The following is a 134658-nucleotide window of genomic DNA, read 5'->3' on the forward strand; positions in this document are numbered from 1 at the left end:
TTTATTACTTTCTATGTGTAGAAAAGCACTATGCTTGTTTGACTGTCCCTCTGCTGATCTTATCTTGTTTTTGTGAAAGACAGAGTTCAGGGATTGGCTGACTTTCAAAGGTGAAAGTGGGTTGACATCTGCTGTGGAAGCATGATTACTCTGCTGGAGAGACTGTTGACAATTGGCTGAATTTCAGAGATGTGCTCACTAGAGTAAAGCTGTTGCTGTTTTGGCTAACTTTAAAAAGTGGGAGGCTGTCCCTGACTGGCTCGTTTTTCAGAAGATTGTTCATAGGGTTGAACAGCCATTTATCTATTAATTGAGTTTAGAATGACTTCTGCTCATTAGTTGTTACTGCGGCTACATAATAGGCTTTTCCTAAGAATATAGGACTTTCAATATTTCTTAAAGAAATATTTATTGATTGATTAATTTTTCAGATGTAAAAGAAGAGATTGAATGGTGGTTTACCTCCACTCTAATGTTTGACCATTCAGAGGGGAGTCATGTCATTCTTTTTCTACTCCCCAAGGTATTTGCTGTTTTCATTCTAACTAAGCAGGGATGATAGTGTTGAGTAGTCATATGTAGATTTGATACGAAGTGTCCTTTTTGGGCAACCAAATGATATTGATAGGGATAGGTTAGAAGTTTCTTTCAGCTTCACAACTCATGACTGATAATGTCACGTAAAGTTTTAGGATTGTTGTCACATTTCGGAAAATTTCAAATAATTTTATTTGTATGACTTAATAGAGTTCAGGGCACATCAGTTTTCTTTAAACTGATGACATTCTAATCAGCTTGTTGTGGATAGCCTCATTAAATTCTCACAAAAAAGACTTACTTTTATTGGCTAAGCATTGATAAGCACTAAATCTTTAATTTTAAAATGTATACATCCAATAATTTGGAAGAATTTCTCACAGATTAGCTTTAGGCTCCCAAAGTTTCAACTTAGCTTCTCCACCACTATCCATATTTTTTTTGTTGTTTTTGTGGTACGTGGGCCTCTCACTGTTGTGGCCTCTCCCGTTGCGGAGCACAGGCTCCGGACGCGCAGGCTCAGCGGCCGTGGCTCATGGGCCCAGCTGCTCCGCGGCATGTGGGATCTTCCTGGACCGTGGCATGAACCCGTGTCCCTTGCATCCGCAGGCGGACTCTCAACCACTGCGCCACCAGGGAAGCCCTCTCCATATATTTTTGATGCTAGAACACAGGACACATTCAAATAGCTATATGGTGTCTGGCCCTGTACCTTTGTTTTACAGTGCTGGGTGGGTCAGTACAATGGGTGGTAGTACATTCTTGGATGCCACTCCTACACTGGGACAGCTGAAAATATCTTAACTATACCTAGGAATGACTGTGAATTACAAAAATATATCCCACTAAACTCAAGCCAAATGTATTCTAACTCAAGTTCCCTACAGTTAAATTATAAAAATGCCATCTAGCCACTCCAACACCACTAGACGAGGGGAAGTGTGATGTAGGGAAAATCAGTGAGGAAAGAATTAGAAGTCTAAAGATTGCCATTAAAATTTTTACTTTCACAAATTTTACAAAAGCATATGAACGTGTGAGCGTATTGTTAGGGCCCCTTCCAGGGTCTTGGAAAGGGCTAGTGCAAATGAAGGCCCCTGAAAATGAAGCTTTCTTAGCTTCACAGTAAATCTGCCTCAAGGTCTGGAGCCATTTTATTTACAGGGTAAAATGCAATTTTCAGAGTCTGCTCTATATAGGGCCAATGGATACGTTGATTATAGCTCCACTTGAGACCAAGATTTAAAGAAGAGATCTTTGCCTCGTTTGTGTCAAGGGCTCCCTGCTATTTGTTTAGACTAGTGGTTCTCAAACCCTTTGGTCTCATAACCATTTCACACTCCTAAAAAGCATTGAGGACTCCAAAAAGCTTTTACGTGGATAATACCTAGCAAAATTTACTGTATTAGGAGTTAAAACAAACATGTAAAATATTTATTTATTCATTTAAAAACAATAATAAATCTGTTACATGTTAAATAACATAGTTTTTAATGAAAAATAACTATTTTCCAGAGCAAAAATAATTTAGTGAGAAGAGTGGCATTATTTTACATTTCTGCAAATCTCTTTAATATCTGGCCTAATAGAAGATTCTCATTCTTATGCATGCAATATCTTTAGAGTGAAAAAGGCAAATAAATTTTTAGTATGAAATAATTTTGCCCTGTGAACCCCCTGACCACACTCTGAGAACTGCTGATTAGCGGTTCACTATATTTATCACTGTATTTAATTTCTGGTTGCCTACTCTTCCGCAAGTACCCTCTCTATGACTATTTCCGTATCTGTATAATCAACTCCACCTCCTAGATAAGAGTTAAATTTTAATTATTGCTGTGCTTTTTAGCATTCATGGAAAACTTTAGAAACAATTTTTTTTCACACACACACACTGTATTTTATTTTTACAAGAGATAAATAAACTGACACCAAGCATTGTAAATGGATGACAACAACAAAAGCAACAATGACTGCAATTACCAAACACGAAAGACACTCACACTATGTCATAATATTGACATTCAGTCCAGTAATCCTCCACTGTAACAGCTCCTTTACTTTGCAGTGAAAATTGATTTGTATATTTTTTGCCTCTGAGTCCTTGTGGGATTTTTTTTTTTTTATTATTCAAACAGAAAGTCACAAAAATTATAATCATCCTCATCAGTTCACTCAGTCCCATGTAATTAATTTTTTTATATTGATCTTTTGTTAGCACTTTTATGAATGCATCAGTTTTCCATTAGAGTTCTGAAAATGCTTATTCATTCAGTTCAGCAGGATAGTCAGTTACCAGAAACCTGTGCTTGTCAGAGTCTTTTCCATGAATTCCTTGAAGATGAAACGCTTTTATAGGAACATTTTTGCAAAAGCATCAGAGTACACCCAGAACTGTCTGTAAATGACAAAAGACTTAAAAATGACCACGGTTAAAGATTCGATGAAAGTTCATAATAATGCAATTGACAAGGAAATTTAGTTACTTCTGAGATATACATTTTAAAGTAATAACTAGAATTATGACTTATAACATTTTAATGACTGACAAGTCTTAGAGAAGTCTTTCTTCCCCTTCACTGACAAGGGAAAAAATATCTCCTACATTGTCTGCTCCCTGATAGTAAGGTTTTCTTCTTTCAGGATTATAATGACTAAGGCAAATATTAGACTAAACACAACACTGGGTTCCTTATATGCTACAACACCATCTAATGCTTACCAAGCCCTTTCTGTGTGCTAGGCATGGGCTAAGCGCTTTACATACATTATCTCATTTAATTCTCACAACAATGAGGTAGGTACTGTGAGGCACCTACCGTCATTTTCATTTTGCAGATGAGGAAACTGACATACGGAGAGGTTAATGCCCAAAGTTTTACGGGACTGAGCCGTAAATTGAACCCAGAAAATCTCTGGAGTGCGCAGTCTATTATCTACTGTTAAAATATAAAAATGGGCGATAGAGCAAGATTCACATAAAAAGAGTGTAGGTGAGAGAGGGAGGTTAGTAAAGCAAAAAGCCTCAGGGCCAAGACAGCTGAGATATCAATACAGGATGTAGTGTTATTTTCCACCCGATCCTTCTTTTCTGCTTTATTTCCTACGCTTCCATGTTCCTCTTCTCAAATTTAAGCTATTTCCTTGCTGGTGGTTTCGTCGTTCAGGCCTGACTGGGGCTGATCCCGAAATTCAGGCGCTAAACAACCTGTTGAAAGAAGCGGGGCAAATCCGAGGTAACCACGGTGACGGCGGCTTGGCGAGAACCCCGCGCAGGCGCGTTACATCCCAGGCGCGACCGCCGGCCCCTCCTCTGGGCCTCAGACTCCACCAGCTGCTGGGGAGTCCTGGGCGTGGGGCGTGGGCCGCGGGTAGGGGCGGAGAGGGCCCGGGCTGGGCGCCTGCGCAGACGCCGGGACGCTGGTGTGATCGAGCTCACGTAGCGAGGGTTGCAGACGCCTCCTCCTCAGCGCAGCCGTCGCAGCCTGGAGGTTATAAAAGGGCTAACTGGCTCCCTCTGCTGCCCAGTCGCGCCGCCAGCGGGCTGAGGGAAAGGATTAGGTAGCCGGCCGAGCGCAGGCGACCGGGGACTGAAGAACGCGCAGCCCTCCCGTGCCACTTCCCAGGTGAGACGCTCCTCCGACCTTGGGGACTGAGGCTTAAATCCTTGGGCAGCCGTGGTCCTTCTCGGGTGGCTCTGGTGGTCTGGTCCCTGCCCCCTCTCGTGGTATGGCTCGGGGGCAGGGGGAGGCTCCCCCAGTTTACTACTACTGGCTCAGTACCGTCTCCCCTGGAGACTCGGCCCCTCGCCCTGCGCCCCGCGTCTCCTGGGTGCCCCAGAGGCCCTTCTGCCCTCCTCCGTGCTCCTCTTCCCACCGCCTCCCAGGTTGGCGCCCCCGACTGTTGGGGCTGCGGCAGCATCAGTCTCCGCCCCGGGGACCAGCACTTTCTTGAATATTCCTTCCTGAGGAGGAATCACCCTGTTGAGTTTTCCGAGCTCCTCTCCTACCTGGTCCTGCCTAAAAAGCTAAGGAGTACGCGAGGGTTTTCGGCCTCCACAGCAGCAGATGGTTAGCGTGTGGCAATGGAGAGCGGTTTTTAAAGCTTATAGCTGACGGGGAAGCGTTCGGGCATTTTTATCCTGCCGAAGAGTCGTGGGGTCTGGGAAGAGGACCTACCCGCGGAAGTTCAGGCTTTACTCATCTGTTGCGCGCAGCGGTGCTGCCGGAGCAGCTGGAGGTAGCCCCGGGCGGCGAGTTTCGGGCGGCTGGGTTGAGGAAGTCGGCTGTCAGATCCTCCAGTCAACTGGGAAGCTAGTCTTCTTCCTTCCTTCTTCTGCCACATAAATTTTTTAAAGGCACATGAGCTTCTCCCCTCCCCCTCTCTTTCTCTCCGCCAAGTTTGCTGCTTTTAAAAGTCCACATCAGTAAATGGAATTCTTTGGCTGTGTGAGAACTTTGAATTACGTGGATGGACCCCAGCTGTATGTTTTAAGGGGGAGGAAGAATGGTTCCATAAGTATGGGACCATTTCTCCTAAATAATCGATTGTATTAAATACAGTCAGTTTTTAGACACTAACAATTTAGGCGTTCTGGGTAGAGTGGTGAAGACTTGGAATTTTGCACTGTTTGCTTTAAGAAAGGGATGAAGAAGAAACTAGATCTCCTTTTAGGAATTGATCGAAAAGGCCAAAGCGGTTTGCCAATTTCGACTTAACTGTTTCTGGTTTCTCTGAGAGCTATGGACTTTCCCTTGGAATGCACTCTGAAGGGATGAAATAGCCACTACTGAGTGGGGGAAGGGAAAAGACGTGGCAGCAGTGTTCTTTCATCAACTTTTGCCTTTTTTTTTTTTATAGGTTCGGGGAAGAAACGTATTTCCCTTTTTAGATTTAGATGTAGCTTATGAATGAGGCTAGTCTTTTCCTAATCTGATGAAATATTCAGTCCTCATAGCAGGAACACTGGAATTTAATTTATAAAACATTTAGAAGGGATTTTTCTGATCAAGTGTCTATGGAAAAAATGGATACGTTAAGGAGGAAATATTTAAGAAGCTGAAAGTGAACAACCGTGAATAAGGTTTTTTGCCTTGATTTAAAATTTAGACATTCAGCGATTTTTCTTTAACTTTGACTTTTAGCCTGTGAATATGATTTCTAAATCTTAACGATGAACTTCAAATTTTACCTTTTCTTTCTGTGGGAAGCATAGGTTTCATCATTTACCTTTGAAAGTCATGTCAGTTTTGGTTTTGGTACATTATGCTTTAAGTCCTGCCAATATTTTAGATGGCCGATGGCAAATGACTCTTTTATTTTTTAATCTATTTTATTTTATTTATTTTTGGCTGCCTTGGGTCTTCGTTGCTGTGCGCGGGCTTTTCTCTAGTTGCGGCGAGCGGGGGCTGCTCTTCGTTGCGGTGCGTGGGCTTCTCATTGCGGTGGCTTCACTTGCTGTGGAGCACGGGCTCTAGGCGCGCGGGTTTCATTAGTTGTGGCTCACGGGCTTTGTTGCTCCGCGGCATGTGGGATCTTTCCAGACCAGGGCTCAAACCCGTTTCTTCTGCAGTGGCAGGCAGATTCTTAACCACTGCGCCACCAGGGAAGCCCACAAATGATTCTTATAGATTTAACATAGTTACTAGGAAAAGTTACTAGGAAAAGGACTACTCTGTGTCTTTAGGTGAATAATGCTTTGATATCTTAAAATGAGTTTTATTTTGAAGTACTGAAAATCAAGGATTTTGGTAAACGGATAATTTTATTGGCCATTTTGTATTTTGGTAACTAAAGTAGTAACAAAAGAAGATGAAAAAATGTGTACAACTTTAATTTATTGCAGAAAAATTTAGACAGTGTAAAAGACTATTGAAAAAAGAAAGCTTTGTATTACCAGGGTAGTCCAGGTTGTTGCAGGGGAATCTTGGCTTTTTGGTAAGGAGATGTTAACCTTTTCTAATAGTGCTGAGTGGGTTGTATACTGACAAGCAGTATCTTTCATAGGGCAAATATGTTCAAGCTCCTGCTTTTATTCCAGGGATGCAGCCATAAAGCTTGTGAGCCTTCACTTCTGTGGAAGGAATGCCTTATTTTACTTAGCAGTTATTAACTGGGAGGGATGTAATTACATCTCTTAGATTTGAAAAGTGTCCCTATGAGATACATAGTAGTAGTTCTCAACCTATTTTGAGGACATGAAATCCATTGAGAATCTGATAGAAGGTGTGGACCCTGGGTCTGAAAATACAAGTATACACATCTGTGTGGAATTTTAATTACCATTTTTCAGATACTCTCTCCCTCCACAAGTGCATCTATAAACTGCAAAACCCTAACCCTACAAGAACCAAAAAGTAAAAGGTGTGGAGTAAGGACATCTAGGTATCTTGAGGCAGGGTTTCTTGAATATTTTTGAAAATTGAGCTGGGCTTGTAAGTCTGACTGGACTTGACTATATAGATGACCTTAATAAACTTGCTAAAAGGGTTTTAACAAAAGTAAGTTGGTTGGAGAATTGTTGAATTGCTAAATTGCCTAGGCAATGGTACATCATACTGGCCTCACCCCAACCCCTTATATGTTGTAACATACCTTTGGCTGTACTCTGAAAGTGGAAAATACTTTAAGGTAAAGAAAAAGTAAATTGAACAGGCCCTTGGCATTACACTTTATTGCTCTTCTGACAGTGAGATCTTGAATCTTATAATTACATAATGGGTGTGTGTGTGTGTGTGTATAAAATGAATGTGTAAGAGACAAGCCAAATAAAGTGTGTATGTGTATTTGTGAAAGCTTCATTAGTTAAAGTTTCATTTGTGTTTCTACTCAGTGAAATTTATTTGTATAAATTAAAGGTATCCTCTCATTAATTTTCTTCTAGCCAAATATTGTGCCTCAATAAAAACTAATGACGCTCAAAGGACTTCATTAAGGTTACTCCAGCAGTTTTGAACTTGATATAATGAAAAACATTCCTTTTCCTGATGTTGCTTTGGATGGTCAGTATGACTATTAGTATATTTGGTTGTGTATTGGCAAAAAATACAGTATAGAGATTCATGCTTCTTACATAGTTGTCATCAGTGAATGAGCACTATCTTGGACTTCTTCCACTTCCTGCTTAGTGTTTTATATAAATATGTCCATGTTTTGGTTTACATATTTTTCACTTAAATAGTGATATTATAATATATCAAAGTAATATACTCAGCCTTTCTTGTTGGGCATTTGAGCTATTTCTTCATTATAAGTAGTGTGAAGAAAAGGCTGTAATTTAGTGCTTTATTTTATCTACCTGTTTAGCTACAGTAAACTTTGGGATTGGGCTCTGAGAAGGTTTTTTAATCAACCTGATAAAAACTAAAGCACTTTACAATTTATAAAATGTTGTTTCATAATATTATATAATTTAATCTTTAAAATAATTCTGTGAGGTGATTTTATATCATCCCCATTTTACAAATAAAGAAACGGAGATTCCAAGTCAAGTAATTTGCCCAAGAATTAGTAGTCAAAATTAGTAGTCAACAGTGAACATTGAGATGAAGCATCAAATGGAAGAATCTTCTGTTATGTCTATAGCAGTGAAGAAATGGATTCTATAAGTGTGTTGTAAAAATTTTGGGAGAAGATGCTTTTGTAAAGTTTCTGGGGAGTAAGTAATAGAAATGGAAACTTGTGAAGTATTAATCACTAATTTTCAGATGTCTATTTTAAGCTATTTTCTGTTTTTCTGAGTCTATATTTTTTAAGGTTTTTCACCTCAGTACCTCTCACTGTTGCCCTTATAATTTCTCAAGCTTTTCAACCATGAACTGTTTTCTGAAAAATTTTAAGAATTTGTGTTACAAAGGGAAATTTGTGTACAAAGTATGTTTAGTTTTAGAGAATGAGAGAAAAAGGTGTTTTCCTTGATTCAATGTGGTGATCATTAAGTATTAGCATCTGTTACTATGTTCTGAACATTGCGCTGGAAGAATCATGATAACATGTTTGAATTAACATACAGAATAGAGGACAGCTACATAGATTTATATGCTTAATTGTTTTATTTGAGAGTGTTTAGTAAATATTGATTAACTGGTTTTATGTAGGCTCAAGACTTCTCTTACACTCTAATCTTATATTAACTGGATTTTCAGGTCTGATTCTTTCAAACAATGATCAATAAATAATTATTTTAGTGCTTCTTAAACCTAGTTGTTGAATTTAGGTCCTCAAAGCATTACTTGCTGTATACATATGGCCTTTGTTCTTGCCCTCTTGTTCCAACAACCTCCCCCCTTTTTTTAAACACAGACAAGATTTTATTCATATTCAAAAGTTGCTTGAAGACGTTCTCAAATTTGCATACTCTCAAATTTACCAGTCTTTAAACCTCAAAGGTATTTTGAGAATAGATCTCAATTTACTGTTTGAATAAAAACATCTTAAATAATTTGTGAACAGTATATTTGTGAACAGTATCATAGCTACCAAGTGATAATGTTTTATAGGTAAATAAAGACACTAACATATGACATAATAAGGGTGATTACTAATAAAGTAATTGGTATACTGTAACAACTTTATCGAGGTATAATTGATATACAGTAAACTGCACACATTTACAGTGTGCACTTGGTAAGTTTTGACAAAAGTATATACCCATGAGATTGTCAACACTGTCAAGATAAGGAACATTTTCAACACCTTCAAGAGTTTCCTCATGACTCTTTGTAATCCCTCCCTCCTGCTCCTTCCTGCCCTTTCCTCATCCCCAGGTAACCATTGATCTTTTTATGACACTTAAGATTTGTTTGTATTTTTGAGAGTTTTCTGTAAGTGGACTCATATAGTATGTACTTTTTGCAGGGGGGAGGAGGGTGTCCGGCTTCTTAAACTCAGCATAATTATTTTGGAATTCATCCACGTTGTTATGTGTTTGTTCCTTTTTATTGTTGAGTAGTAGTATATTGTATGGATATACCACAAAACTTTTTTTTTTCCCATGTACTAATTGATGGACATTTGGGTTGTTTCCAGCTTTTAATTATCATAAACAAAGTTGTGATGAGCATTCGCAATTCACATACAAGTCTTCGGAGGAATATATACTTTCTTTTCTCTTGCATAAATATCTAGTAATGGAATAGTAACATATGTTATAGGGAAATATTTCTTCCCAGATTGTGGCTTGTCTTCATTGTTTTAACAGTGTGTTTCAAAGAGCACGAACTGTCTCTAATCATGGACAGAATGTCTATGCAGAAAATCGGAAAGATTGTTCAGAAAGCTCCAGCCCTAATAAGTGAATTCTGCAAGGTGGAAGGACAGAAGGTCAATATATAACAATCAGTTGTATTTCTCTATAGTAACAATGAACAATTAGAAATTAAAATTTAAAAGTACTATCTCAATAGCACCAAAACCTATGAAATATTTAGTATTAGCTTTACAAGACATGTGCAAGATTTGTATAATGAAAATTATAAGACACTGGTGGAAGAAACCAAAGAAGACCTAAATAACTGGAGAGATATTCCATATTCATGGATTGGAATACAATATTGTTAAGACAACCATTCGTCCAAGCTGGTCTATAGATTCAATGCAATTCCAGTCCAAATCCCAGCAGGGTTTATTACAGAAAGTAACAAGCTGATTCTAAAATTGATATGGAAAAACAAAGGAACTAGAAAAAGGTAAAATAATGTTGAAAAAGAACAAAAAAGTTGGGAAACTCCTGATTTCAACTTAATTACTGCAGTACTCAAGGGTAAAGATAGAGAAAAGATAGATCAATGGAACAAAACAGAGAATTCAGAGACACAAAATGGTCAGTTCGTTTTTGACAAGGGTATTAAAGCAATTCAATAGAGAAAGGATAATCTGGAATAGTTAGACGTTCATATGCAAAAACTGTCTTGCCCAGAAATTTATATAAATCTTGGGACAGATGACACAAAGGCACCAGTGGATATGAAATATGAAATAAAGTTTACTCACACAGTCAACTGAAAAAGGATTCCTCACAGAGAGGTCTTAGGTTTAGTCCAGAATGAAGCAAAAGTGAAGAAGGGCGGTTGGGTTTAATTTTTATTGTGGCCAGAAGGAGTGTGATAGTTCCCATGTGTGGGATTTACATGGTTTTAGCTTCCCACTGACGCCCAAGGAGGCAATGGCTGGGCTTTCTTACTGACTTATCCAGATGTGGGGCAAAAGGGAGAGGGAAGTGTGGGGCTTTAAGGCAATGAGCACTCAAATGTCAAAATAGAATATTTTTCTTTATTATAGCCTCAGTGCAAAAATTCCTCACCATCTGTGCAAAAACTAGTTCAAAGTCGTTCGTAGACCTCGAGATCTGACCTAAAGCTAGAAAATAACTTGAAGAAAATATAAGACAAAATCTTTTTGACCTTGGATCAGGCAAAGATTTTTTTTTTAATCACCAAAAAATTAGATACCAAAAGCATGATCCATAAATGAATAAATTGATAAATTCAACTTCATCAAAATTAAGAACTCCTGCTGTTTGAAACCGTGTTATGAGAGTAAAAAGACAAGTCACAGACTGGGAGTTAATATTCCCCTATCACATATCTGACAAAAGACTTGTATCCAGAATATATAAAGAACTCACAAAATTCAGTAGTAAGTGAACAACCTAATAAAAATTTGACAGAAGATTTAAGTAGAAACTTTACCAAAAAGACCTATGGACAGCAAATAAATATACCAAAAGATATTAAACATCATTAGTAATTGCAGAATTGCAAATTAAAACCACACTGAGATACCAGTATACACTTAAGTGAGAAAATTAATTAAGACATTAAGAAGAATGAAGGAAAAAAGGAAAAATAACAACAATACCAAATGCTGATAAGAATGTGGAGCAGTTGGAGCTTTCATCCATTGCTGATGGCAGTGCAAATGGTATAGTGACTTTAACATTTGGCAGTTCTTTATAAAGGTAAACATATGCTTACCATACAACCCAGCATCCCTACTCCTGGATTTACCTAGTGAAATGAGAATTTGTTGATTTCTTTTTTTAAAACAGCTTTATTGAGGTACAATTCACATACCACACAATTTACCTCTTAAAGTGCTTTTAATACATGCACAGAGTTGGTGTAAACATCATAACAATCAATTTTAGTACTTTTTTTTTTTATCACTCCAAAAAGAAACGTCAGAACCATTAGCAATCACTCTCCTCCCCCTCCCCCAGCCCTAGGCAACCACTAATGTACTTTTTATGTCTGTAGATTTTTTCACTTAATGTAATGTTTTCTAGGTTCATTTGCGTTATAGCATGTATCAGTACTTCATTTCTTTTTATGACCAAATAACATTCCATTGTATGAATATATCATATTTTATTCATCATTTGATGCACATTTGGGTTGCTTCCACCTTTTTGGCTATTATTAATGCTGCTGCTATGAACATTCATATACAAATATTTCTGTGGATATGTGCTTTCATTTGTTTTGGGTATAGACTTAGGAGTGGAATTGTTGGGTCATATGGTAACTCTATATTTTCAGGAACTGAAAAGCTGTTTTCCGAAGTAGGTACACCATTTTACATTCCCATCAGCAGTGTATGAGTGTTCCAGTTCCTTCACATCCTTGTCAACACTTATTTTCTTTTTTACTATACCTATACTAGGGGCTGTGAAGTGATATCTCATTGTGATATTTAATTTGCATTTCCATAATGACTAATGATGTTGAGTGTTTTTTCATGTATTTATTGGCCATTTGTATCTTCTTTGGAGAAATGTCTCTTCAAATCCTTTTCCCATTTAAAAAATGGAGTATTTTAAATTATTTTTACTGTTGGGTTCTAAGAGTTCTGTATATATTCTGGGTATTAAACTTTTGTTAGAGATATGATTTATAATTTTTTTCCCATTCTGTGGCTTGTATTTTCACTTTCCTGAAGAACAAAAGTTTTAAATTTTGATGAAGTCCAATTTAATTTTTTCCTTGGCTTCTTGTGCTTTAGGTGTTATATCTAAGAAATTGTTGTCTAGGTGTTATGTCTAATTGCCTAATCAGGGTTATGAAGATTTACACCTCTTTTTTTCCTAAGAGGTTTATAGTTTTAAATTTCAAAATAATCTTTGCTATATTTTGAGTTAATTTTAGGGTCAATTTAAAGTTTTCTTAAGTTTATTCCCAGGTAATTAACATATTTGTTGCTGTTGCAAATGAGATAATTTTTCTGTTGCTTCCTGTGATTGGTTCTTGTTTGTATGAGCAGGTCCTTTTCTAAAGGGAATGCTCTTTCTTTCTAAATGATAATTTTTCAAGTAGTATAGCTTGCTTTAAAAATTCAGTCTTTAATGAAGTTTCATTGAAAGCTATGCTTTTGGAATAGTTTGCTTCACCACATATTCCTTACTTAAGCTTAAAAAATCTAAAATGTATATTGTACAAGATTTTATTTTCCACTTGTATCCTAAGGGTGGTGAAGACACTACAGTTGCCTTTTCAGGACTTCCTCTGAAAATCAAAAATAGATGCAATTTGTTTTGGAGCAAAAGGGATTGATGGTGGTATTATGCCAACTAGTAGAGGTGTGGTTGATCGTTTGGATTTTGCTATCTCTGTCTATGATTTGAATTTGTCTCTTCACTTCACTGCTACTTTGACTTCGTTTTTTAGCTCACTTATTTATTTGTAGAAATACAAATTTTCTATTAAAAATGTTTATTAAAATGCAGAAGTTCAGCGAAGAGAATTGACTGTGATCCCAACTCTCAGATAGTTGTTAACATTTTTTGAGTTCTTTTAATTGCTATATAAAGTTTTAAACTTTTTACATATATATCCAAGTATATTCTTTAAACTTAGAAATTAGGCTTTAAACTTTCCCATATTTATGTTTAGCACTCTCCAAATTAGAAAACAAACCTAGTTTTAAGAGTTTAAGTCTCTATCCGTGGTGGCACAGTGGTTAAGAATCCGCCTGCCAATGTAGGGGACACGGGTTCGAGCCCTGGTCTGGGAAGATCCCACATGCTGTGGAGCAGCTAAGCCCATGTGCCATAACTACTGAGCCTGCACTCTAGAGCCTGCAAGCCACAACTACTGAGCCCACGTGCCACAACTACAGAAGCCCGTGCACCTAGAGCACGTGCTCTGCAACAAGAGAAGCCACCGCAATGAGAAGCCCACGCACTGCAACGAAGAGTAGCCCCCGTGTGCGGTGACTAGAGAAAGCCCGCGCGCAGCGACGAAGACCCAGTGCAGCCAAAAATAATAAATACATTGGAAAAAAAAAAAACAGTTTAAGTCTCTAAAGAATAGCTGCTTTTTATATTACTGCTGTTTTTTAATATTCTAACCAATATTTATTGATATCCATGTTATGAAATACATAGTTTCATTAATATAACCAGTTTATACAACCAAGAGAAAATACTGTAGATTATTCAAATGAGAAATGTATAGACTATGTTAATATTTGGAAATACCAGCATTTATAAGTAACAAGGAAAACATGTATAATTTAATGTTTACTTCTTTTCCTTCTTCCCTTCCACTGCCTCTGTCCACTTTCTTCTCCCACTCAAATTCCTAAATTATAAAGACTGTGCATTTGTTTGCTAGTAGATTGGGCTGCTTGGTCCTTCTCACTGCCTTAGCCCAGGGTTGAGGTTGCCTGGGCTTCCCACAACTCTCCAAGTCTTTTCTTTTTCCACGTCCCTTGAGACACCCTTGGCAACATATCCAGCTATTCTTGAGCTCTTGCCCCACATTCAAAAGTAACATGTCTTAAGTGTCTTCGATGTGTCAGGCATCATCCAAGGTACTTTCATCTGAAGTACTGCTTTTTTTTTTTTGGCCACGCTGCGCAGCATGCGGGATCTTAGTTCCCTGACCAGGGATCAAACCTGTGCCCCCTGCAGTGGAAGCACAGAGTCTTAACCACTGGATCACCAGGAAGTCCCTGCTGATTTTGTATTACTGGCTGGTGGTCAAGTTTGGCCTCATATTTGATACCTTACCTTTTTGCTTATTCTGCTTCCAGTTAAAGGGGCCACAAATAAAAGTGGACATTATTGATGAATTTTACTAAATTGCGGGACTCTTAGTATCACTTATGGTAAATTTTTTTTCTACCCTGGGAACAAGAATCCTGAACTTTTATCCTGTATTGGGAAATGTATGCATTACTAACTAAAGTGTTTGGAATAGTTGAGAGGTATACTATACAGTTTAAAATACACAGTTTAAAAGTCAGTGAAGAAGGGCACCATTTTAATTATAAATAAGATTCATTTCTTTCTCAAATCTTCCCCTCAGCCTACATTTATTTTTAAAATGTTTCTCGTTTAGGGAAACTTGACTTTCCTAGTTGAAACAGAAACTTTAAACATTGAGTTTAACTTCAATTGTGAATCCAACTTAAATCTTTTTTTTAAAATTGATTAAAATCATATTTATTCTTAAACTTTGTATCTCAGATATAGAAGTAGCATGTATTGGACCTCCAAAGTTAAGAAAAACATTTAAAAGATAATTGAAAAATATCACTTTCTGGTGCTAGGGAATAGAGAGGGGTAAATATATGAGAATTATTTACCTTGTTATTTAGTTTGCCTCTAAAAATATTAACAACAGGGTTTATGAGAGAAACTATATTAATTAGGACTCTGGCTTAAACAGAAATCCAACTCATATTAGCCCATAATGGAATATATTTAAGTATTGTGGGGATAGGGAGTTGTCTTAACAACAGAGGTCAGGAGTGTGATTAAACTTCAAGAATAACTGGAGAATGTTTTTTTCTGTCTCTTGTCTGTCTTCTCTGCGTTATTTGCTTCATTTTAAAACCTTTCCAGATAAGCTTCATTCATTGGTCCCTAACTTCTCCTGAGCTTTATTTATAAAATAGTTGAGGCATTCAAAGAGTGCCTGCCACTTCTTTCTCAGTTTCATTTTTAAATTTTCCAGCAAAGAACTTTGAATGGCTACTCAGTCAGGGAGAAGTATCATGCTATATAACATGACTGGTAAAACTATGGGGATGAATTAAAGATAGACTGGGGGAGTAAAAAAAGGTAGAAGGGGGCAGTTTCCAGAAGAAAGAGTAGGGGTGGTTGAAGTGCCATATAGGGAAAAACGGGTATGTGTTTTTGAATACATCTTATCTTCAGATTACTTCTGACAGGGAAGACTTTGAGCTTTGGAAGAATCTCCAAAAGAAAACCTGTGTAGCACTTTCTGTTAAGGGCAATATCTTGATTTAGAGGTTCTTTTCAACTAAATCCTGAACTGTTTTTCCATTGGAATGATGCCAAAGACTGGGTTCACTGCTCAGTTACAGAAAGTTGTGGCAAAGAGGCTAGTATGATTTCTGAGGTATTTTTTGTTGTTGTTTTTAATAACAACTCTTTTTTTAAAAATTTATTTATTTTTCGCTGTGTTGGGTCTTCATTGCTGCACACTGGCTTTCTCTAGTTGTGGCGAGCGGGGGCTACTCTTCATTGCAATGCACAGCTTCTTACTGTGGTGGCTTCTCTTTTTGTGGAGCATGGGCTCTAGGCACACGGGCTTCAGTAGTTGCAGCACACAGGCTCAGTAGTTGTGGCTCGCGGGCTCTAGAGCACAGGGTCAGTAGTTGTGGTGCACGGGCTTAGTAGCTCCGTGACATGTAGGATCTTCCTGGACCAGGGATCGAACCCGTGTCCCCTGCATTGGCAGGCGGATTCCCAACCACTGCGCCACCAGGGAAGCCCTGATTTCTGAGTTTTTGATCAAAAGGTTGCTCATACCATTAAAGCACTCGTCCATCGTATTTTAAGTGTGTACTAGAGATGCATCTCACTCTCTTTGGGAGCAGAAGTATGACTAGAATTCATAGAGTTAAAACAAATGGCAATTTACAGAGGGATAATAGGGAAGAACAGAAACATAACTAGTTCTATTAGTAATCACTCTTAGTTGTCTTGGAAAATCCATCCTGCTTATATGGTAGAGACATGCTGTCTTAATGTATATACTACATTGCAGTGGCCTGAATTAGAAGCCTGAATGTGTGTTGGTCTTTTGTGTTGACCAAAAACTGTCAGAAAGATTAGAGTCTAACACAGACGTCAGGAAAACCAACAGTTGAATATGGAATTTGTATGAGGAAAAATAAACTTAAAGCTGGAGCCCTCTAAAAGAAAGTTTGGAACAGTTGTGGAAGGTGTGGAAAGACTGACTGTTAGAAGGAGCCCTGTGGAAAATTTTTTGTGTCAGAGAAAGTTTAGATTAGAATAACAAGCATTTTTTAGTCCACCTTATTAATTTTTGAGTGATTTGTCTGGGAAAGACAAACTTTTTTTTTGCGATATGCGGGCCTCTCACTGTTGTGGCCTCTCCTGTTGCGGAGCACAGGCTCTGGACGCGCAGGCTCACTGGCCATGGCTCACGGGCCTAGCCGCTCTGCTGCATGTAGGGTCTTCCCGGACTGGGGCATGAACCCGTGTCCCCTGCATTGGCAGGTGGACTCTCAACTACTGCGCCACCAGGGAAGCCCAAGACAAACTTTTAAATGTTGCAACTTTTTTCTTGGAAGGAAAATGTTAGACCAAAATTTGGCTAATAGAATTATTTGCCAGATGCCCTGTTCTAGTAATCCACTGAATAACTTGAACATACAATTCAGTGAATCCTGATAACTCGAAGTCGTAAACATTTAGAATGTAGCAGAACTGTTTTAAAATCTGTTCCCAGGTTTGATTGATCTGTGAGTATGTGGGACTGGACTTTCCTGGAAGAGAAGGACTGTAGGAAAGTTTTAGATAAATAGTACACTTTGCAATTTATTTTTGTCCAGGTCTACCTGAGAATATGTTTCCCAGGTTGTTGTTGTTGTTTCCTTACAGTTTTAAAAATATTACATTCATGTATATCAAACATTACATGTAATATACATGCGTTATAAAAATTAGATAAAAAACACTCATGAACCTACCATCTAACCAAGAACCAAAATATTATCAGTAATTTATCCATACTGTTTTAGCACTAAATTTTTTATCAGTATAAATTTGTCTTTGTATCTTTGACTCTTCTTTGGCTTTGTTTTCTTTCCCCTTTCCTCCCCTCCCTCCCTTCCTTTCATCAGGTCCTCTCAGGGATCTGAGATTTACCTTTCTTTTAAAGGAGATTGCATCCTCTTTAACCCATTTAAATTCTATTTCAAGCTTGTTTGAGGGTTTAGAAAGAAAGTATCTTACTTTTTTTTAAATTAATTTTTATTGGAATATAGTTGCTTTACAGTGTTGTGTTAGCTTCTACTGCACAGTATATCTCACTATTTTTAATAAAACCCTAATGTCTTTTGGGATGCTTTACTCTTAGTTGCATATAATGATTTGCTTTGCAAGCTGGTAACTGAATGAAGGTGGTAATAAATGGAAGTGAGACATCATAAGTAGAGAAACCATTATGTTTTAAAAACCTGTGATTGATAAAGATATGCTTGCCTATTAACATGTCACTTAAGGTTTCTGAAAAGAATGTGGATTAGACATAGTATTAAAACAGATCAGGGCTTCCCTGGTGGCGCAGTGGTTGAGAGTCCGCCTGCCGATGCAGGGGACATGGGTTCGTGCCCTGGTCCGGGAAGATCCCACATGCCGCGAAGCGGCTGCGCCCGTGAGCCATGGCCACTGGGCCTGTGCGTCCAGAGCCTGTGCTCCGCAACGGGAGAGGCCACAACAGTGAGAGGCCCGCGAACTGCAAAAAAAAAAGCAGATTAGAGGAAGCTTTCCCTAGATTAATTAGAAACTCAATGACATGTTCCAAAAAATAATTTGAAGTAAAATATATTTTAAAGGCAGAGAGCGCCTTTTGTGTGGTTTCAAGGGATGGTTGTATCCTGTGGTTCTCAAAGTGTGGTTCCCAGAGCAGTAGCAGCAGCAGCGTCACCTGAGAACTTGCATAAATGATCTAGGTACCTCAACCTTTAGGTGATCTGATACAGCTAAAGTTTAGAACCACTGCTATGTAGGCTACGTTCATTTTTATTAACCAGCTTACGTTGCCATGGTAATTTGGAGTAATGCTGTGAGGGTCTGAACTTTCTATTGTAAGTGACAGAAATCCAACATGAACTAGTTTCAGAAAAAGGGAATTTACAGGCTCCCTTAGCTGAGTTGGAGGATTATTGGGATAGCTCACAGATTCAAAGCAGTAATTGTAAGAATCAGGACTGTGGAGCTTGTAAAGCTGTTTGTCTCTGTATAACTTTGTCCTGTTTATAGATTAGGTTACTATCTATCCTTGTCAAGTGGGAAAGATGGTCACAGGCAGTTCCAGATTCACATCCTCTGAACTTAGCAATTCAGAAAGAGCTGCTTTTTACCATTTCACAAGCCCACTCCTCAACAGTTATGTTGGTGGGAATGAGAGTCAATGACTGCCTTAGCCTGGGTCATATGTCTATTTCTGGGAGGAAGGAGAATAGAAAAGTATGCTACTCTGACAATGTACAGTAGCTCACTACTTGATATCTGGGTTGCTTTCAAATAAGCTTAACAATCTTTGAAGCAGAGAAATCTAGAGGTTTATAGAGTTAGAAAATGGGACATGCTCAAACGTGTTAGCCACTTTATTGTGTTAGAGTGTAGTTAAGCACTTCATTAAAGGCTTATAGTGCCATAATATGGAAGTTGATGTTTTAGGTTTATTATTTTGTATAGAGTTAATTTTTGTCATTATAAAAGTAAATATAATTAGAGAAATGCAAATCCAAACTACAGTGAGGTACCACCTCACACCGGTCAGAATGGCCATCATTAAAATGTCTACAGGGCTTCCCTGGTGGTGCAGTGGTTAAGAATCCGCCTGCTAATGCAGGGGACATGGGTTCGAGCCCTGATCTGGGAAGATCCCACATGTTGCGGAGCAACTAAGCCCATGCGCCACAACTACTGAGCCTGCACTCTAAAGCCTGTGAGCCACAACTACTGAGCCCACGTGCCACAACTAGTGAAGCCCACGTACCTAGAGCCTGTGCTCTGCAACAAGAGAAGCCACCGCGTTGAGAAGCCTGTGCACCGCAACAAAGAGTAGCCCCCACTTGCCACAACTAGAAAAAGCCTGCATGCAGCAACAAAGACCCAACACAGCGAAAAATAAATAAAAAACAAATACATTTTTTTAAAAAAAGGTCTACAAATAACAGATGCTGGAGAGGGTGTGGAGAAAAGGGAACCCTCCTACACTGTTGGTGGGAATGTAAGTTGGTGCAGCCACTATGGAGAACAGTGTGGAGGTTCCTCAGAAAACTAAAAATATTGTAGAATTACCATATGATCCAGCAGTCCCACTCCTGGGCATATACCTGGACAAAACTATAATTAAAAAAGATACATGCACCCCTGTGTTCATAGCAGCACTGTTCACAATAGCTAAGACATGGAAACAACCTAAATGTCCATTAACAGATGAATGGATAAAGAAGATTGGTACATATATACAATGGAATACTACTCAGCCATAAAAAAGAAAGAAATAGGATTTCCCTGGTGGCTCAGTGGTTAACAATCTGCCTGCCAATTCAGGGGATGTGGGTTAGAGCCCTGGTCCGGGAAGATCCCACATGCCATGGAGCAACTAAGCCCGTGCGCCACAACTACTGAGCCTGCGCTTTAGAGCCCATGAGCCACAACTACTGAGCCCACATGCCTAGAGCCCATGCTCTGCAACAAGAGAAGCCACCGCAATGAGAAGCCCATGCACTGTGACAAAGAATAGCCCCCACTCGCCGCAACTAGAGAAAGCCCGCACACAGCAACAGAGACCCAGTGCAGCCAAAAAGAAAGGAAGGAAGGGAGGGAGGAAGGAAGGAATTTCTGCTTAAAGAAAAAAAACAACGAAATAATGCCATTGCAGCAACATGGATGCAACTAGGGATTATCATACTAAGTGATGTGAAGTCAAAAAGAGAAAGACAAATACCATATGATGTCACTCATATGTGGAATCTATAATATGACACAAATGAGCCTATCTACAAAACAGAACACAGACATAGAGAGCAGACTTGTGGTTGCCAAGGGGTAGGGGGCTGGGGGAGGGAAGGACTGGGAGTTTGGGATTAGCAGATGTAAACTATTATATATAGGATGGATAAACAACAAAGTCCCACTGTATAGCATAGGGAACTATATTCAATATTCTGTAATATACCATAATGGAAAAGAATATTAAAAAAAGAGAGTCTACATACAAGTGAGTCACTTTGCTGTACAGAAGAGATTGGCACAACATTGTAAACCAACTATATTTCAATAAAAAAAAATAACCTATTACATGATGAGAAAAAAAAACATTGAGTATAAAAGTAAATATACCCTATGACATCTGGAAAATGCAGAGAAATAGGAAAAAATCACCTAATGTTCTGCTCTCCAGAGACAACTACATTTTGGTGAATTTCCTCTGCATGTTTTCTTGCATAGTTATGATCACATTATAATGTTAATTTTTTTTGAATTTTATTTATTTTTTTATACATCAGGTTCTTATTAGTCATCCATTTTATACACATCAGTATATACATGTCAATCCCAGTCTCCCAATTTATCACACCACCACCACCACCCCTACCACTTTCCCCCCTTGGTGTCCATACGTTTGTTCTCTACATCTGTGTCTCAGTTTCTGCCCTGCAAACCGGTTCATCTGTACCATTTTTCTAGGTTCCACATATATGCGTTAATATGCGATATTTGTTTTTCTCTGTCTGACTCACTTCAGTCTGTATCTAGATGCATCCACGTCTCTACAAATGACCCAATTTCGTTCCTTTTTATGGCTGAGTAATATTCCATTGTATATATGTACCACATCTTCTTTATCAATTCGTCTGTCTGTGGGCATTTAGGTTGCTTCCATGACCTGGCTATTGTAAATAGTGCTACAGTGAACATTGAGGTGCATGTGTCTTTTTGAATTATGGTTTTCTCTGGGTATATGCCCAGTAGTGGGATTGCTGGGTCATATGGTAATTCTATTTTTAGTTTTTTAAGAACCTCCATACTGTTCTCCATAGTGGCTGTATCAATTTATATTCCCACCAACAGTGCAAGAGGGTTCCCTTTTCTCCACACCCTCTCCAGCATTTGTTGTTTGTAGATTTTCTGATGATGCCCATTCTAACTGGTGTGAGGTGATACCTCATTGTAGTTTTGATTTGCATTTCTCTAATAATTAGTGATGTTGAGCAGCTTTTCACGTGCTTCTCGGCCATCTGTATGTCCTCTTTGGAGAAATGTCTATTTAGGTCTTCTGCCCATTTTTTGATTGGGTTGTTTGTTTTTTTAATATTGAGCTGCATGAGCTGTTTATATATTTTGGAGATTAATCCTTTGTCCGTTGATTCGTTTGCAAATATTTTTTCCCATTCTGAGGGTCATCTTTTCGTCTTGTTTGTAGTTTCCTTTGCTTTGCAAAGGCTTTTAAGTTTCATTAGGTCCCATTTGTTTATTTTTGTTTTTATTTCCATTACTCTAGGAGGTGGATCAGAAAAGATCTTGCTGTCGTTGATGTCAAAGAGTGTTCTTCCTACATTTTCCTCTAAGAGTTTTATGGTGTCCAGTCTTACATTTAGGTCTCTAATCCATTTTGAGTTTATTATTGTGTATGGTGTTCGGGAGTGTTCTAATTTCATTCTTTTACATGTAGCTGTCCAGTTTTCCCAGCACCACTTATTGAAGAGACTGTCTTTTCTCCATTGTATATCCTTGCCTCCTTTGTCATAGATTAGTTGACCATAGGTGCATGGGTTTATCTCTGGGCTTTCTATCCTGTTCCATTGATCTATGTTTCTGTTTTTGTGCCAGTACCATATTGTCTTGATTACTGTAGCTTTGTAATATAGTTTAAAGTCAGGGAGTCTGATTCCTCCAGCTCTGTTTTTTTCCCTCAAGACTGCTTTGGCTATTCAGGGTCTTTTGTGTTTCCATACAAATTTTAGGATTTTTTGTTCTAGTTCTGTAAAAAAAATGCCATTGGTAATTTGATAGGGATTGCATTGAATCTGTAGATTGTTTTGGGTAGTATAGTTATTTTCACAATATTGATTCTTCCAATCCAAGAACATGGTATGTCTCTCCATATGTTGGTATAATCTTTAATTTCTTTCATCAGTGTCTTATAGTTTTCTGCATACAGGTCTTTTGTCCCCCTAGGTAGGTTTATTCCTAGGTATTTTATTCTTTTTGTTGCAGTGGTAAATGGGAGTGTTTCCTTAATTTCTCTTTCAGATTTTTCATCATTTATGTATAGTAATGCAAGAGATTTCTGTGCATTAATTTTGTATCCTGCAACTTTACCAAATTCATTGATTAGCTCTAGTTTTCTGGAGGCATCTTTAGGATTCTCTATGTATAGTATCATGTCATCTGCAAACAGTGACAGTTTTACTTCTTCTTTTCCAATTTGTATTCCTTTTATTTCTTTTTCTTCTCTGATTGTTGTGGCTAGGACTTCCAAAACTATGTTGAATAATAGTGGCAAGAGTGGACATCCCTGTCTTGTTCCTGATCTTAGAGGAAATGCTTTCAGTTTTTCACCATTGAGAATGATGTTTGCTGTGGGTTTGTCGTATATGGCCATTATTATGTTGAGGTAGGTTCCCTCTATGCCCACTTTCTGGAGAGTTCCTATCATATATTGTTGAATTTTGTCAAAAGCTTTTTCTGCATCTATTGAGATGATCATATGGTTTTTCTTCTTCAATTTAATATGGTGTATTGCATTGATTGATTTGCGTATATTGAAGAATCCTTGCATCACTGGGATAAATCCCACTTGATCATGGTGTAGGATCCTTTTAATGTGTTGTTGGATTCCGTTTGCTAGTATTTTGTTGAGGATTTTTGTATCTATATTCATCAGTGATATTGGTCTATAATTTTCTTTTTTTTTTAGTATCTTTGTCTGGTTTTGGTGTCAGGGTGATGGTGGCCTCATAGAATGAGTTTGGGAGTGTTCCTCCCTCTGCAATTTCTTGGAAGAGTTTAAGAACGATGGGTGTTAGCTCTTCTCTAAATGTGTGATAGCATTCACCTGTGAAGCCATCTGTTCCTGGACTTTAGTTTGTTGGAAGATTTTTAATCACAGTTTCAATTTCATTCCTTGTGATTGGTCTGTTCATATTTTCTATTTCTTCCTGGTTCAGTCTTGGAAGGTTATACCTTTCTAAGAATTTGTCCATTTCTTCCAGGTTGTCCATATTATTGGCATAGAGTTGCTTGTAGTAGTCTCTTAGGATGCTTTGTATTTGTGCGGTGTCCATTGTAACTTCTTTTTCATTTCTAATTTTATTGATTTGAGTCCTCTCCCTCTTTTTCTTGATGAGTGTGGCTAATGGTTTATCAGTTTTGTTTATCTTCTCAAAGAACCAGCTTTTAGTTTTATTGATCTGTGCTATTGTTTTCTTTGTTTCTATTTCGTTTATTTCTGCTCTGATCTTTATGATTTCTTTCCTTCTGCTAAGTTTGGGTTTTGTACGTTCTTCTTTCTCTAGTTTCTTTAGGTGGACGATTAGATTGTTTATATGAGATTATTTTCTTGTTTCTTGAGGTAGGCTTGTATAGCTATAAACTACCCTCTTAGAACTGCTTTTGCTGCATCCCATAGGTTTTGGATCGTCGTGTTTCCATTATCATTTGTCTCTGGGTATTTTTTGATTTCCTCTTTGATTTCTTCAGTGATCTCTTGGTTATTTAGTAATGTATTGTTTAGCCTCCATGTGTTAGTGTTTTTTACGTTTTTTTCCCGTAATTGATTTCTAATCTCATAGTGTTGTGGTCAGAAAAGATGCTTGATATGATTTCAGTTTTCTTAAATTTACTGAGGCTTGATTTGTGACTCAAGATGTGATCTATTCTGGAAAATGTTCCGTGCACACTTGAGAAGAAAGTGTAATCTGCTGTTTTTGTATGGAATGTCCTATAAATATCAGTTAAATCTATCTGGTCTGTTGTGTCGTTTAAAGCTTCTGTTTCCTTATTTATTTTCTGCTTGGATGATCTGTCCATTGGTGTAAGTGACGTGTTAAAGTCCCCCACTGTTATTGTGTTACTGTCGATATCCTCTTTTATAGCTGTTAGCAGTTGCCTTATGTATTGAGGTGCTCCTATGTTGGGTGCATATATATTTATAATTGTTATATCTTTTTCTTGGATTGATCCCTTGATCATTATGTAGTGTCCTTCTTTGTCTCTTGTAACATTCTTTATTTTAAGGAATGGAATATCTTTTTCCATCCCCTCAGTTTCAGACTGAATGTGTCCCTAGGTCTGAAGTGGGTCTCTTGTAGACTGCAGATATATGGGTCTTGTTTTTGTATCTATTCAGCAAGCCTGTGTCTTTTATATGGAGCATTTAATCCATTCATGTTTAAGATAATTATCGATATGTATGTTCCTATTACCATTTTCCTAATTGCTTTGGGTTTATTTTTGTAGGTCCTTTTCTTCTCTTGTGATTCCCATTTAGAGAAGTTCCTTTAGCATTTGTTGGAGAGCTGCTTTGATGGTGCTGAATTTTCTTAGCTTTGCTTGTCTGTAAAGCTTTTGATTTCTCCATCGAATCTGAATGAGATCCTTGCCATGTAGAGTAATCTTGGTTGTAGGTTCTTCCCTTTCAGCACTTTAAGTATATCATGCCACTGCCTTCTGGCTTGTAGAGTTTCTGCTGAGAAATCAGCTTTTAACCTTATGGGAGTTCCCTTGTATGTTATTTGTCATTTTTCCCTTGCTGCTTTTAGTAATATTCCTTCGTCTTTAATTTTTGCCAGTTTGATTACTGTGTGTCTCAGCGTGTTTCTTCTTGGGTTTATCCTATATGGGACTCTCTGGACTTCCTGGACTTGGTTGGCTACATCCTTTCCCATGTTAGGGAAGTTTTTGACTCTAATCTCTTCAAATATTTTCTCGGGTCCTTTCTCTCTCTCCTCCTTCTGGGACGCCTGTAATGCAAATGTTGTTGCATTTAATGTTGTCCCAGAGGTCTCTTAGGCTGTGTTTATTTCTTTTCATTCTTTTTTCTTTATTCTGTTCCATGGCAGTGAATTCCACCATGCTGTCTTCCAGGTCACTTATCCGTTCTTCTGCCTCAGTTATTCTGCTATTGATTCCTTCTAGTGTAGTTTTCATTTCAGTTATTGTATTGTTCATTTCTGTTTGTTTGTTCTTTAATTCTTCTAGGTCTTTGTTAAACATTTCTTGCATCTTCTCAATCTTTGCCTCCATTCTTTTTCCGAGGTCCTGGATCATCTTCAGTATGATTATTCTTTTTCTGGAAGGTTGCCTATCTCCACTTCATTTAGTTGTTTTTCTGGGGTGTTATCTTGTTTCTTCATCTGGTACATAGCCCTCTGCCTTTTCATCTTGTCTATCTTTCTGTGAATGTGGTTTTTGTTCCACAGGCTGCAGGATTGTAGTTCTTCTTGCTTCTGCTGTCTGCCCTCTAATGTTAATTTTTTTCTTTTTCTTCCTTTTTTTTTTTTGGCTGCGTTGGGTCTTCATCGCTGTGTGCGGGCTTTCTCTAGTTGTGGCAAGTGGGGCCTGCTCTTCGTTGTGGTGTGTGAGCTTCTCATTGCGGTGGCTTCTCTTGTTGCTGAGCATGGACTCTGGGCGCGGGCTTCAGTAGTTGCAACAAGTGGGCCCTAGAGTGTGCGGGCTTCAGTAGTTGTGGCTTGCAGGTTCTAGAGCGCAGGCTCAGTAGTTGTGGCGCATGGGCTTAGTTGTTCTGCGGCATGTGGGATATTCCCAGCCCAGAGATTGAACCCCGTGTCCCCTGTATTGGCAGGTGGATTCTCAACCAGTGAATCACCAGGGAAGTCCCTCTTTGTTTTTGTTTTTTTTTTTGCGGTACGCGGGCCTGTCACTGTTGTGGCCTCTCTCGCTGCGGAGCACAGGCCCGGACGCGCAGGCTCAGCGGCCGTGGCTCACGGGCCTAGCTGTTCTGCAGCACGTGGGATCTTCCTGGACTGGGGCACAAACCCGTGTCCCCTGCATCGGCAGGCGGACTCTCAACCACTGCGCCACCAAGGAAGCCCTCCTCTTTGTTTTGATTAGTATTTATTTATAACTTTCTGTCAGAATGTAGTAGAAACAATCTCATTCAATACAGATTCCAGCAGGGTTGTATGATGTTTATTTTTTTTCAGGAGTTCTTTTTTTTTACAGCAAAATTGTGAGGATCGTACAGAGATGTCCCATGTACTCCCTGCCCCCACACATGCATAGTCCCTCACCAGAATGGCATATTTGTTAAAATTGATGAATCTACATTGACACATTGTAATTGCCCAAAGTCCATAGTTTAACATTACCCCTTTACTCTTGGTGTTGTAAGTTCTATGAATTTGAACTAATGTATAATGACACGTATTCATCGTTATGATATTGTAGAATATTTTCACTGCCCTAAAATTCCTCTATGCTTCATCTGTTCATCCGCCCTCCTTCCATTAACCACTGATCTTTTTACTCTCTTCATAGTTTTATTTCTTCCAGAGTGTCATATAGTTGGAGTCATGCAGTATATAGTAGCCTTTTCAGATTGACTTCTTTCACTTAGTAATACACATTTCTTTCCTCCATGTTTATTTTTCTAATGGCTTGATAGCTCATTTCTTTTTAGCATTGAATTTTCTGTTGTCTAGATGTATCACAGTGTATCTATTCACCTACTAAAGGAAATCTTGGTTGCTTCCAAGTTTTGGCTATTATAAAATAAGCTGCTATAAATATACATGTGCAGGTTTTTGTGGGGACATAAATATTCAACTCCATTGGGTAAATACTAAGGAGCATGATTGCTGGATCATATCATAAGAGTATTTTTAATTTTTTAAGAAACTGCCAAACTGTCTTCCAAAGTGGCTGTACCATTTTGCAATCCCACCAGCAATGATTGAGAGTTGATGTTAATTTTTAAATCTTGTTTTTCATTTATTTATTTTTATTTATTTTTTTACATCTTTATTGGAGTATAATTGCTTTACAATGGTGTGTTAGTTTCTGCTTTATAACAAAGTGAATCAGTTATACATATACATATGTTCCCATATCTCTTCCCTCTTGCGACTCCCTCCCTCCCACCCTCCCTATCCCACCCCTCCAGGCGGTCACAAAGCACCGAGCTGATCTCCCTGTGCTATGCAGCTGCTTCCCACTAGCTATCTACCTTACGTTTGGTAGTGTATACATGTCCATGCCTCTTTCTCGCTTTGTCATAGCTTACCCTTCCCCCTGCCCATATCCTCAAGTCCATTCTCTAGTAGGTCTGTGTCTTAATTCCTGTCTTACCCCTAGGTTCTTCATGACATTTTTTTTTCTTAAATTCCATATATGTGTGTTAGCATACGGTATTTGTCTTTCTCTTTCTGACTTACTTCACTCTGTATGACAGACTCTAGGTCTATCCACCTCATTACAAATAGCTCAATTTCGTTTCTTTTTATGGCTGAGTAATATTCCATTGTATATATGTGCCACATCTTCTTTATCCATTCATCCGATGATGGATGCTTAGGTTGTTTCCATCTCCGGGCTATTGTAAATAGAGCTGCAATGAACATTTTGGTACATGACTCTTTTTGAATTATGGTTATCTCAGGGTATATTCTGGCCTTACATTTAGGTCTTTAATCCATTTTGAGCTTACTTTTGTGTATGGTGTTAGGGAGTGATCTAATCTCATACTTTTACATATACCTTTCCAGTTTTCCCAGCACCACTTATTGAAGAGGCTGTCCTTTCTACACTGTACATTCCTGCCTCCTTTATCAAAGATAAGTTGACCATAGGTGCGTGGGTTTATCTCTGGGCTTTCTATCCTGTTCCATTGATCTGTATTTCTGTTTTTTGTGCCAGTACCATACTGTCTTGATTACTGTAGCTTTGTAGTATAGTCTGAAGTCAGGGAGCCTGATTCCTCCAGCTCCGTTTTTCATTCTCAAGATTGCTTTCGCTATTCAGGGTCTTTTGTGTTTCCATACAAATTGTGAAATCTTTTGTTCTAGTTCTGTGAAAAATGCCAGTGGTATTTTGATAGGGATTGCATTGAATCTGTAGACTGCTTTGGGTAGTAGAGGCATTTTCACAATGTTGATTCTTCCAATCCACGAACATGGTATATCTCTCCATCTACTTGTATCATCTTTAATTTCTTTCATCAGTGTCTTATAATTTTCTGCATGCAGGTCTTTTGTCTCCTTAGGTAGGTTTATTCCTAGATATTTTATTCTTTTTCTTGCAATGGTAAATGGAGTGTTTTCTTGATTTCACTTTCAGACTTTTTGTCATTAGTGTATAGGAATGCAAGAGATTTCTGTGCATTAATTTTGTATCCTGCTACTTTACCAAATTCATTGATTAGCTCTAGTAGTTTTCTGGTAGCATCTTTAGGATTCTCTATGTATAATATCATGTCATCTGCAAACAGTGACAGCTTTACTTCTTCTTTTCCGATTTGGATTCCTTTTATTTCCTTTTCTTCTCTGATTGCTGTGGCTAAAGCTTCCAAAACTATGTTGAATAAGAGTGGTGAGAGTGGGCAACCTTGTCTTGTTCCTGATCTTAGTGAAAATGCTTTCAGTTTTTCACCATTGAGGACGATGTTGGCTGTGGGTTTGTCATATATGGCCTTTATTATGTTGAGGAAAGTGCCCTTTGTGCCTACTTTGTGCAGGGTTTTTATCACAAATGGGTGTTTAATTTTGTTGAAAGCATTCTCTGCATCTACTGAGATGATCATATGGTTTTTCTCCTTCAATTTGTTAATATGGTTTATCACATTGATTGATTTGCATATATTGAAGAATCTTAGCATTCCTGGAATAAACCCCACTTGATCATGGTGTATGATCCTTTTAATGTGCTGTTGAATTCTGTTTGCTAGTATTTTGTTGAGGATTTTTGCATCTATGTTCATCAGTGATATTGGCCTGTAGTTTTCTTTCTTTGTGACATCCTTGTCTGGTTTTGGTATCACTGTGATGGTGGCCTTGTAGAATGAGTTTGGGAGTGTTCCTCCCTCTGCTATATTTTGGAAGAGTTTGAGAAGGATAGGTGTTAGCTCTTCTCTAAATGTTTGATAGCATTCGCCTGTGAAGCCATCTGGTCCTGGGCTTTTGTTTGTTAGAAGATTTTTAATCACAGTTTCAATTTCATTGCTTGTGATTGGTCTGTTCATATTTTCTATTTCTTCCTGATTCAGTCTTGGCACGTTGTGCATTTCTAAGAATTTGTCCATTTCTTCCAGGTTGTCCATTTTATTGGCATAGAGTTGCTTGTAGTAATCTCTCATGATCTTTTGTATTTCTGCAGTGTAGTTGTTACTTCTCCTTTTTCATTTCTAATTCTATTGATTTGAGTCTTCTCCCTTTTTTTCTTAATGAGTCTGGCTTAATGGGTTATCAATTTTGTTTATCTTCTCAAAGAATGAGCTTTTACTTTTATTGATCTTTGCTCTCATTTCCTTCATTTCTTTTTCATTTATTTCTGATCTGATTTTTATGATTTCTTTCCTTCTGCTAACTTTGGGGTTTTTTTGTTCTTCTTTCTCTAATTTCTTTAGGTGCAAGTTTAGGTTGTTTATTCTAGATGTTTCCTGTTTCTTAAGGTAGGATTGTATTGCTATAAAATTCCCTCTTAGAACTGCTTTTGCTGCATCCCATAGGTTTTGGGTCGTCGTGTCTGCATTGTCATTTGTTTCTAGGTATTTTTTGATTTCCTCTTTGATTTCTTCAGTGATCACTTCGTTATTAAGTAGTATATTGTTTAGCCTCCATGTGTTTGCATTTTTTACATATCTTTTCCCGTAATTGATATCTAGTCTCATAGCATTGTGGTCAGAAAAGATACTTGATACAATTTCGATTTTCTTAAAATTACCAAGGCTTGATTTGTGACCCAAGATATGATCTATCCTGGAGAATGTTCCATGAGCAGTTGAGAAAAATGTGTATTCTGTTGTTTTTGGATGGAATGTCCTATAAATATCAATTAAGTCCATCTTGTGTAATGTATCATTTAAAGCTTGTGTTTCCTTATTTATTTTCATTTTGGATGATCTGTCCATTGGTGAAAGTGGGGTGTTAAAGTCCCCTACTCTGAATGTGTTACTGTCGATTTCCCCTTTTATGGCTGTTAGTATTTGCCTTATGTATTGAGGTGCTCCTATGTTGGGTGCAGAAATATTTACAATTGTTATATCTTCTTCTTGGATCGATCCCTTGATCATTATGTAGTGTCCTTCTTTGTCTCTTGTAAGAGTCTATTTTAAAGTCTATTTTGTCTGATATGAGAATTGCTACTCTAGCTTTCTTTTGGTTTCCATTTGCATGGAATATCTTTTTCCATCCCCTTACTTACAGTCTGTATGTGTCTCTAGGTCTGAAGTGGGTCTCTTGTAGACAGCATATATATGGGTCTCGTTTTTGTATCCATTCAGCCAATCTGTGTCTTTTGGTGGGAGCATTTAGTCCATTTACATTTAAGGTAATTATCGATATGTATGTTCCTATTCCCATTTTCTTAATTGTTTTGGGTTCGTTATTGTAGGACTTTTCCTTCTCTTGTGTTTCTTGCCTAGAGAAGTTCCTTTAGCATTTGTTGTAAAGCTGGTTTGGTGGTGCTGAACTCTCTCAGCTTTTGCTTGTCTGTAAAGGTTTTAATTTCTCCATCAAATCTGAATGAGATCCTTACTGGGTGGAGTAATCTTGGTTGCCGGTTTATCTTCTTCATCACTTTAAATATGTCCTGCCAGTCCCTTCTGGCTTGTAGAGTTTCTGCTGGGGATTCCCTTGTGTGTTATTTGTTGTTTTTCCCTTGCTGCTTTTAATATGTTTTCTTTGTATTTAATTTTTGACAGTTGATTAATATGTGTCTTGGCATATTTGTCCTTGGATTTATCCTGTGTGGGACTCTCTGTGCTTCCTGGACTTGATTATTTCCTTTTCCATATTAGCGAAGTTTTCAACTATAATCTCTTCAAATATTTTCTCAGTCCCTTTCTTTTTCTCTTCTTCTTCTGGAACCCCTATAATTCGAATGTTGGTGTGTTTAATGTTGTCCCAGAGGTCTCTGAGACTGTCCTCAGTTCTTTTCATTCTTTTTTCTTTCTTCTGCTCTGCAGTAGTTATCTTCACTATTTTATCTTCCAGGTCACTTATCCGTTCTTCTGCCTCAGTTATTCTGCTATTGATCCCTTCTAGAGTATTTTTAATCTCATTTATTGTGTTGTTCATAGTTGTTTGTTTCATCTTTAGTTCTTCTAGGTCCTTGTTAAATGTTTCTTGCATTTTGTCTATTCTATTTCCACGATTTTGGATCATCTTTACTATCATTATTCTGAATTCTTTTTCAGGTAGACTGCCTGTTTCCTCTTCATTTGTTAGGTCTGGTGGGTTTTAATCTTTCTCCTTCATCTGCTTGTGTTTTTCTGTCTTCTCATTTTGCTTATCTTACTGTATTTGAGTCTCCTTTTTGCAGGCTGCAGGTTCATAGTTCCCGTTGTTTTTGGTGTCTGTCCCCAGTGGCTAAGGTTGGTTCAGTGGGTTGTGTAGGCTTCCTGGTGGAGGGGACTAGTGCCTGTGTTCTGGTGGATGAGGCTGGACCTTGTCTTTCTGGTGGGCAGGTCCACGTCTGGTGGTGTGTTTTGGGGTGTCTGTGGACTTATTATGATTTTAGGCAGCCTCTCTGCTAATGGGTGGGTTTGTGTTCCTGTCTTGCTAGTTGTTTGGCATAGGGTGTCCAGCACTGTAGCTTGCTGGTCGTTGAGTGAAGCTGGGTGCTGGTATTGAGATGGAGATCTCTGGGAGATTTTCGCCATTTGATACTATGTGGAGCTGGGAGGTCTCTTGTGGACCAGTGTCCTGAAGTTGGCTCTCCCACCTCAGAGGCACAGCACTTACTCCTGGCTGCAGCACCAAGAGCCTTTCATCCACATGGCTCAGAATAAAAGGGAGAAAAAGTAGAAAGAAAGAATTAGTAGAAGTAGAAAGAGAAAGAAAGGAAGGAAGGAGGGAGGGAAGGAGGGAGGAAGGAAAAAAAGAAAGAAGATAAAGTAAAATAAAATAAGATAAAATCTAATAAAGTTATTAAAATAAAAATAATTATTAAGAAAAAAATTTAAACGGACGGATAGAACCCTAGGACAAATGGTGGAAGCAAAGCTATACAGACAAAATCTCACACAGAAGCATACACATACACACTCACAAAAAAGGAAAAGGGGAAAAAATCATAAATCTTGCTCTCAAAGCCCACCTCCTCAATTTGGGATGATTCGTTGTCTATTCATGTATTCCACAGATACAGGGTTCATCAAGTTGATTGTGGAGCTTTAATCCGCTGCTTCTGAGGCTGCTGGGAGAGATTTATTTCCCTTTCTCATCTCTGTTCTCACAGCTCCCAGGGGCTCAGCTTTGGATTTGGCCCCGCCTCTGCGTGTAGGTCGCCGGAGGGTGTCTGTTCTTCACTCAGACAGGACGGGGTTAAAGGAGCAGCTGCTTCGGGGACTCTGGCTCACTCAGGCCGGGGGGTGGGGGGTGGGGGGCGGGGAGGGAGGGGCACGGAGTGCGGGGCGAGCCTGCGGCGGCAGAGGCCAGCGTGACGTTACACCCTCCTGAGGCGCGCCGTGCGTTCTCCCGGGGAAGTTGTCCCTGGATCCCGGGACCCTGGCAGCGGCAAGCTGCACAGGCTCCCTGGAAGGGGGTGTGGACAGTGACCTGTGCTTGCATACAGGCTTGTTGGTGGCGGCAGCAGCAGCCTTAGCGTCTCATGCCCGTCTCTGGGGTCCGCGCTTTTAGCCGCGGCTCGCACCCTTCTCTGGAGCTCCTTTAAGCAGGCAGGTCCAGACTTTTTCCTGGACTCCCTCCCGGCTAGCCGTGGTGCACTGACCCCCTGCAGGCTGTGTTCACACCGCCAACCCCAGTCCTCTCCCTGCGCTCCGACCGAAGCCCGAGCCTCAGCTCCCAGCCCCGCCGCCCCTGCGGGTGAACAGACAAGCCTCTCGGGCTGGTGAGTGCCGGTCGGCACTGATCCTCCGTGCGAGAATCTCTCCGCTTTCCCCTCCGCACCCCTGTTGCTGTGCTCTCCTCCGCGGCCCCGATGCTTTTTCCCTCCGCTACCCGCAGTCTCCGCCCGCAAAGGGGCTTCCTAGTGTGTGGAAACCTTTCCTCCTTCACAGCTCCCTCCCACTGGTGCAAGTCCCGTCCCTATCCTTTTGTCTCTGTTTATTCTTTTTTCTTTTGCCGTACCCAGGTACGTGGGGAGTTTCTTGCCTTTTGGGAGGTCTGAGGTCTTCTGCCAGCGTTCAGTAGGTGCTCTGTATGAGTTGTTCCACGTGTAGATGTATTTCTGGTGTATCTGTGGGGAAGAAGGTGATCTCCGCGTCTTACTCTTCCGCCATCTTCCCTTCGTCTCCTTGTTTTTCATTTAAATTTACAAGTAAGGAATATGTTCACTTTAAGTTTCTTGACATATAACACTATCATTAGATATTTTAAATTAAGTTGTTAAATTTGTTTAATTGTTCATTTGATAGGCAAAAACTGGCTATCTTATTTCAATTTTTTGTGTCACTCACCAATGAGTGAGTTTTTGTTTTTGTTTTTTGGGGGTTTAGTTAACTATAGTTTCTCTTTTGTGGCTTTCTGGTTTATTACTCCACTTATCTACTAACATCTTAGTAGTTTTCTTACTGATTTGTAGGAGTTCCTTAAATGAGCTCTGTTTTCTTTAGTTTCCTAGTTTGTAGTTAATTTTTAAAAAACATACATAAACCTAAATTATTTTGTGTATATAATTCCATCTGGCTTTTGATAGGTTGTCTTATCATTTTTAAGTTTAAAAATTCTTCTCTCCTTTCAGAGATCCAATAACTTTTCCTTTTGTTGTTTTTTTTGTTGTTGATTATAACTCTTTATTACATCTAGAATAAAGCAGTTTTCAAGCTTCTTTTTTGTAATTTCTGTAGGCTAATGGTTCTTGATTCATTGTGAGGTTTAAGGATGATAAAAGTTGACAGAAACTTTAGGGACAAAATATATTTTAGCAGTGAAAAAAATGATAAGCTCTTATCTGACAAATGTAAACTTTCTTATCAGAGTTAAACGTTTAGACAACATTTCTGATTAGCCTTCTGTTAGTACAGCAAAAGCATTTGTATTTGCTGGAAATAACATTTATTTATGAAGAAATTATGGCAGAAATCTGTTTAAACAGTGAGAAAATTCTAGACTGTTCAGACAGCCCAGGATTTTGAAAAAGTCTTGTGCTTTGGCAGGAACCCAGGAGAGGATGTGTCTGCATCTGCTGCATGCTAGAAGCCTTCCCAAATAGTTACTGTAAAGCAGCCAAGAGAACAGTGTATTTCACTACTGTGTGGTTCTGGAAGTAACTGGAAGTTTGCAGACTTGAGGGAGGAGACTTAGGAGTACTTCCAGGAGGTCAGTGTCAGTTTCTGTGGTGACCTATTTTTAGTGATTCAAGTTAAGGAAAAGTATTTTGTGTGTGTATGTGTGTAATAGGGAGTTTTCCAATGTGGACTTGAACCTGTTGCTTTAGGAGAAGTCACTTGGGAAGAGTCAGAGGTGCCTGTACCAAAGAGGAATAGGGTGACAAGTCAGAATAACCAGTGGGTGTCTGTTATTGGGGCGAATGGTACTGCAGTTGTAATTTATTTTCCTGTAAGGTAATAAAGGAGAAGGACTTAAAGTCCATGTATGTTGTGGAGAAGGAGCAAGAGAAGAGTGCTAACAGGGCCTTTGGGAAAGCAGGGTGAAAAACTTTCTACTGGTTAGTTGATAATCTGCATCTGCCATGAAGAATCCATTCCAGAAAAGACAGCCCTACGGGGGACAAAGCAAAAAAGACAGAAGGGCTTTGCTGCCAGGTTTTAGAAAAAAATGCCACAACTTTGTACTGGGCTAAGGATTTTTTACATAGAACACAGTAGATAAGAGAAAAAGCTCAGCATTGGGCCCTTTGAGAGAAATTGCTAGCTTAAATCGACAGGGTTGGTTGTTTTTTTTTTTTTTTAATTCTGTACAACTTTTAAAAAATAAAACAGCTTTATGGAGATATAATTCATATACCACACTATTCACCCATGTTCATGCTTGCGTACTTTTTAGTACTTTCACAGTGTTCTTCAACAGTTGATCACCACCGTATATTTTAGAACGTTTTCATCACCCCAATATCTGCAACTTTTAATTGAACTTATTTTAAAATTTAAGGCCATTGCAGGGAAAAGATGGAACAAGTTAGCAATTTAGAGGATTAATCAGAAAGCTCTGAAACCTTTTTTCCCTTTAAGCATATTCTAACATTTTATTTTATTTTATTTTAAATTTATTTCTGGCTGAGTCGGGTCTTTGTTGCTGCGCGCAGCCTTTCTCTAGTTGTGGCGAGCGGGGGCTACTCTTCATTGCAGTGCGTGGGCTTCTCACTGCGGTGGCTTCTCTTGTTGCGGAGCACGGGCTCTAGGCATGTGAGCTTCAGTAGCTGTGGCTCGTGGGCTCTAGAGCACAGGGTCAGTAGTTGTGGTGCATGGGCTTAGTTGCTCTGCGGCATGCGGGATCTTCCCAGACCAGGGCTCAAACCCATGTCCCCTGCATTGGCAGGCGGATTCTTAAGCACTGCGCCACCAGGGAAGTCCTCCTTTTTAAAAATAATGGCCATATTTCTCTTATAGGTGTGCGATCCTGTAAAAGTAAGCCTCTGAAGATGATCTGGTGTATTTTAGTTGTAGGGTTTCTACTTCCCCAGTCTTTGGCTGATCCAGGCTTTTTTACTTCAATTGGTAAGTCTTAATTATTTTTTGTTGTTTTTGCATTTAAAAATTTACATGTTTTAGTGTTTTTTAGATCAGTAAAAACCAATACATTTGTGTTCCCAGAGACTGAAACATTACTTCAGTCCCTGCCCCTCTAAAAGTCTCTCTCATTTTTAAATTCAATTGTTTTCTTTAAATTATTTTCTCTGATTACAAAAGGAATACATTTTCAGATTAGAAATTTATGAAAATTTAGAAAAGCATACCAAAGAAAATTCTCTGGTAATGAGTCCACCCAGCAAATCATTTAATGTATATACTTAGTCTTTTATGTTTTCCTATATACATACTTCATATGTCTTAAAAGAGAAGTTTTCTGTCATCTTGTTGACCAGTTCTACCCTCACATGATTGTGGAGCTAAATAAAACACAAACAAGTACTATAGTTATGAAACCTCATTTTGGGATGTAAAATGATGAGTTCTGTTTTCCCCTTATGAATAACTAAATATGGATATTTGAATTGCAGTTGAGAAGTATACTTTTTGTTAGTGTGGTCTTTGTTTATTGAATAAAAATTTAGTTCTAGGTAGTTTCAAAACCACAAAAAGGTGAGAGGGGAGGTAGGGAAGAAGAAACATTGATCCTTGGAAAGTAAGGTTTTGAAATTAAAAAATAAATTTTTAGATGACAGACAATTTGTCGATATGGTCCAAGCTTGCAGAATTAAGTAGCTTGAAAATTTAAATTGGAACACATGATTAGAAGAGTTTCCGGCTTTATTTTTATTTATCTGGTTTTTAAAAAAGGAAAAAAAGAAAAAAAAATGATGCTCTCTCCAACATATCTGATTCATGCCAGGTAAGTCCTCTCAGAATGAAGCATTCTCAATCATTCTTAAATTATTCAAAAATACTTGTTTTGACCAGTATGGGTATTTGATTACTTTCTTCCCTTTTTCTCCTTCTAGGTCAGATGACTGATTTGATCCGTACTGAAAAAGATCTGGTGACTTCCCTGAAAGACTATATTAAGGCAGAAGAGGACAAATTAGAACAAATAAAAAAGTAAGCAAAGTGTTTTACTTACTATGACTCTGATTCCACCTTCATGTTTTCTTGGTAGAGCTAAAACATTCTTTGAGTGAAAGTGAAAGCCCTCTGTCAGTCTTAAAAGGCCAGTTGAAATGGCTAAAGTAGGAGCACAGAAAACAGAAGTTAGGCCCAGGCTAAGACTTCAGTTGAAGAATATGGATTGAGATAAGAATATAAATGGGTATGGGTCATTGACTGACAATTTTTTTCAATGGTTGCTAATATCTTCTATCCTCTTCTAACCTCCCTAATCAAGCCACCTTCTGGAGCAATTTTCCACTGCTATTTATCCTTCAGTCCTATGGTTCCATTCTAGAGATTACAGTGATAAGTATAGTATTATTTAATTGATATAGTTTTTCCTTAAATGCTAATTTATTTATTTAAATTTATTTATTTATTTATTTATGGCTGCGTTGGATCTTTGTTGCTGTGTGCGGGCTTTCTCTTGTTGTGGCGAGTGGGAACTACTGTTTGTTGCGTGCGTGGGCTTTTCATTGCAGTGGCTTCTCTTGTTGCAGAGCACAGGCTCTAGGCGTGCGGGCTTCAGTAGCTGTGGCACGTGGGCTCAGTAGTTGTGGCTTGCGGGCTCTAGAGTGCAGGCTCAGTAGTTTTGGTGCATGGGCTTAGTTGCTCCGCGGCATGTGGAAATCTTCCCAGACCAGGGCTGGAACCCATGTACCCTGCATTGACAGGCGGATTCTTAACCACTGCGCCACCAGGGAAGTCCCCTAATTTATTTTTAATTGACTCAGGTTCATATTTAATTCTGACCTGAGAGTTCCTAGCCTTTGTTTAATGAGTAGCTAAGTATTCAGTATTTTTGTTTTAAAATACAGTTTCTAGATACTGAATATAAAATTTTGCTGTAAGTTTGATTTAAATGAACATGTAACTGAAATTGGATTGGGCTTACTTTGTAATAATCAATTATTTGGCTTTAAGGACCTGTAGGGAAATAAATTTTTAGATTCTTACTAGAGGGATCCAATCACAACTTTTACTAAGATAGGTTACATTTACTGTAACCATTTGGGAGAAACAAAACTAAAACAAAAAGTCTTGTAGTTATATTTTGATTTTGCCAAGTTAGATTTTATCTGTAAGAGAATCTTGCTTTTTAAAAATCCTTTGTAATTTTACTTTTAAAAGGATTTTAAGTATAGTTTTAACTCAAAACCCTCTAATCTTTTTTGAGTGCTTTACTAGTCTTCTTCCTCATTGAGTGTGTATATACTTTATGTAGATTCCACTTATGTCTTACATTTTTAGATGGGCAGAGAAGTTAGATCAGCTAACCAGCACAGCAACAAAAGATCCAGAAGGATTTGTTGGACACCCTGTAAATGCATTTAAGTTAATGAAACGTCTGAACACTGAGTGGAGTGAGTTGGAGAATCTGGTCCTTAAGGATATGTCGGATGGTAAGTCAGATGGTAAGACTAATGAGCCAAAAAAAAAAGTAAGGCTTTTTTGCTACCACCTGTAGACATGCCAGAAGAAGTGATAAATTCAGTTCCCAGAACATCAGGTGTTCAGCCTTGTAACTGAATTATTGCTGAGATGTATTTGATTTGACTAGAGTTAATTTAGTCTACATCCTGAATTCTTGATTTAAAAAAAACATGAATAAAAACTGGAAATAAAGAAAGATAGAACTTTATTGTTAAAATGTAATTTCTGCTCTTCATTTAACGTGGTCCTTTTTGCTTTGAAATCTAAAAAAGTGAATCAATGATTTGGCATACAGCTTCATTTCTGAGGGTAATTGTTTCATTTTAGGATTACCTTCAGATTTAAAAAATTTTATGGGTAAGTCTTTATCTTCTAATCAATTTTTAATGTACTGGGAGTGATGCTAATAAGGAAAAATGTTAGCTGTGTTTTACATAGTACTTTGAAGCTTAGGATTGTTTTGTTTAACATAGACAATAAATTTAAAAATTGAGGCTGCAAACAGTAATAATGAATGTCTTTCTAATTGAAACAATAAAATTGTAGTTGAAGTATTGAGATCTTTTAGATATTTTAGTAACAGACACAGAAAACTAAGGCTGGAGTTCAATGAAGTAGAGGTATTATGCTTTAGTACATAGTGTTTATTTGTTGAATGATTGAAGGTGGCAAAAAAAAGAGAGACAGAGAACTGAGCCAACTGTGTAGTAAAGCACTCCAAGGGTGCTTTCAAGTATTTGTGAGCAGTAAACTAAACTATTACGCATAGGACAGGAAACCTTGAAAAGAAAAATTAAGGCAAGCACTTGTGAATACTTCTTTGAGATGAGAAGGAAATAGTACCTGTGATTATTTGTTGTCATATAACACCATGAGAACATTTTTTTTTTTTTTTTTTTTGCGGTACGCGGGCCTCTCACCGCGGTGGCCTCTCCCGTTGCGGAGCACAAGCTCTGGACGCGCAGGCCCAGCGGCCATGGCTCACGGGCCCAGCCGCTCCGCGGCATGTGGGATCTTCCCGGAATGGGGCACGAACTCGTGTCCCCTGCATCAGCAGGCGGACTCTCAACCACTGCGCCTCCAGGGAAGCCCCATGAGAACATTTTTAAGATCATATATGTATGCGTTTGTATACATATATACATATGCACACACATTTGTTTATTATTTTTTTAAAAAAATCTAAAAAAAAAAATCTCAAGTATGAACTAAGTTTTTTTATAAAGTAAACCTTAAGACTTAGGCGTTTTAATCTGTGGCAGTCATCCCATAATGCTATAGTAGATATACGTTTTTTCTTTTTATTAGAGAGGATTTAAGTTACTTCATAGATTTTGGTTTGGGGCATAAAATCGTTCCAGTCTTCTGTAAAACTTGCTTGTAAAATTGCATGTGGATATTGTGACTAGGAATTGGTCTTAAAACTAATGCTTTAATATGGACTTAGGCCTCTTCCATCTAGTTGTTCATCTGTACATTTCAATTAACATAAAAATGCCTGGCCTTTTGATGATCAAAGTATGCATAGTTGATTATAAGTAAAGGAGAATGGAGGGAAGTCTTGTACCTAATTTTGATTTGCAAATGATGACACATGTTATTAAAATTTTAAATCACTTTTTGTTGTATTGATTTCTTAAGGAGTATTTAGCATCTCTTCTCCTTAGGAGTTACATAGTTACCAGTGATTAGTTTCTTAGTTTTATTTTTGCTGTATTTTATGTAAAACCTTTTAAAATTAATATTAGGATTTATAGAGTGCAAACCATGATGATGAACACTATATTTAATAATTAAACAGATCTAAATATATTTTAATAATCTAGCTTACCTGATACTCTTACATATATAATAAATGTCTCTTCCTTCTCCTTAAAGAATTCCACCAAACTTTATATATTTACACATTTATGTGATATGTGGCACATGGAAGAAGAAAACATAACTTTAAGAGTGTACATTTTACTTACTGTTATCTGAAATTATAATTGGTTGCGAGTGAACATCGTTTTCAAATCTTTAAATGTTCACTTTTCAAGCTTAGTGGAGGCTGTGTTGTATAATTAAAAACTCTATTATGTTAGTTGATCTTTACCTATTAATACAAATATAATTTATGCAATGACCTCAGATTACTTAAGCAACATTAAAAATGGTTTGGGAAGATGAACAACTTAGAGGTATGTCAAGTCTTGTTCAGTATATTTAACTTTTTCTTGTTACACATGGTATGGTGGAAAATTATAATAAAATAGATTTTGAAAAATCCTTTTAAGACTATATTGGAAAATGGAAGTCTGTGAGGTTCTAAAGTCTTTTTTCTTCCAATTTTATTGAGATATAATTGACATACAGTACCGTATAAAGTGTACAGCACAATGATTTCACTTACACACATCATGGAATGATTATCACAGTAAATTTAGTGATCATCCATCACCTCATATAGATACAAAATTTAAAAAATAGAAAAAAATGCTTTTCCTTGTGATGAGAACTCTTAAGATGTACTCTCTTAACAACTTTCATATATAACATACAGCAGTGTTAATTATTTTTATTGTGTTGTACATTACATCCCTAGTACTTACTTATAACTGGAACTTTATACCTTTTGACAGCCTCCCTCCAGTTACCCTGCACACCCACCTCCTGCCTCTGATAACCATATATCTGATATCTTTTTGTATGAGTTTGTTTTTGAAATACAATTGACCTGCAACACTATGTTCCTGTTATACAAAATATTGATCCTGTATTTCTATATATTTCAAAATGATCACCGTGATAAGTCTAGTTCTGATATGTCATCACCATACAAAGATATTACATAGTTATTGACTATATTTCCCACACTGTACATTTCATACCCGTGTCTAGACTCTTTTTTTTTCCCCCCTATTTTAAGGTTTTATCTCTAACCTAACCATTCAGAGACAGTACTTCCCTAATGATGAAGATCAGGTTGGGGCAGCCAAAGCTCTGTTGCGTCTCCAGGATACCTACAATTTGGATACAGATACCATCTCAAAGGGTGATCTTCCAGGTAAGAATTACTGTAGTCTATAAAAATCCTATCACTTGGCTTCTCCGTTCAGTCCATTAGGGCAATGTTAATATAAAAAGACTTCCGTATTTTAAGATTTTTAACTTCACTTTGTTTCACAGCCTTTGAGGACAAAACAACCCTTTGTCTAGGACTGAATAGTTGTGGATAAGCTGCTAGCTTGTTACTGTGAAAGCTTATAATTATAGAGACTAACTTAAGTAGGCAATTTTAGCATGTAAGAAAAAGAAACAACCAGTTTTCCAAATGTCTGTCTTTAGAATACCCAGTATTTGTGCATTAAGTTATAAGGAAATTGATAATCAAAGTAATATATTCAATAATTTAAAACCAAGACATGTTGAGTATGTACTGATTTTTAGTGTTCTACAGTGTGAAGCATCCTGCTTTCTGACCTATTTTCGGCAAAACCCTCTTTTTTTAAGTTACAGCTGATTTCATGATAATTTGCTTAAATTTATTGTGAAAAAAACATAAAACAAAATTTACCATCTTAACCAATTTTAAATGTGCAGTTTATGGTATTAAGTACATTTGCATTATTATGCAACCATCATTACCATCCATCTGCATAGCTCTTTTCATCTTGTGAAACTGAAGCGCTATACTTGTTAAACAATAACTCCCCAGTTCCCACTTACTCAGCCCCTGGCAACCATCATTCTACTTTCTGTCTCTATGACTTTGACTTAAGTACCTCATATAAGTAGAATCATACAGCGTTTGTGTTTTTGTGACTGGCTTATTTCACTTAGTATAATGTCCTCAAGGGCTGTAGTATACGTCGGAACTTCCTTCATTTTTAAGGCTGAATAATAATCCATTGTGTATATACCATATTTTGCTTATCCATTCATCTGTTGATGGACACTTGGGTTCCTTCCACACATCAGCTATTGTGAATAATGCTGCTGTGAACATGGGTGTGCAAATAGCTCTTCAAGACAATGTCTTTTATTCTTTGAGTATATACCCAGAAGTGGAATTGCTGTGTCATGTGATAATTCTGTTTTTAATTTTTGAGGAGCCACCATACTCTTTTCCATAGTAGATATACCATTTTACATTCCCACCAACAGTGCATAAGGGTTCCAGTTTCTCCACATCCTTGCCAACACTTGTTATTTTCTTTTTTTTTTTTCTGATAGTAGCCACTCTAGTGGGTGGTATCTCATTGCAGTTTTGCATTTCCCCAGTTATCAGTGATGTTGAGCATCTTTTCATGTACTTATTAGCAGCCGCCTGTACATCTTCTTTGAAGAAATATCTATTCGAGTCCTTTGTCTGGTTTTTTTTTTTTTTTTTTTGGCAGTACGCGGGCCTCTCACTGCTGTGGCCTCTCCTGTTGCAGAGCACAGGCTCCGGATGCGCAGGCTCAGTGGACATGGCTTACGGGCCCAGCTGCTCCGCAGCATGTGGGATCTTCCCGGACCGGGGCATGAACCCGTGTCCCCTGTATTGGCAGGTGGACTCCCAACCACTGCGCCACCAGGGAAGCCCTGTCTATTTTTTAATTGGGTTATTCATTCTTTATTGTTGAGTTTTAGAGGTTCTCTATATATTCTGGATATTAATTCCTTATGAGATGTATGATTTGCAAATATTTTCTCCTATTCTGTGGGTTGCCTTTTTACTCCATTGATATTGTGCTTTGTATCCAAATTTTTAAATTTTTACGCAGTCCAATTTGTTTATTTTTTCTTTTTTTGCCTGTGCCTTTAGGGTCATAGACAAGAAATCATTGCCCAATCCAATGTTATAAAGCTTTTGTCCTATGTTTTCTTCTAAGAGTTTTATTGTTTTAGGTCTTATATTTAGGTCCTTGATTTATTTTGAGTTAATTTTTACATGTGGTATTAGGTAAGGGTTCAACTTCATTCTTTTGCATGTGGATATTCGGTTCTCCCAGCACCATTTGTTGAAAAGACCATCCTTTCCCCATTAAATGGTCTTGCCATGCTTGTCAAAAATCATTTGACCATATATACAAAGGTTTACTTCTGCCTCTGTATTCCATTAGTCTGTAAGTCTGTCTTTATGCTGATAACACACTATTTGATTATTGTAGCTTTGTAGTAAGTTTTGAAATTAGGAGGTGTGAGTCTTCTGGTTTTGTTCTTCTTTTTTAAGATTGTTTTGGTTATTCTGGGTCCCTTGAGATTCCGTATGAATTTTAGGATGGGTTTTTCTGTTTCTGTTTTTAGTATTTTGATAGAGATTGTGTTGAATCTGTAGATTGCTTTGGGTAGTATTAACATTTTAACAATCCATGAATCATGGTCTTCCAATCCATGAACATGGGATGTGTTTTCCATTTATTTATGTTGTCTTTCAGCAGTTTTTTTTGTAGTTTTTCACTGTATGTCTTTCATCTCCTTGGTTAAGTTAATTCCTAAGTATGTTATGCTTAGACTTCTTTTGGTAATTTTCTTTTAGATTGTTCATTATTGGTACATAGAAATGCAACTGATTTTTCTGTGTTGTCTTTGCATCCTGCTACTTGGCTGAATTCATTTATTAGTTCTAACAAGTTTTTTGTGGAATCCTTAGGATTTTCTAACCTAAGATAATTTTATCTGCTGGGTATTCCCTGGTGGTCCAGTGCTTAGGACTCCATGCTTTCACTGCCGAGGGTGCAGGTTCAATCCCTGGTTGGGGAACTCAGATCCCACAAGCAGCGCAGTGTGGCAGAAAAAAGATAATGTTATCTGTGAACAGAGATCATTTTACTTCTTCCTTTCCAGTTTGGGCACCTTTGAGCTTGTTCTTGCCTAGTTGCCCTGGCTAGAACTTCCAAGTACTAAGTTGAATAGAAGTGGCGAAAGTGGGCATCCTTGTTCTTGTTCTTGATCTCAAAGGAAAAGCTTTCAGTCTTTGACCATTGAGTGGATTTTTCAAATATATCTTTTATTATGTTAAGGTAGTTTCCTTCTATTCCTAGTTTGTTGAGTGTTTTTTATCATGGAAGAATACTGAATTTTGTCAATTGTTTTTTCTGCATGAATTGAGATGATCGTATTTTTTTCCTTTATTCCGTTAATGTGGTGCATTACATTGATCGATATTCATATGTTGAAACATCCTTGCATTCCAGGAATAAGTTCTACTTGGTCATGGTGTATAATCATTTTAATATTATATGCTGCTGAATTCTGTTTGCTAGTATTTTGTTGAGGATTTTTACATCAGTGTTCATAAGTGATATTGGTCTGTAGTTTTCTTGTAGTGTCTTTTTCTGGCTTTGGTATAAAGGATAATGCTGGCCTCATAGAATGAGATAGGAAGTATTCTTTCCTCTCTTTTTGAAAAGTTTGAGAAGGATTGGTATTAGTTCTTCTTTAAATGTTTGGTAGAATTCTCTGGTGAAGCCATTAGGTCCAGGGCTTTTCTTTTGTCAGGAGACTTTCGATTACCGATTGTCTCCTTACTAGCTATATGTCTATTCAGATTTTCTATTTTTTTCTAAGTCTTGGTAGGTTTTGTGTTTTTAGGAATCTGTCCATTTCATCTAGGTTATTCAATTTGTTGGTGTACAGTTTTTCATAGAACTCTCTTATAATCCTTTGTATTTCTGTAGAATCAATAGTAGTATCCCCACTTTTATTTCTGATTTTAGTAATTTGAATCTTTTTTTTCTTAGTCCATGTAGCTAAAGGATTGTCAATTTTGTTGACAAAATTCTTTTCAAAGAACCATCTTTTGTTTTCATGAATTTTCTCTATTGTTTTTCTTTTACTTCTCCTTTAATATTTCCTGTCTTCTGCTAGCTTTGGGTTAAGTTTGTCCTTGTTTTTCTAGCTTTTAGGTTGTTGATTTGAGATCTTTCTTGTTTTTTAATATAAGCGTTATAACTATAAATTTCTCCCTTAGCTCTGCTTTCATTGTGTCCCATAAGTTTTGGTATTTTGTGTTTTCATTTTCATTTGTCTTTAAGTATTTTCGAATTTTCCCTGTGATTTCTTCTTTGATCCATTAGTTGTTAAAGAGTATGTTGTTTAATTTCTGCAAAATTTGAAGTTTTCCAGTTTTACTTGTGTTGCTAATATCTAACTTCACATGATAATTTACTTTTGCAATCTCTCACTTTTTCTGTGAGTGTGTGGCTTACCCCATTACTACCTTCTTGTCATTATCAACTAGAGAAATAAAATATATTACCTCTATCATCATACTGAAATTGATTTTCTCCTTAAGAAAATATAGTGGGATGAGTTACTTGTTAAGGTGTTTTTCTTGCTCATTTTCCTAAATTTGCAGTGAAGTATCAAGTGGAAAAACTAACCATGGTATAATATTAAATAAAATTTCCTTTAAGCTGCAATGTAATTTCATCAAGTTGGACTTCCAAAAAAGTACAAATTTGCAAATTTTATTTTCTGTTTCTACTAATATGGTACATTATAACACTTCTGAAGATCACAACTTTGTTTTGTTTGGTTTTTTAAATTAATTAATTAATTAATTAGTTTGCACCAGGTCTTAGTTCCGGTAAGCAGCTCCTTAGTTGTGGTGTGTGGGCTCCTTAGTTGCAGCTCACAGGCTCCTTAGTTGTGGCTTGCAGGCTCCTTAGTTGTGGCTCACCAGCTCCTTAGTTGTGGCATGCAAACTCTTAGTTGAAGCATGCATGTGGGATCTAGTTCCCTGACCAGGGATTGAACCTGGGCCCCCGGCATTGGGAGTGTGGAGTCTTATCCACTGTGCCACGAGGGAAGTCCTGCCTTATGTTTTTTAGTTCACCTCTAGTTTAAAACATCAATTTGTTTAATAGATATTAACTATTTAATGTTTATTTAATATCTACTTAACATAATAACCATTATGTTAAGTACTAGGGATGTGATAATGAATAACACTGCTTTTGCCCTTAGGATACTTATCTTATGATATGGTATGATGAATGCCTAGATGCAGATAACTTAGGATACTGTGGGAGCACATAGGAGAAAACTTAATTTTGGACTTGAGAAGAGAGAGGCATAAAGTAAGACTTCCTGGAATACAGGATATTTTTTAAAATTGAGATGTAATGGACAAGGAATTAGCTAGGAAATTGGGGGAGGGGGGGAAATAGTGGGCATGAGAAAAATATTCCAAACAGAACATATATATAGGCCAGAGAGGAGAGAGCATTTTATATCCGATATCTAACAAGTAGTTTGTTCAAGGGGTGAGTGCATGAACAGTGGGAGGGAGTTGGTTTTGTGAGAGTAGTGAGAGATGAGGCTAGATAGGTAAGCAGAAGCCATCTGATGAACTTTGTAAGTCATGTGGAGGAGTTTGAAGTGTTCTGAGTGCAATGAGAAGCTATTGAAAAGTTTTAAACAGGGAGGTTATATGATTTTCATTTTAGAAATATTCTGGCTGCAGAATGGATTCAGATCTGGGGGTAGGGACAAAGAAATCAGGGAGGAGGCTGTTGTAAAAATTAAGTAAGAGGTGATAGTGGTAGCTTAGGTTATTTCCAGTTTTTTGCAGGACCAAGGTTCAACAGACATCTTTATGTCTTCTTCTGTCTATTACACACATAAAAGAGTTTCTCTTGGATATAAGCTCAAACTTTACTAGATGTGGCCAGATTGTTCTCCAGAGCAGATGTACCAATTAATACTCTCACCCGCAATGTATGGGAGTTCCCATTTCTTCATACCCTTGCCAACACTTGGCTTTGTCAGATTTAAAATTATAGCAGTTGAGGTGTGAAGCGATAGGGATGAGGGTAGGGGGAAGGATGATTTGTTTTTTTTAATTGCCCTCCCCCCAAAATCAGAGAAATGCTTATTTCAGTGGATTTATATTGATGCCATGTAACTCCTTGATTAATTTTGTCTGTTTCTTTCTCCTTTTTGGGCCTACCTTTTGAAATGCTTTCTTGATATTTTAATATAAAATCTGATAAGTTAAATGGATTTTAGCATTAATGATGCCTTTACAGTTCATATAGACTGTTCCTTTAGTTTCAGGTTGTTCCTAACCCTGATTTGTTGAGTAGATTTTTAGCTTCCGGAGATAGTACACTTTTGGTGGGGGGGCGGTGAAGTAGAAAAGAATAGCTTTATTGCTTTGCCAGGCAAAGGGGGGGTATCACAGCGGGCTAATGCCCTCAAAACTGTGTGTCCCCTACACTTTTCTTTTTGGATAGAAAATGTCTTATATATAAAATTTGATTTACTTCAGGTGGAAGTTGAAGGTTCTTCTTGGTCATTTGCGTCACTATCTTGGTTAGCTGATAAGGTTAACTACACCAAGCAGTAGATTCTCTGCACATCTCTGGAGTGCACTCAGCTATGAGTGTACCATAGTGCCTCTGATGCAAGACGTCAACTTCCCAAGTGTATGCATTTTAAACATATTTGTCCCTTACAAATCAAGTTTTTGTCCACTAAATGTTCCTATAAATAATAGTGTAAGAATTTTTAAATTAAATCTCCCAGTTTATGGATGAGCCACAAAAAACGTATTTCTAAGTAAATTTTCCTATACTATTTTATTTCCTATTCCTATTTTCCTATATTATAGTTTATATTGTGATAATAAATTAAAAGGACTCTTTTTGGTGTTAGTTTTAACTGTAAATTTGGGTTACTACATTCGGTTTGACGGGCTAACATCAGTCATCCGTGCCACTTCCTTTGAACCAAAGGAATTTGCAGCTTATTCTTTTTTCTCATCAAATTCTATTTGTGCTTTGCATGAAAGTTTTTTATAGTCTTTTTCTGCCAACATCACTTTCCTTATCTCATTTTCTTTGTCTTCTTGTCCATTTACTTTTTCTTTTCATGTTCTCTATTTTGGAAGCAGCCTTCCCTTTCAAATGCTACATCACTTCATTTTCATTTTCTTCTTTAATACAATTCCTAGGCATTTTGCCTTTGATAATTGTGAATAGATCAATAGGTAAGATAACCAGAGATACTTTAACTACCAAGGCAGAATAGCTAAAGATACTCTACTATCCCCATTGTGCTTTCAGATAATGTTGCCAGGATATCAGGTCATGTAAAAAATATTTCTGGTGCTCTCTACGGGTATTAATGGCATACTCTCCTCTTGTGCCTTTTGTATGTCCCTGAGAAAAAACATTCTTAATTACTGCTTTGTAAGCTCATCTTAGAACTGTATTCCAGTTCTCATAACTGAAAAATAATAGGAGAGTCAAAATTCAGTATGTTTCTTTTGTTTCTGAAATTGTGTCATGTTAAACTATTAATAAGTTAGTTTCTTGGTATCCTTTTCTAGATTAGAGTGTGGAGTAGAGAGTTAGTAACTGTCAAAGTATGGATCTTCATCTTCATTTTAGTAGTACACTGATAATCAGTTACTATCCATAAGTGACTAACAGTAGGCAAAAAAAAAAAATAGTGAATGGAGGTAGTTGTATGATTTGAATATTTAATTGTATTGGTCCATGTGATCCTCCAGTGCATACATCTCCATGCTAGGACTGTGCTTGGTACTAGAATGTAACTGGTCATATCCTCAGACTAGGGCATGCTATGCCCTAGACAGTGAATGTCTGATCACTAGCAAAATGTGCCCATGATTTTATTTCCTCTTTTTTTTTTTTTTTTTTTTGCGGTATGCGGGCCTCTCACTGTTGTGGCCTCTCCCGTTGTGGAGCAGAGGCTCCGGATGCGCAGGCTCAGCGGCCATGGCTCACGGGCCCAGCCGCTCCGCGGCATGTGGGATCTTCCCGGACCAGGGCACAAACCTGTGTCCCCTGCATTGGCAGGCGGACTCTCAACCACTGCGCCACCAGGGAAGCCCTTTATTTCCTCTTAATTTATTTCTCATGAACTCCTTTTCTGCTAGCACTTAAAAAAAAAAAGTTGACACCATTGGATAGGTTATAGCTAAGTCTGGTTTTAGCCAATTTACTGCCTTGTTGAAGTATAGTCAATCAAAAGTTATTAAGGAAAACACCATTGTATTCCTTTTTCTACCAGTTTCCTTTGTGATGTTATCAGACATATCAGACATACGTTTCTTTTGGTTAAATACCTAGAAGTGAATTCTCTGGGTTGCATGGTAGGTATATATTTAATTTTGAAGAAACCACCAAATTGTTGTACCATTTTATACTCTGGTCATCAGTGTATGAGAGTTTCAGTTCCTTCACATACTTGCAAACACTTGTGACTAAGTCCTCCAACTATGTTCTTTGTTAAAATTGCTTTGGCTATTCTAAATTCTTTGGATTTCCATATAAATCTTAGGATCAGCTTGTCAGTTTCTACAAAAATGCCTGTAGGAAATTTTATTAGGGTTGTTTTGAATCTTGGGGAGAATTTGGGCAGCACTGTCATTTTAAAAAGATAATTTTCTAATCCATGAACATGCTATCTCTGTTTATTTAGGTCAGAAAACTTGGTATAGGAGATAAGATATTTTGACATTAACACTAAACCACTGTGAGTCTCACATTTATTGTTTGAACGTTGGTATCAAAAGTTGGAAAAAATTTTCTTTTTCTTTCTCCCCTCCTCCTTTTCCTCCTCCTCCTTCTTCTACATCTTTCTCACTGAAAGCAAATTTATCACAGGCTCAGTTTTTAATTCATATCCTATCTTTGTCCTCTTCTGTTGTTCAAAAACTTTATATTGTTTTGGTTTCTGTTATATTTAGAAATGTGTTGACAAATGAAACATGATGACACATTGTCCAATAGAGGAACATGAAACTGTAACTAGCATAGTGGGCAGTATCCATTTTGAGGTCTGACATAATACCTTTTTCATTGGATTGCCATGAGAATCAAATGAGCTAAAAGCCTGTGAGAACTAAAACTGCAAAATGCTGTTATTAATGTTTTATTTAAAAGAGGTACCCAAATAAACTTTTTAAAAATTGAGACATAATTGACATATAGCATTGTATTAGTTTTGGGTGTACAACATGACGCAGATATGTACGTATTGTGAGATGATCACCACAAGATGTTTAGTTAACATCCACCATCACACATAGTTACAAAAAAATTTTTTCTTATGATGAGGACTTTTAAGATCTACTCTTCCAGCAACTTTTAAATATAGAATACAGTATTATTAACCATAGTCACCACGCTATACATTACATCCCCAGGACTTATTTATCATATAACTGGGAGTTTGTACCTTTTGACCACCTTCACCATTTCTCTCATATTAGTTTTAGTCATGCAGAACTTTTTATCTTCTTTCAAAGTCCAAACTATACTAATAAGGTCCACTGACAGAAGTCTCACTTTCATTTCTGTACTCCTCAACCTGTTCCTTTCTTCTTCCTATATGTAACTACCACTTTATTAGCTTTTTCATTTCCACTGTTTCTTTTTGAAAATATAAGCAAATGTATATATATTCCTATTTCCTTTCAACATCAGCACAGAAGGCAGCATGGTATAAATACTTCCTGTACTTTGGCATTTTAATTTATTGATATGTTCTAGATAGTATTTCATATCCTATATAGAAATCCTCCTCATTTCTTTTTACAGCTGCATGTTACTCTGTTTTGTGGAGTTACCATAGTTTATTTAACTGGGCACCTATTGATGGACATCTGGTTTGTTTGCAGTCTTTTGCTTTTATAAAAATAATACTTCCATTAACCTTGTGCATATATTATTTTGTTTTTTTGCTAAGTGATCTTTGGGATATTTTTTCTAGAAGTGATGCCATTGAATCAAAGAGGAAATACATAGGAAATTTTGCTAACATTGTCCCAGTTTCCCCCCATAATGGTTCTGTCATTTTGTATTTCTAGCAGCAATATATGAGAGTGCCTATTTCCCCACAGCATCACAAAAAATTTCAAACTTTGAGATTTTTGCCAATCTGATGGCTCACTTTTCTTTAAATGTATACCAATTTCTTTGGTTATCTTTTTTTTTTTTTTTGGTACCTCAGACTTCTCTTTTGGAATTGTTTTCTTCCTCCTTGTAACAAATCCTTAAGAAGACCTTGCATGTACTTTGTTTGGCTTATTATTCTCTCTGCTTCCTGAATCTGAAGTTTCATATATTCTAATGCTAGAATATTGTCCACCAATATTTCTTTAAATAGTGCCTTTTCCACATTCTGTTGTCTTCTTCTGACACATGCTGTTGTCTTCTGTCTTCTTATTTTTTCTTCCTTGTCTTTTAACTAGAACTTCATATGTATTCCTCCTCTCTGCTGCATCCTGGGTAGTTTATCCCATGGTAATTTATTCAGTTCTCACTTCTTGGTTTATTATTCTCTTTTTTTTGTTGTGTCTAACTTGCTGTTTAACCTGACCAGTATGTCTTTATTTCATTGATAATATTTTTAATTTCTGGAAGTTCTATTTCTTCCCCCCACTCAAATCTGCCTGGTCTTTTTTAGGGTATCTTACATGTTCATATTTTCTATTTTTTAAAAAATTCTTTAAACATTTTAATCATAGTTGTTTTGTATTCTTAATCTGATAACACCAACATCTGAAGACTGTCTAATACTGGTTTTTAATAGTTTTTGCTAATTTTGCTCATAGTGGCTTGTTTGATCATGTGCTTTGTGATTTTGGATTGTATGCATTTCTTCAGATTGTGTGTTGGAATATTGCAAAACCTGAGGTGAGGGTGCATTTTGCAGAGTATAAATGTTGCTTCTGCCAGTTGTCCTATTGCATTACCAACCTACGACTACTTTAAGTTAAATTCTTGGCTTTAGTTTTCCAGACCATGGAGATAGCATATGTTTGAAATGAAAAGCTCCCTGAAAGCGTGCCTGTGGAGTTCTAAGGGATTGTTTTTCACCTACCTGCAGTGAAGACTGAGAAAAACAAGTTCTTTTGTTGTTTCTCTTTGCCAGCTGACAGTTTTTTTTCTAGTTCATTCTCCCATTCAAGATGTAGTTCTTCAAGGGTCTGCTTTGTCACTTTGCATGGGCCTGAGGCTTTATCTCCTGTCCCTTTCTTGGTGGTTAAAAATCAAGCTTCTAGTATTCTGATCTAGTGACTGCCTCCAGAGGAGATGCAGCTTCATCCTCTGCTTACCTCTCTAGGTTTCAAGTTCCTTTTTGGTTTTGGCCCTAAGAAATTTGCTTAATTCCTGTGAACTTGGCCATAGTACAAATGGATAATTGTTACATTTAATTCAGCATTTCTAGGTAGAGTCGACCCTTGAACAATGCTGGGGTTAGGGGTGCTGACCCCCCTGAGCAGTTGAAAATCTGCGTGTCTATTTTGACTCTCCCAGAACTTAACTACCAATAGACTACTGCTGACTGGAAGGCTTACTGATAATTTAAACAGTTGATTAACACATATTTTGTATGTTACATGTATTATATACTGTATTTTTACAATAAAGTAAGCTAGAGAAAAGAAAATGTTATTAATAAAATCATAAGGAAGAAAAAATACATTTACAGTACATACATGTATTTATTGAAAAAAATCCACGTATAAGTGGACTCATGCAGTTCAAACCCTTGTTGTTCAGGGGTCAACTGTGTTTTATATCAGAAGCAATTCCCTCCCCACCACCCCAGAATATGTGGTCCAGATGTAATTTTCTCTCTGTTGCTTACTTAACATGGTATACACAAAAAACATAAAATACTCAGGCTCTTAAAGTCTCCACTTAACTCACCTGATTTACTGTTTACAAAAATGCAGTGTTATATGGTTGCTATCATTCAGAGTATATTTTTTACATTTATTTCTTTCTATAGTTCTTTCTCTATTTTTCCTTATTCTTATGAAAGTAACGGTAATTGTACAGTATTTGAAACAAATAGTCAATAATAAAAAGACAAGTAACCAAATTTTTAAATGGGCAAAAGGATTTGAATAGACATTTTTCCAAAGATGATATACAGATGCCCAATAAACATGTGAAAAGATGCTCAACATCATTTAGGGAAATAAAATTTAAAAACCACGATGAAATACTACATCATACCCACAATGGCTATAATAAAGGTGGACAATAACAAGTACTGGTGAGGATGTAGAGAAATCAGAACCCTCATACGTTGCTGGTAGGATTGTAAAAAGGTGCAGCCACTTTAGAAAACAGTTTGGCGGTTTCTGAAAATGTTAAGCATAGAGTTGACATAAGACCCAGCAATTCCACTGATACATATACTCAAGAGTAATGAAAAAATGTGTCCACAGAAAAACTTGTACATGAATGTTCACAGTAGCATTATTAATAAAAGCCAAAAAAGTGGAAACAACTCAAATGTCCATCAACTGATAAGCAAAATGTAGTCTATCCCAATGGACTAGTATTTGGCAATAAAAAGAACCTTGAAAACATTATGCTGAGTGAAGGAGTCCAGTCACAGAAGACCATATGTTGTGTGATTCCATTTATGTGAGATAGCCAGAATAGGCAAACCTACAGATACAGAAAGTAGATTAGTGGTGTGTAGGGATAGGGCAGGAAAGGGGAGATGATGGGTAGTGACTGCTTAAGGTTACAGAGTTTCTTTTTGGGGTGATGAAAATGATCTAAAATTAGATTATGGTGATGGTTGTACAACTCTGTGAATATACTAAAAATTATTGGATTCTTTAACTGGGTGAACTTTATGGTATGTAAATTACATACCATTAGTGCTTTTGAAAAGGGTTACTGTAGGGGAAGGGAAGAGGGGAAAGAATCAATTGACAGGTTTGTCTCTCTTCCTGTCCATTTATCCCTTGCCCAGATTGTTGGTTAAGAGTTAGATATATCTCATATGGTGATTCCCGCTGTGTTGGAAAATTGCATGCTTCAACTTAATTGATGCTTCATTTTGGTATGATGGCTGATAATTGAAGTCTCGGGTTCTATAGGTCCTACGTTACCTATTAGCTGTGTGATCCTTGCCATGTTTCACTACCTTGTAGATTGTTCCTTTGTTTATAAACTTAGGATAATTCCTGCTTTTCCTACCTCAGAAGGTTGTTGTGAGGTTCAAATGAGAGGGAGATAGTACTTTGAAAGCTGTGTTGTCCTAAATAAGTATATAATAGTATTAAGATTCCTAAAGTTCTCTGTATTTTGTTTCCATAGGAGTAAAACACAAATCATTTCTAACAGTTGAGGACTGTTTTGAGTTGGGCAAAGTGGCCTACACAGAAGCAGATTATTACCATACAGAACTGTGGATGGAACAAGCACTAAGACAGCTGGATGAAGGCGAGGTTTCTACAATTGATAAAGTCTCTGTTCTAGATTATTTGAGCTATGCAGTGTACCAGCAGGGAGACCTAGATAAAGCACTTTTGCTCACAAAGAAGCTTCTTGAACTAGGTATGTTAATTTGGCCTAATTCAAGGTTAAACATGTATTGGTGGATATATAGATATACTAATTATAATTATGTGTGACTGTATATATTTGTCATATAGCTTTGGTACTTTTTATTTGTCGTAAGTCAGGAGCTCATCTGTCAGACATACTTTATCTTTCTGTTTATCCTCTAAATAAATGGCAACTGGTCTTTCTCACCTAATAGTACTACAACAGTAGCTGTGTTTCTCTGCTCTGTACTCTTCAGGAATTTCAAAATTGGACCTAACCTAGCTAACTCAGTCAAAAATATTTGTTTACCCTGTTGCATATTAAATATTGACTCGTGTTCTTTGAAGGAAGTTTTTGGTTTATTGCATTTCATATTCAGAAATAGTGATTTGAAATGTCAACCTAAATAAAAAGGTAAAATGAGGCAAACTCAAAATTGTCAAAAACATGAGTTTAGTAATAGCAGAGGAATTGCATTCAGGACCTGCAAAATGTAGGAAGCTACAGGTGAGTCCATTGAGGGATTGGGGTAGGCTGTGTTTATGGGCAGGGAATGTAAAGAGGGGAAAGTTCAGTTAGAGTCTGTTCAAATCAAAAACAAATGGGGACTAGCGTTGAACATTCCCTAAGCAGATAAAACCAGTCCAGTCATACAAACAAGCTCAATTCAGCTTACTTTTTTTTTTTTTTTTTGATGGTACGCGGGCCTCTCACCGCTGTGGCCTCTCCCGTCGCGGAGCACAGGCTCCGGACGCGCAGGCTCAGCAGCCATGGCTCACGGGCATATGGGATCTTCCCGGACCGGGGCACGAACCCGTGTCCCCTGCATTGGCAGGCGGACTCTCAACCACTGCGCCACCAGGGAAGCCCTCAGCTTACTTTTTAACACCAGCTCAACTTGGGTGATTTATTGTTCATGCCCCTGGAAACCATAAGCAACATTTCCTAAGATTGATATGAGGCAACCCTTGACCAATTCCCTGTAATTTAAGAAAATTCCAATATTATCAGTTTTCTGAAAATCAGGCATTTATGGGAAATCAGTCTCTCAGTCCTTAAGTTTTGTGGTCCTGAGGGCACATGCATGAGATTTTCCATTTTATATCCTCTGGTTGAAATTCTTTCATAGAAATAAATAGACTGGAAGTATATTTGATTGTCATATTCAAATGTTAGGAAAATATGATATCTTATGAAGATTTTACCACTAGTGTTTTGAACAGAGATATAGTATTTCTGTAAGTATGAGCCAGGGGCCACATGCATCAGAATTACTTGGATACTTGTTAGAAATGAAAATTCCTTGATCTCCATACCAGACCTACTAGCTCAGAATCTGTGGTGGAGTTGTATGCTAAAAAAATTCATGTGGTCTTTGGTGTATAACGAAGCTTTAAAACTTAAAAAAAATTCTTTTTATGAATAGGTAAATATGTGTATATTAGGAGAGTTGAACAGTTCAAAAACATTGGTCATCTGAAAATAAGCTTTATTTATTTATTTATTTATTTTTGCGGTACGCGGGCCTCTCACTGCTGTGGCCTCTCCCGTTGCGGAGCACAGGCTCTGGAAGCGCATGCTCAGCGGCCACGGCTCACGGGCCTAGCTGCTCCACGGCATGTGGGATCTTCCCGGACCGAGGCACGAACCCGTGTCCCCTGCATCGGCAGGCGGACTCTCAACCACTGCGCCCAGGGAAGCCCTGAAAATAAGCTTTTGATAATTAGGTTATTTCTTAGTTGAGTGAATTAATAAATTGAGATATTAATTCAATTACCCTTTTTTCCCCAGTATTTTTTAGTGATATTTTTCCTCCTGACTTAAAAAATACTTCATTCATTGTAGAAAAAAATACAGAATAGTCATCACTCAGAGCCAGTCACTCAGAGATACCCACCAATTTTTTTTGTTTCCTCGTAGTATACCCCCTCCCCTCTTTTCCCTTTCTTTTACAAAAGTAGACTCATATTGTGTGTATCACAACATATATTATGAGCAGTTTCTCAAAGACGAAGTATTTTACAAATCTAAGGCTAGATTTTTTAAACACTTCAATTAATGTCACAAGTGAAATTTCTGTGTTCTGTTCTGTCTTTTTCATTTGTGTGTGTCTGGTGGTTTGGATTTTTTTTCTCCTGGATGGGTGGAGTAGTCCTCCTTTCCCCTACTAAAAGATAGCTAACAATTATGACTAGCAATTCCAAGGCAGTTAGTGGATTCTGGCTTATTTGAAAATTATATTTTTAGTTTCTCTTTTCCATCTCACTTAGAATTTTGGGACGGAAGTCCACTCAGCCCTCAGAAGTAGACTGTGTTCTGCGTTTATAATGTGTCTGCGGTAAAGGTTGCTTTTGAACTGTATACCTTGTCTTCCTCATGGTCATTACATTTCAATCTCAGAAAAATCTTTTCCATTGCTTCAAATAAGTGTAATAAGTAATACTTTAAAATTCATTTGACATCAAAGCTGATTAGTAAATTCTCACATGGAACATTCTCAAAGTAGAAGCGGTAATTGCTACTTTGAAATAAATGGCTGATTCCATCTCCGGAACTCTTTTTGTAGAGGGTGAATATATGTCTTGATGTGCTTTGGGCAGTACAGGTTTATACCTATTGTTTTGGTATACTAATTTTCATTAGTGCCTCCTTTCACTCTCAAAAGCATCCTGGTTTGGAAGGTAAATTTATATATTCCTCAATTTGTATATTGTTGTATTCTGATGCTTGAACAACTGTAAGCTTACTCATGGACATGCTTTCTTTCTTTTCTAATAGATCCTGAACATCAGAGAGCTAATGGTAACTTAAAATATTTTGAGTATATAATGGCTAAAGAAAAAGATGCCAATAAGTCTGCTTCAGATGACCAATCTGATCAGAAAACCACACCGAAGAAAAAAGGGGTTGCTGCGGATTACCTACCAGAGAGACAGAAGTACGAAATGCTGTGCCGTGGGGAGGGTATCAAAATGGTAAAGTGGAAAAGCCAATTGTGTGTGTGTGGAAGTGGATGTGTGTGCGTGTTTGTACATAGTTCTAGAGAGATTCAGAATTCTTTTATTTTTAAAATTTGTGATAAAAATCAGAATTATTGATAAAGTATTACAGTATGCCACATCACTTTATTATAGGTGTCACACTTAATATGCTCCAACCCTTAGTAAAATAGCTTTAAAACAAAACTTGTGAATCATATACCATTACAGTGCGTTTTTGGTAATTATTACCCTTTTCATAGATTAAAACAGGCTTTTTAAGGTGAAGAATCAGATTTTTTTTTTTTTTTTTTTTTTTTTGCGGTATACTGGCCTCTCACCGTTGTGGCCTCTCCCGTTGCGGAGCACAGGCTCCGGACACGCAGGCTCAGCGGCCATGGCTCACGGGCCCAGCCGCTCCGCGGGACATGGGATCTTCCCAGACCGGGACACGAACCCGTGTCCCCTGCATCGGCAGGCGGACTCTCAACCACTGCACCACCAGGGAAGCCCTTTGTGCATTTTTAATATTTCTTAAATAGACAAAAACATTTCACTAGGCAATCCTGTCAAGGTTGACTAGGAGCAGAACCAAAAGAGATCACTGTATAGATAAATCCACTGTTTCATAGGGTGGTTTAGAATGGTATATTATTTCTATTTAAGATTGCTGAAATCTCTTTTGCATTAAGATATAAGAAAAAACTTTATCACTTCCCTTAAATTATCTAATTCTTGGGCTTCCCTGGTGGCGCAGTGGTTGAGAGTCCGCCTGCCGAAGCAGGGGACACGGGTTCGTGCCTCGGTCCGGGAAGATCCCACATCCCGCGGCGCGGCTAGGCCCGTGAGCCATGGCCGCTGAGCCTGCGCGTCCGGAGCCTGTGCTCCGCAACGGGAGAGGCCACAACGGTGAGAGGGCCGCATACCACAAAAAAAAAAAAATGCACAAAGACTTTAAACAGATTTTGGCTTTAACAGTTATTCTTTAAAATACTAAAACATGTCTATAAATATCTCTTTGTTTATTGTATATCTATATTTATGTATTCGTACTCAGATTACCAGTGCTTCAGGATACTTAATAGGTAATAGGCCAAAAATAATAAAGTTCAAGCGTGGGGAACATAGTTTCTGTTCAGCTTTAGGACTTTTCAGATCCTTTTTATGATAATATGCATTATGGATAGGATATACTTTGTTTCTCAACATTAATTGATCATGGAATCCTTATTTAAGGAATATCATGTGGTACTAGTGTTCAGCTGAATGCGGGCATACGTAGGAGTTAGTGAATTTTTGAAGTGAGTACTTTTAAGTGAAAACATTTGAATAGTGTTTAACTTTTTCTCTACTACTGATAAACTGAAGCTGGGTTTTACGTTTTTATGTTGATGACTTCCTGGTATTTGATGACTCACTGTTGACAGCCTAACCTGTAACAGCAAATAAGTAGATCATATTTATGTTGACATTTTTGATAAGTTTGTGGATTCCCAGAAGAACATGTTTACTTTCGCTTTGGGAGCTAATAAGTAAATACAAATTAGACTCATGAAACATTTTTTTAAAATTTCACATCTAAATATTTTAGTGTGTCTTTTAAAGATAAGGACTCTTAAAAAATAACCACAGGGCTTCCCTGGTGGCGCAGTGGTTGAGAATCTGCCTGCCAATGCAGGGGACACGGGTTCGAGCCCCGGTCTGGGAAGATCCCACATGCCGCGGAGCAACTAGGCCCGTGAGCCACAATTACTGAGCCTGCGCGTCTGGAGCCTGTGCTCCGCAACAAGAGAGGCCGCGATAGTGAGAGGCCCGCGCACCGCGATGAAGAGCGGCCCCCGCTCGCCACAACTAGAGAAAGCCCTCTCACAGAAACGAAGACCCAACACAGCCATAAATAAATAGATAAAAATTAAAAAAATTAAAAAAAAAAAATAATAACCACAATACCATTATCATGGTATTTCCGGTATCACAGTATTCATAGTAGTTCCATAATATCATCAAATATCTAGTCAGTGTTCAGATTTCCAATAGTAAGCAGATATTTTTTATTGCCCTTAGAATCTCTTAAAGAAGAGAGCAAAATAGAACTACAGATATAAAAACAGAAGTCTGTTAATTTGCCAGTTTGTTGATGTAACACACACACGTCAACTCTGCCCCAGGTCAAAGGAGCATCCTTTTTCTCAGAATAGTTAAATTCATCTCATCATCATATAAAAAGCTTATTTGATATAAAACCTTGGATTTGATTCTAGGTAAATAAAGTACAAGAATAAACATGAATCATTATTTGTTTTTGTGTAGTTAATAATTAAAACCAAAACTAATATTATTCCTACCTCATAATATGAAATACTTGTTTAATCAAGAGAAGAATCAGCAATGGAATAACTTATTTAGTTAATATAATACATAGATGATTGAAAGGAACCTTTATTTGTTTTGTTGACCACTCTGTCTTTAATACCTGCTAGTAAAAGCACCTGGCTTCTTTGTTTAATAACTTATTTTCTCTTTTTCAGAGCTACCCATTTTCTTCTTTACTTTAAAAAAAAAAATCCCTTAAAGTTTTTAAAAATTGGGAGGTATTTGGGAAAACCTGGTTAGGTTTTGTTTTGTTTTCTTTTTTTTTTTCTTTTAGACACTTTCTGAGTGCTTCCCAGTTACCTTGTGAAGTTTGGAGCAGTGCTGGCCATTCATTTCATATTTCTATAAATATTTTATTATTTCTTTCATATTTACAATGCCTGAACTTTATTTTGATGAGAGAAGGGGTTAAAGAGAAACCTCACCTTTTAAAAATTTAAGGCCTACCATCTCTTCCAGAAAATAATCATTAATAAAACTTTTAAAATCCTGAAGGTCCCATTTGATGCAGAATATTTGCAGGGTACTGTTTCTTTTGTGTGTTCTTCCTCAGATACTCTGTGTATACACTAGCATGATTATTGTTTCTTATCTTCATAGGAACAAGCATTAAAAATATTATTACTCTAATATATTTATAATATTTTTAACTTTATGTTTAGACTCCTCGGAGACAGAAAAAACTCTTTTGCCGCTACCATGATGGAAACCGGAATCCTAAATTTATTCTGGCTCCAGCCAAACAGGAGGATGAGTGGGACAAGCCTCGTATTATTCGCTTCCATGATATTATTTCTGATGCAGAAATTGAAATTGTTAAAGATCTAGCAAAACCAAGGGTAAATAATTTTTTTCTTTTTTTCTCTCCTCAATTTACTCTACCGGCGTTTCAGTTTTTTCCTTTGCAAGATTATAAAAATGATAATTGACATGGCAATAAGCCCATAGATAGTTTTAGATATTGTTGTTGCAAACTAATGCCATTAACTAAGCTCTGTACCAGTTGTTCTCTGTTATCAACACAAATAACATACCTTGCAACTGGGTTTTAAGCACTCATTTATGAAAATCATAGATGAGATTTTTATTCACACTTGAAAAATTTGTGTTTCAGCACCTTCCTGAAAAAGTTTTCTATGTACTTTGGAGCCCTTTAATCTCAGAGACTAATCAAAGACCAACTTTTTATATCTTCTATAGTTTTATCTGAAATAATACTTGAAGTACTTTTATTCCTGTTTAGGTACATTATTACTAGAAGGATATAGCCGGTACAAACATCTTGCTAATCTGAAATAAGGACATCATAGTTTTCTGACTTCAACCCACGTCATTTATCTTAATAAGAAAAACAATTTATTGTAAACACAATCCTATAAACTTAGTGTTTAGCATAGAAATTCTTCTTTTGTGGGGGTGTGAGAAAGCCTGCCCTTTATGCTCTTGCCTTTTTTCCCATCAGCTTGTTCTTAAGATCTGTTTGGTCTTATTGATAGTAAAATACAAACCGCCATCATTTTCATAAAGAGATTGTTAAATAAACACTAGGAATATTTTTGCTCAATTATTACACAGGAGTTGGCAAATTTTTCTGTAAAGGTCCAGATAGTGAATATTTTTTATGTTTTGCAGGCTGTATAGCCTGTTATATAACTACTCACCCCTGCTGTTGCAGTGCAAAAGCAGCCATAGAAAATACATAAATGAACGTGGCTATATTCCAATGAAAGTTTATTTCTAAAAGCAGGTGGCTGGATGAATTTGGCCCATGGACCACAGTTTGCTGTTCCATGTTATATCATAAAAGTTGAGTTGTCTGGATATCTGTACTGTAGAATAAACTTGAAGTCAGAATTGTTGTTGTTGTTGTTGTTAAGTTTTACTACTTTTCCAAATGGGTACTTTTTGTTTTTTACTAAAGATTACACTTTAAATGGAAAAGACGAGTCTAATATGTATGGATGTTGTCCAAGGGAGTTCTTATAAATCTCTTAAGCAGAATGCCACTTATAATCCCATCATATTCTGTCATTCTCTTTTGGATTTTAGTTCACTATTTGTGGTCAGTAAACCAAAATTACCTTGGTAGAATATTTATTAGGAGTTCATTTCAGCTTGGAGATCAAGTCTTATATTTCTGGGTTTGGAGGCCTCAATCTTCAAAGTGGATGCCTCAGTTGGATTATTTGATCAAGTAATTCAATGGCAATAAAAATTTTATACTCTTTTGTTAACATCTGAATCATCCTTCATTTTTAGAAAAAAGTTTAAAATCATTATCTTGGCTGTCATCTCCTTCTGTTTCTTAACATTTATGAGTTCTTTTCATCTGTCTTTGTGCTCATCCAAGATTATTTCACTGTTTATGTGAAATATATGAGTAAATATCTTGAAGGAAGAAAAGATGACCTTGAAACAAATTTTGAACATTGTCTTTGCAAACATTTCCATCACCGAAAAAATTAAAACAAAAAGTTTGGAATGGATTATTAACTGCAAATAGCCATTCTTATAAGTTAGACTTCAAATTTTAGAAATTTCTTTTCCTCACTTCACGTCCTCTAACCGTTGAAAGAAATTTAATTTCCAGTCTCTTTTGTTTGTGTACCCTCCATTCACACAAAACAAAAACAAAAAATTTTAAAGAACTTTTAAAAATATAAAATATTTAAAAATCAACAGGCTTTCAAGGCTAAACACAGGTGACTGGAAGTCTATGGAATTATTTTCTCTTTTTAGCCTCCTTTGTAAAAAAAAAATCCCAGAATTCTGACTGATTGGATAAATGTGATTCTTTTTTTTTTTTTTTTTTTTTTATAATGCAACTATTTTGATGGTTGGCTTCACAGCTGAGGCGAGCCACCATTTCAAACCCAATAACAGGAGACTTGGAGACGGTACATTACAGAATTAGCAAAAGGTAAGAGATGTGTATGCTGCATATTTTGCCCTCTAATGAGTGTTTTGTACATCCTACAGGAATTATTCATTTAAGGGAAGTAGGTCATTTTCAGTCTCCAGTCAAGTCACCACCTATTTTTACGCATGGATAAACTGCTTTGTGTTTCACAGGTCTTTCCCTTTAACTAGAAGTTCTGTTTTTAATATTTAATTGGTCTGTTATTTTTAGGGAGTTAATATGCTTTGCATCGCTCTTCAGGTTAGGAATCAGATATCCAGGAAATGGCTTTTATACTTGTTTTCTTTTTCCTTTTTCTTGCCAAAGAGGGGGGGAAAGAAAGCAGCAGCCTGGATTAATCTGGGAGTAGTCTTTGTTTATGTAGTTCTCTCATATTCATAAATGCTGTGGTGAATTCACATCATTCTTCATGATGATTGTATTGGCATTTGTTCATGCATCTTATAAAATAACATTGTCATTTTGGAGTAATCTATTTCTCCTGTTGGAGTTTTTATTTTAAAAAACTTGCTGACTTAAAAGCTGGCAATGGAAAGAACAGAGTTATGCTTCAGATCTCAGTCTTTCAAATGCTATTACTTCTGAGTTTAGTTGCCTTTTACTTCACCAGAGAGATTTAACAACAGTTATAGCTTGGTGAGAGTTTTAAAAAATGAATTTAAAGAGACTAAAGAGACCACTAATTATTCTTTTGTCAAATAATTTAAAGAACATTAAACTTCTAGATCTGAGAAAGCACCTGTGAAACCCAGTGCTATAAAAAATTTACATAGAGCTTCAAATGATTTTTAAAAAAAAAGTGAAAGGACAATCTACAACAAAAATCTGTCAACCCATTTTCTCTTGATTTGCAAGTGGCTTTTCTTATTGCCACGTTTCTAAATGTTTTTGCTGATTCGAAACCATTACCTACCATCCAGACCAATCTGAACCCTTCCAATCACCTGTGGCTTGGCAAAACAAAACAAAACAAAAGCCCCAAATTGCCTGCTACGTGAGTAAGTCCTTGTCCTTTCTCTTTTTTTGTAGCTGAGCCGAGCTACAGTACATGACCCTGAGACTGGAAAATTGACCACAGCACAGTACAGAGTATCTAAGAGGTAAGGGAGTAATGGGAAGAATTTTAGTCATATTTGGACTATTTTCTTTCTTGAGAATCTAATTTTCATAAAACCCATCATATGATTTCTAAGAACTAGGGTGTTAGGCATAGGTATTTGATGACACCCGTGCCTGACTTTTCATGATGGACGTGGTTATGGGGCAGTTAATAGAAATTACTAGATTTTAAAATGCCTGCTGAGATATCCCAAACCCTACCTGATAAGTGAAGCTGTGTTCTCATATTAAAGTAAGGGAAGTTCCCAAAGAGTCTTCATTGAACAAGGCCTAATTTGGTCTCTGTAGTAAAGCAGGGGTTGAAAAATCTCTGGGTTACTCAATAGGTAGTGAGAAAATGAATGCCTTGAAGGATTACCTAACAAATCCTCTGCAAGTCAGTTGGTTTCAAATTCTTTGCTTTTAACAATATTTAAGAGAATCTCCTTAAGTTATTGGCTGATAGATCACTGAAATAATTTTTAATAAAAGGTCACTATGTAACTTATTAGTGTATATAACATATAGGAGCTTACAAAATAAGTGACATTATTTCAACAGAACTCCTTTTCCATCTACTTATTTACATAAAGTTTTCTCAGCTCTCATAAAAATGAAAATAGAAGTATCATTGAGCTGAATTCCGTCTCATTGTAGCAATATTTATTCACAGATACAATACCTAATTGAAAATAACAAAATAAGCTTTTATCCATTAATTAGGAATCTTTTAATATATTTTCACTTTTTATATTTGATGATGATTGTTTAATCATGTTCTTTAATGTATACTAATTATAATTGTAATAACCCATTCTAGGAGACATTTTTTTTTTAACACTTAGGCCTTTATGTTATAGGAAATTTATATTTTTATCAGTTTACATAAATATTTTTCTTGTAGAGAAAATGTGATGAATAAAATACTTTTGGTCATAGAAATATATCACTCTAGGGCAGGGCTTCTCAACCTCAACACTATTGACATTTTGTATCAGATGATTGTTGTTTGTTGACTGACCTGAGCCTCATAGGATGTTTAGCAGCATCTCTAGTGCCCACTGGATGCCAGAAGCACCCATCATCCCAGTTGTGACAATCAAAAATGTCTTCAGACATTGCCAAATGTACCCTGGCAGGCAAAATTCCCACCACCATGCCTGGGAACTCCACCTCTCTACCCCTGTTGAGAATCACTGTTTTAATATAAAAATGGAATGAAAATGCAAGTTCAAGGAAAAAAAAGAAAAGAATAATGTAAAATTTCCAAGTTTTTAAAAAATGCTTCATTAATATAATTTTTTAAAGTGGATGATGGTGGGCATAAAATCATTATGGTATTTAGAGTCCACTGGATACATAAAATAAGTAATCATTTTTCAGAAATTACCACTGTTTTCAGTATGACAGAATTAAATCCTTTGAAACTCTTACGATGAAAAATTTCATTTGTCAACTAAAAATTGTGCAAAGGAGTACATAGATTTCCCCTTGCCCCTAATCACATTCCTATAATGTGATTTTGATTTTAGTAACACTAATACAAGGTAAGGATTTGCAGTAACTAATTTGGATAGACATGTTGAGCCATGGTTTATAATGCTTCTGTGCATAGTAATTAACCCTCGTTTTGAATAAGCTAATTTTCCATTTTACAGAACCTTATTCATGTCTAAAAAAATGAAGCCGTTATCTATTTTTAATAAAATAACTAAATCCATTGTATATTTTATCAGAGATTACATGATGCTAGGCATTTTTACTGTCATAAACCTAGTAAGTATCTAAATTTTCCAGATTTTGCTGTTTTTAGGAATCATTTAAAACAAAATTTTATGAACTTAATGTTCTAGAAGTCATTTTTGGAAATTTTCTATATAAACAATAGACCTTTTGACAAAATATTCAGCCCACAGAGTCATTGGGCTTTTACCAACAAGTCAAAATAGATTACTCTCAGAAAGGTGGTCTACAAACATTTTTTCTCTCTTAGGAACTAAATACCTCTAAATATTTTGAACTTATTTTTTAAATATTATAATTTTATAGCTCTGAGAAGCAATTTTATTGGATTTTTGAGAAAGGCCCAACCATGCTTCATATTATTTATAATAGCAGAAGATATTTAGCCAGTAGCATTAGAAGCATTAGAAGACTGAGTAACACTACAATAAATTCACCCAGGCTTGGCAAAGTATGCAGTGTGGGTGTGTGTTTGTGTTCAAAACAACATAGTAAAAAGAAGAGTTCCACAGCACAGTGATTTTCATCTTTACTCTTAAGGAAAATTGTTCATCATCCCTTTTAAAAATAAAATATATATTTTGAGAGAGAGCTTTTAACTGTTAAGGAAGGAATTTGCTCCATAAAATATCTAATACCTTTCATATTTTAACAAATTAAAAGTTTCTACTGTTTTGGAAATTTAATAGCTATGTCAAGACATTTTCTACCCATCACTGTAAATCTGAATTTTGAAGATTTTACAAGTGTAATAAATGAGTGTTTTCTGTTTCCTTCATATTTTATGCCTCTGAAGAAGGCATCTCAAACGCAAAATAGCAGAAAGAGTTTATGTGTACTGATGTCAGTTAATGTGATCCCTTTTACTCTGGGAACATCTGTATTTTGAAAGGGTCAGAAGGGAATTTCAAATATCTGTATTTTGAGAAATTTCTTAAGTGATTGCATCATCATCTGTGGAAGTAAAAATATGTTCCAGTGTTCTAGCAAATAGAATTTTCCTTGGGCAAAGTATTTGTGGAAATTCATTACTGTTTAAAAACATAAAGTTTTTATTTACTTTATTGACTGCGAACTTCTGGCAAATCATTTTTTGTCTTTTCCAATATTTAAAAAAAAATTTACTACGACTTGTTAATGGAGAAGCTAATAATTTTGACTAAATCAAAGAAATGGAATTTTAGTTTTTGAGAGGTAAACATTCAGTTATATGCTCTGAGAAGACAGTTTAGTTATTTGAGCTTGTAAGTCCAGTTAAAGCAACATAAATAATGAGATATGCAAATAAACAGTCTACTTAGTGTGATAGAAAAAGCTTCTTTGATTCTGGTGGAATCAGAATCACTTCTTGGAAGTGATTTCATTTTTTTTACTTTCAAGTACATATTTCCTACAGTATGATATTTTATTATGCTTAAGATTTAATTTACCGCATGTTAAGGAGCAAATACAGTGTAAAAATATATTAATATTTTTACAATATAGAGATCAACGCAAATAGCTTTTTTTTTAAATTTTATTTTATTTTTTATACAGCAGGTTCTTATTAGTTATCCATTTTATACATATTAGTGTATAGATGTCAATCCCAATCTCCCAATTCATCCCACTGCCATCCCACCCCCCGCAAATAGCTTTGAATGATAATCAGATTTTTTTTTAAGTGTCATAATTTTTTTAATGAATAATTTTTAAAATAAATTTATTTATTTTTGGCTGTGTAGGGTCTTTGTTGCTGCACACAGGCTTTTCTCTAGTTGTGGTGAACAGGGTCTACTTTTTGTTGCGGTGCGCGGGCTTCTCATTGCGGTGGCTTCTCTTGTTGTGGAGCATGGGCTCTAGGCGCGCGGGCTTCAGTAATTGTGACACGCGGGCTCAGTAGTTGTGGCTTGTGGGCTCTGGAGCGCAGGCTCACTAGTTGTGGTGCACAGGCTTAGTTGCTCAGTGGCATGTGGGATCTTCCCAGACCAGGGCTGGAACCCGCGTCCCCTGCATTGGCAGGTGGATTCTTTTTTTTTTTTTTTTTGTGGTACGTGGGCCTCTCACTGTTGTGGCCTCTCCCGTTGCGGCGCACAGGCTCTGGACACGCAGGCCAGGTGGCCATGGCTCACGGGCCCAGCTGCTCTGCGGCATGTGGGATCTTCCCAGACCGGGGCATGAACTCGTGTCCCCTGCATTGGCAGGTGGACACTCAACCACTGCGCCACCAGGGAAGCCTGGCAGGTGGATTCTTAACCACTGTGCCACCAGGGAAGTCCAAATTGGCATAACTTTTAACAACAGCATTGCCTTCTATTGGGTAGAACAGTGGTTCTCAGATTGAGACAACTGAAATGGATAGATCTATAGTGTTGTATAATTGTCCAACTAAGAACCAAAGGGACTGGATAAATTCCCAGTGTGGATGATTAGCCTTTCTTTGTTAACTATTAAGCACTTAGAGAAGAATTATTGAAAGTTTTGCCCTCTGTAATTGGCACTTTGGGCCCTGAATTATCTTTTGCCTTTGCAAAAAATCACATAGTGGCATTCAAATTATATTAATCATATTTCCTTTGGAGGTTTTATAACAATCTCCAAAACCTCCAAAATGGTGTTGTCTGTTTGCTTGAGCATGCCTTCCTTAGTATTAGAAATATAGTCATGCAGTGTGAGAATGTTTCTCCTTATATAAATAAAGCATTCCAGTGATATTTTTAAAAGCATATATTAAAAGAATAATAAAGATTTTTTAACAGTAGAAATTCATTAGAAATGAAAAAAAAATATTGCAGTGTTACTCGGCATGTACAACGTAGCTCTCAGGTTCCTGTCATTAAGAACAAAAGAAATATATTTTGGGTTATCTAGTTATTAATGGAAAAAAAGGACACATATATAAAATTATCTGGAGAAAGAATTCTGTTTTTCTCCTGGCACTAAATTATGTTTTGTGGAAAAAACACTGTAAAACTTAGTTGACATTTTCAATTATAATTTTACAAAAGATAAACAATGTTCTTCAAATGATTTTTTTGACTGTTATAGTAAATATTATAACTTTACATTCTAACTCAGTTAAAGCACTGAGTACTAGAAGAAAGAATGTTGATTTCCGATTACTTAATTTAATGTAGGAGTAAGACTTCCAGATCCTAAAGAATAGACAGTTAACATATTACAGTACCATTGTCTCCACTGAATTTTTAGCAGTGTTAAAACAACTCAGAGCTAATTTCTTCAACTACCTGATAGGTCTACAATAATGTTGTTGAAGACAGATTAGCAGTAATGCTTTAAGGGTGGGATCTAGATGAATAAAATGTTTTACACATATGGAGTTCCCAAGCTTAGGAAAATCTTAGTATATTTTGGAGAGGTTTTCATGTAAAAGTCAAATTAAGTGAAATAACTTCCTATGTAGAACTCATTTTCCTCTCTAATGACTATGGCAGAACCACAGTTAAGATAAGTTTATATTTAAGCTGCAGTTATCAATGACTTTCTCTCATCTGAGGCTTAACTGCTAAGCCTCAAACCTTCTATTGAGATCATTTGTGATATAACAAGAAGTGCAGATTAAAACTTTTTTTAAAAAGTTAAAAAATTAAAATATTTTTGCCTCTAAGATTGGCAAAGATTGAAAAGATTGATACTGGCAAGGATTTTATGAAATGGGCACTCTCATAAACAGTTGATAGAAGTATAAATCACTGAAACTTTTTTGGAGGGTAATTTGACATTTATCAAAATGTAAAAGTCGGGGCTTCCCTGGTGGCGCAGTGGTTGAGAATCCGTCTGCCGATGCGGGGAACGCAGGTTCGTGCCCCGGTCCGGGAGGATCCCACATGCCGCGGAGCGGCTGGGGGCCTGTGAGCCCTGGCCGCTGGGCCTGCGCATCCGGAGCCTGTGCTCCGCAGCGGGAGAGGCCACAGCAGTGAGAGGCCCGCATACCGGAAAAAAAAAAAAAAATGTAAAAGTCATCTAGCAGTTCCACATCTAGGAATTTGTCCTACAGAGATATTCCCATAAGTATGCAAAGATATACAGAAATTTCTGTTACAATATTGTTTGTACTAGAGAAAAATTAGAAACAACCTTATTTAACCCAGTGCTTTATTGACTGACCTTCGTGGTCATTTTGAAATTAAAGGTATTTTATTTTAAAAAGAAAAGCAGTAGTTTAAAAAACAATGAGGAATGGAAATGTAAAGTGTTACAGTTGCTGTGGAAAACAGGCTGGCAGTTCCTCACAAAGTCAAACATAGTATTATGATATGATGCAGAAATTCCACTTCTAGGTATATACCCCCAAAAATTGAAAGAAGGGACTCAAACAGATTACTTGTACACCCATGTTCATAACAGCATTATTCACAGTAGTCAACAGGTGGAGGCAACCCACGTATCCATTAATAGATGAATGGTTAAACAAAATGTGGTATAAACAAATTATGGACTATATTCAGCCTTAAAAAGGAATGAAATTCTGATACATGCTATATGACATGGATGAACTTTGAGGACATTATACTAAGTGAAATAAGCCAGGTACAAAAGGACAAATATGGTATGATTCTACTTACAGGGGGTATCTAGAATAGGCAAATTCATACAGACAAAAAGTGTATTAGAGGTTACCAGGGGCTGGGAGGAGAGGGAAATGGCAAATTATTGTTTAATGGGTACAGAGTTTCAGTTTGGGATGAAGAAAAAGTTTTGGAAATAGATAGTGGTGATGGTTGTGTGACCTTGTGAGTGTACTTAACACCACTGAATTGTACACTTAAAAATGGTTAAAGTGGTTAATTTTATGTGTATTTTACCATATTTTAAAAAATGGTTAAAGTGGTTAATTTTATGTTGTGTATTGTTTAACCACAGTAATTTTTAAAAAATGAGGCAGTGCTATGTGTATTGACTAGGAAAGATGTCAGAAGTATTTTCAGGGGGAGAAAGTGTATGTGTATATTATGGTGAAAGATTGAAGGGTGGATTCTTTTTTTTTTTAATTCTCTCTGTATGTTTGTTTATACACGGGGGAAACTGTTGAGAGGATACATATCGATTTGTTAATACTGTTTACCTGTGAGGAGTGGGACTAGGAAAGGAACTTCATATACTTTTATACTGTTCGAAAATTTTTAAATTTTGTTTAATTTTATTTTTGGCTGTGTTGGGTCTTAGTTGCGGCACGTGGAGTCTTTCGTTGCAGCGCGGGGCCTCTTCGTTGTGGCGTGTGGGTTTCTCTCTAGTTGTGGTGCATGGGCCAGAGCATGCAGGCTCAATAGTTGTTGCGCACGGGCTTTCTAGTTGTGGTGTGTGGGCTCCAGACAGCGTGGGTTCTGTATTTGAGGCACGCGGGCTTCTCTGTAGTTGTGGTGCGCAGGCTCGGTAGTTGGAGTGTGCTGGCTTAATTGCCCCATGGCATGTGGGATCTTAGTTTTCCAACCAGGGGTTGAACCCGTGTCCCCAGCATTGGAAGGTGGATTCTTAACCACTGCGGCACCCTGTTTGAAATTTTTATAATAAGTATTTCTTTAAAAAATAGCTTTATTGATTCACCCATTTGAAGTGTACAAGTCAGTGGTTTTTAGTATATTCAGAGACTTGTGCATCCATCACCACAATTAATTTTAGAACATTTTCATTATACTCCTTAGCCATAACCACTTAATCCATAATCCTCTCCCTGCCCCAGCCCTGGGCAACCACTAAGCTGCTTTCTGTCTTTATGGATTTGCCTCTTCTGGATATTTTTTATATACTACACGGACTTTTAGTGTCTGGCTTCTTACTTGGCATGTTTTCAAGGTATGGCTGAACAACATTCTTTTGTATGGATATGCCACCTTGTATCTATCTTATCTGTTGATAGATATTTGGGTTATTTCTACTTTTTTGGCTATTATGAATAATGCTGTTCTGAAATTCATGTCTTTTGAGGCACAAACGTTTTATTTTGATGATGTCCTGTTTATTTTTGTTGTTGCTGCTTGTACTTTTGAGGTCATAGCTAAACCGTATGCCAATTTTTTTTCTAAAAGTTTTGTAATGTTAGCTTATATATTTAGGTCTTTAATCCCTTCTGAGTTAATTTTTTTATTATGGTGTGAGGTAGGGGTCCATCTTCTTTGTTTTGCATATGGTTATCCAGTGTCCCCGAACCATTTGTTGAATATAACAAGCATTTCTTGCTTCCATAATTTTAAAACTATAAAAGTAAAAGATTGGAATGATAATTTGCTAAAATGGCAAAAGTAAATGTGTTCTTGATAACAGGAGACTTCAGTCTGAAGAGTTAGTAAGCAAGGAAAAGATTAAAGATAGAAAGGGAGGCAATAACTGCTGGAGTAAGGCCTATGGAAAAGGTAGATTCAAAAGCATAGATAGATGCTCTAGCCTCTGAAAGGCTGAAGGACAATGCTTCTACCAAAGTACAAGAGAAAAATGTAAGAATAGATGCTTAAGTATTGGTGGTAGCAGAGAAGAAAGTTGAAGATGTCAGAAGACCAGGTTCTCTTGGGTGATAGGTTCCAGGATGAAATAGGAACAGTTATTTTATCAAGATGTATTTAGTTTGAAACTTTATTAGAACACTTGCCAATCTTGTGTTGCAGTTATCTATAAAAATCAAGTCAGTAGTTGGTTGCTTATAAAATTCAAAAATCTATGAAATTGTTGCCAGGCAAAAAAGGTACATTGACATATGAGATTAGTTCTACCAGGAACTTGGTCAGAATTGGAAGAAATAAGTTCTTAGTGTGTTTATCAGCTACATCCTTTATAACAATAAAATTCTTGGATCCTTCCTATTTCTGTGACACAGAGGAATTCTACTTGGCCAATCCCTATAAATTTGCATGAGGTCATCAGACAGATACTTATGGTAAAGTAAAATAAATCTTGGATTAGTTCTAAGACATCTTCAGGATTCATTCATTCAGCAAATATTTATTGAGCATCTACTGTGTGCCAGGCACTATGGATATAGTGGTGAGCAAAACCAGGCAGAATTTATACGTATTTGGAACTAGTAGTTGAATGAAGATGTCTTACCTTAATCAAATAACAAATTAATGTACAATTGTTACAAATGCCACAAAGGAAGGATATGTAGTACTATAAAAACATATTGGGGTGGCTGCCTTCTCCACTTCCAGGTGCATGGAGGTAGCATCTCCCTGATGTGCTTCAGGTTGCAGGTAGTTGCCAACTCTTGAGATTAACGGAGGGCTGTGAGACGCCCACGATCGTTCTGCAGGCACAGGTGCCACTACTCTCCCACCTCCCAATATAGGGTGATTCTCATAGTAGCATCCAGTAGCTGCCCACCAAAGTCACCGTGATCCATTAGATATTAAAGGTACCACTTGATTAGTTTTGTGAAGAACAATTTCTTTACATTAAAGAAAACATTGAGTATCTTAACAAAGAGACAAAGATACTTCTTTCCTCTTGGAAAGAAGAGGAGTGCCAGCAGGACCTCAAAATTTTTAATATTTATTTATTTATTTTGGCTGTGCTGGGTCTTAGTTGCAGCATGTGGGATCTTTAGTTTGCAGCATGTGGGATCTTTAGTTGCGGCATGCGCGCTTCTTAGTTGCAGTATGCAGACTCTTAGTTGCTTCATGTGGACTTCTTAGTTGTGGCATGCAAACTCTTAGTTGCAGCATGCATGCGGGATCTAGTTCCCCAACCAGGGATCGAACCTGGGCCCCCGGCATTGGGAGTGTGGAGTCTTACCCACTGGACCACCAGGGAAGTCCCAGGACCTCAGTCTTTTGGGGAAACAGGCTGAAGAGGATTCCCATGGGGTTGGGGTATTCTGATCCCTACAGCATCTGGGAAATGGAGTGGATGACGCAAAATAGATGGTCCGTGCTGTGGTAGATAATGTGTGCTGGCAAATGTCTCTGGACCAAAAGACCTTGGTACTGAAATAACTTCAGGGCTACGTGGCGTGGCGGGCAGCATTCACAGCTGGGTGCATGAAAGTAGCATTCTTTGAAGATGTAGTTCCAGCAGTTAGGAAATGGAGAAGCTGGAATGAACGTGTGTATCTATTTGGGGCAGTGTACAGAGGAAGATATTGGTGAGTTGTCAGTGTTACTTTGATACCAATATTGGGCAAAGTGGAGAATGAGTTGCTGAATGATTGCAAACAGTATTGAGTGCTTGGTCAGCAATGTCCTGTTTATGATAGACATTACACCTCGAGGCTAGTGCTACTGAGGAAGTGGACATGTATGTAGCTGTGGTGATAAGACATGACAGTGTGGGATTAACACATGATGAAAAGACTAGAGCTTCATCAAATCCTTCAGCAAATTGTACTTGCCCTTCTCAGCCTAGAAAAGGATTTCTAAGGAAGACAAACTGTTCCTCGTAGTTTCCGTGTTGTCTAGCTTTATTTTAATGGTAAAAGTGACTTACTTTAAAAAATGTATATGTATACACACAAATATGTATGCAAATATGTGTGTGCTCAAATTACCTTTCACAGGTACATGAGTGGAAAAACTCAGTTCTGTGAAATGAAAACTTACTCTATTATATGTAAAAATTGTTTGAAACCACAACACTAACCCTTATTGAAGGCAAAGTGTAGATATTAGAAGAAATGACTAAAATACAGATCAAATGTGTCAGGTATCAGGTCATGCACCAAAATGGAAAGCTAGTTTTGAGAAGTTATTCAGAAGCCTTGCTGTTTTAAAAGCTGGAAGTGTTTCAAAGGCTTATTCCTAATAATAATTAATTGCCCCCGTTTAATTGTGAGGGAATAAAATTTAGATCACAAGAGCTGCATTTCACAATATTTGCCTAACTATATACAAAAGACAAAGATATTTGCTTGTTCTCCAAAAGAGGGCAACATTAGAAAGAAAACTCACTTCAGTTTTGAACAATTGAATGTATATTACTTAAGAAGAAGCTCTTTAAATCAGTGCACCTTTTCTGTGGTACAGCAAACAATTGCTTTACCAGTGAAAAGGTGCATTGATTTAACAGCCAAAAAAGAGATATAGTTCTTAATATTTCATGAAACAGCCCTAATCCTGTCAGTTGTTTTCATTACAGATTTTATAGTTGCCTTTCTGACCACTTCTTAGCAGTCTGAGAAAATATACTGTTATTTACTATTAAAAAAAAAACAATTTTACGGAAATCAGTCCATCAGATCAAGAGGAATCCTAATGCATTTTCCTCTGAAAGGGATGTGAGAAATGTAAATTTTGTAACAGTATTATTTATCTTCCTTTACTTATAATAGCATGTCATGTCAATTTCATGTGATTAGTTAAAAACTTTTTCCTCTTACTGTTCCAGAAACAAAACAAAACAAAAACCTGGTCTGGCACAGGGAGGAGTCAAGGAAGGCTTCTCTGAAGAAGAGACAACTAAAATGATAATCCAAAGCCTTAAATTTGCGAAGTTAAGCAGAATACTCTGGGTAGAGATGAGCATGTGCACTAGCCTTAGGACAAGAAGAAACATTGTTGAATAAGTGCTGCTGGGGCACTGGGAGAAAGACAAAATACAGTGTGAGAGGCTGTGAGGGAGACCAGGATGGAACATCCAGAGAGACTAAAGGAATACCTGGAGAATGAATGAGTCAGGAGGAGAGTTTCAAGAAGGATGAACATTCTGAAATGTTACTAAAAGAGCAAATACTATGAGAATGGGAAAATCTTGTTAGATTTAGGAGCATAGTAGGGTTATGGGTGAGATATTAGCAAGAGCAGTTTTGATGGAGTGATGGGGACTAAAGCTAAATTGGAATGGATTGAGAAGTGAGGAGTCAGTGAAAAGGTTGACTTGAAGATGGAGGAGAAAGAAATTGGTGGCTGGAGAGAGAAAGAATTGAGGGAAAGAATTTAAAATTTTTGCTTATTTATTTAATGGGAAAGTCTTAAGCCCTGTTAAAAGCTGTGGGAGGAATTATTGAGAAGAGATGTTGATTATATGAGAGAGAGAAGGGCTCATCAATGATTTATGGTTCCTAAAATGGCAGGAGATAATAGAATCTAAGGCAGAGGATTGGCCTTAGATAATGGAGAGAAATCTCCTCTTGGAACTGGAATGAACTAGAATGAACTATGTATAAGGAAAAGATTGTATGGTTTCTATTTTATCTGTGACATAGGAGATACGTAATCCACTGAGTGAAGGAGTCTGAGGTGGGTTGGGGTTCAGAATAGAGGCAAGAGTAAGGCCCATTTGGAGTTAGTGTTCATGATTGTTTTGTTTTGTTGTTTTTGGCTGTGTTGGGTCTTGTTGCCGCTCGTGGGCTTTCTCTAGTTGCTTCGAGCGGGGGCTGCTCTTCGTTGTGGTGTGAGGGCTTCTCATTGCAGTGGCTTCTCTTGGTGTGGAGCACGGGCTTCAGTAATTGGAGCCCGCAGGTTCAGTAGTTGTGGTTCGCGGGCTCTAGAGCGCAGGCTTAGTAGCTGTGGTGCACAGGGCTTAGTTGCTCCGCGGCATGTGGGATCTTCCTGGACCAGGGCCTGTGGTGCACAGGGCTTAGTTGCTCCGCGGCATGTGGGATCTTCCTGGACCAGGGCTTGAACCCGTGTCCCCTGCATTGGCAGGCGGATTCTTTTTTTTTTTTTTTTTTTTTTATTTTATTTATTTACTTTTGGCTGCATTGGGTCTTTTTTGCTGCGTGTGGGCTTTCTTTAGTTGCAGCGAGCAGGGGCTACTCTTCATTGTGGTGCTCTGGCTTCTCATTGTGGTGGCTTCTCTTGTTGCGGAGCTCAGGCTCTAGGTGCGCGGGCTTCAGTAGTTGTGGCACACTGGCTCAGTAGTTGTGGCTCACAGGCTATAGAGCACAGGCTCAGTAGCTGCGGCGCATGGGCTTAGTTGTTCCACAGCATGTGGGATCTTCCCGGACCAGGGCTCGAACCCATGACCCCTGCATTGGCAGGCAGATTCCTAACCACTGCGCCACCAGGGAAGCCCGGCAGGCGGATTCTTAACCACTGTGCCACCAAGGAGGTCCCAGTGTTCATGAATTTTTAGTGGAACATATCTGCCCTATCTCATGACTTTTTCCAATACGATTTGGTGTCATAGGTATAAGCTTGGAGAAAAGAAATTCATCAGGCTTGTTTTTTTGCCAGACAGGTGAGTTTAGGCTTTTAGTCAAGGATGCTGTTGAGGGAATTCTCCGGCGATCCAGTGGTTAGGACTCCACGCTTCCACTGCAGGGGGCACGGGTTCGATCCCTGGTTGGGGAACGAAGATCCTGCAAGCTGCATGACGTGGCCTCCCCCACCCCAAAAAAAAGAATACTGTTGAAATGATGGACCAAAGCTTGATGAGAGAAGTGAAGAAAGAAAAAGTCTAATAGACTGGGAAAAAGCATATGTAAAGGAGAGAGCTGAATTTTGCTGTGCCATGTTATTGAGCTATAGTTCCCATACCATAAAATTACCCTTTAAAGTATACAGTTGAGTGGTTTTTAGTCTTTTTTAGCTTTGCAGTCATCACCATTATCTAATTCCAGAACATTTTCACCACCCCAAAAGAAAATCCTGTACCCATTAAGAGTCATTCCTTAATACTGCCTTCTCGTGGCAACCACTAATCTACTTTCTGTATTGATTTGCCTGTTCTGGACATTTCATATTAATGGAATCATAATGTGTGACCTTTTGTATCTGACTTATCTTTCTTAACATAATGGTTTCAAGGTTCATCCGTGTGGTGGCATGTATCATTACTTCCTTTTCATGACACAATAATCTGTCTTATGGATATATCACATTTTATGTATCTATCATTTGATGGACATTTGTATTATTTCCACTTTTTGGCCATTATTAATAATGCTACTGTGAATACTTATGTGCAAGTTTTGGTATGACCACACATTTTAATTTCTCTTGGGTATATACCTAGGAATGGAATTGCTAGGTCATATGGTAACTCTGTGTTTAGCAATTTGAGGAACTGCCAAAGTGTTTTCCAAAGTGGCTGCACCATTTTACATTCCTACTGGCAATATATGAGGGTTCTAATTTCTTCACATCATCACCAACACCTTTTTGGTTATAGCTATCCTACTGGGTGTGTTGGGTACCTTTTAAAACTTTTTTATTTAGGCAAGTAATACATGAATTTTTCTTATAAAACATTAGCGTTATATAAATCAGGCTAAAACCCCTATGACCTTCACCTTGGCCAGTTCCTATACCTTATCTAGAAGGAACAGTTGTTTTCATTTTGATGTATGTATTTTTCCGGAATTAAAAAAATTCTCAGTGTAGATAGTCCTATATAGTCTTCTTACATTAATCCATCTGTTTTCATAAAAACTCAGTAATAAATGATATTAGTTTTTTTCCCTTTCCAACCTCTAACTGTAGAATGTAACATCTTTTAAAAATTACAACATCATTAGTAAAAATCGTATCAAAGGGCTTCCCTGGTGGCGCAGTGGTTGAGAGTCCACCTGCTGATGCAGGGGACGTGGGTTCGTGTCCCAGTCCGGGAAGATCCCACATGCCACGGAGCGGCTGGGCCCATGAGCCACGGCCGCTGAGCCTGCGCGTCCGGAGCCTGTGCTCCGCAACGGGAGAGGCCACAATGGTGAGAGGCCCGCGTACTGCAAAAAAAAAAAAAAATCATATCAAAGAAGCAAATGAAGTACATGCCTATAGATAAAGCCTTAATGTCCTGTATATTAGGGCTTTTTAAATGACAGCTATTGGTCTTCATGTATTGAAACTTTATCAGTAAAACTAATAATTTTTTTCTTGTTTTTAGTGCCTGGCTCTCTGGCTATGAAAACCCTGTGGTGTCTCGAATTAATATGAGAATACAAGATCTCACAGGACTAGATGTCTCCACAGCAGAGGAATTACAGGTAGGTAATCACATCCTACACTTCTTCAAAAGATGCTTCAGATGAGATTTTTTTCTGTCACTATACAGGCAGTACTCAATTTGCATGATACTTTGAGACTGTAAAAGTGAATATATAAGCTGAAACATGTACAGTGATCTTAATAATCAGTAGGAAAAATTGTTCTGTGACCTTTAAAATTTTTTGTCAAGACATTAAAAACTCTTACTGTTGAGTATAAATGTATAGGGAAATGAAAAATATGTAACACTAGTATTTATTAAGTACACTGTGATTTTTTTTTTCATTCCTAGGCCTGTCAGGTGGCCATGGCAGGTTTTTTTTTAATAAATTATTTTTTTCTGTTTTCTAGTAAGAAATAATTCACATACCATAAAATTTACCCTGGTTTTAATATTCATATGATTGTACAATCATCAACACTATTTTCATCACCTCCAAAGAAACCTCAGTTAAGTAGTCACTCTCCATTCCCCCTCCCTAGTGCCCCTGGCAACTGCTTCTCTACCTTCTCTATGTAAGTTTGCCTATTCTAAATATTTCATATAAATGGAGTAATACAATATGTGGCCTAGTGTATCTGGCTTATTTCATTTGACAATGTTTTTAAGGTATATCCATGTTGTAGAATGTATCAGCACTTTATTCTTTTTCATGGCTGAATAATATTAACATTCTCTTGTTTGGATATACCACGTTTTATTTATTTATCAGTTGGAGGGCTTTTGGATTGTTTCCACTCCTTGGCTATTATGACTAATGCTATTTGTCTACAAATTTTCGTACAAACGTCATTTAAATTTCTCTTGGGTATAAACCTACATATGTATTTGCTGGGTCATGTGGTAACTTTAATATTTGAGGAACTGCCAAACTTTTCCAGAATGGCTGCACTGTTTTACAATCCCATTGGCAATGTATGAGGGTTCCATTTTCTTCACATCCTTGCCAACACTTGTTCTTGTCCAGTTTTTTTATTAAGGTCATTCTGGTATGTTTGAAGTGCTATCTCATCATGGTTCTTATTTGCGTTTCCCTGATGGCTAATGATGTGGAGTATCTTTTTATGAGTTATTGGCCATTTTTTTAAAAATTTATTTATTTTATTTATTTTTGGTTCTGTTCAGTCTTCGTTGCTACATGTAGGCTTTCTCTAGTTGCAGAGAGCAGGGGCTACTCTTCATTGTGGTGCATGGGCTTCTCGTTGCGGTGGCTTCTTTTGTTGCGGAGCATGGGCTCTAGGCGCTTGGGCTTCAGTAGTTGCAGCACGCAAGCTCAGTAGTTGTGGCTCGTGGGCTCTAGCACGTGGGCTCAGCAGTTGTGGCTCACGGGCTCTAGAGCCAGGCTTAGTAGTTGTGGCGCACGGGCTTAGTTGCTACATGGCATGTGGGATCCTCCCGGACCAGGGATTGAACCCATGTCCCCTGCATTGGCAGGCAGACTCTCAACCACAGTGCCACCATGGAAGCCCCAGCCATTTTTATATCTTTGAAAAAATTTCTATTCAAATCCTTTGCCTATTTTTTATTGGGTTGTTTTTATTGTTGAGTTGTGTTATTTATGTGTTCTGAATACTTGACCCATATTAGGTGTATGGGTTGCAAATATTTTCTCCCGTTCTGTGGTGTGTCTTTCACTTTCTTGATGGTGTCCTTTGGCAAAATATTTTTAATTTCTATGAAGTCTGATAGGTCTTTTTTTTGGTTGTTTGGCTTAAGGTGTTTAAGAAACCATTGCCTAATCCAAGGACATAAAGATTTACACCTGTGGTTTTTCCTACAATTTTTATGGTTTTCTTTCTTACATTCAGGTCTTTGATCCATTTTGAGTCAATTTTTATATATGGTGTAAGATAGAGGTCCAACTTCATTCTTTTCATGTGGTTAGCCAATCGTCCCAGCATCATTTGTTGAAAACTAGTCTTCTCTATTGAATTGTCTCAGTATTATAAAATATTAGAAATATTGAGGATTACAGTGTTTTATTTCTTTGTAAACACTTACCAAGAATAGTTTATGTTCCTTCATCTCATTTGTGAAACTTATGATACAGAGTGAGCATCTTTTCTCTTCCTTCGCAAATTGTCATACTTCTAAGTTTGGATCAGCTTTCAACATTTTCTCCTTTGTGCTTTCAATGTTGTTAAATATCTCTGAGGGATCTTTTATTGTCGATTTTTTTCCAGTCACTTCCTCTAAGACATCTTCTTCATCCTTTTCATCATGATCACTTTCCTTATGTTAGTAAGTTTACCTTCACCACATTCCTCTGACCGCGTATCTAGAGTTTCTCAAACAGCAAAAGTTAGAAGCATTTTCCTTGTCAGCCTTTTCTTCTGTGTCTGCATTTAAGTCTGATTTCTTTTTTGGCGGGGGTGGGGGGGGTGGGGGATGGAGGAGGGGGGCTCAGCATGAGGGGTTTTTTTTAGTATTGGAGTATAGTTGATTTACAATGTTGTGTTAGTTTCAGGTGTACAGCAAAGTGATTTAGTTATACATATATGTATATCTATTCTTTTTCAGATTCTTTCCCCATATAGGTTATCACAGAGTACCAAGTAGATTTCCCTGTGCTATACAGTATGTCCTTATTAGTTATCTATTTTATATATAGTAGTGTGTATATGTTAATCCCAAGTTCCTAATTTATTCTCCCCCTGACCTTTCCCCTTGGTAACCATAAGTTTGTTTCTGAAGTCTGCCAGTCTGTTTCTGTTTTGTAAATAAGTTCATTTGTATCATTTTTAGATTCCATGTACAGTGATCATATGCTGTTTGTCTTTCTCTGACTTCATTTAGTATGACAGTCTCTAGGTCCATCCATGTTGCTGCAAGTGGCATTATTTCATACCTTTTTTTATGGCTGAGTAAAATTCCACTGATACATGTACCACATCTCCTTTATCTATTCCTCTGTTGATGGACATTTAGGTTGCTTCCTAAGTGCCCAGGAGTGGGATTGCTGGATCATACGGTAGCTCTATTTTTAGTTTTTTAAGGAACCTCCATACTGTTCTCCATAGTGGCACCACCAATTTACATTCCCACCAACAGCATAGGAGGGTTCTCTTTTCTGCACACCCTCTTTAGCATTTATTGTTTGTAGACTTTTTGATGATGGCCATTCTGACCAGTGTGAGGTCATACCTTCGTAATTTTCTTGTTTCTAGTTGTGGCCCTTTGTTTTCTTCCTAGAGAAGTTCCTTTAGCAGTTGTTGTAAAGCTGTTCTGGTGGTGCTGAGTTCTTTTTAGCTTTTGCTTATCTGTAAATCTTGTGATTTCTCCATTGAATCTGAACAAGAGCCTTGCTGGGTAGAGTGTTTTTGACTGTAGTTCTTTCCTTTTCATCACTTTAGATATATTGTGCCACTCCCTTCTGGCCTAAAGAGTGTCTGCTGAAAAATCAGCTGATAACCTTATGGGGATTCCTTTGTATGTTACTTGTTGCTTTCCCCTTGTTGCTTTTAATATTTTCTTTTTAATATTTGTTGGTATGATTAATATGTGTCTCAGCATGCCCCTCCTTGGGTTTATCCTGTATGGGACCCTCTGCTTCCTGGACTTGGGTGACTGTTTCCTTTCCCATATTAGGGAAAGTCTTCCCCTACTATCTCCTCAAATATTTCCTAAGGTCCTTTCTCTCTCTCTTCTCCTTCTGGGACCCCCTATAATGTGAACGTTGGTGCATTTAATGTTGTCCCAGAGGTCTTTTATACTGTCTTCATTTCTTTTCATTCTTTATTCCTTTCCACGGCAGTGATTTCCACCATTCTGTCTTCCAGCTCACTTATCCATTCTTCTGCCTCATTTATTCGGCTATTGATTCCTTCTGGTTATTATTTCAGCTATTGATTCCTTCTGGTTATTATTTCGGTTATTGTATTGTTCATCTCTGTTTGTTTATTTCGGTTATTGTATTGTTCATCTCTGTTTGTTTGTTCTTTATATCTTCTAGCTCTTGTATCTTCTCGGTCTGTGCCTCCATTCTTTTTCTGAGATCTCGGATCATCTTTACTATTACTCTGAATTCTTTTTCAGGTAGATTGCCTGTCTCCACTTCACTTAGTTCTTCTGGGGTTTTATCTTGTTCCTTCATCTGGAACATTGTCCTCTGCCATCTCATTTTGTCTAACTTTCTGTGTTTGAGGTCCCACAGGCTGCAGGATTGTAGTTCCTCTTGCTTCTGGTGTCTGCCCCCTAGTGGATGAGACTGGTCTAAGAGGCTTGTGCAGGCTTCTTAGTGAGAAGGACTGGTGCCTGCCCACTGGTAGGTGGAGCTGGGTCTTGTCCCTCTGGTGGGCAGGACCGTGTCAAGGGATGTGTTTAGAGGCGGCTGTGAGCTCAGGAAGACTTAAGCAGCCTGTCTGCCTGTGTTCCTGTCCTGTTGGTTTTTTGGCCTGGGGCGTCCCAGCACTGGAGCCTAAGGGCTGTTGGGTGGGGCCAGGTCTTGGCATCAAAGTGGCAGCCTTTAGGGCAGCTCACCCCAGTGAGTACTCCCCAGTGTCTCCGCCACCGGTGTCCTTGTCCCCATAGTGAGCCACAGCCACCCCCACCTCCCAAGGAGATCCTCCAAGTCCAGCAGGTAGGTCTGATCCTGGCTCATATGAAGTCACTGCTTTTTCCCCTGGGTTCCCATGCACACAAGACCTTGTGTGTGCCCTCCAAGAGTGGAGTTTCTGTTTCCCCCAGTACTGGGGAGTTCCTGTGATCAAGCCCTGCTGGCCTTAAAAGCCAAATGCTCTGGGGGCTCCTCCTCTCAATGCCAGACTCCCAGACTGGGGAGCCTGACGTGGGGCTCAGAACTTTCACTCCTGTGGGAGAACCTCTGTGATATAAATATTTTCCAGTTTGTGGGTCACCCACTCAACACTTACGGGATTTGTTTGTATCACAAATGCATCCCTCCTACTGTCTTGTTGTGACTTCTTCTTTGGAAGTAGCATATCTTTTTTGGTAAGTTCCAGTCTTTTTTGTTGATGGTTTTTCAGCCATTAGTTGTGATTTTGGTGTTTTCACGAGAGGAAAGGTGAGCTCAGGTCCTTCTACTCCCCGATCTTGTCCTGGAACCAAGTCCATTTAAATTTGATTTGAATTTCACTTACAGCATTATGCTTTCCATTTCTCTGCTGTACTGTATCTTTGTTGGCCAATTTCTTCTTCTAATTGTCTGTTTTTGTAAAATATCACATAGGTTTTTACTGGGAAATAAGGAGGCAGCATAACTACATGCTTTGCTGTCTGTGCATGAACTGAATAACAGATATGCAGTGACCAATCACTGATAAACTTTGAAAGAAGTGACATGACTGGTCATTGATCATGATATGTGGCTGTTATTTGTATAGTAATTTGTGGACTGAAGAGCTAGTAGCAATGTTTGCACTTTATGCAGTTACTCACAGTTAGTGATGTAACATGGTAACTGAAATGTCCACTGTGTTGTTGGGGGTCTGGTGTCCAGGGTTAGCTAAACCATGGTATCTGAGATTTGTGCATTTTGAAACTGTGCAAAACAGGACTTCCCGAATTTAAATTTGCTTATATTAAGTTATTTACTCCATGGTCATCTACAACTTCCTTGGTACTCGTTTGGTTATTAAAAAAACTATGATGTGTCTTTTTCTTTCCTAATTTGTATTTATTCTCACCTGCCTAACCTTCACAGGCTCTTTCAGGCTACTTGATATATTTCTAACTTAATAGTCTGATCCAACCCAATGAAGGCATCTACAACATATGAAGTAAAATATCCACAGTAATAACAATTTACATAGGACTTGGACTTTGCTGTGGGCAACACTTTTAATTATGCACTCATTTCATTTCATCAATAATGCTCTTTAAATTACATTCTCCTTTCATTTTCTTAGCATTTTGTCATATTGGGATGGAAGGGAGGGAGTTAAGGAGGTATCATTATCCTTATTTTACAAATAAGAAAACTGAGGTTGTATCCAAAGTTACATATACTGCATTGTAACTAAGAAATCTGGAACTTGAGCTCAGACCAAATATTTCTCTTACTTTCTTTTGCTGCTTCATGCTGGGGCATTGTCACATCCAAATGAAGTTGTCATGGCCTTCCAACAGGAATAATTAAATTGGTGTTAACTTCTTCCCTTTTTTACCTAAGTAGAGAAAAAAAAATATGTAGGAAACTGGATTTCATTAAAGTAGATTGGGAGTTTGCCAGCATTTTGAGCTTTGGAAAAGATGAGTCTTGATTTAAATTCCCAAGGAAAGTGTTTAGTAAGAATTAATAATAAAAATATTGTAATTCTAATTCTAGAAATTTTTAATTCTAAAATTCAAATTCAGATTTTAGTTTCTTATATATTAAGGAAAAGCATGTCCCCCGAAACATTTGCTAAAGAAAAGCGTATTAACTAAGGTTCTAAAATAGCGTATAGTAGCTGTCCTTAGTTTTTCATCCTTGGTTTTTTAGGAACTCTTTATTGATTTAAAAAATGCTTTGCTTCTCATTTATTTAGAAGTACCTAACCATGATATATAAGAGGCCAAAATGGGACTCATAGGTTTTTTTGAATAGTAATCTTGATAGTTCTTTCATTCATGTTTTGTTTCTCTCCTTCAGGTAGCTAATTATGGAGTTGGAGGACAGTATGAACCCCATTTTGATTTTGCACGGGTAAGTAAAAAAAAAAAAAAGGCGAATGAAGGAGTTCCACTGAAGCTTAGGCATGACATGTTAATTCTGTTCTTTTAGTATTAAAAATTCATAGCTGGGCTTCCCTGGTGGCACAGTGGTTGAGAATCTGCCTGCTAATGCAGGGGACACGGGTTTGAGTCCTGGTCTGGGAGGATCCCACATGCCGCGGAGCAACTAGGCCCGTGAGCCACAACTACTGAGCCTGCGCCTCTGGAGCTTGTGCTCCGCAACAAGAGAGGCTGCGATAGTGAGAGGCCCGCGCACCGCGATGAAGAGTGGCCCCCGCTTGCCACAACTAGAGAAAGCCCTCGCACAGAAACGAAGACCCAACACAGCAAAAATAAATAAATTAATAAACTCCTACCCCCAACATCTTCTTTAAAAAAAAAAAATTCATAGCTTATTTGGAATTTGTGGAAGCATGGTGGAATAGATATTCTGTAAAGCCTTTTAAAGCAGTAAAAAAATACCTAGAGACAGGGTAAAAGAACTTAGCATACTTTTAAATGCATTGCTGAGCTTTGAAGAAAGTAAAGGAAATTCTCAAAGGCAAACTGAACAGAGAAAACCTAGAGACTAAAATTAGAGTGTTTAAAGGGAGCAAAAAAGCTGAGGCTGGAGGCATGTACCTCCAGGAATCTAGAGCTTTGGGGATTAATAGCTCTGTGAGAGGACCTGCTATAGTGTAGGCTACTGAACTGAGATACCTGCATAAAACCTAAATCTCCAAAAGGATTACACCTTCAGAGAAAGAAAGAATGGCCTAGAAAATCATCTGCTTTGAGTCAAGACCCTTCAAAAGAGTTTCCTCTCACATCCTAGCTGGAGTATGATGTGTTATGGGGAGCTTTTTCTGGCAGTTTGAAAGCAGAGGCCTGCCAACAGATACAGATGCCCCCAGGATGTTAGATACTTCAGTTATCAGATACAGAATATAAAAAAACTATATAGGTCCAGTCTAGCCTCCTCTGGGAGCGGGCAGTTGGCGAGCCCACGCTAACCTGTGCAACTCTGTCCTGATCCCCGAGTTCTCACACGGTGCCCAGACAGATCAGATCGAAGCCATGGCCATTCTTTTCGCTGTTGCCAGGGGAACCACTATCCTTGCCAGACATGCTTGGTGTGGAGGCAACTTCCTTGAGGTGACAGAGCAGATTCTGGCTAAGATACCTTCTGAAAATAACAAGCTAACGTACTTACATGGCAATTATTTGTTTCATTACATCTGCCAAGACAGAATTGTATATCTTTGTATCACTGATGATGATTTTGAGCGTTCCCGAGCCTTTAATTTTCTAAATGAGATAAAAAAGAGGTTCCAGACCACGAACGGTTCAAGAGCACAAACAGCGCTTCCGTATGCCGTGAATAGTGAGTTCTCAAGCATCTTGGCTGCACAGCCGAAGCATCACTCCGAGAATAAGGGCCTAGATAAAGTGATGGAGACTCAAGCCCAAGTGGATGAACTTAAAGGAATCATGGTCAGAAACATAGATCTGGTGGCTCAGCAAGGCAAAAGATTGGAATTATTGATAGATAAAACAGAAAATCTCATGGATTCGTCTGTCACCTTCGAAACAACCAACAGAAATCTTGCCCGAGCCATGTGTGTGAAGAATCTCAAGCTCACCATCATCATCATCATCTTATCAGTCATATTCATCTATATTATTGTGTCACCTCTCTGTGGTGGATTTACATGGCCAAGCTGTGTGAAGAAATAAAGTTATCATTAACCAAGGATACGAGAGAACAGGGAGTTAAAAGCAATCTGTTTGATTCAGGCCTTTTAATACTGACAGATGGTGTCTGCCAGTCTTTTCAACCCTCTTCTTTCTCTCTTTTGTTTTAATATTGTTCTATGCCTCCAGATTTATCTTTGTCCTATCAACCAGTTTATTCCAGTGCACTTCAGACCGAACCATTTATTGCAGCAGTAGCCTTAAAAAGGCATTTTGTTTCTTTGGTTTGTAAACTAGTGTCATCTACTTATAGATACATTTTTGTTTGTAATTGCACAAAGCTATCACAGCTAGAAACCACCTGTCTTATGAGCTGTCTACTGAAATTATGGATGACCTTTGTGCACACAAAAGTTCAAGAGACAGATAGTATTGCTAACATCTCATCTTAATGTCCTTTGATTTTGAAGGGTTTTAAGTGCTTGGAAACAATATACATGGAGAATTGTTGTTATTTTGGGAATTGTAATTAATTGTTGGTGTTTCTAGGAGCCCAAGCAGGTAAAGTATTAAACATTTTATCTCAGTGAGATGGGGAACGTTTTGCTAGCCTCTTAGAAGCAAACAGAATTATCCTTGTCTGCCTATTATTAACTTTTAGGAAGAAAGTTTTCATTCACAAACCTCGCAGAGCTTGATATCCTCTGTTTCCCCATTGCAGTTGATTTAAGAAGACAGTGGTTTAAATATTGTCGAAGGTTGTGGTTTTTTACATATTCCTTTTTCTTTGGTGGATATTTAGGGCAATTGTATAGATAATAGAATGGGTAGTGGACGGAATGGGGAGGCACATTCCTCTGGCTCACCAAAGAAAAAGAAGAGAACCACAGTGGAAAAGCCCAAACTGAATATAGTCAGCAATCAACTCCAGGATTTGGGTTTGACTGGTGTTGAATAATAGTTTGAGCATCCTTTGCGGTTTAGTAAGTTCTTTAATCTGCCTAGTTTTGAAGAATTCTTTTGTGAAACTTGAGAGTAGACAGTATGATACATGAAAGAATGCAAGACATTTTAGCTAACATCCATGTAACTGCAGCGTGAAAAAACTGGAGCGTAATCATACTGCTTTGGCTACTCTGGCATCTGTTAGCTAGTGTGTACTTTTAGTGCGTATCTGAAAGGACAATATTTGCTGCCCTAGATCTAATTGCACTTACTTATCAATAAATGCCAGTAAATGGACATTATATTACATTTGACTATTTTCCCAATGAAAGAACAAATTGGTCTGTAAAACCTAGTCACCTGTTTAGCCTAGTCTTGTGCCTTGAATATTTATATGTGTCACATAATCTGGCACCTGCAACCTGTTCTTCCATCTGTACCATTCAATTCATGCTGGTTCATTTATTTGACATATATTTTCAACCCCCTGGAACTCTTTTCCTGGTGATCATGTATAGTGCAAATGTTTTTTCAGTCCTCTTTATCAACACTAATGCCTTTTAATTACATCAGCATTTCCTGTTGGAAAACACATTTGTTCCATGAAAACATTTGGCATTCCTTAATAATAATTTCCAAATGTCTTTAATCCCAAGACTTAAAGCTTATTTCCCTTTCTTACACACACGTGAATAAAAATGATGTGCATGTTTTAGGGATAAATTACTTAACCATCTCTTGATCTATTTATGTATAAGAATTCTTTTTAAAGCACATACCTTCCTTGTTTTAAATGATGCACAAACTGAAGGCATTAATAATATTTAAGAGTAATAGAAAAAAATAACTAATACTTTAAAAATAAAAGAGGATAAAAATTACTGAATTCTCAAAATGATTTAACATATTTGAAAAATAAACAGAAGCTTTAGGTCAAAAAATTGTTGAAATTTAAAATTTAGTGTATAAGTTAAACAGATTAGAGACAGCTGCAGTGAATTGGGCAATAAATCTGAAGAAATTACAGGAATACATTTTGAAAGACAGGAAGATAAAAAACATAAAATAGATGCAGAGGCTGGAGAATAAATAATATTAAAGCAGTTTGTTAAAAAGTTGTTCTTGCCCAAGTACTCTTGCTTAAGATCAATAAATATTTAACCTTTTAAATTAAAAAGTTAAGTAATTTTAACATATCAAGCTATAAATTGTCATTACCAAATCTTAATTTAAGATTTATCATAATTACATGAATTCTAAGGAATGTGCCAAGTGTTCTAATAAACTTCTTGATCTATTACCATTTTTTAATAAGAGTGTATTCTTTGGAAAGAAAACAGTCTGTATTGTATTACATTCCTTGACTGGTTTAATCCCAGAATCCTAGACTCTTTCTTTGGGCAGGCTAGCAAAGAATATATTTTTAGTCTCTTTTCCATCTGTTTTCAATTATTGAAAAATGTCTGAGGATCTTGGATGATGTGAAAGACTACAGTTCAAGTCCTCACATTAATGTAACTAAATTTTTTTTCATAGCTTTTTATTTTGAAATAATTACAGATTCCTAGGAAGTTTCCCCCCAAATATACAGGGAGATCCCATGCACCCTTCACTCAACCGCCTTCAGTGTTAACGTCTTGCATAACTGTAGTACACTATCAAAACCAGGAAATTGGTGTTGGCACAAGCAACAGAGCTTATTCATATTTCACCAGTTATGCTCGCACTCATGTCTGTCTGTCTATACAGTTTTATTACATGGGTAGCTTTATGTAACTACCACCACAATAAAGATACATAACCTCACCATCACTGTAAGACTCCCTTGCGGTACTGCTCTGTAGCTACATATACCCTTCTGCCTCCCATCCATAACTGCTGGTAACCACTAATCTGTTCTTCACTAAAATTATTTTGCAAATGTTATGTAAATATTACATACGGCATGTATCCTTTTAAGATTGTCTCTTTTCACTCAGCATAATTCCCTTGAGGTTCATCCATGTTTTTGCAGAACATATCAACAGGGTGTTCCTTTTTTTTGCTGCATAGTATCCTGTGGTACAGGTATACGACAGTTTTAGTCATTCATCCTTTGAAGGACATTAACGGACAATTTGAGGATATGACAAATTGATGTGTGTAAATTTCTGTGTGAAGAATACATGATTTTCATTTTTCTGGGAAAATGCCAAGAGACTATACTGTATTTTAATTTAGCTTTAAATAGCCAGACGTGAATTCTCCAGCCAGATTAAAGTGCTGACAGCCCAAAAGACAGCCAAGAATAGTAGCAGTGACATTTGAATGGATCATGAGTTCAAAGTAAATCTCAAGGTAAATTTTTTTTTACCCACAGAGAATTGACTTAATGAATGTAGCTGAGAGACTCTCATGTCTTGCTTTTTTGGAAGCTAAAACTATAGGTGTCAATTTTTAAAATAATCTGTGGATAGTAGATATTGGTTCTCATTATATAGGCTAACAAATCTGTTTTTTCCCCCTGAATGGTCTTATCAAAAGTATTCAGTGTACTGGTTGAATCAACAACCAACAAATATCTGAATGCCTGTTGTATATATGGTGCATTGGACATTATAAAGGAACCTTTAGGGGCTGTTTTTAGCATACTATTCAGCATATTAATGATGTTAGTTGCCATTGGAGAATTTGCATTACTGAATTTTATACCACTGAGTTGTGTTTTATTCACAGAAAGATGAGCCAGATGCTTTCAAAGAGCTGGGGACAGGAAATAGAATTGCTACATGGCTGTTTTATGTAAGTTATAGCTAAAATTTTTAAGTTGGGATTTGATCACATAACTCATTTATTTTGATGTGTTCACATGTTCTGTTTAGCTCTTAACATCCTAGTTTAATGTTTTTTTACAACTGAGTAAAGAATTTTTTCTTTGCATTTATAACTTTTTCAGATTGTACTTATTACAACCTGAAGAAGAAAGTTAAAATTACACCTAGTTCCAGTATTTGGAGGCAATGTGATATTTTGGAGTATGGACTGTCATCTATAGTCATCTATAATGTGTATATAAGCAACTCTATGTATTTGTAGGAATTTATGTGTATATATACACATTATCTTAATAAACTTTTTGAATTTATTGATAAATATATCAGAAAAGTGTACAAATCATAAATATATAACTTGATAAATTTTCACAAAGTGAACACTAGCATAGTCAGCACCCAGATCAAGAAATAGTACATTAGAGCACGCGAGAAGCCCTTTCCTCAAGGGTAACCATTCTCCCATTGTTCATTAGTTTCAAAACAGTATGATCTTCATTTTTTTAAATTGTTTGTTTATATATTCATACATAAAGCTTTGATCATTTGCCCCAGTTATCTATTGCTGCATAACAAATCACCCCAAAACTGAATGGTTTAAAGTAACGTTTGATTCTTACCTTTCATGGTTGTGAGGTTGATTGGGCTTCATTTATGGTTCTTGCTCCGGATCTCTCATGCATTTGCAATCAGATAATGGCTGGCACTGGGGTCACCTTAAAGGCTGAGGTTGAGGCTGGTTGTTGGCCAGAATACCAGCATGTGGACTGGGCTTCCTCATAGCATGAGGCTGAATTCTAAGAGCAAGTATCCCCCAAAAGGCAGTACATAACTTTTTTTTCCTTTTGGCTGCGTTGGGTCTTCGTTGCTGCACGCGGGCTTTCTCTAGTTGCGGCGAGTGGGAGCTATTCTTCATTGCAGTGTGCAGGCTTCTCATTGCGGTGGCTTCTCGTTGCGGAGCACAGGCTCTAGGTACACAGGCTTCAGTAGTTGTGGCTTGTGGCTCTAGAGCACAGGCTCAGTAGTTGTGGCACACAGGTCGCTGCAACTAGGGAAGGCCCACACGCAGCAACAAAGACCCATTGCAGCCAAAAATAAATACATAAAGTAAATAAATTTTTAAAAAAAAGCAAAGAAATACAAGAAAATTGATGCTATGTTATTTGGTCCAATATCCATAAATGTTAGATTATTTGTGACTATCAGACTATATATTAGATAATTATATCCCCTTTTAGTTATATATAGCATTTTTATTAGATTAGTATTCATTTTTTTCATTATTTGAATGCTTTTCTCAGATGGGCCACATAGCACAACTTTTAAATTCCTCTGAAGTTAATTTTTTCATTGCTTAAGAGCTATTAGCTCTTTGATATCGATTATATATTTATCATGGTAAAATACACTTCTTTATATCACTGAATGCCTTTAGCGTTAAACTGTGCTTGATACTAAGATCAAACTCTTCTTTGGTACAGCATCTGCCTATAAATCACTTGTTTTAGATGTGACTCTTGAATATAGCATATAGTTGGATTTTGCTTTGTGACACATGAGTCTGACTCTACATTCTACTTACGTTGTTTTTGAAAAAAATCTTCACTATATGATCTGTTTCCTTTGCCTCATTTTATGCATGTGCTTCTTCAGTTAATTTGGAAGGTTTGTGTTTTTATTCTAATTCACCATTAAGAATATAACTTTATAAATCTTTTCATCTTCTAATTTTTAGTTAATATGTGTTGATACCCTACCATGAGAAATGACAAAACTGGTTTTAGTTTATTACTTTTCTCTTGGTGTTTAGTTCTATTTTGTTTGAATTCACTTATTTAAATATTTATTGAATACCTACTGTTTTGAGGCTATTCTCAGCAATAAACAAAACATGAAAATTCCTGCCCCCATGGAGATGATATTCTAGTGCTATAGAATACGTATTTATACCCCATGTTACTTGATTTGTCAGTTTTAAATCATCTCTTTTTACCTCTGGCTATAAAAGAAATAGCTATCCCAAAGTATATCCCAGTCTCCCTTGCTGACTTCCATCTTTCCTCTGCTTTTATATATCTATGTAAACCTAAATAGCATCTTGTTTTTTAAAAACTGACTAGCATGCACAAACCCATTTATGTAAGTAGAAGTCCAGATATTCTCATTCTAGTATTTAGTATCAAATCTACCTCACAGTGGCATGTTTAACTTTATTCTACCAGCACTTTCGATAATACTCTCATCTCTTATTAGATGAGTGATGTGTCAGCAGGAGGAGCCACTGTTTTTCCTGAAGTAGGAGCTAGTGTTTGGCCCAAAAAGGTAAGCTTAGCTTGTTATTTTAATTTGGGGGGGGGGGGGGTCCTCTGTATTTTTTTCCCTGAGGAATATATACACCTATATTTCATAGTCTAAGTAGTAAATAACATTTTTAAAGGTAGTATACTTAAGGACTACATTATGTCTAGGGAAGATTTTAGATATTGTACAGTTTACCGTGAGTACCTAGAGGTATGAACAACCAGGGATTAGTATTTAGAAGTTTTCATTTCTAAAATGGGTTCCGTATGATACTTGCTATTGTAAGATGTGTTAGCTTTGGCAAATACACTTTTTTGTTAAGTAATGCTGTTTCACATGCTTTCATGTGATCACCAAAATTTTGTACATTGTATGATACTTTCAGAACTATATTAGAGGAAGATATAGTGCTGCCATAGAGAATTATTTCCATAGAACAGAGGAAAATTTAGTTACTATAAAAAGCAATAACCTGATACTTTATTTGGGGATAATTTTGTATTGTTTTCCACAGGGAACTGCTGTTTTCTGGTATAATCTGTTTGCCAGTGGAGAAGGAGATTATAGTACACGGCATGCAGCCTGTCCAGTGCTGGTTGGAAACAAATGGGGTAAATAGTTCCTATATTCTCTGAATAGAATTTGTGGTTTTTGTCTCTTATTTAAAAATTATTATAATTTACATCTTAAAAGAAAGTGAAAAAAAACTCCTGACAGATTTGCCTAATACGACTTTAACACTGAAAGGGAGTCAACCAAGCAAGTTTCTTATCTTAATATAAATTTGCTTTCAACAGATCAGATTTTTTATGACATTTTTAACACTATTTCCACTCATTATTTAAGAAACGTTAATTGACTCAAAGTTGAATCTTCCTCTCATGGGGTTCACAGTTGTCTCTTGTAGTAGATACTAATACAAAGATATAAACAGAAGACAGTAACTACTTACATTTAGGGAGGCTTCTTCGAAGTTTAATTAATTTTTATATTTAGTCTTGAAGATAGAGCAGTAGTTTTCCAGGCACGTTACGGACCAGGGCCAGGAATCATATGAAGCTAGAGAGGTACTCTCAGGTTCATGCAAGTATAGGACTGGTGACATTAAAAAAAAAAAAAAAAGAAAAAGAAATAGAAATGGGTGAACTTATTTTTATATAGATTTATTTAACCCCATGTATCTATTTCCGTATGTGTCACTTGGCCACATTCCACACTTGAAGTGCTTAGTAGCTACATGTGTCTAGAGGCTACCGTATTGGACATAGCAAGATTAAGGAGTGATACCTGATCATCAGGATTTAAAAGAACTCCCCTGATGATAACTAATGTTTGAGAACCACTGGACTAGAATGAAGAGAGGCTAGTGGAGGAGAGATGAGTTTAGAAGGCTGTTTTCTGTTGTCTAAATGGGTGATGATAAAAGCCTGGACTAAGGCAGCAGCAAAAGGTTTGGAGAGCAAAGAATAGATTGAAGAGATCATAGAAGTAAAATCAACAGGGTTTGATGAATAAAAGATTGGATACACAGGTTAAGAAAGGAAACAAAGTAGTTAAGAATTAATGAGTACTAGTTTAAATATCTTATACATGTTGATGCCATTGATTGGGTTCTATGATATACGAGGAGGAGAAAGAAATTAATTCCTTTGGGGGTATATTAAAAAACAGTATCTTGGAACAAAGGAAACTTGATGAGCACATAATACGAGAGATTAATCATAGAGTTGTGTTCATTTTTAAAATGTCTTTGTATTAGAAGTGGTATTTTGCAAACAGGTAAAACAGTGTTTTGTTCTGTCTGTACCTACATCTCAAGTCTTACATTGAACATTAGAAACTTTAGGAAATACACATGCACAGATTCTCAAATGTACATACATATATATAAAATCTTTTTTATTTCCAGCATTTAGTGAAGTTCTTAAAAAGACAGCCTAAATAGCATCTGTCTTTGTCTGGTTTTGGTCTTGAACTTTTTTAGCCCATGTAGAAACTTCATTATAGTCCTAGCTCCTAGGAGTTAATTAAATACTAGTTAGAAAGAGGGAAGAGATATGGGAACATATGTATATGTATAACCGATTCACTTTGTTATAAAGCAGAAACTAACACACCACTGTAAAGCAATTATACCCCAATAAAGATGTTAAAAAAATACTGGTTAGATAGTGGGGGACATTAATATATTATTTTCTTTCACAGTATCCAATAAATGGCTCCATGAACGTGGACAGGAATTTCGAAGACCATGCACCTTGTCGGAATTAGAATGACAAACAGACTTCCCTTTCTCTCCTGTTGTACTCTGATGTGTCTGATACACACATTTCCTAGTCTTAACTTTGAAGAGTTTACAGTTGACTAACACTCCATGATTGATTCAGTCATGAACCTCATCCTATGTTTCATCTGTGGACAATCGCTAACTTTGTGGGGGTTTTTTTTTCTTTTAAAAGTAACACTTAAAACACCACATTTTACATATGAAACCTTAAAGTTCAGTTGGTATCACAGAGGACAAAGCAAGGCAGGGTAAAAAATGAGGAATTTTTACATTTATGGTATATTTTAAAGAACTTTTTTTGGTTGGATAAAAAATACAATTTAGGCATCTGATTATAGTATTTCAGTACATCTCAGTTGATGGGTGGTAGGCTAGAATGGTCCGTGTGATTAAGGAACAGATGCCGTATAGTATGGACCTAGGTATTATGTTTACCTAGTCTCAACAACTCCCTTCTGGATCTGCCTGAAGACTAGGAATAAATTAGCCCTGTAAAGTGGGTTCCATACAATGTTTGCCCCTCCATATGCTATTCTAATTTGATTTTTTTTCTCCCAAGTCATTTTTAAAGTATGCTTTATTTTACCAAACCCCTTCTTTCATAGCTCCTCTGTGGTGAATTAAATCTGAGTTACAATACTTTGATTAAAAAAAAATGTTTAACAGAAGGTCCTACATTAAAAGATTGGCCCTTCTTAACTAAAATGATCATGACTTGGTCTGTTTCTTGTTTTTCTTAAATGACTGATGATTTTGTCCAAAAAATTTTGCTGTTTTTCTTAGTGCTAATTCCTTGCCTCTTATTTCAGCTACCTACAGCAGGGGATGATGATGTTGGCATTCGGATTAAAAAAATATCGTGCCTTAGGAGACTGGAAATTTAAAAATGTACAAGTCCTTTCAATGATGAGGGAATTGATATAAAAGGAGTTTTTCCTAAAAAGCCAAAATGTTTGTTTTTTCAATTCTGAAATGTGTTGTGACAACAGTGACCTATTTATGATCTTAAATCTTTTTTAAATGTTTCCGTTTTCTGTGTGGTATTTTTCGTATTTAAATGTGAGTGTGTGCTATAGCAATAACAGGTTATTTCTTTAGAATTAGGACTTAGGTTTATCCTCCTGATTTTCATTCACTCTAAAGTCACATTGTTATGGTAGAAAATTAAGGCTCTTTGAACTTTCAGATATTTAATCAATCAAAATATGTTACCTTCAAAGGGAGCTCTACAACTTTATTACTATGGTTATGGAGTTTTTACAGTAATGCTACTTAAGATTTTCTGTTGTTCAAATACATGGTATGGTAGTAGAAAGCTCTGAACCTAATGAAGTATGTTAATTGACCCTTTAACCTTTATATTTCTTATGGTGAATCATAGTTCACATAAGGGCTCTTTATCCTTTATGCAGTATTTAAATAAGGAAGAATTTGGTTAATTCTCTGGGAAAGAGGGTATTACTTTACCATTTTTTAAAAAAAGTGAACTGTGAACTTTATTTCTCTGAACTATCCTTTGTTCCACCACAAGTATTTTAGTAAGAAATATTGAGAATTAAATTCATTAATCTAATCAGATTTTGTGACCACAGATTTTTTAAAAATCTTTTTTAGATGGAAGCAATGTAAATTCAAAATTTAAGAAATAAAATGGGTGTTCAAAGAAAGGATACTAATCCTTAATTGCCACATGTTTTAGAAAGTAGAATAAAAAATATCTATTTCACAAGGAAACAACATATTCCATAATCTTACAAATTTCATTATATTCAACCCCAAACCCCACACAGGGATTGGTAAACTCTTGTCAGTGTTAGGTCTTACAGAACCCTCCCAAGTTTCATAATTACCAACTATTTTTCTTTCCAAATGAAAAGGAGAAAAAAAATTCCAGTATAAAACTTTGCAATCCTTTTTTTTTTATGCTGAACTTTAAAATAAATGAGGGCTAGAGCTATCATGGAAAATGTGCAAACTGTGGTTTCCTCACCAACCCTAAGTGTCCATCCTTTAAGGTTGGAAGTTTCATCATTCATTAACTTTAACCATGTGTTATCACCAGTATCACCAAGTTAACTGAAGTATCCACCAGAACACTCAATCAGCAGGGTAAGTAAATGTCATAACTATGTAATAACCTAGTAGGATTATTTAAAAAAATAATGAAGTTACTTCAAGATTCTTCAGAAAGCTAGATGGTAAATGCAGTAATGAAAGACACAACCAACCATGAACTTTGGTGAATTTATAATAAAATGGTTACTACAATATAAAAGGATTGAGAAGAGTTGTTGTAAGCAGTAAACACACACACATATAATACCTTATATATGTGTGATATAAAAATATAATACCTTATATGTGTGTGTATATAAGATATATATTATTGCTGCTGAGAAGAATCTAAATATCCTTACAGACTCATGTGTTGCTGGTTATATGTAAATTCCATGCCAGGTTTCCACTTAAGTCCATATAGCTGAAAAATGAACAACCCATGTGTAGGGCCTAATGAGCTAAACAATTGAATGACTAGATGGCTGCCATTAAGAAACAGTGTAATACCAAAATAACAACAACAACAACAACAAATACCCAATCATGATTAAATAACTAAATCACTTGAGAAGGAATAAACAGAATTATGAAATGGAGATTGCTAGGAGAAAGCAGAAAGAAAAATAACGTCTTAGTCTGGATGCCCAGCAGCACAAGAACCAATCCCTTCTCTTGGCAGCGCTTACTTCACTGGGGTAAAAGTTTGTTATTTAGCAGGAGCAGTATTGGGTAACTTAGAGAAATAAGAATGAACTGTCAGCACTAGAGAGTACTGTTTATTAAATTATCAGATTTATCAGAATGAGATAGATTTCATATTCCAATTTCCTAATGTCCTTGGATGATATTCTACCACACTAATGAGTTTTGCAAAAGTAACTATAGTAGAACAGTAAATTTCTTGGCTGCCTGCTTTATTGACTTTTATTTGAGGACTTTGAAGTTTACTTTCTGTGTGAACGTAGCCTTCAATTAAATACACGTTTTGATGCAGGAAGACTAATTTGTAAAAAAAAATTAATAGGCAGTCTTATCAAATGTAAAAGTTTAAATAAAAGGAACCACTGAAAAGGAGTGCTAGTCTCTATATTCTGCTTTTTGAGGCCTTGTTGAATTCCCATTGCAGCACTGTTGTATTGAAGTCAGTTGTACAAAACAAGATAAACACAGATAAAATGAGCTCTAAAATCTGAAAAAAGAAAATCCTTAAATCTTGTCATTTGGTTGTTCCAATTCCTAACAGCCTGGCTTATAATACAAATCTGTTTTAGGCTAAACACTTTAAAAGATTCAGAATAGAACATTTTAAAGAGAATATGTAGAGTGATGTACACTTTGACGTTTCATGGCTTTTTAGGGAGATGAATTTTAGCTTTAGTCAATTTCTTCTAGAAAAGGCATTCACTTATTTAAGTCTACAAAGAGCAAAAATTATTATTTTAATATCTACCTTAAAGTCATGAATGTAATTAAGCTCCACTGCAATGTAGGTTTTACATGGGTTTGGAAATATCATGGGTTAAATCATACTATGTAAATAACCTTACAGTTGTTAACTCTTAGAAGATGAAATAATTAAATTCACCTATAAAGTAAGTTATGTTCTATTTTTACTTTACATTTAAAAGGCACAAAAGTTAAGGCTCTGTAACATGAAACACCTTTCAGATTTTTATCTATTTTACTTCTGCAACTATAGGAAAATAGTCTATGGAAAAGTTGAAGTAAGGCAATAATTAAAAGTGCTCTGAAACAGTCCTACTTAGAGTGCAAAAGAGTTGCCATGGGGTTTGTTACTGTTCCACAATGAGATAAGGAGATTACATCAAAATGTAAATACAGTACATCAATAACTACATGGTATTGTTCAGTTGACTTTTTTCATAGCAAGATTTTCAAGATGAAGAAAGCAATGTGTTATTTACATTGTGGTACAAGCTCCTTGTATCTCAGTGAGAACCAGCTTTAAATAGCATTGCTCTAGAACAGTACAAATTTTGTTTGATTCTACATTTTTAACAGCACTAAAGAGTTTCATATCTGTGGTTTGGATCTTGGTGGGGTAGTGGGAGCAGACTTCTTATGTCATGGCATAATGGGAAAAACAATTCAGAATAATTAATTAGCTTAGCGTATAATGTATCAAGGAATCAACATACTATCCTTACGGTGATAGATTTGGATCAACATTTCCTCTAGTTCTAAGACCACTTAAACTTAATGTGACTTATTCTTGTTGGTATAAGACATATTTAAGAACATTGGTTCTAGAGGAAGCTAGTGGACTAGGAAGCTCCAGACCTTTGTTCCCCCATGGAAACATGAAACCAGCAACTAGAGCCTGGATGAAATAACTTTATAGAGGTCTGGAAAACAGCCAAAGGTTTAAATTAACCAAGTGAAAGCCAAGTTAAGAAAAAGCCATGTTCAAAGTGGTAGGAAATTTCACAGTGTTTTTAGTTAACCTTGCCTCACCCCAAACCTGGTACAGCACAGGTGGGAGGAAGTAGCTGCCCCATTCCCAGTTCTTACCTTTAACCAGAAGGAGCAGAGCAGATCTTGTTTGTAACCTTTTAATCTGTTTGGAAGCTGTGTGAAGGACTGGTCTTTTTCACTTAATTCAGAGCTCAGAAGGAAAAGGGTATATAGCTGGGGAAAGCCCTGGGAAGCATCAGACACTGCTTGTTAAAGCTGCAGAGGAACTACAGACCTGGAGTAGCCGGATGCAAGAGATTACAGGTAGTGGAATACAATAGAAGGCCCTGAAAAGTGGCTGAGATGAGACTTCTAGGGAAAACAAGACTTTAAAAAGCAGGAATGTATATGGGGAGATGGAGAAAAGCATCAACAAGGGTCCAGGCAAGATGCATGCCAAAGAAAGACCTTGAACCCCATGCTGATCCCAAGGATTAAAATATGCTCTTCTGCAAAGACTGGGAGAGGCTACTCTTTAAAGTACCTAATTTTCAGCACCCCGCCACACACACACAAATCACAAAGCATACATAGAAACAGGAAAACATTTCTCATTTCTCCCATTCAGAAGGAGAAAATTAATTGGAAGAAACCATCCCTGAAGAAACACACTGGATGTACTAAACTAGGAGTTTAAAACACCTGTTTTAAATATGCTCAAAGAGCTGAAGGAGAACATAGACAAAGAGCTAAAAGAAGCCAGAAAATGATATATGAACAAAATAAGAATATCAACAAAAGGATAAAAAATAAATTAGTTTAAAAGAACCAACAATAATTCTAGAGCTGAAAAATAAGTGAATCGCAAAATTCACTAGAGGGGTTCAACAGCAGGTTCAAATAGGCAGAGGAATAAATCAGCAAACTTGGGGACAGGTCATTTGAAATTATCAAGTCAAGTCCAAGGAGGAGAAAGAAGAAAAGTGAACAGAGCCAAAGGGACTTACATGACACCATCAAACAGCCCAGTATATACATTATGTGAATCCCTTAAGAAGAAAATTTCTGAGAGATCATTTGAAAAAATAATGGTCAGTTATTTCCCAAATTTGTAATCATGGATTGACAAATTCCAGAAGCTTAAAGAATTCCAGGTAGGATAAACTCAGAGAAAACACTGAGACCATATTATAATCATAGTACATAGTAAATCTATTCTACAAAAATGAGGGAGAAATTAAGACATTTCCAGATAAATAAAAGCTGAGGGAGTTCATTACCACTTGACCTGCCCTGCAAGAAATGCTTCAAGTTAAAAGGACTCTGGACATTGAATGGAAATCATATGAAAATATAAATATAATAAAGGTAAATATATGGAACAACAGAAAAATCAACATTGTGACTTTGGGTTACAACTCCACTCTTTTTTCCTAGAGGATTTAGAAGACAAATGCATAAAAAATTATAAATATGTTAATGAGTACAATATATAAAGCTGAATTTGTGACTTCATTAACATAAAGGGGAGTGGATCTGTAAAGGGGTAGAGTTTTTGATGGGGTTGCAGAAACTGGTATTAATTCAGATTAGATTGTTATAACTTTAGGATGTTATGTGTAGTCCACATGCTAACCACAAAGAAAGTATCTATAGAATATGCACAAAAGGAAATGAAAAATAATCAAAACGTGTCATTACAAAGAAAGTAAACAGAAAAGAAGGCAGTAATAGAGGAAATGAGGGACCAAAAAAAAGCTGTAAGATATAAAGAAAAAATGGCAAAAGTAATTTTGCCATCCCTAGCAGTAATTACTTTAAATGTAAATGGATTAAACTCCCCAGTCAAAAGACGTAAATTGACATAATGGATAAAAAGCATGACCCAAGTATATGCTGTCTTAAAGAGACTCACTTTATCTAAAGACATGCATAAGTTGGAAGCAAAAGGATGGGAAAATATATTCCCTATCAAAATCCCAATGATTTTTTTTACCCATCATAAAATTAATATGTGGGTATAGAGGGAACAGATTTCAGGACAATAAAAGCTATTTATGACAAATCCACATCCAATATAATACTCACTGGTGAAAAGCTGAAATCCTTCCTGATAAAACCTGGAAAAAGACAAGGATCCCCACTCTCACCTCTTCTATTCAACATAGTATTGGAAGTCCTAGCCACAGCAGTCAGACAAGAAAAAGAAATAAAAGATATCCAAATTGGAAGGGAAGAGGTAAAATTATCATTATATGCAGCTGGTATGATATTATATGTAGAAAACCCTAAAGACTCCACACAAAAATTACTAGAACTGATAAACGAATTCAGCAAGGTAGCAGGATACAAGATTAACATACAGAAATTGGCTGCATTTCTTTATGCCAACAATGAAATACCAGAAAGGGAATGTAAAAAAACAATATCTTTTAAAATCACACCCCCAAAAATAAAATACTTAGGAATAAAGCTGACCAAGGAGGTGAAAGACTTATATGCTGAGAATTATAAAACATTAATAGAAGAATTTGAAGATGATTCAAGGAAATGGAAAGATATCTCATGCTTTTGAATTGGAAGAATATTGTTAAAATGGCCATACTACCCAAAGCAGTCTACAGATTTAATGCAATCCCTATCAAATTACGCATGACCTTTTTCATGCAACTAGAAAACATAATCCTAAAATTCATACAAACCAAAAAACACAGAATTGCCAAAGCAATCCTGAAGAAAAAGAACAAAGCCAGAGGCATAACCCTCCCAGACTTCAGAAGATACTACAAATCTACAGTAATCCAAACAGCGTGGTACTGGCACAAAAACAGACATACAGATCAATGGAACAGAATAGAGAGAGAGCCCTGAAATAAACCCACACACCTACAGTCAATTAATCTTTGACAAAGGAGGCAAGAATATACAATGGGAAAAAGTCTTTTCAGCAAGTGGTGCTGGGAAAGTTGGACAGCCATATGTAAATCAATGAAGTTAGAATACACCCTTTCACCATGCACAAAAATAAACTCAAAATGGCTTAAAGACTTAAACATAAGGCACAACACCATAAAACTCCTAGAAGAGAACACAGGCAAAACATTCTGACCTAAATCATACCAATGTTTTCTTAGGTCAGTCTCCCAAGGCACTAGAAATAAAAATGAAAATAAACAAATGGGACTTAAAAGCTTTTGCACAGCAAAGGAAACCATAAGGAAAATGAAAAGACAACTCACAGAATGGGAGAAAATAATTTGCAGATGATGCAATCGCCAAGGGCTTAATTTCCAAAATACACAAACAGCTCATACAACTCAATAACAAAAGAAAAACAAATAACCCTATCCAAAAATGGGCAGAAGATTTAAATAGACATTTCTCTAAAGAAAACATAAAGATGCCAATAGGCATATGAAAAGATGCTCAACATTGCTAATTATTAGACAAATGCAAGTCAAAACTACAGTGAAAAGAAGGGCCCCCCTTGTGCACACCACCTCCACAGACAACTGTCGCCACATGGTGGCCCAATTACAGCAGCACCGGCCACTGCTCTCTATCCCATTTTACCTCTCCTCGACCCAACCCAGAGGGGTCAGAAACTGCTGCTAGTTTTCCAGCCTGAAGTAGGCCCAAGCTCAGAAAGGGGGGGAAATTTAGAATTTAAATTAATTTGGAGTTCCAAAAGAAAAAACTACAATGAGGTGCCACCTCACACCAGTCAGAATGTCCATCATTAAAGAGTCTACAAATAACAAATGCTGAAGAGGATGAGGAAAAAAAGGAACCCTCCTACACTGTTGGTGGGAATGTAAGTCGGTGCAGCCACTGTGGAAAACAGTATGGAGGTTCCTCAGAAAACTAAAAATAGAATTACCATATATCCAGCAATCCCACTCCTGGGCATATATCTGGACAAAAGTATAATTCAAAAAGATACATGCACCCCTATGTTCATAGCAGCACTATTCACAATAGCCAAGACATGGAAACAAGCCAAATGTCCACCAACAGATGAATGGATCACGAAGATGTGGTACATATATACAATGGAATACTACTCAGCCATAAAAAACAACAAAGTAATACCACTTGCAGCAACATGGATACAACTAGAGATTATCACACTAAGTGAAGTAAGTCAGAGAAAGACAAATACCATATGATATCACTTATATGTGGAATCTAAAATACGGCACAAATGAACCTATGTATGAAACAGAATCATGGACATTGAGAACAGACTGGTGGTTGTCAAGGGGAAGAGGGTTGTGGGAGGGATGGATTGGAACATTGGGGTTAGCACATATAGGCTTTTATATATGGAAGAGATAAGCAGCAAGGTCCTACTACTGTGGCACAGAGAACTATGTACAAAATCCTATGATAAACCATAATGGAAAACAATATGAAAAAAAGAATGTATATATTGTATAACTGATTCACTTTGCTGTACAGCAGTAATTAACACAACATTGTAAATCAACTATACTTCAAATAAATAAATAAAATTAATATGGAATCAAAAGGGACCCTAAATAGCCAAAATAATCTTGAAAAAGAGTAACAACAGAAGTCTCACACTTCCTGATTTCAAAACTTACTATAAAGCTACAGTAATCAAAATAGTGTGATGCTGGCATAAAGACATAGACAATTAGTATAGAATAGAGAGCCTAGAAATAAATCCGCATAACTCAACAAAATATAACCCAAATTTTAAAAAAAGATCAAGGACTTGAATAGACATTTCTCCAAAGAAGAAATACAAATGTCTAATCAACACATGAAAAGATGCTCAACATCACAATGACTAGGGAAATGCAACTCAAAACCACAATGAGATAAACTCTCACACTCTTTAAGATGACTATTATCACAAAAAAATAAAAAATAACAAGTGTTGGTGAGGCTGTGGAGAAATTGGAATCTTCACACATCGTTGGTAGGAATGTAAAATAGTTTAGCCACTATATATTCCTCTTCTGGGTATATATCCTAAAGTAATGAAAGCAGAGACTCAGAGAGATATTTATTTGCACACTCACTTTAATAGCAGCAGTATTTACGAGAGCCAAAAGGTGGAAGCAGCCCAAGTGTCCATCAACAGATAAATGGATAAATAAAACATAAAAAGGAGGACAGTTTTTAAAATAAAAAAGAAATTAATAAAACAATCCAAAAGAAAATGAAACTGAAAATAAGCAAAGAAGATCTAACAGAGATAATGGGAATCCCTAAATAAACAACAAAACCAAGTAAAGAGAATCATGCTTAAAAGTTATATTTCAAGAAAACTGTCTGTAGTATGCCTGACATTAAGCTTTTGAGTGCTGAGACATCCATTTCAAAGGCATCCATCTTGAATAACCATATTGCCAGCTCTATGACACAGCTACAAGCAAAACAACTAGATAAGGAATCAGGCTGCCCCACACATGAAGTTTCGCTTTTAGAAAGCCCTGTGTCCTAGATAAATGACCACCTGAGCATACCTGCTTTTCACTTCCCATGCCCTATTCCCACTCTTATACTTGAAGCTTGCCAATAAAGAGTGAACCCACAAAATCTCAGGCACACCACCCTCGGAACTTAATAAAGGCAGACCACCAGGTTTGTGGTCCCTCCCTCCTACTCTACCCGTGACCTACTGTGTGGCCCTTGGTAGGTGCTGTGTACCCTCTAGGATATTTGAGTAATCTTGTTCTTCAAAGTTCCCTGATGGTTTTTGCTGAGGTGCTCCTTGCAATCATAGTAAGAACCACAAGGGCTGGTCCAGCCACAACATTGGCTCCAGTCCAGAAAACGTCTGCGGGGACTCCCACAAGTAATAGGGACCCAGGCAAGTGTCTCAGGCATTCCTACCCAATAGCATCACTATCAGTAGGCTGGGACGGACACAATACTTTCTTAAAATAAAAACGTTTAAAACTATATATTGAAAGAGCACATTGTGTACCAGAGAATAACAACTCAGAATGACCAACATCAATACATACTCATAAAATGACCAGATTTTAAAGAGCAAAAAAATTTCCTTTGAGCATTTTGGCAAAAAGACCACATTACTTATCAGAGAGAGAGAATTAGATCATTAGAAGATGTCAACAGCAACACTTTATCACAGAAGAAAATGGATATAAAATATATTTAAGGTAGTCAAGGAAAGAAAAGTGAATGAAAGGTTTTATATCCAGCATAACTACCCTTTAAGTATAAAGGGCACAGACAAATCTATCAATATGCAAGAACTCAGAAAATATTGTTCCTGTGACACTTGCCCAAGAAATCTAGAGAATGAACATCTGACACCAGAATGGAAATTAGTTACATATGAAAGATGATGAAAATACTAATTATCAAACCCATAGGATATAGCAGTAACTACAGAAAAATATTTAACTTTTAACATTTACAGTATAAAACCAAAAAAAAATTTTTAATTAGTGTATTTATGGTGCAGCTACTATGGAAAACAGTATGGAGGTTCTTCAAAATATTAAAAATAGAACTACCATATGATCCAGCAATTCCACTTCTGGCTGTTTATCTGCAGGAAATGAAAGCACTAACTTGAAAAGATATAGGCACCCTCACGTTCTTTGCAGCACTGAACATGAAAGCAACCTAAGTGTCCATCAGTGGATGAATGGACAAAGAAAATGTGATATATATACACACAATAGAATATTAATCATCCATAAAAAAGTAAAATTTGCCATTTGTGACACCAGAGACGGATTTCAGGATGTTATGTCAAGTGAAATAAGTGAGAGAAAGATAACTACTATATGATCTTACTTACTTACATGCGGAATCTAGAAAGATAACACAACAAAATACCTAAACTCATAGATACAGAGGACAGAGTTGGTGGTTTCCAAAGGTGAGGGATGGGGGCGGGGTCAAAATAGGTGAAGGAGGTCAGGAAGTACAAACTTCCAGTTGTAAGACAAAGAAGTCACATGGAAAAAGTGTAACTCTGTGTGGTGATGGATGTTAATGGTTTACTGTGGTAATCATCTTGCAATATATATAAGTATGGAATGATTACATTGTACACCTGAAACTAATATAATGTTATGTGAGTTACATCTCAAAAAAAAATTATTAGTCCCAAGTGTCAGTAGTGCCAAGGTTGAGAAACCCTGATCACATCAAAATGAGTACATTTCTTTCAGCTGTTCTTTTTTTTTTTTTTAACATCTTTATTGGGGTATAATTGCTTTACAATGGTGTGTTAGTTTCTGCTTTATAACAAAGTGAATCAGTTATACATATACATATGTTCCCATATCTCTTCCCTCTTGCGTCTCCCTCCCTCCCACCCTCCCTATCCCACCCCTCCAGGCTGTCACAAAGCACCGAGCCAATATCCCTGTGCCATGCGGCTGCTTCCCACTAGCTATCTACCTTACTACGTTTGTTAGTGTGTACATGTCCATGACTCTCTCTCGCCCCCGTCACAGCTCACCCTTCCCTTTCAGCTGTTCTTGATCAAGTGACTTAGTTACTTGATCAAGAACAGCTGAAAGAAATGTACTCATTTTGATGAAGTGCTGGTTTGAAGAACTTGTCTTTAAAATCTTCAGGTTGTATAACAGTTGAGCCTGCTAGATGTATTCATCAGTTATCATGTTCTTCATCATATTCCTTTTTTTCTTGGAACATTAAAGGCATTATAAAAACCAAAAAAATGTAATAATAAAATAAATGTATTCAATTAGAAAAATAGAGAAAACATTTAGTAAGTATGATGGAAATAATTCGTGCTTAGATGCAAGTTTACAGCACCAAATGTCTACATTAGAAATAAGAAAGGTCCAAAAATTAGTAACAAGGTTTCCACTTTAAGAAGCTAGAAAAGCTATACAATGGGGAATATTACTCAGCAATAAAAAGAAATGAAGTAGTTTCTCTGGTGGCACAGTGGTTAAGAATACGCCTGCCAATGCAGGGGACACAAGTTTGATCCCTGGTCCAGGAAGATCCCACATGCCGCGGAGCAACTAAGCCCGTGCGCCTGCGCTTTTGAGCCTGCGAGCCACAACTACTGAGCTCGGGTGCTGCAACTACGGAAGCCCACGTGCCTAGAGCCTGTGCTCTGCAACAAGAGAAGCCACTGCAGTGAGAAGCCCACGCACCACAATGAAGAGTAGCCCTTGCTCCATACAACTAGAGCAAGCCCACGCACAGCAGCAAAGACCCAACGCAACCAAAAATAAACAAACAAACAAATAAATAAATAGGAAATAGGTTTTTTTAAAAAAAGAAGTGAAGTAGTGATACATACTACAAGATGGATGAACCCTAAAAATACACTAAGCGAAAGAAATTGATCACCGAGGACTGTATATTGTATGATTCCATATATATGAATGTCCAGAATAGACAAATCTAAAAAAGAAAGCAGATAAGTGGTTGCCTGGGGTAGGGAAATTAGGGAGTGGTGGCATTAGGTTTCTTTTTGGGTTAATGAAAGTGTTCTCAAGTTGATTGTGATGATGAAAACACAATTCTCTGAATATACCTGAAGTCATTAAATAGTACATTTTAAGTTGTTCACTTGTATGGTATGTGAATTCTGTTTCAATAAAAGTGTTTTGTTTTTTAAAGACTAGAAAGGAAGAATAAATTAAACCAAAAGTAAGCAGAAGAAAACTAAGAGCAAAAATAAATGAAAGGAAAATAGACAAACCATAGAGAAATTCAGTGAAACCAAAAGCTATTTTCTTAAATCCATCAATAAAAATTGATAAATCTTTAGACTGATAAAGAGCCAAGAGAAAAGAAACAAATTACCAATATGAGGCATCAAAAAAGGGACATTACTACAGCTTTTACAAGCATTAAAAGGATAATGGAGGGACTTCCCTGGCAGTCCAGTTGCTAAGACTTCACCTTCCAATGCAGGGGGTGAGTGTTCAATCCCTGGTCAGGGAGCTAAGATCCCACATGCCTCGGGGCCAATAAAACAAAACATAAAGCAGAAGCAATATTGTAACAAATTCAATAAAGACTTTAAAATGATCCCATCAAAAAAAATGATAATGGAATATTCTGAACATCTTTATATCAAAAATTAGACAACTTATTGACAAATCGACAAATTTATTTTATTTATTGAAATTGACAAATTTCTTGAAAGAGAAAAATTACCAAAATTTACCCAAGAAGAAACAGTCTGGATAGCCCCATTTCAAGTAAAGAAATTGAATTAATAATTAAAAAGATTACCACATTATCCCAAGAATGTAAAGATGGTTCAATATTTTTAAAATCTGATGGCCAAAAAGCACATGAAAAGATGTTTAACATCACTAATTATCAGAGAAATGCAAATCAGAATGACAATGAGGTATCACCTCACACCAGACAGAATGGTCATCATCAAAAAGTCTACAAACAATAAATGCTGGAGAGGGTGTGGAGAAAAGGGAACCCTCCTACAACTGTTGGTGGGATGTAAATTGGTACAGCCACTATGGAGAACAGTATGGAGCTTCCTTAAAGAACGAAAAATAGGGCTTCCCTGGTGGCATAGTGGTTAAGAATCTGCCTGCCAATGCAGGGGACAAGGGTTCGAGCCCTGGTCCGGGAAGATCCCACATGCCATAGAGCAACTAAGCCCGTGAGCCACAACTACTGAAGCCCGTGTGCCACAACTACTGAGCCTGCGTGCCTAGAGCCTGTGCTCTGCAACGAGAGAAGCCACCACAATGAGGAGCCCACACACTGCAACAAAGAGTAGCCCCTGCTCACCGCAACTAGAGAAAGCCTGCGCACAGCAATGAAGACCCAACACAGCCAAAAATAAAATAAATAATTTTTTTAAAAAGAGACTTGAAAAACAACCCTAAAAGTAGAAATACCATATGATCCAGCAATCCCACTACTGGGCATATATCTGGAGAAAAGCATAATTTGAAAACATACATGCACCCCAATGTTCATTGCATCATTATTTACAATAGCCAAGACATGGAAGCAACCTAAATGCCCATCAACAGAGGAATGGATAAAGAAGATGTGGTACATATATACAATGCAATATTACTCAGCCATAAAAACAAAATAATGCCATTTGCAGCAACATGGAGGGACCTAAGAGATTATTATACTAAGTGAAGTAAGTCAGACAGAGAAAGACAAGTATCATATGATTTCATTCATATGTGGAATCTAATTTTTAAAAATGATATAAATGAACTCATTTACAAAACAGAAACAGACACACAGATTTCGAAAACAAACTTATGGTTACCAAAGAGGAGACGTGGAGAAGGGGGATAAATTAGGAGCTTGTAATTAACATACACACACTACTATATATAAAATAGATAACCAACAAGGACCTAAAATAGATAACCAACAAGGACCTAATGTATAGCACAAAGAACTATACTCAATATTCTGTAATAACCAATATGGGAAAAGAATCTGAAAAAGAATGAATATATGCATATGTATAACTGAATCACTTTGCTGTACACCTGAAACTAACATAACATTATAAATCAACTATACTCCAATAAAATTTAAAAATAAAATAAAATCTGTTAATTGAATCCACAGCCTTAATAAAGGTAATATTAATTGTTGGGGAAGGTGTTTGTCATCCATACATGATTTAAAAAAATAAAAACTTGGAAACTGGAAGTAGAAGGGAACCTCCTTAATCTGATTATGGGTATCTACTATAAACTTCTAATAAATATCTAATAATAAATATCTAATAAATATTGATTATAAAACTTGTTTTTAAGAACTTCACTTAATACCACAAGTAAGGTCAAATGCTTGCTAGTACTTCTTCCATTCAAAATGGTGTCAAGGTTCTGGTAAATATAACAAGAAAAGAAAAGAGGTACATGGCAGATAGTTTAGAAAGACTCACTCTACCTGTTTAAATTCTTATTTTGCTATACTGAATAGACTGAAAGCTATAATATTTTTAAGACTTCCTGTCTATAGGAATCCAGGTATGTTTTACCACACAAACACACTTGACGTGCTAAACTGGATCTTTTTGCAAGCTTCATGGTGGTGGCAACTAGATCTTCTGGCCCTTCTATGGCAGAGTTTCATAAATATTGAGTGGCAACATTTTTCCTTGCTATGTAGCATCCAAGCTCAGCATCTCCTACCTCTGTAGTTTTAGTGACCTAATTCATATCATTTTAAATAATCTTTTTGCTTAAATTAGACACAACTGCTTATAACATAGCAGTTACAAGTCTTGGCCAAGGAAAGAAATTATGATAAAAAGGAAAAAAAATTTTCTCATTATTTGCAGATTATATGATTGAATATAGAGGAAAATCTGAGAAACATACTATATACAAATAACTGTAATACCAGGTTGAAACGGTATTATGAAAGTAGAGATAAAGTGCTACTTATGTTCAAAAGTGAAATTTAATTTCTAGCTTTGAGAGCCCAGTGGTGGTGGAATGATGCTAAGAGGTGGCATGCACATGGTTATGATATATAATCTTTTAAAATGATGAATTCAATTAGATATTTGATTAAGACATTTGCATCAATATTTATAAGAGATATTTGCCTGTAGTATTATTGTCTCTCACTGGTATCAGGGTGATACTGGACTCTTTCCTGTTTTTTTTGGCTGTGTTGGGTCTTTGTTGCTGCATGCAGGCTTTCTCTAGCTGTGGCGAGCAGGGGCTACTCTTTATTGTGGTGCACAGGCTTCTCACTGCAGTGGCTTCTCTTGTTGCGGAGCACGGGTTCTAGGTGCGTGGGCTTCAGTAGTTGTGGCACATAGGCTCAGTAGTTGTGACTCATGGGCTCTAGAGCACAGGCTCAGTAGTTGTGGCATATGGGCTTAGTTGCTCCGCGGCATGTGAGATCTTCCCAGACCAGGGCTCGAACCCGTGTCCCCTGCACTGGCAGGCGGATTCTTAACCACTGCACCACCAGGGAAGCCCTGGACTCTTAAAATGAGTTAAAAGTGTTCTTTCATTTTTTGGGAAGAATTTGAGAAGGATTTGTGCTAGTTCCTTTTTACATATTTTATAGAATTCACAGTGAAGCATCTGGTCCAGGACTTTTCTTTGTTGGGACAGTTTTGACTACAGATTCAATCCCATACTAGTCATAAGTCTATTCAGATTCTCCATTTCTTTATTATCCAGTCTTCTAGATTGTGCATTTTTAGGAATTTGTCCCTTTCATCTAGGTTATCCAATTATTGGTGTACAATTGTTCATAGTACTCTTACAACCCTTTTTATTTTTGTAAAATTGGTAGTAATGCTCCCCCTTTCATTTCTGATTTAGTAGTTGAATCCTGTCTTTTTTTTTCTTGGTCATTATGGCTAAAGATTTATCAATTTTGTTCTTCTCAAGTGGGATTTATTCTTGAAATGCAAGGATGGTACAATGTATGAAATGTAATACACCACATTAATAGAATGGAGGAAAAACCCACATGATAATTTCAAATGTTATAGACAATCCATTTGACAAATTTTAACACCCTTTCATGGTAAAAACTTAACAAACTAGGAATTAAAAGGGAACTTTCTCAACATGATTTTAGAAGACCCCACAGTTAACAGCATACTCAAAGGTGAAAGACTGAAAGGTTTTTCCTAAGACCAAGATACTTCTACCACTTCTATTCACCACAGTATTGGAAGTCCTGGCCTGAGCAATTCAGCAAGGACAAGCAACAAAAGGCATTCACATTGGAAGAGAAGAAGTTAAATTATCTCTATTCACATGTGACATGACCTTATATATAGAAAATCCTAACTATCACACAAAAAACCCCACTAGATCCAATAAATGGATTAAGCAAAGTTGCAGGGTATGAAATCAATTTTAAAAAATAGTTGCAATTATATACAATAATAATTGACAATTGAGAGAGGAAAATAAGAAAAAATCCATTTCCAAAATCATCAAAGAGAATAAAATACTTAGGAATAAATTTACCCAAGGAGGTAAAAGACTTTCAACTGAAAATTATGAAACACTGCTAAAAGAAATTAAAGATATAAATAAATGGAAAACATCCTTTAATCATGGCCTAGAAGACAATATTATTGAGACGGTAATATTACATAAAGGGATATATATATTCCATGCAATTTCTACTAAAAACCCAAAAACATTTTTTTGCAGAAATAAAAAACCCATTCAAAAATTCATGTGGAATTTTAAGGGGCCCCAAATAGCCAAAATAATTTTTAAAAAGAGCAAAGCTAGAGGATTCATACTTCCTGATTTCAAAGTTTACTACAAAGCTGAAGTAATCAAAATATTGTGATATTGGCTTAAGGAAAGAAATATAGACCAGAATAAAGAGACTAGAATAAAGAGCCCACAATAAACCCCCTCTTACCTAGTCAAATGATTTTGACAAAGGTGCTAAAGCCATTGAGAGGTAGAAAGGACTCTCCTTTCAAAAAATAATCCTGGAAAAACTGGCTATCTACATGCAAAAGAATGAAATTGGTCCTTTATCTTATACCACATGTAAAAATTAATGCAGAATGGGATTTCCCTGGTGGTGCAGGGGTTAAGAATCCGCCTGCCAATGCAGGGGACACGGGTTCGAGCCCTGGAACAGGAAGATCCCACATGCAGGGCTTCCCTGGTAGCACAATGGTTAAGAATCCGCCTGCCAATGCAGGGGACATGGGTTCGAGCCATGGTCTGGGAAGATCCTACATGCCACAGAGCAACTAAGCCTGTGTGCCACAACTAATGAGCCTGTGCTCTAGAGCCCACAAGCCACAACTACTGATCCCGCTTGCCACAACTTCTGAACCCCATGTGCCTAGAGCCCATGCTCCACAACAAGAGAAGACACTGCATGGGAAGCCCGTGCACCACAACGGAGAGTAGCCCCCCACTCGCTGCAACTAGAGAAAAGCCTGTGTGCAGCAACGAAGACCCAATGCAGCCAAAAATAAAATTAATTAATTTTTAAAAATCTGGCCTTTAAAAACAAAGATCCCACATGCTGCAGAGCAACTAAGCCTGTGTGCCACAATTACTAAGCCTGTGCTCTAGAGCCCGTGAGCCACAACTACTGAGCCCACAAGCCACAACTACTGAGCCCATGTGCTGCAACTACTTAAGCCCATGCGCCCAGAGCCCATGCTCTGGGAAGCCACCGCAACGAGAAGCCCATGCACCGTAATGAAGAGTAGCCCCCGCTCACCACAACTAGAGAAAGCCTATGTGCAGCAACGAAGACCAAACGCAGCCAAAAATAAATAAATAAAAGAAATAAATTTAAAAGAAATTAATGCAGAAATGATCAAAGACCTGAACGTAACAGCTAAAACTATAAAACTATTGACAAAAACATAGAGGAATATCTTCATGACATTAGATATGGCAATGCTTTCTTGGATATGACACAAAAAGCACAGGCAACAAAAGAAAAACACGGATCAATTGGGCATTACCAAAATCTAAACTTTTCTGCAAAATTTAAAACTATCAAGAGAGTGAAAAGGCAATCCATAGAATGGGATGAAGTATTTGCAAATCCTATAAGAGACTAATATCCAGAGTACACAAAAACCCCTAAAACTCAACAACCACCACCACTGCAATTAAAAACTGGGCAAAGTAGCTTTCCCAGCTGTACAGGATACAGCCAATGAGGCCCATTTATCTCTTACTTCATCCAGAGTACTGAGTTATCAGCTGCATCACTGGGGGACAGGAAGAGGCCAGGAGAGTGGCAAGTAGGACTCTTGGATAGCATAAAAGGGATGCAGATCCTACTACTGAAACCCGCACACTCTAGGGCATACATGTCGCAACTACTGAGCCTGTGTGCTGCAACTACTGAAGCCCACGCAGCTAGAAGCCCATGCTCTGCATCAAGAGAAGCCACTGCAATGAGAAGCCCGCGCACCGCAATGAAGAGTAACCCCCGCTCGCCACAACTAGAGAAAGCCTGTGCACAGCAACGAAGATCCAACGCAGCCAAAATAATTAATTAATTAATTAAAAACCCTGAAATAATGGCTGAGAACTTCCCAAATCTGAAGAGAGATTTGGATATCTAAGTTCATGAAGCTCATAGGTCACCAAACTCTTTCAATGTGAACAGATCACCCTGAAATGATACATTAAATTAAAGGAACTTAATAGATATATACAGAACATTCCCCCCCAAAGTAACAATGCATATTTTCCTCAAAGTGCACATATCTAGGATATAACATATATTAGGCAAAAAAATACATCTTAATAATTTTAAGAATATTGAAATCAGATCAAGCATTTTTTCTGACATGAATGGTATAACTGGAAATCAATTACAAGAACAAAACTGAAAAATTCATAAATATGTGGGGACTAAACATGCTACTGAAGAACCAATGGGTCAAGGAATAAGTCAAAAGTGAAATTTTAAAAATACCTTGAGAAAAACGAAAATGGCAATACAACATACCAAAATTATGTAATGAAGCAAAAGAAGTTCTATGAGGGAAGTTCATAGTGATAAATGCCTACACTAAGAAATAAGATAGATTGCAAATAAACAAACTAACTTTATACTTGAAGGAACTAGAAAAAGAACAAAGAAAGCCCAAAATTAGTAGAAGGAAGGAAACAAAGATCAAAATGAAAATGAATGAAATACAGACTAGAAAGACTACAGAAAAGATCACTAAAATTAAGGGCTGTTTTTTTTTTAAAGATAACAAAATTGGCAAATCTTTAGCTGGATTCACCTAGAAAAGAAGAGAGGACTCAAATAAAATTAGAGAGGAAAGAGATGTTACAACTGATACCATAGAAATACAAAGGATCATAAGAGACTACTATCAAAACAATTATTCACCAACAAATTGGACAACCTAGAAGAAATTGATAAATTCTTAAAACATACAATCTACCAAAACTGAATCAGGAAGAAATAGAGAATATGAAAAAAAAAAAAAAAAAACCCCAAACAGTTACTAGTTGGAGATTGAATAATTAGTCGAAAACCCCCCAACAAACATCCAGGACCAGATAGCTTCATTGGTGAATTCTACCAAACATTTAATGAAGAATTAATGTCAATCCTTCTCAAACTCTTCCAAAAAATCAAAGAGGAGGAAACACTTCCAAACTCATTTTACAAGGCCAGCATTACCGTGATACCAAAAACAGACAAGAACACTACAAGAAAATAACAGTACTGGCCAATATCCCTGATGAATATAGATGCAAAAATCCTCAACAAAGTATCAGCAGACAGAATTCAACAATACATTAAAAGGATCACACACCAGGGAGGTGTGGCCAAGATGGCAGAGTAGGAAGACCCTGAGCACACTTATTCCCACAGGCACAGGAAAATTACAACTATCTACAGAGCAACTATCTATAAGAATGACCTGAGGCCTAGCAGAAAAGATTTTCCACAACTAAATATATAAATAAGGCACTACAAGATGATTTAGTATAGTCAAGACCAACATCCCCAGAGTAGGTGACCACAAATGGGAGGATAATCACCACATCCCCAGGGCAGGTGACCACAAATGAGAGGATAATCACAACTGCAGAAGTTCTCCTTGATGAGTGGGGAGACTGAGCCCCATGCTCTGCTCTGTAGCCTGGGGGTCCTTCACCAAGAAAACAAGCCCCAAGAATGTCCTGCTTTGAAGGCCAGTGGAGCTTGTGTATAGGAAAGCCAGAGGGCTGTACAAAGCAGAGACTCTGCTCTTAAAGGGCATGCATATAATCACACACACTCTGAGTTCCAGTGCAGAGGCAGTAATTTGAAAGGAGCCTGGGTCAGACCCACTTACTGATCTTGGAGAGCATCCTTGAGATTCAGGAGCCAACTGGAGCTCCCTCTGGGGACATAGATGCTGATAGCACCATTTTGGGGGGAGCTTATTCTACTACAAGGATGCTTGTGCTGGTAAGCTCCATTTTGGAGTCCTCTCTGTAGCCTATTAGTGCCAGGGGCTTACACATCCACCAACAGGCTGGCACCAGCCCTGTGATTCCCTTGACTACACAGCCAGCCATGCTGGGACATGGCCCCACCCACCAGCAGGCTGAACCCAGCCCTATGACTACACATACTGGGAAGCCAGCTGTGGTGGCACCTGCCCACCAGCAGGCCATCACCAATCCCAGGGCCCTCCAGGCCACATAGGCACCTGAACTATGCCTATGAACTTGACCCCACCCACCAGTGATCTGGCAGCCACTGCATGAGTCAGGGCCTGGCAGCCAACCAGACCTGGGGCCAGCCATGCCTACCAGGACTCCCACATTAGTTGGCCTCACCACAACAGAAGGGCCCATGCAGCCCATATAGGAGGCACCCTAGAGTGTACAGCCCTGGAAACAAGAGGTGAGTGTGCTGCTGGGCCCCATAGGACATCTACATAAGGCTACTTTTCTAAGATCAGGAAAAGTAACTGACCTACATAATATATAGAAATATACAGATAACCAGGCAAAATGAATAGACAGAAGAATATTTTCCACATGAAGGAACAAGACAAAACCCCAGAAGAAGAACTAAGTGGAAATAAGGAATCTATCCAATAAAGAGTTCAAGGTAGGACTTCCCTGGTGGTACAGTGGTTAAGAATCCACCTGCCAATGCAGGGGACACGGGTTCGTGCCCCAGTCCAGGAGGATCCCACATGCCGTGGAGCAGTTGGACCCGTGAGCCATGGCTGCTGGGCCTGTGCATCCGGAGCCTGTGCTCCGCAACGGGAGAGGCCACAACAGTGAGAGGCCCTCATACCACAAAAAAAAAAAAAAAAAAAAATTATGCCAAATGTGTGTGTGTTGGGAGGAAGGAGTAAAATTGCAGTGTTGTTAGAATGTGTTTGAACTTAAGATAACCATACATATTTTTATATATAGTTATACTTTTATATTTGAAGCTCATAGTAACCACAAACCAAAAATATATAATAGATACATACACACAAAAGACAAAGGAATCCAAACATAACACTAAAGATAGTCAAATCACAGAGAGCAACAGATGAAGAAACAAAAGAAAAATACAAAAACAACCAGAAAAGAATTGGCAATAAGTATATACCTAGCAATAATTGTTTTAAAGGTAAATGAACTAAATGCTCCAATCAAAAACATAGAGTGGCCGAATGGATACAAAAACAAGACCCATATATATGCTGCCTAGAGACTTACTTCAGATCTGAAGACACACACAGAAAGTGAGGGGGATGGAAAAAGGTATTCCATCCTTTGGCATAAATGGAAATGAAAAGAAATCTGGGGTATCAATGAGACAAAATAAACGTTAAAACAAAGAATGTAACAGGAGACAAAGGATATTACATAATGATAAAGGAATAAATCCTACAAGAAGATATAACAATTGTAAATTTATATGCACTCAATATAGGAGCACCTACATACATAAAGCAAATATTAACAAACCAAAAGGGAGAAATTGATAGTAACACAATAATAATAGTGGACTTTAACACCCCACTTACATGAATGGACAGATCATCTGGATAGAAAAATCAATAAGGAAACACAGGCCTTAAACAACAGCTTAGATCAGATGAACTCTCTCTCTATATATATATACAGAACATTCCTTCAAAAAGCAGCAGAAAACACATTCTTTTCAAATGGGCATGGAACATTCTCCACAATAGATCACATACTCAGCCACAATAAAAGTCACAGTAAATTTAAGAAAATTGAAATCATATCAAGCATCTTTTCTGGCCATGACACTATGAGACTGGAAATAAACTACAAGAAAAAATTTGCAAAAAACAAGCATGTGGAGGCTAAAATATATGCTACTAAACAACCAATGTGTCATTGAAGAAATCAAAGAGGAAATTAAAAAAATACTCAGAAACAAATGAAAGTAGAAACAATGATCCAAAAATCTATAGGATGCAGCAAAAGCAATTCTAAAAGGGCAGTTTATAGCAGTATTAGCCTACCTCAGGAAACAAGAAAAATCTCCAATTAACAATCTAACTTTACACCTAAATGAACTAGAAAAAGAAGGAAAAAACAAAACTCAAAGTTAGTAGAAGGAAAAAAATAATAAATATCAGAGCAGAAATAAATGAATCTGAGTCTAAAAATAATAATAATGATTAATGAAACTAAGAACTAGTTATTTGAAAATATAAGCAAAACTGATAAACCTTTAGCCAAACTCATGAAGAAAAAGAGAGGTCCCAAATAAATAAAATCAGAAATGGAAGAGAAGAAGTTATAACCAAACCATAGAAATACAGATGATCATAAAAGACTACCACAAACAATTATATATCAATAAAATGGACAATCTAGAAGAAACAGATCAACTCCTAGAAACACACAATCTCCCAAGACTGAATCAGGATGAAACAAAATATGAAGAGACTGATTACCAATAATGAAAATAAACCAGTAATAAAAAAACAAAAACAAAACACAAAACTCCTAACAAAAGTCCTACACCAGACAGATTCACAGGTAAATTCTGTCAAATATTTAAAGAAAAGTTCACACATATCCTTCTTAAACTATTCCCAAAAAACTGAAGAAGAAGGAATACTTCCAAACTCATTCTATGAGGCCAGCATCATCCTGATACCAAAACCAGACAAAGACACCCCCAAAAAAGAAAACTACAGTCCAGTAACACTGACGAACATAGACACAAAAATCCTCAACAAAATATTAGCAAACCAAATTCAACAATACACTAAAAGGATCATACACCATGATCAAGTAGCATTTATTCCAGAAATGCAAGGATGGCCCCATATACACACACACAAAAATCAATGTGATACATCATATCAACAAATCGAAGAATAGAAATCACATGATCATCTCAATAGATGCAAAAAAAAGCTTCTGACAAAATTGAACACCCATTTATCATTAAAAAAAAAACCTCTTAATAAAGTGAGTATAGAGGGAACATACCTCAACATAATAAAGTCTACGTGTGACAAGCATACAGCCAACGTCATACTCAAGGGTGAAAAGCTGAAAGCATTTCCTCTAGGATTAGGAACAAGACAAGGATGCCTACTCTGACCACTTTATTCAACATAGTATTGGAAATTCTAGTCATAGCAATCAGAAAAGAAAAAGAAACAAAAGGAATCCAAATTGGAAAGAAAGATGTAAAACTGTCATTGTTTGCAGATGACATGATACTATATATATATAAAAATCTTAAAGACACCACCAAAAAAAAAATAGAATGAATTCAGTAATGTTGCAGGATATTAAATTAAAATACAGAAATCTGTTGCATTTCTATACCCTAACAACAACTATCAGAGGAGTTAAGAAAACAATTCCATTTACAATTGTGCAAAAAAGAATAAAATACCTAGGAATAAATCTAACCAATAAGGTATAAGGCTTGTATTCAGAAAATGATCGTACAATGATGAAAGAAATTGAAAATGACACAAGCAAATGCACATGGATTGGAAGAATTAATATTGTTAAAATGACCATACTACCCAAGGCAATCTACAGATTCAGTGCAATTCCTATCAAAATACAAATGGCATTTTTCATGGAACTAGAGCAAGTAATTCTGAAATTTGTATGAAAACAGAAAAGATCTCAAATAGGCAAAATAATTTTGAGAAAGAACAGAGGTGGAGACATCACTGTCCCTGATTTCAAACAATGCTACATAGCTACAGTAAACAAAACAGTGTGGTACTGGAACAAAAACAGACACAGATCAGTGGAACAAAATAGAGAGCCTAGAAATAAACCCACATTATATGGTCAATTAATCTACAACAAAGGAAGCTGGGAAAAGACAGCTTCTTTAATAAATGTTGCTGGGAAAACTGGACAGCTACGTGCAAAGAATCAAACTGAACTACTTTCTTACACTATATAATACAAAAATAAACTCAGAATGAACTAGATTCAAAGGTAAGACCTGAAAACATAAAATGCTTAAAGGAAAATATAGGCAGTATGCTCTCTGACATCAGTCTTAGCAATATTTTTTTGGATATGTCTCCTCAGACAAAGGAAACAAAAGCAAAATAAACAAATGGGACTATATTAAACTAAAAATCTTTTGCACAGCAAAGGGAACTATCAACAAAACAAAAAGGCACCCTACTAAATGGGAGAAGATATTTGCAAATGATTTATCTTATAAGGGTTAATATCCAAAATATACAAAGAAGTCATACAACTCAACATCAAAATAAAAAACAAACAAAAAAACCCAGATAACGTGATTTAAAAAATGGGCAGAGAAAAACAAACAAACAAAAATGAGCAGAGAACCTGAATAGACACTTTTCCAAAGAAGACATACAGATGGTCAACAGACATATGAAAAGATGTTCAACATCACTCATCAGGGAAATGTAAATCAAAACCATAATGAGATATCATCTCACACCTATCAGAATGGCTATTATCAAAAAGACAACAAATAACAAGTGTTGGGAAGGATGTGGAGAAAAGGGAACTCTTGTGCACTGTTGTTGGGAATGTAAATTGGTACAGCCACTATGAAAAAGAGTACAACAGTTCCTAAAAAAATTAAAAATAAAACTACCATACAATCCACAAATTCTACTTCTGGGATTTTTTCTAAAGAAAACAAAATCACTAATTTGAAAATATATGCACCCCTATGTTCACTGTGTGAACATTATTTACAATAGCTAAGATGTGGAAGCAACCTAAGTGTCAATGTATAGATGAATGGATAAAGAAGAGGTAGTATGTGTGTGTACATATACACACACACAATGGACTATTAGTCAGTCACAAAAAAAGAATGAAATCTTGCCATTTGAGACAAGAAAGATGGACCTAGAGGGTATTTATACTAAGTAAAATTTAAATCAGACAGAAAAAGACAAATATCATATGCTTTCACTTATATGTAGAATCTAAAAAACAAAACAAATGAACAGACATAACAAAATGGAAACAGAGTCATGGATACAGAGAACAAACAGGTGGTTGCCAGAGGGGAGGGGGTATGGCTATGAGTGAAAAAGGTAAGGGAGATTAAGAGACAGAAGCATCCAGTTACAAAAATAAATGAGTCACGGAGATGAAATGTACAACATGGGGAATAAAGTCAATAATATTGTAATAACTTTGTATGGTAACCAGACTTATCATAGTGATCATTTTGTAATGTATAAAAATATCAAATCACTATGTTGTACATGTGAGACTAACATAATATTTTAAGTCAATTATACTTCAATAAAAGAAGAAAAAGAAGAAATATATAATTACTCAGAAGCTGGAATCAAATGTTTAATCTGTTGACAAAAACTGATTCTCTGATACCACTTAATGACAATATCAGTCATGCCATTTTAAAACTTTCATATGTAAGAAAAAATAGGTGGCTAATCAGGTGTAAATGAAAAATTGTAGAAAAAAAAGTTTGCTTTGAATTTGCTGGGGGTTTTTTGCTTACAAAAATTGAATTTTTATTAACCAGAGACATGTGTCTTTTATCTGTTGGTGACATATATTGATTTGTAATGCTGTCTCTTGCATTAACCTAGAAGGAGTTGCCTTCATTATTTCTTCATTTCAGCAGAAATAAATGTGAAATCTAGCGTCCTTTTAAACCTCAAAACAAAACAAAAGGATCATACACCATGATCAAGTGGGATTTATTCCAGAGATGAAAGGATGGTTAAATATCTGCAAATCAAGCAATGTGATACAGCATATTGACAGAATGAAGGATGAATATCATATAACTATCTCAATAAATATAGAAAAACAGTTGACAAAACCCAACAACCATTTATGATTAAAAACTCTCAACAAAATGGGTACAGAGGGAATGTACCTCAACATAATAAAGGTCACATACAACAAACCCATAGCTAACATCATACTCAATGGAGAAAATCTGAAAGCTTTCCTCTAAGATTAAGAGTAAGACAAGGATGCTGACTATTACCACTTTTATTAACATAGCATTGGAAGTCCTAGCCAGAGCAATGAGGCAAGAAAATGAAATAATGGCATCCAAATTGGAAAGGAGGAAGTAAAACTGTCACTATTTGCAGATGATGTGATACTATATGTAGAAACTCCTACAGACTCCACAAAAAAACTATGAAAACTAAAGACAAATCCAGTAAATTTATAGGATACAAAAATCAATGTACAAAAATGTTGCCTTTTTATGTGCTAATAACAAACTATCAGAGTAATTAAGAAAACAAACTCATTTACAATTGCATCAAAAAGAATAAAATACCTAGGAATAAATTTAACCAAGGCAGTGAAAGATCTATACACTGAAACCTGAAAGACACTGATGAAAGAAATTGAAGATGACATAAATAAATGGAAAGATATTCCATGGTCATGAATGGGAAGGATAAATGTTGTTAAAATGTCCATACTATGCAAAGAGACCTCTAGATTCAACACAGTCTCTATTAAAATTCCAATGGCATTTTACACAGAAAGAGTACAAACAATCCTGAATTTTGTATAGAACCAAAACAGACCTGAAAAGCCAAAGCAATCTTGAGACAGAAGACCAATGCTGGAGGCATCACACTTTCTGATTCCAAGCTATATTACAAAGCTACAGTTATCAAAACAGTATAGGATTGGCATAAAAACAGACACATAGATCAATGGAACAGAATAGAGAGCCTAGACGTGAACCCCCATATATATGATCAATTAATTTGCAACAAAGGAGTCAAGAATATACAATGGGGAAAGGGCAGTCTTTTCAGTAAATGGTGCTAGGAAAACTGTATAGCCACATTCGAAATAATGAAACTGAACCACTATCTTACACCATACACAAAAATCAACTCAAAATGGATTAAAGCCTTGAGCCTAAAACCTGAAAGCATAAACCTCCTAGAAGAAAATACAGGTAGTAAGCTCCTTGAAACTGGTCTTGGTGATGATATTTTTGGATTTGACACCAAAAGCAAAGGCAACAAATGCAAAAGTAACAAGTGGGACTACATCAAACTAAAAAGCTCTGAACAGCAAAGAAAATGATCAACACAATAAAAAGGCAACCTACAGAATGGGAGAAAATATTTACAAATCATGTATCTGATAAGGGTTTACTATCCAAAATATACAAGGAACTCATATAACTCAGTAACAAGAACACGTAAACAGATTAAAGAATGGATAGACAACTTGAATAGACATTTTTCCATAAACAATATACAGATGGCCGACAGGCATATGAAAAGATTTTCAACATAACTAATCATCAGGAAAATGCAAATCAAAATTACTATGAGATAAACTCACACCTGTCAGAATGGCTATCATCAAAAAGACAAGAGTTAGGGCTTCCCTGGTGGCGCAGTGGTTGAGAGTCCACCTGCTGATACAGGGGACACGGGTTCTTGCCCCGGTCCAGGAAGATTCCAGGTGCTGCGGAGTGGCTGGGCCCGTGAGCCATGGCCTCAGAGCCTGTGCTCTGCAACAGGAGAGGCCACAACAGTGAGAGGCCCACGTACCGCAAAAAAAAAAAAAAAAAAAGAAAAAAAGGAAAAAAAAGACAAGAGTTAAGTGTGGGCAAGGATATAGAGAAAGGGAGACCCTTATGCACTGTTGGTGGGTAAATAAATTGGTTCAGCCACTATGGAGAACAGTATAGAGGTTCCACAAAAAGTTAAAAGTAGAACTACCATATGATTAGCAATCCCACTTCTGGGCATATATCCAAGGAAATATAATCATGATCAAAGAGATATCTGCATCCCCATGTTCACTATAGCATTATTCACAATAGCCAGTATATGGAAACATCCTAAAAAAAAATTATATATATGCAGCCATGAGAAAGAAAGAAATCCTGCCATTTGCCACAACATGGATAGACCCTGAGGGCATTATGTTAAGTGAAATAAGTCAAAAAGAGAAAGACATACACTTTATGATATCACTTGTATGTGGAATCTAAAAATGCAAAACTCAGAAACGGAGAATAGAAAAGTGGTTGCCAGGGGTTGAGGGCTGGGAAAATTGGGGAGATGTCAGTCAAAGAATACAAACTTTCAGTTACTAAGTGAGTAAGTTCTTGAACTGAGGTGTTGACAGAGCCATTTCACACCAGGAACTCTGTTCTGAAGAGCCAGGTGACAGGCCTCTGGATGTAGTACCCTTAAGCAAGTGAAACTACACTGAGCACAAAGGAAAAGAAAAACAACTGCAATGTGTTCCACCTGAACGAAAGGAAGTTGGGTTGTGATAATATAATTCTGGATTCCATGGACTACTGTGTCTTAGAGAGATAAGAGATAAAAGAAAGAGAAACAATATAGTGACTGGGCCCCACCCAACAACCTGCAGGCTCCAGCACTGGAACTCCTCAGGCCAAACAACCAGCAAGATAGGAACACAGCCCCACCCATCAGCAGACAGGCTGCCTAAAGTCATACTGAGCTCACAGCCACCTCAAAACACACCCCTTAACACAGCCTTGACCACCAGAGGGACAAAACCCAGCTCCACCCACCAGGGGGCAGACACCAGAAGTAAGAGGAACTACAACTCTGCAGCCTGCAGAAAGGAGACCACAAACACAGAAAGTTAGAGAAATATGTTGTAGATGAAGGAACAAGATAAAAACCCCTGAGAACAACTAAATGAAAAGGAGATAGACAATCTATCTGAAAAAGAATTCAGAGTAATGATAGTAAAGATGATCCAAAATCTCGAAAAAAAATGGAGGTGTAGACTGAGAAGGTACAAGAAATGTTTAATAAGGAGCTTGAAGATTTAAAGAACAAATAAACAGATGAACAATACAATAACTGAAATGAAAAATACACTAGAAGGAATCAATAGCAGAATAACTGAGGAAGAAGAACGAATAAGTGAGCTGGAAGACATAGTGGTGGAAATCACTGTCACAGAACAGAATAAAGAAAAAAGAATGAAAGGAAATGAGGACAGTCTCAGAGACCTCTGTGACAATATTCAATGCACCAACATTTGCATTATAGGGATCCCAGAAAGAGAAGAGAAAGAGAAAGGGCCTGAGAAAATATTTGCAGAGATTATAGCCAAAAACTTCCCTAACATGAGGAAGGACACATTCTCTCAAGTCAAGGAAGTGCAGAGATTCCCATACAGAATAAACCCAAGGAGGAACATGCTGAGAAACATATAATCAAAGTGACAAAAATTAAATACAAAGAAAAAATATTAAAAGCAACAAGGGAAAAGCAACAAACAACATACAAGGGAATCCCCATAAAGTTATCAGCTGATTTTTCAGCAGAAACTACAGGGCAGAAGGGAGCAGCGTGATATATTTAAAGTGATGAAAGGGGAAAGACTACAACCAAGAATACTCTATCCCAGCAAGGCTCTCATTCAGATTCGACAGAAATATCAAAAACTTTACAGACAAGCAAAAGCTAAGAGAATTCAGCACCACCAAACCAGCTTTACAACACATGCTAAAGGAACTTCTCTAGAAGGGAAAGAGACCAGCAACTTAAAACAACCATATACAACTAAAAAAATATATATATATATATATATATATATATAAAAATATAAAACCTCATGGGAACTGCAAACCAAAAACTACAATAGATACACACACAAAAAAGAAAAAAGCAACCCAAACACAACACTAAAGATAGTCATCAAATCACAAAAGATAACAAAAGAGGAAGGGAAGAAAAAAAAACCTACAAAAACAAATCCAAAACAACTAAGAAAATGGCAATAGGAACATACATATTGATAATTACCTTAAATGTAAGTGGATTAAATGCTCCAACCAAAAGACATAGACTGGCTGAATGGATACAAAAACAAGACCCATATATATGCTGTCTGCAAGAGACCCACTTCAGACCTAGGGACACACACAGACTGAAAGCGAGGGGATGGAAAAAGATATTCCATGCAAATGGAAATCAAAAGAAAGTTGGAGTAGCAATACTCATATCAGATAAAATTGACCTTAAAATAAAGAATGTTACAAGAGACAAAGAAGGACACTACAGAATGATCAAGGGATCAATCCAAGAAGAAGATATAACAATTGTAAATATATATGCACCCTACATAGGAGCACCTCAATATATAAGGCAAACGTTAACAGCCATAAAAGGGGAAATGACAGTAACACAGTAATAGTGGAGGACCCTAACACCCCACTTACACCAATGGACACATCATTCAGATAGAAAATCCATAAGGAAACAGAGGACTTAAATGACACATTAAACCAGAGGGACTTAATTGATACTTACAGAGCATTCCATCCGAAAGCAGCAGAATACACATTCTTTTCAAGTGCACACACAACATTCTCCTCATAGATCACATGCTGGACCATAAAGCAAGCCTCAATAAATTTAAGAAAACTGAAATCACTATCAAGCATCTTTTCCAACCAAAACACTATGAGATAAGAAATAAATTACAGGAAAAAAACTGTAGAAAATACAAACACGTGGAGACTAAACAACCAATGGGTCACTGAAGAAATCAAAGAGGACATCAAAAAATACCTAGAGACTAATGACAACAAAAATACAATGATCCAAACCTATGGGATGCAGCAAAGAGGGAAGCTTATAGCAAAACAATCTTACCTCAGGAAATAAGAAAAATCTCAAATAAACAACCTAACCTTACACCAAAAGCAAACAGAGAAAGAAGAACAAACAAAACCCAAAGTTAGAAGGAAAGAAATCATAAAGATCAGAGCAGAAATAAATGAAATAGAGATGAAGAAAACAATAGATCAGTGAAACTAAAAGCTGGTTCTATGAAAAGATAAACAAAATTGATAAACCTTTAGCCAGACTTATCAAGAAAAAAAGGAGACAGCTCAAATCAATAAAATTAGAAACGAAAAAGAAGTTATAATGGACACCACAGAAATACAAAGGATCATAAGAGACTACTACAAGCAACTATATGCCAATAAAATGGACAACCTAGAAGAAGTGGACAAATTCTTAGACAGCTGCAACCTTCCAAGACTGAACTGGGAAGAAATAGAAAATATGAACAGACCAATCACAAGCACCAAAATTGAAACTGTGATTAAAAATCTTCCAACAAACAGAAGTCCAGGACCAGATGCTTCACAGGCTAATTCTACCATACATTTAGAGAAGAGTTAACACCTACACTTCTGAAATTATTGCAAAATATTGCAGAGGAAGGAACACTCCCAAGCTCATTCTATGAGGCCACCAAAATCCTGATACAAGAACCAGACAAATATATCACAAAAAAAGAAAATTGGGCTTCCCTGGTGGCGCAGTGGTTGAGAGTCCTCCTGCTGAAGCAGGGGACACGGGTTCGTGCCCCGGTCCGGGAAGATCCCACATGTTGCAGAGCGGCTAGGCCCATGAGCCATGGCCGTTGAGCCTGTGTGTCCGGAGCCTGTGCTACGCAATGGGAGAGGCCACAACAGTGAGAGGCCCGTGTACCGCAAAAAAAAAAAGAAAAAAGAAAAAAGAAAATTATAGGCCAATATCACTAATGAACACGGACGCAAAAAATCCTCAACAAAATACTAGCAAACAGAATCCAACAACACATTAAAAGGATCATACACCATGATTTAAGTGGGATTTATCCCAGAGATGCAAGGATTCTTCAATATATGCAAATCAATCAATGTGATACACCATACTAACAAATTGAAGAATAAAAACCATATGATCATCCCAATAGATGCAGAAAAGGCCTTTGACAAAATTCAACACCCATTTCTGATAAAAACTCTCCAGTAAGTGGGCACAGAGAGAACCTACCTCAACACAATAAAGGTCACATATGACGAACCCACAGCAAACATCATTCTCAATGGTGAAAAACTGAAAGCATTTCCTCTAAGAACAGGAAAGAGATGAGGCTGTCTACTCTTGCCACTATTATTCAACATAGTTTTGGAAGTCCTAGCCATGGCAATCACAGAAGAAAAAGAAATAAAAGGAATCCAAATTGGAAAAGAAGAAGTAAAATGGCCACTGTTTGCAGATGACACGATGCTATACATAGAAAATCCTAAAGATGGTACCAGAAAACTACTACAGATCATCAGTGAATTTGGTAAAGTTGCAGGATACAAAATTAATACACAGAAATCTCTTGCATTCCTCTACACTAACAACAAAAGTTCAGAAAAAGAAATTAAGGAAACAATCCCATTTACCATTGCATCAAAAAGAATAAAATACCTAGGAATAAACCTACCTAAGGAGGCAAAAAACCTGGACTCAGAAAACTATAAGATACTGATGAAAGAAATAAAAGATGACACAAACAGATGGAGAGATATACTGTGTTCTTAGATTGGAAGAATCAATACTGTGAAAATGACCCAAAGCATTCTACAGATTCAATGCAATCCCTATTGAATTACCAATGGCATTTTTAACAGAATTAGAACAAGAAATTTTACAATTTGTATGGAAACACAAAAGATCCTGAATAGCAAAAGAAATTTTGAGAAAGAAAAACAGAGCTGGAGGAATCAGGCTCCCTGACTTCAGACTATACTACAAAGATATAGTAATCAAAACAGTATGGTACTGGAACAAAAACAGAAATATGGGTCAATGGAACAGGATAGAAAGTCCAGAGATAAACCCATGCACCTATGATTACCTAATCTATGACAAAGGAGGCAAGAATATACTAGATTGGCCAAAAAGTTCATTCAGATTTTTTCCATATGATTACTCTAGTAGTGCTTAGTTGTCTTTAACTTCATTTGAAACAATTTTGTTAGACTGTATTGTGACAGGTATCATATCAGCATGCATTTAAAAAAAAACCTTAAAGTTGGTGAATTTTAATATTGAAGATGGAAGAAAAAACACAACATTTTCCATATATTAATGCTTTTACTATTTCAAGGAAGGTAAAAATGCAACTGAAATGCAAGAAAAGATTTGTGCAGTGTATAAAGAAGGTGCTGGGATGGATCGAACGTGTCAAAAGTGGTTTGTGAAGTTTTGCGTTGGAGATTTCTGGCTGGACGATGCTCCACGGTCAGGTAGACAAGTTGAAGTTGATAGTGATCAAACCAAGACATTAATTGAGAACAATCAATGTTATACCATGCAGGAGATAGCCGACATACTCAAAATATCCAAATCATTTGCACAAGCTTTGTTATGTTAATGGCTTTGATGTTTGGGTTCACATAAGTTAAGCGAAAAAAACCTCTTGCCCATATTTCTGCATGCGATTCTCTACTTAAACGTAACGAAAATCTTCTGTTTTTAAAGCAAATTGTGATGGGTGATGAAAAGTGGATACTGTTCAATAATGTGGAACAGAAGAGATCGTGGGGCAAGCAAAATGAACCACCAGCAACCACACCAAAAGCCAGTCTTCATCCAAAGAAGGTGATGTTGTGTACATGGTGGGATTGGAAAGGAGTCCTTTATTATAAGTTCCTTCTGGAAAACCAAATGATTAATTCCAACAAGCACTGCTCCCAATTAGACCAACTGAAAGCAGCACTCATGAAAGCATCCGAAATTAGCCAACAGAAAACGCATAATCTTCCATCAGGATGACGAAAGACCGCATGTTTCTTTGATGACCAGGCAAAAACTGTCACAGCTTGGCTGGGAAATTCTGGTTCATCTGCCATATTCACCAGACATTGCACCTTCGGATTTCCATTTATTTTGGTCTTTATAAAATTCTCTTAAATTCTTTATAAAATTTGGTCTTTATAAAATTCTCTTAATGGAAAAAATTCAATTCCCTGGAAGACTCTAAAGGCATCTGGAATGGTTCTTTGCTCAAAAAGATAAAAAGTTTTGGGAAGATGGAATTATGAAGTTGCCTGAAAAATGGCAGAAGGTAGTGGGAAAAAACGGTGAATACATTGTTCAATAAAGTTCTTGGTTAAAATGAAAAAAGGGTCTTTTATTTTAACTTAAAAACCAAAGGAACTTCTAGGCCAACCTAATACAATGGAGAAAAGACAATCTCTTCAATAAGTGGTGCTGGGAAAACTGACAGCTACATGTAAAAGAATGAAATTAGAACACTCCCTAACACTACACACAAAAATAAATTCAAAATAGATTAAAGAACTAAAAGTAAGGATGGATACTATAAAACTCTTAGAGGAAAACATAGGCAGAACACTCTCTGACATAAGTCACAGCAATATCTTTTTTGATCCACCTTCTAGATTATAATGAAAATAAAAACAAACAGAAAAAAAACCAAATGGGACCTAATTAAATGTAAAAGCTTTTGCACAGAAAAGGAAACCATAAACAAAACGAAAAGATAGCCCACAGAATGGGAGAAAATATTTGCAAATGATGCAAGTGACATGGGATTAATCTCCAAAATATACAAACAGCTCATGCAGCTCAATATCAAAAAAACAAACAACCCTATCAAACAATGGGAAGATCTAAATAGACATGTCTCCAAAGAAGACATACAGATGGCCAAAAAGCACATGAAAATATGCTCAACATCACTAATTATTAGAGAAACGCAAATCAAAACTACAATGAGGTTTCACCTCACACTGGTCAGAATGGTCATCATCAAAAAATCTACAAACAATAAATGCTGGAGATGGTGTGGAGAAAAGGGAACCCTCCTACACTGTTGGTGGGAATATAAATTGGTGGAGCCACTATGGAGAACAGTAGCCAAGACATTGAAGCAACATAAATATTCATCAACAGAGGAATGGATAAAGAAGATGTACATATATACAATGGAATATTACTCAGCCATGAAAAGAAAAGAAATTGAGTTATTTGTAGTGAGGTGGGTAGACATAGAGTCTGTCATACAGAGTGAAGTAAGTCAGAAAGAGAAAAACAAATACCGTATGCTAACACATATATATGGAATCTAAGAAAAAAAAAAGGTCATGAAGAACCTAGGAGTAAGACGGGAATAAAGACACAGACCTACTGGAGAATGGACTTGAGGATATGGGGAGGGGGAAGGGTAAGCTGTGACAAAGTGAGAGAGTGGCATGGACATATATACACTACCAAATGTAAAATAGATAGCTAGTGGGAAGCAGCTGCAGAGCACGGGGAGATCAGCTCTGTGCTTTGTGACCACCTAGAGGGGTGGGATAGGGAGGGTGGGAGGGAGGGAGGGAGACGCAAGAGGGAAGACATATGGGAACATATGTTTATGTATAACTGATTCACTTTGTTATAAAGCAGAAACTAACACACCATTGTAAAGCAATTATACTCCAATAAAGATGTTAAAAAATTAAAAATAAAAAAATAAACTTGGTTGGACTACGACTGTCAAAAAAAAAATAGAACAAAATAATGCCATTTGCGGCAACAGGGATGGACCTACAGATTGTCATACTGAGTAAAGTAAGTCAGACACAGAAAGACAAATATCATGTGATTTCATTCATATGTGGAATCTAATTTTAAAAAATGATATAAATGAACTTATTTACAAAACAGAAACAGATTCGCACATTTTGAAAACAAACTTATGGTTACCAAAGAGGAAACGTGGAGGGGGAGGGATAAATTAGGAGCGTGTGATTAACATACATACACTACTATATATAAAACAGATAACCAACAAGGACCTACTGTATAGCACAAGGAACTCTACTCAATATTCTGTAATAACCTATATGGGAACCGAATCTGAAAAAGAATGAATATATGTATCTGTATAACTGAATCACTTTGCTGTACAGCTGAACTAACACAACATTGTAAATCAACTATACTCCAATAAATTTTTTTTAAATCTGAAAAAGCATGTGTGTATATTTATATATATATATGTATATATATGTCTCATTCACTTTGCTGTACACCTGAAACTAACACACTGTAAATCAACTAGACTCCAATAAAAAATTTTTTTAAAGTTCTGAGGATGTAGTCTATAGCACATTGACTACAGTTCACAACATTTTATTATATATATTTGAAAGTTGCTAAGAAAATTGATCTTAAATGTTCCCACCACAAAAAGGAATGATAATTATGTGAAGTGATGGAGGTGTTAACTAACCCTACTGTGGTAATCCTTGCACAGTATATATAAGTATCAAATCATCATGATGTACACCTTAAATTTACATAATGTTATATTCCAGTTATATCTCAATAACACTGAGGAAAAAAACTAGGCAAAGAGGGACTTGAATAGACACTTCTACAACGATGACATACAAATGACCAAAAAGCTCCTGAAAAGGTGCTCAATATCACTAATCATTAGAGAATGCAAACCAAAACGGCAATGAGATACTACCTCATACCCATTAGGATGGCTGTTGTCAAAAAAAAGGAAAATAACAAGCATTGGTAAGGATGTGGAGAAATTGGAACCCTGTGCATTGCTGGGGGCAATGTAACTGGTGCAGCCACAGTGGAAAACAATATTTAAAAAATTTAAATGTAGAATTATCATATGATCTAGCAAATCCAATTCTAGGTATGTACCCAAAAGAATTGAAAGTAGGGACTCAAACAGGTATTTGTATACTAATTTCACAGCAGCATTATTCACAATAATGAGTACTGACACATACCTCAGCATGGATGAAACTTGACAACATTATGCTCAGTGAAACAAGCCAGACACAAAAGGACAAATATTGTATGAGCCATTTCTATGAGGTACCTTGTATAGACAAATTCATATGGACAGAAAGGAGAATAGTGGTTGCCAGAGGCTGAAGGAAAAGGAGAATGGGGAATTATTGTTTCATATGCATAGAGTTTCAATCTGGGATGATAAAAAATTTCTGGAGATGTGATGTGACGACAGCTGAACAACATTGTGAATGTACCTAATGTACTTAAAGACACTGCACTGTCCATTTACAAATAGTTAAAATGGTAAGTATGAATAGTTTACTGCAATTACAAAAAATTTTAAGATATCAAGAAGTGGGGGGAAAATACTATTACTAGCTCCAGTAAGAGCTGGATCAGCAGAGGCTTCTCAAAATTAAAGATTATCAAATATTATTTGTGACCTTGCATTTGCCAAGAGCAATTGACATTGCTTTCAACTGTATGAATTGAAAATGAAGTTATTAAAAGTATAAATTTTGATGACCTAATAAATTTACAGAAAAGCAAGTCAGAAAAATGATCAATCATGACATCATATATTAATAAAGCATTACACATCGTATTATATAAAATTATGACACCAAAAATTGTTACTCAGTTATCACTATTACCCAATTATATTTTGCAACAGTGATAACACAATAAAACATTTTTAAAGGAAAACTTTGTATTTTAGGTCCCTTAATGGCACTTTTTCCCTGCTTTTTGAAAAGGAGCTCTGTATTTTCATTTTGACTGGGCGCCCCAG

At 36.9% G+C, this 134658-nt stretch overlaps 1 protein-coding gene and 2 pseudogenes across 5 annotated transcripts; all 3 read left to right on the forward strand.

Moving 5' to 3' along the window:
* Nucleotides 1–3951: 3951 nt before the first annotated feature.
* On the forward strand, nt 3952–96876 carry P4HA1 (prolyl 4-hydroxylase subunit alpha 1). 5 transcript variants are annotated; one of them, XM_027129924.1, is made up of 15 exons: nt 3952–4163; nt 36261–36368; nt 37313–37409; nt 38709–38860; nt 41800–41937; nt 54965–55204; nt 57974–58170; nt 61209–61385; nt 63396–63466; nt 79058–79157; nt 85752–85805; nt 91169–91234; nt 93517–93585; nt 94079–94175; nt 95770–96876. In XM_027129924.1, the coding sequence occupies exons 2-15, from the start codon at nt 36293–36295 to the stop codon at nt 95838–95840; spliced, it is 1605 nt and encodes a 534-aa protein (XP_026985725.1). In that variant the 5' UTR covers nt 3952–4163; nt 36261–36292; the 3' UTR covers nt 95841–96876. The 5 variants fall into 5 exon arrangements, with proteins under 5 accessions (XP_026985725.1, XP_026985724.1, XP_026985728.1 ...); XM_027129923.1 differs by lacking the exon at nt 63396–63466 and adding an exon at nt 64496–64566; XM_027129925.1 differs by lacking the exons at nt 3952–4163; nt 63396–63466 and adding exons at nt 4358–4776; nt 64496–64566.
* Nucleotides 73986–76621, forward strand: LOC113632600 (enolase-phosphatase E1 pseudogene; annotated as a pseudogene).
* On the forward strand, nt 86165–87551 carry LOC113632599 (vesicle-associated membrane protein 7 pseudogene; annotated as a pseudogene).
* Nucleotides 96877–134658: the final 37782 nt, after the last annotated feature.

The sequence above is a fragment of the Aethalodelphis obliquidens genome, unplaced genomic scaffold, assembly GCF_003676395.1.
Source record: "Aethalodelphis obliquidens isolate GAN/ISIS:26980383/991018 unplaced genomic scaffold, ASM367639v1 scaffold37, whole genome shotgun sequence".
Taxonomy (NCBI): Eukaryota; Metazoa; Chordata; class Mammalia; order Artiodactyla; family Delphinidae; genus Aethalodelphis; species Aethalodelphis obliquidens.

Coding starts and splice junctions, on each gene's coding strand:
- P4HA1 (XM_027129924.1), top strand. CDS start 36,293: ATGATCTGGTGTATTTTAGTTGTAGGGTTTCTACTTCCCCAGTCTTTG. Junction 58,171..61,208: donor GTGGGGAGGGTATCAAAATG/GTAAAGTGGAAA, acceptor CTTTATGTTTAG/ACTCCTCGGAGACAGAAAAA. Junction 93,586..94,078: donor CTAGTGTTTGGCCCAAAAAG/GTAAGCTTAGCT, acceptor TGTTTTCCACAG/GGAACTGCTGTTTTCTGGTA.